Source organism: Xenopus tropicalis, chromosome 1 (genome assembly GCF_000004195.4).
Source record: "Xenopus tropicalis strain Nigerian chromosome 1, UCB_Xtro_10.0, whole genome shotgun sequence".
NCBI classification, from domain to species: Eukaryota; Metazoa; Chordata; class Amphibia; order Anura; family Pipidae; genus Xenopus; species Xenopus tropicalis.
In genome coordinates, this window is record NC_030677.2 from 116,968,020 (window position 1) to 117,112,198 (window position 144,179).

The 144,179-nt window shown below is 36.7% G+C and overlaps 1 protein-coding gene across 3 annotated transcripts; it reads right to left on the reverse strand.

The window, feature by feature from the left end:
* Nucleotides 1-10,123: 10,123 nt before the first annotated feature.
* Nucleotides 10,124-76,812, reverse strand: plppr1 (phospholipid phosphatase related 1). 3 transcript variants are annotated; one of them, NM_001102900.1, is given in 9 exon segments: nt 10,124-10,920; nt 13,626-13,757; nt 17,781-17,957; nt 19,647-19,897; nt 22,069-22,201; nt 22,852-23,040; nt 43,396-43,495; nt 76,518-76,539; nt 76,674-76,756. In NM_001102900.1, coding segments are annotated over 7 exon segments (978 nt in total). In that variant the 5' UTR covers nt 43,459-43,495; nt 76,518-76,539; nt 76,674-76,756; the 3' UTR covers nt 10,124-10,887.
* Nucleotides 76,813-144,179: the final 67,367 nt, after the last annotated feature.

The following is a 144,179-nucleotide window of genomic DNA, read 5'->3' on the forward strand; positions in this document are numbered from 1 at the left end:
TGCACAACTTTTTTTGACGCACACATAATTTTTACGCAATAGCGCCAATCTTGGTACGACCGTGCTCATTTTGCTGAGACCTCACCCATTTTGATGCTCACGCACCTATTGATGAATTTTTACGCAGCCAATTTTCGCAGAAGTTTCACCAATGCCGAAATGCAGAAATTCGCTGCGAATCCATGCCTGCCGAAAAAAAACCCCATTTGCCAGTTTGCTGCCCAGTTTTCCAATTTAGTGAAATCACTCAATGCAAAATGGTAGCATCCTGAATGGAACTTTTGAGCAATTTAGTATCATTAGCAAAAACTGAGACTGAAAATGCACATATTTATAAACATATTTGCCTTAAAGGAAAAAGAAAGTCAAAGTCACTTGGGGGTGCCAAAATGTTAGGCACCCCCAAGTGACTTTGACCACCTACCTTTTACCCCGGGCTGGTGCCCCTGTGAGGAGGGAACAGCACCAGCCCGGGGTAGCTGCTGGCTCTTCCTTCTTCCTGATTCGCTGCGCGCGCATGCGCAGTAGAGTGAAAAGCCGACCTTAAACATTAAAGTCGGCCTTTCACTCTACTGCGCATGCGCCCACCGCTGGCATTTCAGAAACGGAAGCAGGAAGAAGGAAGCGATCTGCTCCAGGTACCCCGGGCTGGTGCTGTTTTCTCCTAACAGGGGCACCAGCCCGGGGTACAAGGTAATCGGTTAAAGTCACTTGGGGGTGCCTAACATTTTGGCACCCCCAAGTGATTTTGCCTTTCGTTTCCCTTTAAGGAAGAACTTTTCCATATTTGCCAAGTCTGATCTGGTATACTAATGGCAGCAATATTTTAGTGAAAGTTCTTTATAAATAGTCAGTTATGAAAAATAGCATTGACATTCATTTGAAATATTTCTATAAATTAGTGAAGTTGGTCAAAATTAAACAGATTTTACTGTCTTGCTCTTTTATAACTAGTGCAGAATAATTTGGATGGTTCTCCATGACCTAAATGGAATGTGGAATTAACTCTACCGGTCAAAGATAGGTCTGTGCCCTATGCTTTCATGATTGAGATCAGCCAGACTTTATCATTGTATAGCCACCATTGTTACATAATCATACATTTTACACTATATTAATTCAAGATATGTCTATAACATTGCATGTTGTTTAATGCTCCTAATGATGAAAACAGTGGGCAGGTTTATTCATTTTTCAAAATTTCTGCAGAAGAAAAATATTATTTTTTATTTTTTACTTGTACAGTACTATATCCACTTCATTGAGAATAAAAGGGAAAACAATGATAATAACCAATGAATATGAAATACTAAGCAATATCTATAAAAAAATGATTCCACCTGCAGCAAAATATGAATTTAAAATATTCAGTTGCATTGTTATTATCATACCATTATCCAGTCTACATTCGCTCACATTATGCTTCAGAATGTCTAGCCTCATTAATCATACACAGCTGGTGATTTTATTATGCCGTAGTAAGTACAGTTAAAATGCTCTATGTGTGTTTTTGTTAAAGAAGCAGACTTGCCTAGATCATTATGCTAAATGGATAGAAATGATCCGGGAATCAGAGGAAACAATAAAACAAAAACAAAAAAAGAAAGAAGGGGTGATCATAACAAGATCAGTATACCTCACTTGTTTGTTCTCGGTGTGTTCATACTGCCATGTTTCTCATTTTTATCTTTGCCTGATTCACTTGCTTTCTTGTATTTTAGCCATTGTCACAAAGCCACCACCTGATGATCTTTGAAGTTTAAAAGAAATGACACACAAATCTCTAGCCCCGCTTTTGATTAACTAATGATGCATGTATGAATGCATAGAATGGAAAGTAGAGTTTTACCTTTATGATATGCCCCTTATTTTACAATCACAGCATGGTGTTTTTGAAAAGCCACTGTGTGCTCATTGAACTTAATCTGGAACTCAATCATGGCACATTATTCATTGCTCTGTCATACGGAAGGTAAATTAAGATCCTGGAAATCATCTTCAACATCATTCACATGTTAAATGAAGTAGGTGTAAGGATGTTTCAGTCCATCATTCCTTACAGGAATTACAGTATTTAAAAGGAAACAAAAGAAACAGCTCCTCTCAGTGGACGCCAAATATGAAGATAAGTGCAATATAGAAGCTCACTTTGAAGCAATAATAATGTTTAATAATAGACCAAGCATGGTTGTGCCTCTATGGGTAGTCTTTGGGGCTGATTTACTAAGACACGAATTCCGACCGAATTGGAAAAATTCCGATTGGAAAACGAACATTTTGCGACTTTTTCGTATTTTTTGTGATTTTTTCGGCACCTTTACGACTTTTCAGAAATTATCGCGGCTTTTTCGTTACCAATACGATTTGCGCGAAAAAACGCGAGTTTTTCGTAGCCATTCCGAAAGTTGCGATTTTTTCGTAGCGTTAAAGCTTGCGCAAAAAGTTGCGATTTTTTCGTAGTGTTAAAACTTGCGCAAAACGTTGCGCCTTTTAAGTTTTAACGCTACGAAAAAAGCGCAACTTTTCGCGCAAGTTTTAACGCTACGAAAAAATCGCAACTTTCGGAATGGCTACGAAAAACTCGCGTTTTTCCGCAAAAATCGTATTGGTAACGAAAAAGTCGCGATAATTTTCCGAAAAAATCGCAAAATACCGATCATTACGAAAAAAACGCAATCGGACGCATTCGGCCCGTTCGTGAGTAAGTAAATGGGCCCCTTTGTTTAGATCTAAATCTTACAAACCCTTACATGTCTTCAGATCAACAGGCAACACTGTTCTACAGGATGTGTAAACCCTACATTTTCCTACAATGTATATAACTTGGACACATCTCCAAGAAAATTGCACCATTTGTACTGCATATGTCTCCTCCATTCATCAGCACCATTGCATTGACCTAAAACAAATAGCAGCTTTGCCCTGACGCCATTTTCTTTCTGATGCATCATGAGTGAAATCCACATGTGCACTGTAAAGTTCATGCAATGTAGAATGCAGGCTTACAAAGGCAGAACATATTTTAATAAAAAGTCCTACTTGTACTGAGCATTGTAATAGTTAATCTGAGCTCAGGAAAGGAGGTTAGGAGAAAAAAAATGTTTCTCCCGCACAGTGCACAGCTAGAGCAGAGTTTCTTTGAAAACCAGCAGTGCCACCTCTTTATTGGCTGCAAGACTGGAGGGTGTGTTTGGTAACCTGAAGAACTGAGCATGCTCAGTAAGCCAAGAGCCAAAGTCAGTTCCTAAGGGAGGAAGGTGAGTAGGTTAGAGGAGGAGAAGGAATTCTAAGTGATTAAAGGAATGCTGCAGCCTTTGAACAACCGGACTGGTAGGTATTTAAAAAGTTCAAAGAGGATATTTACTGGTTAAAATTTTTTGTGGGTGGTTTACATGTCCTTTAAAGAGGTCCAGGTTCAAGTGAAAGGAGAAACTATCCTAACTGCAGCATTAACTAACTAACTAACAGAACAGATGTAGAGAACTGTTATTTACTGCTAAGTATTAGTTACAGATAGTAAAGGGTCCCAGTGGCTTATACTGTATTTAAACACAGATATACTGCCCTCTATAAATTAGACATAAAGGGAGATTAAGTACGGATGGAGATCAGGGAACAACTCCAGCTTTAAAACAACTCAGGACTAACATATTCGTCTTTAAAGTTAATTGGTATTAGAGGATCTAGAATTAATCTCATTTAATCCCATTTAAAGCAATATACAGTAAGAAACATCTTGTTAATCGCCAGAGGAGAGCTATAGGAAAGAAAGCAGTTTTGTTCCGACTGTGTCAGATGCTTAGAACACTGAACACTCCTTAAAAAACACCACAGAACTAATGCAGAAGAGAAACCACTTTATTATTCTGGGGAAATGTTCTAAGGAAATGTTCTTGTCTTGATCCTTGCACCATTTAACCCTCCAAATGACCCCCCCATAGCACATATACATATATATACATACAGATTTTTATTAATACACATACATATATAAACTATACAGTATATACTAATACCTATACCAACTAGCTGTAGATCTTACAACCTGACAGTCTTTCCTTATAGTTTAAATTCTTGATCCCCTTTAGCAGTTTAGTGCAATATCTCTGCACTCTTTCCAGCTTATTAACCCTTTTACTGCCAATGTCAGCACTTCAGTTTGGGGGTGGCACCACCACCACCAGGCCCAACCCCCGGAACAGGCATCTGTCCTCTGTTGATACTTTCTTAGCCATCAATCAGCAGCTGGAGAAGGGCTGTTTGAGTGTCCTGTGCACTTGGCCACATGGTGGGTATCTAGGCTAGGAGGCATCTGGAGGTTGCAAGCTCTGTGCGTACCCCCTAAACTCTGCCAAAGTGAGAATCCAGATAAAATTCTATACATGGGGACACGGTGGTGGGGAAAATGAGCCCTCAACAGCTCTGGGACTGGCTGAAAAGATGAGAAGGTAGCCTGAAATGATAGGGACATTGCTTTTGACTCCTGGTTAAAAGGTGTGGGGAGGAATTCTCCACTTGGGGGTGCTGTGGTGGGGAGAATGCACCCTCTCCATCCCTGGGACCAGCTGGGTAGTTGATAAGGCAGCCTGAAATGATACGGACAAAATTTCTCAAAGTGTCGAGCTCCTTCTGCTCTGGGAGTAGAGGATGCAGTGCCGTGCAAGTTGGGCTCTCATCCCAGATGAGCAGGGAGAGATCAACTGTAAGCAAACTGTAAGCAAAAGAGTTATGACACTTTGTGCAAGAAATGCAAACTGTGAGCACCAGTGCCACAACCTGGAAGACTAAGCAGTCACGTTTCATTCCCTACAATTGATTTGGCAACCTGTGCCCAAGTGGGGAGGGTCTACTGCCCAGGCAACCCCCAGGTGGGATGACTGCACATGGGTAGGGAGGCTTCTCCTGTCTTGCCTCTGGAGCACTGCTGGCCCCAGTGTCTGGGGCTGGTCCCAGACCACCCTCTCCCATTGCCTGGGGAGGGGTATTGACATCCTTTACTGTGTGTTTGCCATGCACCACCTGTCACCACTCTGAGCTAGAGATGTAGCGAACCTCACAAAAAAAGTTCGCGAACCTGTTCGCGAACTTCCGCCAAAAAGTGCGAACTTTTGCGAACTTTGCGAACCCCATAGACTTCAATGAGAAGGCGAACTTTAAAAACTAGAAAAGCCATTTCTGGCCAGAAAACTGATTTTAAAGTTGTTTAAAGGGTGCCACGACCTGGACAGTGGCATGCAGGAGGGGGATCAAGGGCAAAAATTTCTCTGAAAAATACGTTGTTGACACAGCGTTGCGTTTTGTGCTGTAAAGGGCAGAAATCACACTACATTTCTAAACTTGTGTACAGTGGCGTAGCGAGGGGGGTGCCGAGGGGGCCATGGCCCCGGGCGGCGTATCAGAAGGGGCGGCGGCGGCTCCTTCTCTCTTACAGGCAACAGGCGCTTTTATAAGGTTGCGCCCGTGCGTATGACGTCACACGTCAGCGACGAGGCGCAACCTTATAGAAGCGCCTGTTGCCTGTAAGAGAGAAGGAGCCGCCGCCGATGGTCTGTTGGGGGTATGTACTATGGGGGAAATTGGGGGCACTGTGTGGGGGCTACTGTCTATGGGGAAATTGGGGCACTTTCCATGGGGGGGCCAGGTCTTTGTGGGGTATTGTGTATGGGGGCACTTCCTATTGGGGGCACTGTGTATGGGGCAATTGGGGCTCTGTGTATGAGGGCACTTTCTATTGGGGGGCAAGGTCTTTGGGGGGTATTGTCTATGGGGCAATTGGGGCACTGTGTATGGGGGCACTTCCTATTGGGGGCACTTTGTATGGGGCAATTGGGGGCACTGTTTATGGGGGCACTGTTTATGGGGGCACTTTCTATTGGGGGAACTGTGTATGGGGCAATTGGGGCACTGTGTATGGGGGCACTTTCTGTGGGGGGGGGCAAGGTCTTTGGGGGGTACTGTCTATGGGGGAACTGTGTATGGGGAAATTGGGGCACTGTGTATGGGGGCACTTCCTATTGGGGGCACTGTCTAAGGGCAATTGGGGGCACTGTGTGGAGGGGGCTGTCTATGGGGACACTGTGTATGGGGCAATTGGAGGCACTGTCTATGGGGAAATTGGGGCACTTTCTATGGGCAATTGGAGGCAATGTGTGTGGGGGGCACTGTGTATGGGGCAATTGGGGGCACTGTGTATGGGGGTACTGTCTATGCGGCAGTTGTATGGGGGGACCGTGGCCAGAATAGCGTTAGGGGGGCCTGGCCAGCTTAGTGTTAGGGGGCACTGTGGTAGGGTGACCCTAATACTTTTTATGTCTGTGTGTCCTGTACTGATGGGAGGGGCCCCGTGATTTCTGATGGCGGCCCTGCCACCATGGGCAGCCACGGACACACAGCTGAATCCACTTTTGACAATTATGACATGCGCACCGCATTTCAAATTCAATCAAAAAAAAAAAAAAATTTAATGCTGCTTTTTTTATTTTGTCTATTTTTTTTAAGAATAACTAAATAGAGGGGCGGCAAATTTCCGGTCGGCCCCAGGCGACGAAAGCCCCACGCTACGCCACTGCTTGTGTAATAAACTGCTTTGAAACGTCCGGCGTCTACATGCCAATCAAGTCGTGTAAAGGTTACAGCCAGTTCACATGCAAAGACAAAACGCCGCAGTAGTGGATACGGAATATATTATTGCTGGTGGAAAAACATCGCTCAGGTGATTTTATTGCAATGCAATGTCACTACTATGTGTAACGTGTTTGGTGCACTACTATGAATAACAGCAAACAGCACTGGACACATTAAAGAACAGTAAGTTAAATAAAAAAAAAAATTAATAATAAAAAAAAGTGATCTCTGGTTGGTGCTGGTGGTGAACTACTAGGAGCAGCACTCCAGTCCCCAACACAGCTAGACGAATAGCACTCGGCTCTATAAATTACAGTAGCAAAGTAAAAAAACACAAATAAAAAAAAATGATGTGAATGTGTGGTTGGTGCTTAGTGCACTACTATGAGCAGCACACCTGTCTCCAACACACACAGACGGAGCTGCAGTACACAATGACAAGAAGAGTAACAGTAATCAGAAAATAAAAGCAGTCCTTACAAGGACTATTGGGTTACAGCAGATGAGATCAGCAGGACAGCTGCCTGCCCACAGCAGCTACATACAGAGCAGTAGAAAGTAGATTACTAGTCAGCAAAGCTACCTAAACTGTCCCTCAAATCCCTGCACAGCTCTCTCCCTATACTAACTCATCAAGCACACACAGGCAGAATGTAAAATGGCTGCTGGGCTTCAGTTTATATATGGAAGGGAGTGGTCCGGAGGTGGTCCAGGAGGGAGAGCTGCCTGATTGGCTGCCATGTATCTGCTGGCTCTGGGGTGAGAGGTCAAAATTTGGCTCCAGCTAAGGCGAACCCAAAATTGCGAACATCGCTAAAAGTTTGCGAACTTGCAAACACCCGATTTTCGTGCGAATTAGTTCTCCGGCAAACAGGTCGCTACATCTCTACTCTGAGCAGGTGCCTGAAGCTAGCTAGGACTGGCAGCTAGCCCCCCTGCCTTTAGCTGTTGCTCCTCTCCTCTGGTCTGGCCCAGCATTTTGTTTCACCTGCACTACTGAGTCTTGGCCTCTTCCCGCCAAGGCTGTGGGCCCACTTTTGCCTCCATCTCTAGAGGAGCTGGTGTAGGGGGCCTCATCCTGACTGAGAGTGTGTGCCCCTCTGGCCCACTGAACAATGCTGCCACTGCTGTCAGTGAAGAGTTACCTACAGTAGTCGATCCTGCCAGTAGCATATGCTTGTCTTAAAGATTAAGCCATGCACGTGTAAGTAGCCATGCATGTGTAAATTGCTCATGGTTCTTTTAATTGCTCCATCTGTTACTTGAATAACTGTGGTAATTCTAGAGCTAATACATGCCAATGAGCATGCATTTATCAGACCAAAACCAATCTGGGGCCCCTGTGCCTACAGTCTACAAATAAATCTTGATATCTAGAAAACTAGTTTCAGCAGCTCAGGTAAAAATGAAATTAATAAGGACCCCCACCCCCCCATATAGATGTGGTCATTGACATAATTATGGTGTCTTCTTGAGTTTCATACCCCTCCTACTCCAATGACATAAACATTTTTTTCCTTGGGTTTTACACAGTAGATCTAACTGACTTCTACTGCAAACACCTCATAACAGAAGCTAGTATTGAAAAAACTGTAGAATGCTGTCCCCTTTATTTTATGCACAGAAAAAATGATCAACTGACAGCTGCTATATTGTTTTTTTTTTGGTGAGATGACATTAATTACCTTCTATAGAGCCAAATGGGATAGTGCTCCAAGTGAGCAAGTTAAAATGGATATGGTAAATTCGTACATTTGTTTTACTTAGCAGGAGTAATTCAATCAATAATTGTATATATAATACCCTATTAAAAGTGGCATATATAAATGGAAGATGAGACAAGTGCCATGTTACCTTAAAAATCCCAAAGCCATGATGACCAGGCCGATGGTAACATATATACTCACATGCAACAAGAGGCCAGAGGCAGAACCTTTCATAGAGACAGCACTTTAAATATTACTTATACACAGTAATTGCGACAATGTGTTTTTTTTTTAATAAAAGTTGAAACATTTACAACAGGTCTAGTCACCTATAGTAACCAATCAGCCAGTACAATTTACTGGTCATCTGTTTTGGTACTATGGCTTACTACTGCACCATTTATGGATTGAAAAAGATCAGCATCTTATCTGTTATATTTTCATGATATCAAAACTGCCCTCAGCAAAACTGTTTATTTCTATAAATCTCTTTTGTCTCTTGGCTAAATCTTTCTTTTTAGTGGTAAACCTAATTTTCCTGAAAATTTCACACATTTTAATCGCAGAAAGCAACTTATTAAAACAAACACCCTATGGGGCTGATTTACTAACCCACGAATCCGACCCGAATTGGAAAAGTTCCGACTTGAAGACGAACATTTTGCGACTTTTTCGTATGTTTTGCGATTTTTTCGGCGTCTTTACGAATTTTTCGTTACCAATACGATTTTTGCGTAAAAACGCGAGTTTTTCGTAGCCTTTACGAAAGTTGCGTAAAATCTTGCGTAAAATCTTCGTAAAGACGCCGAAAAAATCGCAAAAAATACGAAAAAATCGCAAATACCGATCTTTACGAAAAAAACGCAATCGGACTCATTTCGACCCTTTCGTGGGTTAGTAAATCAGCCCCTATATATTGGTTAACAATATGTACAGGGTTTTTTAATCTTCATAGAATATTTACACTAAAATATGTCCCTTTATTAATTTACCACAGTGATAACTAGCAGGCTGCAAGAAATAGTGAAAAACACAAAATGGGTAAATGGAATGCATTGTTTTACTTCCTAACCATGGGCCACATTCAGTTTGCTATGATCATCCAAGATTGTGGCACCCATAGACGCCACAGGGTTTCCCGGTGATGGAAGGCTGGCGCCCTAATCTTTTGCCTGGAAACAGCCATAATCTTTCTTAACCGCTGCTAACTGAATTATTCCCTGCCTAGTCTATATATCAGCTTCCTCCTTGGTCCCTACTCCAACCTGTAAGTCGCTAGACGACCCCGATAGGAAATGACGTATATTCACGAAACATGTAAAAGCCTTGTTCTCTTTCTGCCCAGTTATGTGCTCATGTTTTTAGAAGAATTAATGTTTGTTTTACTTCTTGATAATGTTTGGCTGACCAATCAATTTCTGCTGGTTAAGGGATCCAATGTGCAGCTTTTAGGGTCATGTATTGTATTCCCAGTGAAATAGAACGGGAGTGGAGAAACTGACAGCGGCTGGTGAGCATGTCCCCCTCTTTCTGTTTCCAGCGTTTGCCTTAACTAAAACTTATCTCATTGTTTATTTTATTACAAGAAAATTGCCCTTGTTTTCTTTTTTTCATGAAAATGATAATGGACACTCCTATATTTCTCAGGAATATACACAGGACTGAATCTCTGTAGCCAAATGCTCTTCATATGAATTGCAATAAGGAAAGTGACAATGGGTCCAGGTCCAACCTCATTTGCGTTTGATAAAAGTTGAGACTATCTAGCTCATATATAAACTGAGAACAATGCATTTACAAACAACAGACTTTATTAAATTAAATGGTAACAGGAGAGATGGCTAAATGCAGCTTTGAGTATTTCAATCAGTGCTTTTGGAAAGTGCCAAGAAAATCTTCAGATTCATCAGTGGGTACTGAAGCATTGAACTGCACAATATTTATTTAAATTAACACCGAAGACAGCATATCTCATTCAGCAATACAGAAAGTTTACAGGTTTTTTTTTAAATTTGCTGCTACCAATCACTGTTTTATTTAAATGTTTTCAAGCCTACAGAACAAGCATTCACAACTTTCTTTAGTATCAAGTTGTACAACGGAAAACTTTTTTTTATTCACTCCTGTACACGTCAAGTATAAAATTCTCCTGTTCATTTATGTATTAAAGGTCAAAAGTATATGATTGCATTTAATTTACATTGCAGCTTAATAATGCATATAAAATAATACAAAAATTGTATACAAACATCACATAACATTAACAATCCAAAAGAGGCATTTTTCTTTTCCTTTTTTTTTCTTTTTTTAGTGCACCATACACAATAGAAGAGGGAGTCGGATAATGGTATAAACACATGATGTTGAAGTTGACAATGAAAAAAATATTCAGGGCAAGCTACATCACTTCCGTAAACAAAAATGTACAAAACATCAGCTTCTATAACTAGCTATAACATAATACTGGTATTCACAGTTTAAGATTATTTAACTGTGTTTTTTCCCCCAAAACTTGCACTTAAATGAAATATAAAAACAGTTCCTTTTATTAGTAACTTCAGGTAACTTCTGTCATAGATGATGAGTGATTCTGAAAGACAGAAATTTTGAAATATGTCAGTTTTTAGGACAAGGACACAATGTGACAAGCTGTGCCAGTGTTACCAATACAAATTATGCAGTAGATTAAATCATGAAATTAAAAAAAAAATCATACAATTTAAACAATTAAGTATTAAATTATAATTTTCAGTTTATGTTGGTGTTTTCCTTTACTGTAATTTATACTGTGTTTTTCTGACCACTGGGTTAGGCCCTAAAATGATGGGTCACAATTAGTGATTGTTGCAGAAAAATTCACCGTGTGTCCAAACATTGTTGCCTGCGTCAAAAGAATTGTCGTGAACATAAAAAAAGAATTGTCTCACTCGTCAAAAGAATTGTCGCGCGTCAAACGTATTGTCACACATCAAACATATTGTCACAAGTCAAAAGAATTGTCTCTTGCGTCAAAAAGAATTGTCTCTCTCATCAAAAGAATTGTCGCACGCAACAATTTTTTTTTTGACGTGCAACATTTTCCCTGTTTTGCTAATTTTTAGCCATTTTGTAAATCTTTTGAAAGATTCACAATTTTTTTCAGCGAAACGGGACATATTTGCTCATTGCTAGTCACAATTATCAATTTTGCCAAGCAGTCCTAGCGATATATTACTAGGTATTGTTTGGCACTATTATTGGTGGAAAATATTATCACACTGTCAGATAGAATGGGGTTTTGCACTTATATGCAATAGCCATGAAACTTTACCTGGGTTATAATAACAAATCGTCTACAGAACTTTTACTTGCAGAAGTCACTATGGGTTTAAATCCACGAAATATTCTTGTGCTCCCTCGGTCAGAAATAGTACATTTATTGTGTTCTGATACCATTTCTTGGAAAATAATATTTACATTCAACAAAGATTCTATTTAAGATCTTTATTTGAAATCAAATTATTTATAGACCTTGTCAAATTTTTAAAAGGCGTTATGTCCAAACCATTATCAAAGCCATAGCTTCCAGCTTAGGTCTAATGCTTTCCCATTTTCTTCTTTGTATTAAAATGGCTCTTTGCTACATACTAAGTAATAACTTACATTTATAAAAATATAATTTTCTAATTGTAGAACAGAATTAATAATTTTTTCTTATTAATGTGATTTTTTTTTTTTATAAGTGAAAGCTTTAAAAATTAGTTAATGTCCTTTTTTTTTTTTTTTTATAAAAGCCTTCCATAGTTGGTCACTAAACTACCAGAATGTAATAATAATTAACATATTAATTAATACATTTCATAGCAGTGCCAGAGAAATGGCATCATCTTAAACCAATTATAAGAGTGGCCCTGTTTCAACTTTAGTAAAGCTCTGGGAGTGTGCTCAGTAGGCACTGAAGCTGCAGGAAAAAACATATCAAACTGTAATACAGGTAGGGAACCTGGGGACCAGGGGCTTTCCAGATAAGGGGTCTTTATATCTTAGTTAGGATTTATATCTTAGTTATTATTACAGAGAAAAAGGAAATTATTTTTAAAAACTGAAATTATTTGATTAAAATGGAGTCTATGGGAAATGGTCTTCCTGTGATTCAGAACCTTTCTATATAATGGGTTTCAGGATAACAGATCCCATACTTGTATTTAGAAAGTCAACAATGTGGTTTACTAAGCTGTTTACTTATTGACTTTCAAAAGAAACTGATTTTTAAAACTTGAATTCTAGAAAAACAATACAAAAATAGAGAGCCACTAAGAAAAAAATAATTGTTTACAGTGAATCTGTAGTAATAAGTCAAATCAACTGGACTTGCTGTGTTTTTCTTGAAGACATTCCATCAGTCACCAGTCGGATGACTGGCAAAACATCTTGAAGAAAAACACAGCAAGTCCAGTTGATTTGACTTATTACTACAGATATACCATGACCTAGAAGAATGAGAATCTTCACAAAGATGTGAACTATTTTTTGTAAAGGTAAACTGCTCCTATGGTGTTAACAATTGCATACAGCATTCTATACATTACAGGTATGAGACCAGTTATCCTAAAATGCTAGGGACCTGGGGTTTTCCAGATAAGGAATAAAATAAAATAAAATAAAGATATACCTACAAAAGGGATCCTTCCGTAATTTGGATCTCCGTACTTTACGTCTACCAAAAAACTTTTTAAACATAAAATGAACCAGTATGATATCTTAGTTGGGATTAAGAACAAGGCACTGTTTTATTATTACAAAGAAAAGGAAATACATTTTAAACATCATACAAGTATTTGATTAAAATAAAGTCTATGGGAGATGGCCTTCCTGTAAGTCAGAGCTTTCTGGATAATGGGTTTCTGGATAACGGATCCTATATCTGTATTTGTCAGGCACATTTATATGCTGTGACTTCTCTTATATGAACCTCATCTTCATTTCTATCTTTTTCAAATGTTCCTTACTTACGTTTACTGGAAATGCCATCTTGCTTCTTGCAGTAGCCAAGAAACAAAATGTTGTACAATTGTGTGGGCTATAATTTGCTTACATGAATAACTCATATTTTTATTGCATGGTCCTCTGCATATTAACAGTTGCTTAAGTTGCTGTTTGATGTGTAGTTCTTACAATACAATGAATATCCAAATTAATTTGATTACATATACTGTATAGACTTAATTCTGCATTTTGGCACACCCTATTTCTGTTGTGGTATTGACCCATTATCAAAGCCTGCTCATCTGTATATATTGCATTATTTGATCTTACCTGTGCACTTAAAGTCTCTAGAGGACTTTCAACTCTTGGAAAAGCCATAAGGGGCACCCCTCTTGGATCTTCAGGCTTAGGTTTACACTGAGCTCCATACAGTCCTTTGAAGTTGTGTACAACACATAGCCCCTGGAGATAAAAAAAAAAAAAAACATTTAAGTAAATTAACTGTAGCTAAAAAATATGAATTTCTAAACAAAAGGAAATACATACACTGGGTATCCAGGACATAACAGATTGAAAAAGAAATGTAGAGCAATTTATGTTTTACACTGATTTTCTATCAGTATTGCTAAGCTACATACTCATTATAGAGGACAGATTTATCATCATGAGAAGAATCGTGAACAACCTATCAACAATTTTGATCATAGACAATGAAGGTTTTTACCACATCATACTTTGCAAACACTTTTACACAAATTCTTGAGGGTTGAAAAAATTGAAAAATTTGTTGAAAAATAAGTTGAAAAATTAGTAAATTGGCCAGCAATATATGTTACATTAAAATCAATATCCATGTATAAAATCATGAAAGCATACACTTGTTCAATATAGAATAATCTATTTATAATATATATTAGGGGAATGTATAAAATCATGAAGGAATACACTTGTTCAATATAGAATAATCTATTTATAATATATATTAGGGGAATGTATAAAATCATGAAAGAATACACTTGTTCAATATAGAATAATCTATTTATAATATATATTAGGGGAATGTATAAAATCATGAAAGAATACACTTGTGCAATATAGAATAATACATTTAAAGTATATACAGGTCCTTTTCAAAAAATTAGCATATTGTGATAAAGTTCATTATTTTCTGTAATGTACTGATAAACATTAGACTTTCATATATTTTAGATTCATTACACACAACTGAAGTAGTTCAAGCCTTTTCTTGTTTTAATATTGATGATTGTGGCATACAGCTCATGAAAACCCAAAATTCCTATCTCAAAAAATTAGCATATCATGAAAAGGTTCTCTAAACGAGCTATTAACCTAATCATCTGAATCAACAAATTAACTCTAAAAACCTGCAAAAGATTCCTGAGGCTTTTAAAAACTCCCAGCCTGGTTCATTACTCAAAACCGCAATCATGGGTAAGACTGCCGACCTGACTGCTGTCCAGAAGGCCATCATTGACACCCTCAAGCAAGAGGGTAAGACACAAAAAGAAATTTCTGAACAAATAGGCTGTTCCCAGAGTGCTGTATCAAGGCACCTCAGTGGGAAGTCTGTGGGAAGGAAAAAGTGTGGCAGAAAACGCTGCACAACGAGAAGAGGTGACTGGGCCCTGAGGAAGATTGTGGAGAAGGACCGATTCCTGACCTTGGGGGACCTGCGGAAGCAGTGGACTGAGTCTGGAGTAGAAACATCCAGAGCCACCGTGTACAGGCGCGTGCAGGAAATGGGCTACAGGTGCTGCTTTCCCCAGGTCAAGCCACTTTTGAACCAGAAACAGCGGCAGAAGCGCCTGACCTGGGCTACAGAGAAGCAGCACTGGACTGTTGCTCAGTGGTCCAAAGTATGTCATTCGGAAATCAAGGTGCCAGAGTCTGGAGGAAGACTGGGGAGAGGGAAATGCCAAAATGCCTGAAGTCCAGTGTCAAGTACCCACAGTCAGTGATGGTCTGGGGTGCCATGTCAGCTGCTGTTGTTGGTCCACTGTGTTTTATCAAGGGCAGGGTCAATGCAGCTAGCTATCAGGAGATTTTGGAGCACTTCATGCTTCCATCTGCTGAAAAGCTTTATGGAGATGAAGATTTCATTTTTCAGCATGACCTGGCACCTGCTCACAGTGCCAAAACCACTGGTAAATGGTTTACTGACCATGGTATTACTGTGCTCAATTGGCCTGCCAACTCTCCTGACCTGAACCCCATAGAGAATCTGTGGGATATTGTGAAGAGAAAGTTGAGAGACACAAGACCCAACACTCTGGATGAGCTTAAGGCCGCTATTGAAGCATCCTGGGCCTCCATAACACCTGAGCAGTGCCACAGGCTGATTGCCTCCATGCCACGCCACATTGAAGCAGTCATTTCTGCAAAAGGATTCCCGACCAAGTATTGAGTGCATAACTGAACATAATTATTTGAAGGTTGACTTTTTTTGTATTAAAAACACTTTTCTTTTATTGGGCGGATGAAATATGCTAATTTTTTTAGATAGGAATTTTGGGTTTTCATGAGCTGTATGCCACAATCATCAATATTAAAACAAGAAAAGGCTTGAACTACTTCAGTTGTGTGTAATGAATCTAAAATATATGAAAGTCTAATGTTTATCAGTACATTACAGAAAATAATGAACTTTATCACAATATGCTAATTTTTTGAAAAGGACCTGTATTAGGGCAACGGTTCTCAACCTGTGGGTCGGGACCCCTTTGGGGGTCGAACAAACCTTTCACAGGGGTCGCCTAAGACCATGGAAAATCTGTGTTTTCCGAAGGTCTTAAGAATAATTTTATGGTTGGGGGTCATCACAACATGGGGAACTGTATTAAAGGGTCGCGGCATTAGGAAGGTTGAGAACCACTGTATTAGGGGAATGTATAAAATCATGAAAGAATAAACTTGTTCAATATAGAATAATATATTTACATTATATATTAGGGGAATGTATAAAATCATGAAAGAATGCACTTACAGGTGGAGTTTAAATATTTTTTAATAACAGCATTGTACTATTTTGAGCAGTCATTGATGCTACTGGGATCTAGTTGTACAGACCTATAATGATTGTTAAGGAAGCTTTCTGTTGCATTAAGCATTGGTTGCTGAACTAATCTGGCATTTATGTAATAGCATGGACAAAGTTTGCCCCAGATCAGTAAGTCACATCAATATCAATGTTTGCTTTAAATATGTAGGGGCGCTGCTGCCATAAGGCAGGTTGAGAGTCTTGTCTCAGGCATCAGTGTTGTGGCAAAAAGTCGAAAATTCCAGTTTTAAAATTGAAATTTCGGCACATCTTGTGCAGACAACACAGTTGCAATGCAGCCCCTTGACCCGCTCCCTACTTCAGTGCAGCACAGGGACCAGTATTATCCCTGTCATTATGCTTACTTTAATTCTTTAAATTTAAGAATAATAAAAAATACTTATGACTGGATGGTTTTAGTTACTGGACCAAGTAAAATTAACCTAAGTTTCTGCAAAGCCCTTATCAATTAAAGGGGTTGTTCGCCTTTAAATTCAATTTTAAACATAATGTAGTCATTGATATTCTGAGGCAACTTGCAATAGATTTTACTTTTTTTTTGTGGGTTTTTTCAGTAATTTAGCTTCTTGTTTAGCATCTCTCCAGTTTGGAATTTCAGTAGCTATCTGGTTGCTATGGTCTTGTTTACCTTAGCAACCAAACAGTAGGTTAAATGAAAGACTGGAAAATGAATAGGAGAGGGTCTGACTAGTAGAATAAGTAATAAAAAATGACAATATTAATACATTTGTAAGTACAAAGAGAAATAGTTTTTGGCTGTTGGGGGGTCAATGTCCCCTATTTGAAAGCTGGAAAAATGTAGGAGTGGAAGGCTAATAGTATGAAAACTATAACAATTAAATATTGATGACCAATTGCAAAGTTGCTAGGAATAGGGCATTCTATAGCATATTAAAAGTTAATGTAAAGGTGAACAACCCCTTTAAAAGAAATGTTCCAAATAGAAAGCATGCATACAAATGCCAATTATGCAAAATGTTGTTATGCAAGCAACTGGCATTCGCATCTCTTTATTTGTGGAACTCTAAACCAAACTAACTGGGCAAGTTAATACAAACCCAAATGGAACACATCTTCCCATGTCCTAATTAGCCCTATATTTATCATTTCAATCATTATTGAAGAATATTTCTAGGAGCAATGCACATGCTTGTTTACTGATATGTCTGAATGCGCCAAGATAAACTGGCTTCCAACATTGAACCTCTGCAGTTTAAAAAAAATGGTTTTGTTTAGGGCCCTTGGGTTATATTGAAGCAGAACCAAAAAAAAGTGTGTTGGCAAAATCTTTTTATTAACTTAACATGTTTAATTACTCTTCTTTAACCAGAATATAGCATAAAACACACTTTAAAAAATACATATATACATATGACATTCCTGTTTTTCAACCTAGCTGTACTTACCAAAAATAAAGCTATAGCTGTTCCTAGAATAAAACCACCTATGACATCCACACAGTGGTTCCTATACTCTGAAACACGGTTAAGTCCAGTAAGGAATGCACAGCAAAGAGTGCCAAGACATAGTACAGGCTTCGCTAACCTGCTGCTCTTTGTTTTTATTGTGCTTGTGATGTACATCTGAAAAGGAACAATGCAGTTTCTGTTAACGTAGCACATCAAATGCCATATTGTTTACTAAAGTGCAAGAAAAAATTGTGTATCAGAAAATGACATACGTTGGCAAGTATCCATAAAACCTGATAGATACACCTACATACATCCACAGAGGAATATAAACACCTATATCAAGAATTATCTGTCTACTTATAAGGGAAGAAAAAATAAACATAATTCACTGGGCATCACTTTTACTAAAACCTTTTAAAATACCAGTTGTTATTGAATAAATTACATCAGCAATGAATTACGTATTAGTATGTTGTCATACATAGAGCAGCTTAAAGGAAAGTTTATATCCTTGTTCACAATTTGTAAGGTTCCTTCTGGAGAGAAAAATTGTTCCACTGTACTTGGCTGAGGAGTATGGCACATCCATATATCTTCAGCTACCAGGTATCCCTTGCCAGGGGCATGGGGTGAATATGAATGCAGTACACTGTATGCGGCATGCCAGCACAAGGAATACCTGGGAGCTGTAGAAAGATAAGGTAGCTTCTTTCCCCATCCAATTACTTGGGGTCAGCATCATTGCTTCTATTAGGGGTATAGGACTCCTTATCCAGAATGCTCGGGACCAAGGGTTTTCTGGATAAGAGGTCTTTCTGTAATTTGGATCTCCATACCTTAAGTCTACTAATAAATCAATAAAACATTAAATAAACCCAGTAGGATTGTTTTGCATCCAATAAGGATTATGTATATCTTAGTTGGGATCAATTACAAGGTACTGTTTTATTACTACATAGAAAAAGGAAATCGGTTTTAAAATTCTGAATTATGTGATTAAAATGGAGTCTATGGGATAACGGGTTTCCAGATAAGGGATCCCATACCTGTATTTGATATTCACCAGTGTTTTAAGTTTTCCTTGTCCTTTATTTGGTACTTTCTTATAACCACTAGCCACAGGAATAGCAGCTTAGTTAGCAAGGTTCTGTTTTACTTTTACAAAGAAAAAAAAATTAGAATTGTTTGCTTAAAATGGAGTCTAAGGGAGATAGCCTTCTGGATAACACATTTCTGGATAAGTGATCCTATAGGTATAATTTGTAGCAATTAAGCTGTTCTGTGCACCTGGTTCTTTATTATATTTAAACACACATAATAAATAAATAACATTTTTACCAAGCACAGTAACACAAAGGCACTGTAATAAATGGAGTAAGTGCTTACTTATATAACGTAAACGTGAATTGCCTTGCTAAACACAGAATAATGACATCAATAAACACCATTTAATTAATTAAACCAATTAATTTAATCTTTTACTGGTTATTCATAACTATTTTGCATATTGTAAAAAGTATATTATTTGAATAAAATACATATTTGTAAAAAAAAATGTACACTTATTTCTACCTACATGGATTCTAGCTAGTTTAACAAATGTCCACTAGAGGTCAGCTTTGCTTTGTGTCATTTGTATGGTATATCTTCAAAAACGCTGGAAAAGAGTTATCATTATTATTTATTTTATAACAGTCACAAAGATGTATACTGTGAGCTATCTTTAAATACTGCTTAATACTGTTTAATTATCAAAGCCACCTTTTATATATAGGAATCTGAGGTCTGTGCAGAAGGGCAGAAACAGGGCGCCCTGTGGATGTTTCAGAGAGAAAAGAATTGCTTTACAGCTGCACTTACCGTTGCATACAATGCAGAGTAAATACTTAGAGCAGCATGTTTGGATGGAAAAGACCTTCTTGCTTTCTCTATGACTTCAGGGTCCCCAGTGCAGATGTTTGCACTGTTGATAAACTGATGGTAAATGAGACAGTCTGATGCAGTGTAGTTTGGTTTGCACACGGTCAAAAAATAAGGAGTCAAGTTTCCTGTGACTACCTGACCTGCATTAACGAAAATGTCAGTTGCAAAAAGTCCAAATGCAAAAACACCTGTGAATAATAAAGAAGAAGGAATGAGTTAACCTTGCAGTGACTTAGGGTCAGATTTACTAAAATGCTAACATTTCTCTTTCTTCTTTTTTTTTTTAACTATGTTTTTATTTATTTTCAAGACATATCAAAAACACATAATTAAGACATAGCAAAATCTCATATTTTAAAAAATTTGATTAAACTCATTTCCACGAATGTCCGATATTTACTTAAAAATCCAAACTAAAAAATGTCCATCCGGGAAAAAGTTGCAGAAACTGCAACTTTTTTGAATTGTTGCACCAAAAACTCGAAATATATTCTAACATATAAAACCCTTTGTACTTTATATAATATTTCCTTTTTTTATCTAGACTGATTTCTGACACATACATACAATATATACAACAAACATGAAAACTGGCTCAAAATTATGTCATGGAATATTTATTACCCAAAGAAACTTAGACAGTCTAGGTAAAACACAGTTTGGTTAATTGAAGCTAAGCACTATATTTCGCCATTGTGATCATCCTTAATGTTTGGTCACTACTGACCTTAATCAGGGACAAACAAAATGTGTTCCAGCTGCAGATCTTTATTATATTTACTTTGGGCACTGATTGCCCTATCCATACACATTTCTATACGTAAACATTGGCAGAAATCTGTGATACTGTGGACAATGGCAATGAATGTGCAACATAGAATAGCTTATTAATTACATTTCAAGAGCAATCTAACACTGTTCCAGTAGGAAGCATATCTGATTGGGTTAATGCTTATTTTATGCCTAAAGGCATTTCAGTACACTCCATCCTACATTCTATCAATGGCAGCATGCCAGACATCAATTCATTAGAGAAGGCTAATGTTCAAGGACATTTCAAAGTTGCTTAAATGGACTCTAAAATGTGTTAATAAGTAAATGAAAGTTAGCATTCAAGTCAGAATCTTGTTTCTCATCTACGAAAATGCAGATATCCAAACTGACAGACTAGTCCTAAAACACTACTCTAAATCATTGTTTGCTAAAAATGTAATTCTGTCTATAACTACAACCTGGTCTTAATGGAACTATTTCAGCAAAAAAAGGCAAGTGGTTTAAAATTGTCTCTGACTACTATTTTGCACTATGTCCAGAAGTGTCCTTCTGGACATAGTGTATCGTATTGGTCAGAGATTGGTTCAGACCTATGGGTTCTGAGGACAGACATGAGATATTTATCCATTCCTCTACAAATGTTTCCTTTCCAATTCAGCAGATCAAATTCCCTTATTCATAGGAATCAAAGAATGTTTTAAATATCAAGAACTGAACACTCATTTCCAAACTCATTTCCACGAATGGCAGTCATTTATCAAAAGATCAGAACTAAAAAACCTCAATTGAAAAAAGTTGCAGAAAAGTCATGAAAACTCTATGGACTTGCTGCACAAAAACAGCAACTTTTTCGTATTGTTGCCTGTGTCAAAAACCCTTGAAAAACCACTAAAACCATGAAGCAAAGAGGGATCTTCAAGTGGTAAAAGAGACACATGCCATTGCCTTCTTTTTAGGGTTTGGAATTGTAAGTTTTGTTGCATAATAAATTGCAACAAATTCGTGGGGCCTATTTTGCAAAATAGGGTTTTCGGCAACAAAAGGCCTGACACGAAAAAATGCCTTAGTAAATGCCCCCTCTAAAATCTAAATGTTTTTAAATGGAAGACATCAAGGACCTTCCCATGACCCTGTTATCATAGATTTACTTAGCATACACTTTTACATTCAGTCCTTATATGCCCTGAACTATATGGTTCATATACAACTAAAGGAATCACCTGCTTGGTGTACCTAGCTTGTAGCTTGTACAACACAATTGCAGCAATCATCGCAAAGGCACTTTTTGGATGCCCTGTTGCTTAACTGAAAGGTACAAAATACTGCTGATCACTATTTTATGAGTTAAGTATGTTGTATCACTAACAAACCTGTGATGGCTACCATTTGCACAAGCAAAGCACAATAGACAAAATTACAAAATAACAGAATATGTTTTACAATGCCTATATTAGACACAGCTCTCCTGTTAATGGGTCAGTTTTAACTGTTATGGTAAATATTAAATAGTGTATTAAATAACGATTAATTTCTATACACCATTAAGCATCATTCGACGAAGTGTGTTTTAGAGACTGATTCTTACCTATAAAACGTATAATCCTCCTAAAAAGGGGATTCAGGTAACAGCACTCCCCTGTCAAAATCATTTTTTCTTGAACGATCAGATTTTCTCTAGTTGATTTGATGAAGTATGTAGTCACCTCACCAATAAAAATCTAAAAAAGAAACGTCAAATTGTTACTTACAAATGTGTAAAACACATACAGCAACTGTACATAAGATTACTGAATGTCAGTACCCTTTGTATTATATGTATTCAAATTAAATGCAACAAATTACATAAAATTGTTGCCCAATGTGCATGGATATTCAGAATATAGTTAATATAAGTTAACATGCCCTCATCTAACCTCATTTAAAGTAATTTCTTTTAGAAAATCAAAGTTAAATAAAGGTGCCAGATTGAATTTGATGAGCAAAGCTTATCTCCTACCTCAATTCCAGATTTTGCCATAGAGCCAACTGCAATTCGATGAGAAAAACTTCTCACTGTTTATCTCATCAAAACTATATTGCAGTATATAGGGAAAAACAGAACTGAATTAGGAGAAAAGTTTTTATCCTCAAACTGAATCTCACACCTTATGTTTTCATGTGATAAAACATATCATAGCATCTTCTCATGGAATAGAATCTGGCCCATTGCGTGTAGTTGTTACTTCTGTTTACTTGTCATTCATCAACATGTAGGCCGAATTGATGGAGGTCAGGCCGTGTATGGCCACCTATAGAACTTTCTGTGTTACATAGAAAGCCAAATATGTGCAATACATTTTTAAGACAATTTAGAAGATGAATAACTTACAATTGCTGTTGGCGTTGCTGCCAGCACACAGTACAATACCAGCGGGGAAATAAAACTTTCATCCTCAGTTCCTGGGTATGGTTTCATAAGATTCCCATCTTGGCAGAAAAATCCTTGTATGTGAACTTGAAAAGTATCCGTGCACTCGAAATAGTATGAAAGCAGAACAGTCCCGGCCATGATAACAAGCTGAAAATAAAGCATGGTACATTACATACAGATTAACAGAAGTAGCTTCTCCTGAGAGCAATTCCCATGGGCCAGTACTTTCCCCATCACTCAGTTACTTTCCATGACAGAGGCAGTTGTGTTAGTACGTTTGCAAATGCCATACAAGATCTGTTGCATAAGCCGTTTGGCAAACAGCTTTAGTGAAAGCCTCTAATCGAACATAGCCTTTACTCAGCTTCGCAGACAGATATGTGCATTAATCAACCACTTCATCAAAGGGCATTTGAGTGTCAGGCAGGATATCCAGATCAATGTAGCTACTGGCAATGTATCTGATTTTGACAACAGAAAATAATGCACACTCCAGTTCTGCATCTAACAGGCAGTATTATTCTGCAGTCACATTTTTACAGATATAAACAAAAAACCCAATGAAAAAAAAAGAAATATAAGATATGTTAGTAATTTACTAATCTAAACTAAATTTATATCATTACATAAAAACAGAAACGCAGAAATAATGGAAAACTCTTAAACCCAAAACTAAAATAATAGCAATAATCTTTTACTTCTAGAATATACTTGACACCTCATCATATTTAAAAAAAATATATTGGTTTAGCACTGTAATACAATACCAGGGCAGTCATGTTATATTTAATTAGATGAATTAGATGAATGCATGTATTTATCCTATTTGTTTCCTTCGTCCTACAGCATAAATGTGTTTCTATCTATTGTCTACATAAATAATCTTACAGTAGGATCTATAGGGCCTGTTTCAATTTAATGAGAAAGACCTGTCTCCTAATTCAGTTCCAGGTTTTGGCCCATTGTTTAGTATAAGCCTGAAACTAGACAGTTTGACATACCTACAATGGCTGACAGGATAGATTTGGAAACATTTATGCATGATGGGCCAGATAAGAAATCTCCATATGTTTTCATAGACTTTTATTACTTTTTAAGCTAACCCAGGAGAAAAGTGAATCGTCCATTTGCTGGTCCACAGCAGTGCTTTTGTATGAAGCAGCCTTTATTTTGCTTTTAGTATCATTAAATGCCATGATCACATCAACTACTTTTTTTTATATTTCTTTATTTTCAATCAATCATGTCAACCACTTTAAGATAAACCAAAGTATTCCTTTATTCATAATTTAAAAAAACTGATTAGCGAAAGCTGCATGTTTATCAAAGAGCAACAGAAAAAGGAACATTTCTATTTTTGCCCTTAAAATATGTTTACCTGACTATGAAGCACAATTTAGAATTCAAAACTTTTCGCTGTATATTTGCAATTTTGAGAAAAAGTCGATTTTTTTGCATGTTACATGCTTTTGATGGTACATGCTGTTTTATCTGTCGAGTACCATTGAGTCCTATGGAGGCTTAGAATAGTAGAGGAATAGGGTAATCAGTGAGAGCCTGCCCCTTTTCGTGTTTTCTATTTCACCCAGTTTCAAGGGGAAGTTAATAACATCATTGTTTTGTAGTTTACCCAGTTTCAAGTGAAACTGAAACACTGATATGCTCAAAGCTGCATAAGCTATCATACAACACATTAGACCCGTGTTGAACTTTTTCCAAAGTACGGAGTGATTATCCCATATACTGCATTTTCCCAAGAGAGATTATTTTAACATAAGGATTCAAAAACAAATTACTTGAGATTCTGGGCAGTCTCCAGCTTTATGATAGACTAATGCTTTGATTTTACATTGTCTCATCTATGAACATTACTTTTATGGCTACCGCTATATCAGTGGGCTGATTACTTATTAAACTATATGTAAATTATTTGTGCAATAAGGGTTATTAACACTTATAAACAGAATCTTTGCCTGCTTTCCTGGAGAACTGATTACTCTCTATCTCTTTTCCTAGAATTTACGCCGTTTTGGCCCTGCCCCCTGGGAAATGTAAAATCCAGGTACTACTGTAAATTAACTAAGGTTAACTTTGGCCCCCTCAGATTATAGCTGAGGGTGCCATTATCAGGAATATGCAATAAAAGCCTTTCCTGCACATACTTTTTGTTTGGTACAGCATATTTATTTATAAAATGTTATTTTTATCCCTATGATGTTATTATTGCTATATAGTAGAAACAAATATATCCCACATTCAGTCTCACACACACAGTCACACACACACCAGTTAGTCTTTGTTAGATGCGGATCATTCCTTTTCTGAGTACTTTGTCAGATTTCATCCTTCTTTTCTTGTGGGTCACTGAATTCATTTGGAAAAAGGTTAAAATGCATTGACCAATCTTTCTGCCTGGAAAATGCAATAAGCTTCCGCTTTGCTAGGTAGTTACTTTCAAAGTTTCACATCTTTGGCAAGCTTGTGGCAGATTGAAAGTGTGTAGTGGAATATAGACAGAGTACAGTGGTACAACTAATGGCTGATGGTTGGCATAGATTTCAGTCTCTGCCATGACCTGTAGCAAATGGAAAATAAGCACACATATGTTACATGAGCTTCTTGCACATAATTAATTCTATGTCCCCAAATGTCTTGTGTATAAAATCCTTACATATGATATTACAAAAAATGTGTGTGTGTGTGAATATATATATATACAGTATATATATATATATAGAGAGAGAGAGAGAGAAAACAAAGGACTCAGCACTTGCCGGACATAATGAAAAAATCAAAATAATTATTGTGCAAGATCAATATTTCAGTCAAATGTTAGGACCTTTCTTCATCTTGAGAAAGATGAGGCATTTTATTTATTTTTGGAGTGTGCCCATATACATACATATATATATCTGGTTAGTGAAGATAGGCACAAACATGGAGTTTACTTTTGAGGCCAAATTTAACAAGGAGTATTTTAGTGGTACTTCACATAAAGTTATATAACAAACATAAATCATTTGGCATCCGATTTTCCAAAGCCAACAAGTCACCAAACTATAACCTAATAGGTCTGTATAGGTTTAGTCATATTTATGAAGATGGATTTGCGCTGTTGCCTCACTTTGTCTTGTTTAATCGTGATACTCTCAAAACTATTTATTAAGCTCTTGTAAACTACAATATTGTAAGTGGTTGTTGAATTACTGATAAAACAATATTTTGGGCCTTTTTCTCAAAACCATATTTGATCACCAGGTGCACCGACATACTGAATCTTAACTACAGAATCTTTTCAAACTAGTGGCCCTACATGGCATCAGGGACAGCCCTGTCTTGCAGATAAGAGATACAGCTAAGGGCTCTGGCACAGTCGCGGGCGACTAATCTCCCCGTGTGCCAGAGCCCTTATGCTACATTAGCCAAATTATGGGTGGGCGGAATTTAACAATAGGTATAGTAGTCTAAAACAACCTATGAGCAGATAACATTTACAATATAAAAGCAAACATTCCATTGTCTGGTATGGTATGTATTACCAGACGAAGATCAAACTTTGTTTTGATTCTAATAAATAAGTCCCTGTAAGTTTGAACCAAACAGAAATACTTATATTTCTGTAGGTATCTTAATTTAACCATGACATAGTATGATTACTAGAATAAAATAATGCACATTTCCACTAGAGGTCAGGAAAGATCCATTGATGGACTGTGTGAGACTAATGGATGAAGCAAATTATACATACATTTTACACCATATTATAGACATTTTAAATTAAATACACCTTTTAAAATTCTGCCTCTAATAGATGCTAGTCTGTCACATACAATATGTAACAGCTGCAGAAAAGCTTCCAATGCTAAAAAGAAGAATAAAACTGTGTAAATATGAAATAGCATGATGAGCCTTACATAATCTAAACAGAAAATAAACTGAACATCATTTGCTGTGGCTAAGAGACTTTGATGAAGTGATGTGTGGACTAGTTTCCCTGGTCACAGTAGGGATATAAATAGCATTACAGTCATACAGTATCTGTGTTCCTAGGGGAAAAAATCAGTTTTTTTAAAAGACTTCAGTAGGAAATTCTGATGTTATTTAACATTCTGTCTTACAGATCTTCGGAATCCTGCAATTCCCTGCACATGTGATGTCAATAAAGAAAGGAACATCACAGGGCAATGCATTGTGGGTTAGGTAGTTTCTGTATGTTTTTGTAAACTGTGGAAAAGTTGTTACAATTTGTACCATCAGTGTTTCAGTCCCTTCTCCCCTGCCAAGGTTTCAAATAATGCAGAAAGAGAAGAACTGTTTTGCATCTGGATTTCAGCATATAAAAATGGCATTTACTAATTTGTATATTAGGGGTTTCTGTGTTTTGGGAGGCTCTTTAACAAATTTTGGTTTAGAAGCCAGTCCCCTTTTAATCAGAATACCACAAACTTGTTCTTCTTTCACAGGGTGCCCATGCTGCACTGTGGAATGCAGACATCTTTATTTTTTCCCCTCAAGTGGTAGGTAGCAAGTGGGACATTTAATTTGCTATCTGGAGCTGTGGGTTTTGTAGTGAGAGCTGAGACTATTCCCTGCAATTTGGGACAACTCGGAGGTATCATTTCTTGCTCTTTATGTGATCTACAAATCATGCCTTTCAGGGTGCCCTCTTACTGTTTTCTCCTCAAAAACCACAATGGATTTGTGAAGAGAATTTCTGGGAAATCTAGTCAGGGCTGTGTGCCTTATACACGGAAGTGCTGGAACTTTTCATCCCCACACTACAGGGCCTATTTATCAAACTGTGCAAAAAAATCTTATCAAAAAGGCGATCAAATACACCACACATCACCATCTGATTGATAAGTATTCTCATGTATAGAATAGGTTATTTATCAAGTAGTATGTATTCATTTTCAGTGTAGCAATTATCTTGAAAATTCTGAGTAGAAAATGGTGGCTATCCATGCCACTTTTTTTACTTTGTTCGTTACCATCAGAACGTAATCACCGTAAATGTAACAGAGTAAAATAACATAGTTATATATGGTGATTAGTTGGCATATATTATACAAGCTTTATAAATATACTATTTATTTTACACTGATTTTTACACCATTTTCTGGTGTAAATAACTTTACACAGCATGCTACATAGGTCTCAAGGGCTATTATTTTTAGAATTACTTTTAATTGCAATAGTTTTCATGAACTAAAAGTGGACCTAAAAAGAATTCTACATTGTTCTGCACACAGTTACTAATTAAAGGAGAATTCCCCAAAGTGACAAAATATGTTGCTTTTGTGTATTATGCTTGGAATATTAGAATATTAGCAAATTAATTTAGATAGCTTATTGCCATCACAGGGCTCATTTCCAATGCAAGGCACAACATTTCATATATTTAAATGCTGTTCAAGTGTGTCCAAAATGCTAGTTTACTGCACTTTTAAATTTGGTAGAAGGGAACACGAACATAAGGTAGATCAGGGACTAATACCTGCTTTAAGGTAGATTTAATTTTTAGGACTCCTTTTTTTGTGTTGGGCCTACACATGACTTTATAGCATGTGGGGATGTCTGCTTTTATGCTGGAATTCTTGGGTGAAAAAGCTGCATTGTGATACAGGCCCAGACCCGATCCCCGCAGGGAGCTCCATTGATCCGCTGGTCTCCCAGACGGGTGTTGGGGGCCCCCCCGCAGGGTATGTGTGTATAGGCAGTGGGGGCCATTGGGGGGTGCAGGGGCAGAAGCACAAGCCACGGTGGGCCCTGTACCCCCCAGCACAGTTACTGGCATGGGAGTTAGCTTGGGGCCGAAAATTGGACCACCCTCAAACAGAGACTAAGGGGCTGATTTACTAACCCACGAATCCGACCCGAATTGGAAAAGTTCAGACTTGAAAACGAACATTTTGCGACTTTTTCGTATTTTTTGCGATTTTTTCGGCGTCTTTACGAATTTTTCGTTACCAATACGATTTTTGCGTAAAAACGCGAGTTTTTCGTAGCCATTACGAAAGTTGCGTAAAATCGGCCGATTTTTCCGTAGCGTTAAAACTTACGCGAAAAGTTGCGCCTTTTTCGTAGCGTTAAAACTTAAAAGGTGCGAAGTTTCGCGTAAGTTTTAACGCTACGTAAAAAGCACAACTTTTTGCGCAAGTTTTAACGCTACGAAAAATCGCCAGATTTTACGCAACTTTCGTAATGGCTACGAAAAAATCGCGTTTTTACGTAAAAATCGTATTGGTAATGAAAAATTCGTAAAGACGCCAAAAAAATTGCAAAATACCGATCATTACGAAAAAAACGCAATCGGACTCATTTCGACCCGTTCGTGGGTTAGTAAATGTGCCCCTTAGTGCGGTCATACACATCTGGATGCACTCAATGGACCATGTTGCCTGGCTGCACTTAGTAGGCCAACAGTTAGCCAATGGCTACAAGCGCACTTACTTTTGCTGAAACCCACTTGCAGGAGAACCAAAGGGGCATTACAAACCACTGAGGGATAGGACAATTGATAACCATACATTTAAAAGTTGGCAGGGAATGGCCCATAGATAGAAAGTGTCTGGCAACAGGTTGCACTGCGTGCTTTCCTTCACAAACTTTGTAATCGCTGACCGGTGGTCTCTTAGCGTGTTAATTGTCCCACATAATAGAGACCACAGGGGCACACAATGATATACATTACATAGGAGGAAGTATTTAATAACAGAATTAATAACATCCCCACTATTGGGCACAACAACCCTGAGTTTTGCAGCAAGTGATGTGGGATATTGAATCATTGCTCATTTGACTTGATATTATTGGTAGTGGAACAAGTGGGAAAGGTCCTGGCAGCATTGAAAGTGGAGATATCTAAGACAGAAGAAAAATACCTAGATCCTTAGGGCTGACAAATCCACAAACTGGCTAGAAAAACCTCAATTAAATTGTTGATAATTATAAGCAGGACCTGACTAATTTCAAACAGAACAAGCTAAGAAAGGTCTCTGAGGACTATAAGCAAAGGCGAGTGTATGGTTGGCTCTTGGGGCTCAAGTCAGACAATAACAGACCAGTTAATATCAGGAAGAAAAGACTGCCAAGGTCATTGCAAACAGTGGACAGTTCAGACCAGTTGACAGACTCTGGGGTAGACCCTAAGATTGACAAAGCAGGGATCACAACCCGCTCCAGATTAGATTAGGTGAGCAATTTTTGTTGGCTAGGGGACTTCCCTTTATACCACATAGGGACCCTGATCCTCTCAATACACTTGTGGATATTCAGAAATTCCAACGTAAACTAAAGCTCAACGAGCACTTTAGAGATTCCAATATCAGTAGTGTACCCAGGTTAAACCCAAAAGCAATTTTGATCCCCCAAACACACCAGCCTCTGTATATTTAGTAAACTACTTTCCAAAGAAATGGGGGCTGCAGTTAAGCATACAAAGTCATACCCTACTCTTACAGTGGAAGAGAGGTCAGCCATCAAAACACTAGTTGATGATAGAGATTTGGTCATCAGACCTGCTGACAAGGGGGGTTCCATAGTCCTGTTAGACCACTCCTACTACAAGCAGGAACTACTCTCACAATTGGCAGGTGGCAATACATATCATAGTTTACCTAGAGATCCTACACAGACTTTTAAAAAGACTGGATGGCAAATTAGCCCTTGTCCTGGATTGATCAGAATACCTTATTTTATCTTACTAAAGACTTCCCTCACATCCCGATTATATATACAATCCCTAAGGTTCACAAGTCATTGTCTGCCCCCCCCTCCCCGGGTGACCAATTATCTATGCAGTTGGCTCCCTTTTTCAGAGCAATGTGCCCTCCTATACAAGGGACTCCACACATGTTATTAACATTCTAAGGAATTTCCCAGGAATGTCTTTTGGCCACCATGGATGTTAGCAGTCTATATACTGTGATCCCCCATGAATTGGGAATTCATGCATGTAGACTTGCACTGGGAAGTAGAACTGACAAGTCAGTACCCACTTTGTTTTTGATTGAATTATTGGAATTGGCACTTACTAGAAACTACTTTCACTTTGAGAACAGGTTCTTCTTCCAACTGTCCAGGGACGGCTATGGGAAGTACGTTTGCACCCTCATTTGCCAACCTGTTTACGGCCATGTATGAACAGGAATATTTGATACCAAAACAAGGTCTGACTTGCTATTATATTCATGTTATATCGATGATCTGCTGTTGATTTGGAAAGGCAATGTGGACCTTTCATAATTACCTCAATCATCTTGACAGCCCCATCAGACTGACACTTACAGTAGGTTTGACCCACACATTATTGACTTCCTGGATCTACAGATCTTTAAAACAGGAAACAGATTAGGGACTAGACTTTTTCGCAAACTGACTGATCGTAATACTCTTCTGCATCCTGCCAGTAACCACCCCCCTTCCACTATCCAAGGGATCCCTTACTCACAATTTCTTCGGACTATTAGAAACAATAGTGATCCTGTTAGTCCCGGTGCAGCAAGGTCGGAGGAGGGGCTGCATGACCCAGCCCAGCATCACTTGCGGGGATAGGTCAGTTTAATCTAAAGGGGGGGGGAAGGTGGGGAGGAGAGAATATATACAGTAGGACTGCTTATCCACCATTTTGTGAGATAACAGCAGAGGAAAGGTCCCCACCCACCCTCCCTTAGCTGGGGTTGGGGTCAGTGTTTTCTGCAGGCCCGGATTTGTGGAGAGGTCACAAAGGCCCGGGCCTAGGGCGGCAGAAGTTTAGGGGCGGCATGCCGCCCCGCCGCAAGAAAATTTTTAAATTTGGCTCCCATACGGAGCAGTCAGGACCTCTCCCCACTGCTCCTTATGGGAGTTTAAAGTAGCGCATGCGCACTCGCGGGGGGTTATCGCGCGTTCGCGCATGCGCACTGGGGGGGGGGCGCGTTTGCGCATGCGCACTGGGAGGGCGTGTTTGCGCACGGGTAGAGGGGGGGCGACGTACAGGGGCGGCCTCGGGGCGCCCACAACAGAAATCCGGCCCTGGTTTTCGGTTCGGTAATGTTTGCAGTTATTAAATTGATGTATTGGTATTTTACATGTTACAAGTTTGTATTCAATTTTTGCACTGTTTGTATTTCTAATTAAATCTGTGGCCATTACTATTCCAACAATGATATCGTCATACAGTTTTTATTGGTGAGTGAGGTGAGCAAGTGTAGGTGGATGCGGGAGTCATGTGACTGCACATATTCAACTGGAGAACACATTGAAGAGGTTTTTGGATAGGGGTACTTGGACAGAGAAATACTTAAAGGACAATTACAACGCGCAACACAATTTTCACAGGATGATTTGCTGAAAGTGGGAACCAATACTGATCAAGCCCACTAGTCTTTTCTTTTTTCTACCACATATTCTTCAGTAACTAAGAACCTATATAAGTATATTTCAAGGAATTGGGCCAATATTGATCAATATGGACAAAACTTTATCTTTACACCAGGCTCCCAAACCCATGATAGGTTATCCGCATGACAGAAATTTAAGAGACAAGACAATTAACACACTAAGAGACCATATTGGGAATCACCAGTCAGCAATTAGTAAGGCTCTGAAGGAAGGCAGGGCAGTGCAACCTGTTGCCAGACACTTTCTATCTATGGGCCATTCCCTGCCAACCTTTAAATATATGGTTATCGATTTTCAACCATCCCTGCCTAGAGGAGGCATTAGGGAATTGGCACTATTACAGAGAGAAACTTGCTGGATTTACAAATGTGATACTGTTTCACCTTGTGTACTTAATAAAACATTACCATTGAATTGTTTTGTTTGAACTGTTACTTACAGTTGTTTATATCAATGTTTTATTTTGGTATTGTTCTATTTATTCTATATTAGTACTTGTGTTCTTTATTTGCTATTCTCTTTGGGATTCCGGTTAATGTGTCCTAGTGGTTTGTAATGCCCCTAATTTTGGTCCTCCTGCAAGTGGGTTTCAGCAAAAGTAAGTGCCCTTGTACCCGTTGGCTAACTGTTGGCCTACTTAGTGCAGCCTGGCAACATGGTCCATTGAGTGCATCCAGATGTGTATGACCGCACAAAGTCTCTGTTTGAGGGTCCTGGGAGCACTGAGGGTGGTCCAATTTTGGGCCCCAAGATAACTCCCATGCCTGTAACTGTGCTGTATTTGTTGCCTATGCAGAGTGCACTGGGCATAACTAGGAATAGGCTTGCCTCTGTTCCAATGACTTGGCATTGGTTGGCAGTGTTTCCCGCCAGCAACACAAGTGATTGCTATGCACACAGTGACTAGCAACGGCACACAGCTTGGGCTCTTTACAGATGCTGGGTGCACATTTACCAATACAGGACTAACCACAAGGAATGTTTGTTGCCACGGGCGGTTATATTGTTCCACCTGAGGGGGCACAATCCATGCAAAGATGGTCAGTAAACGGTTCCATTTTGCCTTTTCCAGTCTGCTGTTTTTCCTTTTTCTAATAGAAGCCTAATAGAAGATTACGGGCGTCCCTGCAACGGAGGAGGCGGCGGGTGTCCCCGCCGTCCCACTAGACCACCAGGTATCGTTACATTGATTTTATGAAAAGAGGGTGGGCTGAGTTCTGGGCTGTACTCAGTGTTTGGCTGGTATTGATGTGGATTTTTGTTATGTGGTATAGGAAGACCTGCGCTAGTTTGCAGCCAGTCAGAAACCTTGTGCAAGTAGCATTACTTAGATGTAAGAGATAGGTGCTGAATTGGTGCAGTGAAATGCATGAGGATTCAGCAATGCAGCAGAATGTTATAACTTGGCTCATTGCCGGAGTATTTCTCAGAAATCATAAGATCTGAATTAATGTAATGCACCACACAGAAGTAAAACTGCCTGCCAATGAATATTGATATCATTTAAGCAAATTAACACAATTGTAAACTTGCTGTAATATAAGCAGGCATTTCCCCTCATATGTACTAGCTAGAGTACATTGCCAGCTCCTTAAAGGGGGGATTGAGATTTTAACTGATAATTCCAACACCCTCTGTTCTAATACTGTTCTAATTCATAGTGGGAATAAAGCTCATTAATTTCCTTAAATGCATCAATGAATACCGCACACCTTAATGTCTTGTTCCCCTTTTAAAGGAAATCATTTTTTACAGCCATTAAGTATAGAAAGTGTGATGTTGGCAAACAATGACTTTATAAATAGCCTATAAAACAAATTACTCATTTTATGTGTTTCTATTGGGCTCTTTAAATGTCACACTAACTTATTAGCAGGAGTAACCTCTAAAATTTCTCCATATTACAGAGAGAAGCTGTATCACTGGGCAAAATTTTTTGCGGCAAATTTCTGTGTTTCGATTTTCTTGTGAAACGGGTGCAAAAAATTGCTGCGTAGCAATTCGCCTCTTGACAATTTTTTTTTATCCACGTCGTTTTCAACGCTTTGCAAATATTTCTCTGTTTCGAGAATATTTCCAAAGATTTGTGAATTTTTTGGCAAAACGAAACGGGACATATTTGCTCATCACTAATATTGTGCTGTTTCCACACTTACTAATAACCAGTAGCAAACATGTAACAGAGGGTACATGGACCCTGTCAAATCAAGACCCTGACTGCATAAGAAAGAAGCATATATTCCTGTGAAAAGTGAGTTTGAGCAGATCTTGGGTGGGGTTTGTATGGATAGATTGTAAGCTCTTTTGGGCAGGGCCCTCTTCACCTCTTGTATCGGTTATTGATGGCTTTATATGTTACTCTGTATGTCCATGTATGTAACCCACTTATTGTACAGGGCTGCGGAATATGTTGGCGCTTTATAAATAAATGTTAATGTAAAATGTAATGTAATAGGGACCAGGGATGTGTGGATTAAGGGAGTTGCCATTGGGTGATTTGAGGACTAGTGTATTTATACAGTATACAAAGTGTATTATTCCTTGAAAATCAGTAGGCAATACAAAGCCTCCAAACTACAGCTCTGTACTACAGTCCTGTTTGCAAAGCATACATACTGTAGTAAAAATTTTCATTTTACTGCTTTACCACTCCACACCAATTCCATTACAATTTTCTATTACCCTCCCACTGAGAGCTCTATGAACCTAATTGTTTAGTCATTCATGACGGTCACAGTTGCTGCTTTCTGAAAATATCTCCACCATTTAACTGAGTATGAGATTCACTCTGTTAATGTTGTGCAATGGATTTTGCTTAGATGGTCCAAGTAGCAGCAGGTAGTACGTTCAGGTTATGCATTATATTAGTATTTAATTAATAACTCATTAATAAGGCAGATAGAATAGTATTATGTATCTGTACAGCAGGACTGAAACTAGGAGGGACAGCATAGGCACCTGTCAAAAGTGCTAACATTTAAGAAAAGTAAAAGCTGGTGAGTTTCTATAGAAGTCAATAGAAATTGTCTCTAAAACTGTGGTTCTCAACCTTTCTAATGCCAGGACCCTTTAATACAGTTCCTCATGTTGTGGTGACCTCCAACCATAGAGGAGCGGTGTTTCGGTTCCTAAGACCATCGGAAATATGTGTTTTCCGATGGTCTTAGTCGAACCCCAGTGAAAGGGTCGTTCGACCCCCAGATGGGTCCCGACCCACAGGTTGAGAACCGCTGCTCTAACACCTTTAGTTGTTTATTTATTTATCTACCAGTTTATTAAAACAGTTGAAATTTTCAGACTATGGAAGAATGTGAATCTTAGTGGCATGCAACTTTTTGCCACATAAAAACAGGGCCGTGACTATTCACATTGTTTTGGCAATAGAAAAAAAATGCAAGTAAAAAATGCAAAACGTTCTGTTTTTTTTTTACACATTTTTTTCCTGGAATGTTTATAAATATGTCCCGAGGGTTATACTGTATTTATCATGCTGTGTAAAAAGTGCAGTGAAATACTTCCGGTGATGTTGCTCATAGCAGCCAATCAGATTATTTGCTTTGGTTTTCTAACTGTTGAAATCTAATTGCGGATTGGTTGCCCTGGGCAACATCACCGGTAATGCTTCATTCCACTTTTTACACAGCATGATAAATATACCCCTGATTGTATTCTTTTGTAGGAATGAGCAATTGTGTCAGTGTGACTTTAGCCTTAAACAGTAGTGTTCATTTGCGTTCACAAGCACAGTGGGCAACTTGCCCTTTTCCCCACATTGAGTTGCAAGTAAAACCACTTTAAGGTACTTGCATCAAAACGGTTTCCTTGTCATCATTCATGTTAATCATGGCAAAATAAAGAAGAGTAATAAAAAGTTTTTTAGGGAAAAAAGTCTATAATCTATAGCTAAAAGTTACTTTCAAAGTGAACTTCTTTTTTAATAACTGATATATCTTACATGCAATTCTACAGCGTAATAAATGGCCCAGCAGTTAACAAGATATATGACAAGATATACTGTATATTTGTTAGATATGGCTAGAAATAAGGCTGATGCAGGAGTTCAATGTTCAGTTTTTATCTAGAACAATGACATTAGGTTCTTTATGCTCAGCGTTTGGGATAATTGTACTGCAAGTGAAGAAGCATGCGGCAAGCCTTTGTTTTGCACATTACACGCATTTAACTTGTCTAATGTAATTTTATGTCATGTCAAAAAGTTCAATAGAAGGAAGCCATTTAACTGTAGCTGATATTACAGAACTGTGTTTTTTCTGTTTAACAGCACACAGCAAAAGTGCCCTTAATAGCTAGATTAAATCATAACTACACACTTTTTCCAGCTTACTCAGTACATGATCTTATTAACAAAGTGAGAGTGTGAAACAAGTTCAATAAAAGTCACATCTACCAACTATATACAGCAGAGAAAATAAAATGCCTTTTAACTGAATTAAAACATGAGAGCTAGCCAAGCTTTTTGGCTGAAACCAGGCAGCCATATATCTGCATGTCAAAGCAGCTGCCATCACTTCCAGGCAACAGAGAGAAAATTCAATAAACCTTTAATCATAAAATCCATAACAAATTTCCAACATCAGAAACTGCTGTGCAACCAAAAGTAAAAATGATCGCAAAGGATGAATGTCACAGATTTATCATATACTTGGCTTTGGGGAAAACTGTGTTGACTATGAGGTTTTAAAATTAAGTTGGCATCTTTTCTGGAGATAAAAGTATGTACAGGGTACAAAGCTTTATATTGCAACAGTTTGGGTTTGGGTGTAACATTTTAATTTATAATTATTGCTGCTCTTTAAATAAAGCTTCATTTTATGGGTAAATGTTGATTATTAATTTAGAGATTCTTAATAAAAAATTATCACGATAGTCCAGTAGAGTACAGTACAACATTTAGTAGTAAAGTTTGGATTAAGACAGTAAATTGTTTTTTGCTGCAAAATGCCAACATGGCAGTCAAAGAGAACATAATTATGGTGCAGCAGCATTTATATTTCTCAAATTTTTTGAGCCTATTAACACCAAAATTGTACCTTTCTTGCATGACAATATTCCTTGTTCTTGCAGTAAAAATGATGTGTTCTTCAAGAACACAGATATGGCCAAAGACATATGGGCACATGACTAAGTGAATCGGACTGTTGGGTGAGATTGTTGGCAGCTATGAAATCTAACATTAATTTATGGGACACTAGAGAGATTCTCCCAAGCGTAACATAATCACTAAAGAGCGCAAAAGACTGGACAGTTTTCACCAGAGGAAAAGAAAAGCACTCATAAAGCCTTCAAGCACAGTTATAGGGTTTTACAAAAACATGGGCAAAGCCCTGTCAAATTGCAGCAAATTCCTTAGAGGTAGTTCACCATTATATTAATTGATGTAGACACTGTCTGATGAAGACAGTAACATTTTACAATTTGCAATCAATCCTTTTTAAATGTTTTGGTTTCTGAATTATTAAGCTTTTTGTTCAGGGGGGGTGAGCCTGAATAGAAAAATACTTAACAAAAAATAACTCTAATAAAATCTCTGCCTCACGGGGCAAAAGAAAATGAAGATCAAATGAAACGTTTTTAGGAACTGGGCATTGTAATTCATAATACTTCTCATTTAATTTAACTGCACTATACAAGTAAAAGCTAACTTTTGGTAGGTTGCCAACATTTAACTCTAAGTAAAGCTGCAGCATTTAGAATCACCTATTTGGGATGTCTTTTTTTATTGGCCTTTTTGTTAGCTTTGATATAGCAATTGGAAAGTGGCGGTTCCTCCTCTTTGGCCTCCATCTTCTGTCCCGGATGGATTTCTGCTTAGTGCCAGCAAGGTCCAGTAAAGAGTAAGGGGCACATTTACCAAGCAATTTTGAGAAAAAGTCAATTTTTTTTTTTACTTCTAGATATTTTTGAGATTTACAAATGGTTTTTTTTTGCCAGTACTTGATTTTTCTGATATTGTTTCTCAAAAAATGTGCGTTTTTAGAAAATTCCCCCCCCAAAAAAGTTTTTTGAAAATAACTCCCATACTTTGTGATTTATTAATGTTTAATTACCTTTTTTTTTGTCAAAAAAAATGTGAAAGTTAATCCTCTCATTGTTTTCTGTTTTACCCAGTTTTAAAGGAAAATTAATCCCTTCAGTGTTTTCTATTTCACACATTTTTAAGGGGAAGTTAATCCCCTCATTGTTCTCTATTTCACCCAGTTTCAAGTGAATTTAAACACATTATTGTTTTCCAAGAATGAGTGCCAATGCTGCTAAAGTGGCTGCTGGAGCAATTCCTGTTTAAGAAAAATAAAGAGGATTCGAGGAAATGAACATCGGTTTAAGCTTGAATTTTTTCCATACTTTCAACTTAAAATAATCGGGATTTTGGTATGTGATTTTCATATGAAGGATTCAAGCATTATTGTGACATTTTATAAATACAATAGTGGTGGAGTTTAATTCAAATTTATACCATGTCTAGTTTATACAACTTTCAAGGCCAGAAAAAAAAAAACAAATTTTAGTAAATCAGTGCCTTAGTGTGACCAAAACATTGGGAATTTAAATTTTTTTTTTTTTTTTGCACTGGCAGGTGAGAAGGACACTAGCACAGTGCCATTTAACTGCTGATTTACCATTAGACTAAAGTACAAAGGTTGTAAACTTGATTTAGTCGACAATTCGGGCCCCTCGGGAACCTTTATCAGGACCAAGCTCAAGCAAACAAGTGTTCCTTTTATTAAATTACACCAGGTTCACCTTGACCACAAGGAAACAGCAATATGCTGAGGATGTTTGTCACTATAGCAACTAACAAACTCCCTATCATTACTTCCCTTTCAAGGTTATAGTGGTCTGTTTCTCTGCCAAAGGAAGACAAAATATTGGGCAATTTAAGTTGCCTACCAATTTTAGCACACCCCTATAATTGATCCAGTGAGTGAACAAATTAACCAATGAATAAAACAATAATGAACGTTATTTGTGTTGGAGTACCTGCTCTCAATATACTTTGCCTCCCTTATTAACTATACCCGTATAATTGTAATATACTAATACCACATGTGATAAAGGTACATGTTTTTCTGGATTTTTGGTTTTTTTTTGGGATCAATTTTAAAAAATAAATCCATCTAATAAAATAAATTGTAGGATTTTGAAATATTTCAAGCATTTCTTTTGACAAATAATAAATTAAGGTTTTTTTTTTTAGCTATTTTGTAAATATGAATATATATGATCTCATAAAAAATCTATCATTAATAAATACATTTTGCAATCTGTGGTAGTCAGCTCAAAGATATTCAGTTTTTAAATAAATGTATACTCATAGTACATAGTATGAATACCAACATGTGCACCTGGGCCATATACCTAAAAGTAAATGTATACATATCTGAAAAGCATAATAATTTTTCCTGATTGCTTAAGTGCATCAGGATCCCAAAGCTAAAGAAAACTTCCAAATGGAAATGTATCTGTGCAGTATTTATGCATCCCCAGATGCAGTACAGTCACTAAGATCTAAACAAGTGGGATTGACTGACCAATCATTATGCACAGTCCTATAATTTAATACAGTCTGATGATATATATTTTATTAATTATTAATTAATTATTAATTATATTTGATATAATTCTCTATATTCTATCATGGTTAGACTACAAAGCTCATTGTGACCAAACCCTAATTTTCTCATCTTGTGCTGTTTTATTAACAAAGCATATCACAAATAAAAAAGAATAAATAAGCAAGATAAAATAGTGCTATGGAGCCAGATATATGTAAATTAACATGGTAATTATACCATATATGAAGTGATTTACTTATTCACCCATAAGAATTAACTGCAGGAACACAAGACTTTCAGAAGGTACAGTTGGTATTTGACTGCCCTCTCCTCAAACCATGATTCCCATAGTCACATTTATACTTAAAATACAGTGAATGCTTATATTCTATAACTTTTTTGGCACATCTTTCATGCTTAATTATTTTACTTCTGCTTTTAACTAGCAGCCATGATGTGACAGAAATGGAAATATTGTGAATATTTTCCTTTTCTTCCACGAATTCTATAATGATTTGTTAATTCACAGTGTCCTTTTTTCCCACAGCAAGGAAGTTTCTTTGTATTTGTACTTGACTTGCTATTTTAATTCCACTAGAATAAGAAAGTAGGGTAAGTCAATTAATTACAAAGAATACAAAAAAAACATTGAAGACGGCAGGTGCTGCCAAAATATATTGCATAATATGAGCAAGAAACAGTGGAATTAAATTAGCAATTATAACAGAAATTAACCTTTTTAAAAATGTAGTCATAATGATTATGCCTCTATCCGTCTCTACTCTCTCTTCCTCTTTTCTTTTTTTGCTGTAATAAATGTAATAAAATTAATTAATCATCAAATTTGCATAATGAAAATGATTTTTCCTTTTAACATATTTTATCCAGCCCATAGATGTATTTTGCGCCCTATGCACAATGGAAAAAGATTGAGGTGCTCATTTGAAAACACTAAGCACATTTGTACCTGTAGCCCATGGCAACCAATTATATGTTTGCTTTCATTGTTCTTCCTGCAGCAGACTGAAAAAACTAATAATGGATTGGTAGCTATGGGTTACTGTCTAGGGGCAAGTTTGTCCAATGTGAATAAATAAGCCCCTGAGTGGTTTTAAGTTTGCACCAGTTTGCATGGATGTAACATTCTTTTACCAAAACAACGCAAACTTTCCCTCTGCAGAAAACTTCTCTTTAGGAAAACGAAGCAACGCTTATGCCTTTCCATTGGCGATTCCCTTTGTTGCAGGAAGAAAGGCATTTCAGAGAGATAAGTTGCCCATGGGAGCAGGGATTTATTGCGGGCAACTAATCTCTCTGTGGGGCATTAGTCTTACTCACATATATAGAGCATTTAGGTCTTTAATACCAAAAAAGAAGAAAAGGAAGGGAACAAGATGATAAAATGATCCATTAAAACAGAACAAATTAAGAAGCACCATTGCCCTCCCACTCTCTTTCTCTCTCATTGGTTCATAATTAAAGATTTTTGGAGGCTGCTGGACAATAGCAGTATGCTCAGATGCTTGACTGATTTCCATGTATCGGGCAAGTTAGAAATTTTATACTGCCAATGCACCGTCAGTATGATACATTGACAGATGAGGAAATGAAGTGGCAGCTCTTTTTCACTTCCTGCTATTCTACTCTTTCAGGCACTCAAGTGAAGAATGATAAATATCCAAAAATGGAAAAAGAAATGCTACACAACATTTTTTATACTAATTCTAAACCTTAATAGACTCAATAAATTTATACAAAAAAAAAAAATATGTTAAAAAAAATTATGTTAAGGACTCCTGCACACTTCTGGCTTTCACAGGAGTCAGTCAACTGAACGCTGATTCTGGGTACTTGAATACCTATAATTAAAATTGAATAAAACTATTGATTTATGAACCACGTTGGTTGGTCCAAAGCACACATGAGCTTTGACTTGTCCTGTTGTGGCCTATAGAGGTTTGGACATGATTTTTTTTGTTTGTTTGTGTCAGTTGGGTCTAAATTTGGTTTAACAGTCTTAATCACAATCAAACAATTATTTGATAGTTTGTATGAGCTCTATCATTAATTTTCATTGCCATTATTCAATGTAGAAAATGTAAGCAAGCTCATGTATATTGCAATTACCGTGCTATTTCAGTAGAACCTTTAGAAAAGAATATAATTTTCACTGTAATTAGGGTAAAACCTGTTTCTGTTTACGATCAGTCAGTGTATCATAATGCAAGGAAGAAAATAACACAATAGAATTTGTCTCTGTTATTGTGTACACAGGCTGCATACAATGTCCAATTTTTGTTTTCTTTTTTTTTTTAAAGGCTTCTTTTATAAACCTGCTAAGCAGGGTTGCTGCCTATATGTCCCTGGTGGTTTTTGGCTTTCTTTAGTCTAATTTGTTGTCTGCTGCAGAAATAGCAACAAAAATATCATAGCATAAGGCACTCTAAGCTCATTTATCTAAGCCTTAAAGGTGGCAGTAGGTACAGTAGTTTAGGTTTGCATCAGCTGGGCCTGTGTTCCCAGAGGCTTACCTACTGTCATACTAATTGATCATAGGTCTGTCTGTTCAAGACAGATCTATCACTGAGATACCTTTGTGGATACTTTGCTCTCTGCCCCCTGTCTTACACTATTTCCCAAGCAGTGACAGCTTTGTAAGTGAAAGTGATGGGCCATGTAGAGTCTTGTAATTATGTCCTGCATTGATCTGCTACATTTTCTTTTCAGCTACTGTGTATCCATAACTCCTATGTGGATATTGCATTTTTGGCTAAGTATCTAACAACAAATAACACAGTATGAATTCCCTTTTATGGTCACTGATGTTTAATTTAAGGGCAACACAGTATTGTATATAACTTGTTGTATTTTATTTGATGTTTTCTGTAGGTAACGTGACATTTTTTAAATTGAAAACTAAGACAGCCTCAATACAGATTGGATGACAAACCAAATACAGGTATGGGACCTATTTTGCAGAATGCTTGTGACCTGGGATTTTCAGGATAAGTTAAATCTGTCATTTGGATCTTCATACCTTAAATCTACTAAAAAATCATTAAAACATTAATTAAACCCAGTAGGATAGTTTTGCCTCCAATAAGGATTAATTATATTTTAGCTGGGATCAAGTACTAGGTACTGTTTTAATACTACAGAGAAAAAGGAAATAATCTGAAAAATGTATAATTATTTGATTAAGATGGAGTCTATGGAAGATGGCCTTTCAGTAATACTGAACATTTTTGGATAACGGGTTTCTAGATAATGAATCCCATTCCTGTAGTTGATTTTCAGCATTAGCAAATATTCCATAGACAAGAGTATATTGGTTATTTGTTTTCAGTCCTTAATGTATTTTGAATATTTCTTATATAGGGATAAAGGGGTGTACTTTTGTGAAATAAATGTTTCACTGACATGCAATGCGAGAGCAGTTCCATTTAATATGCATATATAAACCCCAGAGTGACTTAGGATATAAGTAGTCATCATAGTAGTCATCATATCAAGGCAAACTATATAGAAAAGGACAAATACTCACCTCCACAAAAATGAAGCATGGTATAATTGAATAACTTCGATGAGTGTTGGTCTCTAAAGCCATTTCTATTCTGTCAGGTAATCAAAAATTTCTCAAATTCCTGAGGAAAAAAATAAAATATATTTATTGTCTCAACCTGTGAACTGGGGATTTCATAAAGATCTGGATGCTAAGATTAAAGTTAAAGATTAAATTATTGAATAAAGGTATTGTGTAAAATGAGGTAAAAAGACATTAGTCTATACTTTATATCAATATATTCATTTCCAAGAATGGGGATCAGGTAAAACAAGGTTTAAAAAAAAGTGAGTTCTATTCACCTAATTTTACCTAATAAAATGAATAATAATTGTAAATCAGCCCCCTATGTTTGCTTCTAATAGATCCAGTCAAATAAAGTAAGAGAGAGGTAAGAAATTAAATACAAATAGATAAGTAATGAATACACTAACTGACATTAGAGAACTTGCAAAATGTTGACTTGAAAATACAGTGACCAAGGTATACACAGAAGGAGAATCCACAAAACTGATCTAATTTTCCTGCAGTTGCAGTAAAATGAATGATAGCTAAATTCTGATTTCTTGATAAGGGGTACTAGTCCAGTAACACATAAATGGTCATGTAATTTAGCGCGCATGTGCATAGTAAGTGAGACTCCTCCCTCCCTCATTATACGCATGCACGTGACTTAGGAACAGTGGATGCGACTCACCACAATATAGCTCCCTCCTGGTGTGGCCAACTTAGCACTGCAAGGGGCTATCTTTTTTTTTTTTTTTTAAAAAGCTATTGTTTCTCCCACCATAGTGCGAGCTCTATTAGCCGCACCTCTGGTGGAATGTGAATACTCCCAGAATATATAAAAGAAACAAAAGGCATATAAAGAGTTGCGGTGCAGCTGTAAGATGTGTAGCAACACTTTTTTTCTGCCCTGTGTCATTTTCTCCCATGCTTTAAAAGTTTTCCAAGTGATCACCATTTTTTTGTGACTGTGGTATTCAGGGTAGACTCTATCAGATATCTTCATGGTGCAGATAGAGTGTAAACATTCATATAATATTAATTAGGCTAGGCAGAAGAGAAAAGCAGGTGTCTTGCACTTTTTTCCAGTTATAGTTTGGTGTTAGGTGTAATCTTACCCTGTACTTCCCAACATTTTATGTAGAAAATAAGTTTGTACTTATTTAAGACAATTATAAGTTTAGGGACTAAAGAAATCATAGGGTTTAAATGGAATTGTCGAGCAGGCAATAGAGTAAGCCATAGGGGCTGATTTACTAAGACACGAATTCGAATTGGAAAAATTCCGATTGGAAAACGAACATTTTGCGTCTTTTTCGTATTTTTTGCGATTTTTTCGGCGCCTTTACGACTTTTCGGAAATTGTCGCGACTTTTTCGCTACCAATACGATTTTCGCGAAAAAACTTGAGTTTTTCGTAGCCATTACGATTCGCTCGTATCTTGTCGCGACTTTTTCGTATTGAGCGCTCGTAAGCGGCGGGCGAAACTTTCAGACTTAGCATGATTTTGGAAGCCTCCCATAGGACTCAATGGCACCCTGGAGCTCCAACCTGGCCCAAGAAAAGTCACCATACTGAAGCTTGAATGAATCTGAACGCTACGAAAAAATCGCAACATTTTGCGCAACTTTCGTAATGGCTACGAAAAAGGCGCGACTTTTCGCGCAAGTTTTACCGCTACGAAAAAATCGCCAGATTTTACGCAACATTCGGATGGCAACGAAAAAGTCGCGATAATTTTCCGAAAAAATCACCAAATACCGATCATTACGAAAAAAACGCAATCGGACGCATTCGGCCAGTTCGTGAGTAAGTAAATGGGCCCCATAGAGTAAACCATTGTAATTGAATGTAAAATTCAACTGATTATCTCATTAGAGAACCTGTGGATAAAGTTATGAGATTTTTAAAAATACACTTTAATATATGTAAGTGGACAGTTAGGATAGTAAGTAGGAATGTAGAGGAATCTGAGTGTGAGTATAAACAGAAATAAATAACATAGAAGAGGAAATATATTGTGCCTGCTATAATTGTTATGATTATCCTCATAGTGTTATTTGTACGCACTGTATTGTGATTGTTGTTGAAAATTAAGAAGAAAAAATTATAGAGGGTTCATATGTTACCTTTAGATGAATTCCCATGGAAATGTGACTGATTCACCAAGTTATAAGCTATTAAATAAATTTGCCACACTAAGGTGTTTTCAAAAAAGCTGATTCTCTCATACCACAATGTGAATGCCTGCTTTGCTCATTACATTACCTGAAATGTACATTGCTTCATACTGTGAGGCATAAACAGGGCTTTTGTTCTGCTGATATGCAAGATTTGCCCTGTTTGCATTTCTTGAAAACTGATTTACCTAACTAAAACACATTATAGGCCAGATTCGAATGAATGAGAAAACATTATTTTATGGTTTAGCACATAAAAAGTTATGGGCAAGATTAAATTTGAGGAGAAAAAAAAACTTTCCCCCTAACTCAGTTTCTGTTTTTTCCCATAGACCTTAATGGAGTTTGTATGGTAAACAGCGAGATACTGTAAGTTGTTCTCATTGAATTGTATATTGCTTTATGGGAAAATCTGATATTAGAATGAGATGAGCTTTGTCTATCTTTCTTTGTATAAATCATTTTACAATGGAATGTATGATTTGCATTTGAGTGAAACAGTTCAGTTTTGATGGCTAAAAACAATTATCATGACCCTTTTATCTTTATGTAGAAGTTATAGTTGAAAGTATCATGGCTGATGGAATAAGTAGGTATTACATTTCACAGTGAATGATACAAATTATACAGTCAGTTCAGTAAAATTAGCAGTCCCTTCATGAACCAAGGAATGAATTAAAAGTTAATTTCCACTTGAAACTTATTCTCTGTCTAAAATTCCTTTTGATATGGGTACTGAAATTGAAATTGGGTGCAGTCGTGTCAAAATGGGCACCAAAATGGTGCAGTTGCATCAAAGATAGCCGCGGTCGCGACAAAAAAAAAGACGTGCAACAAAAAAAGTTGTGTAACAACGCATTTCACTGATTTTTCACCGTTTTGTGAATTTTCCTGTTGTTTTGCAAATTTTTCGTCAAAGCAAAATGGGACAGATTCACTTATCACTATTCAAATACCCAAGTTAGATAGAGCTGACAGGCACAGGGTAATACAGATCCTTGTTCGTACTGCTTGCTCTATGGTAGTGAGAGCAGGGCTGCCTTGCACAACCAGAGCTGGGCTCTGAACTTTCCACCAGATTTTTAATCTAGCTCAAGGTGCAGTGCATAGCCAGTACAGTATTTGGAGGCAAGTGCTTAGACCTGTGCTTTTGTAAACAAGGCCCAGTAAAGGTGACTGTACAAGGGCAGATTTCAGCTGGCGATTCTGGTCCTTCAGACTGATTCGGCAGCTTATCTGCCCATGTATGGGCACCCCGACGGGCCCACCTGACTGACATCTGGCCTGAAATTTCCAGATTTCGATCAGCAGGTTTGATTTTCCATTGGATCAGGAACCACATTGTCACGTTGATGCGGTTCTTGGTCCAATGACGCCTATGCCCGCCATTGCAGTTCATTTGTTTAACCCTAGGAACAAATTATCAAACTAGCCTGATATCGCTCACCTCCAGTGAGTCTTTAAATGGCTTCTGAATCATACATTTGTGGAAAGCTACAAAAGCATAGGATTAAGGGGCTGTTATTGGCATGAACCTACATAATACATAGTATTCAAAACATTGATAAAGTTGAGGGCTAGGTTTGCTTATCTCTTTCCATGGAAACATTGCTCAATAATGCACAACTATACACAGCTTTAAAGTTATTTGCAATTGATGATACATGTAGGCTATTTCAAAAATGATATAATATGTGGCTACAGTTAATGAACATGTTACCAAATAATTCACCTAGTAAAGAGTTACCCAACAATTTGTTGAACTACAGTATTAAAATAATACACAGTATCTTGTTATTAAAGTTTCATGGGGTGGCTGGATAGTTTAATTAGGTAGCAACTTGAAGTCAAAACTTCAGGTTAAAAGCAACCAGTCATGTTTTTTGTTAATTTCCTAATCTTTTTCTAATTGGTTGTTCTTGGCAGCTGCACTTATATAATTTAGTACTGAGAGACCTTGGATTACACAGCAAACAATGATTCAGCACTATACTGCAAAGTCATTGCCCGATATTCTAAATATCTAGTGAAAAAGGAACTGCATTTGTTTTTAAAGGTCTGTACCTTATAAAACCATTTCCTTATAATTCATGTTTTCTTGCAGCTTGCCAGGTATTAAAAAAAGCCATGGGGAAAAAATCCTACTTAAGGGAAAAAGCAATTGATGCAGAACACAAGCAATTAATAAAACTCCCTCATTTGTTTCTACATTTGAACACAATCTAACCTAAAGCTCAAAGTATAATAAATCAATTCCCATCTCTTGGGCTAATTTTATAGTCTGTCTAGTCTAGTATAGTCTGTTATAGTCTTTCTAGTCTAGTCTGGCTTACCAATTTTTGGGGCAGCCTCGGGGCTTTAGACTACAGTATCTCAAAAATGTAGGCCTCGGTCAGTCAGTCCCAAATATTTATAGAGCACTAGAATCTGGGCTGATGCTCTTTGTCTGCTATGAACTCAACTGCATATGCAGTCAGACTTGTATTTTCTGGCTGCTGTAGCTCCCAAAAAGCCCCTTCTACATAATGATATCACCTATAACATTCCATTTTAATAAATAATTTATGTTTGAAAAACTGCAAATTGCTAGTTTATGCATTTTGGGATCAGTCATGTAATCCTACAATGTAAATCCCTTTACCCCAATGGATTCTACTTTCTAAAGCAGATACATTTATAAATAGGTCTTATTACCTTGCATAATTCTGTGTTATCTGCAGAGACATAGACTCATAGGAGTACTTTCCAAGGCAAATTAGGAGCACACAATTATTTTCTCTTTGCACCAGTAATCATGGGTTTCCTGCCAATACAATGAATCACAGCAGCTTTAAACATAAGGACAATATGCTACTGTTAATGATGATACAACAGCATGCCACAAAGGGATTTGTGTTTTTTACATACAACAGAAAAAAATGTTTAATGAAATGCAATCATCTGCTTTCTAGCCTTAAGTTAGTTTTCAAGAAAAAAATGCATGGTCAAAAAACTGCTTGTATAGCTGATTGGACGAAACATGGTTCAGGCACAAGAAGTAGGTCATGGCCCTGGGGACCACACTGCTACTTAGAAATTCACATGTCTGCCAGGCATATCTAGAGAGCTGCCTTACATGTCTATAAATCTGCAATGCTCATTTGATTAAAATATTATACAGAAAGTAAAATTTGTTATGCGATTACATTAATGCTATTTGTAATAAACGAGTACCTTGCACCAAGCCAGCATAAAATCAAATTGGTGGGCTTATTAAATCTTCAAATTTTTTTAGTAAGATGTTTTTAATTTAACTTTTAGATGGTGGTTTAAGAACAGATAAACGATGAGGCTAACAACATCCCAATGGGTACTACAACCACTGATACATAACCCAGCCTTTACTCCTAGTATGGACAAAGGCACCTTTAAAAAATGGCAATCAAAAGACGGCCCACCTACCAAAATAATAGATTTTATTAAAAACAATAAAGTAATACCCTTAGCGGACATTCAAAAAAGGTGGGGACAAACCCCCCGGGACCCATGGAAATACAAGCAAATCCATCACTATATTACAACAATAAAAAAAGCAGATTGGAACAGACCACTCACAACCTAGGAAAGTTGAACTAGAAACTAGACCCAATAGATAAACCGATCTCAACATTATACAAACTGCTTCTTAAAAATATAATTATCCCAAAACAGCCATTCCAGCAAGAATGGGAAAATGATCTAAATATAGTAATCAATGAACAAGCTTGGGAAAGAATTTTCAATACAATACATAAATCCACAAGAGCAGTTCGGGTCCGGGAAATGAACTATAATCTAATCACTAGGTGGCACCACACCCCAGTCAAACTCAAAAGACAGTATAGTAACAGTCCAGATACGTGCTGGAGATGTGGACTAGAGAAAGGCACCCATGTACATTTGGTATACCTGCCCCTTTCTGAAGCAATTTTGGGCCAGAATCATTCTAGACATATCTGACATCACTCAGATTACAATTAAAGAAACAGAGGTCCCAACGATCCTTTTGAACATTACCCCAGAAAAAAATATAGTTCTTTCTGACCCACTTACACCTATTCCACGCAGCGAAAACGTTGATTCCCCACAATTGGAAGTCAACAACCCCCCCATCCTATAATGAATGGATCCACCTAGTAGAAGAAGTGCGAAAAATGGAAGAAATCTCTCATATTCTACACAAAACTAGTGTGCAATATTGGAGAATTTGGGATCCCTGGCTCACCTTTGTTAAACTAAAACCTCCCTCCCAGAACTGAATAAGAAAGGTAGCGAGCTTATTGGGACAAACCTAAACATAAGATAGGAATATTATATGTGCCAGATATATACTTGTTGTCAAGACTTGACCTAATTGTAAATGCCTACAGTAAATGTCAATTTTTGACCCCCCCCCTTCCCTCTTACCTTCTATATCCCCCATTTTATGTGTTTGAAAATAAAGAATATTTAAAAAAAAAAAGATGTTTTTAATTTGGTGATCCAGTGTAAAGAAAAATACCTTTATCAAAGTCCAAAACATTCTGGATAATAGATCCCATCCCTGATTTTAATTATATATACTGTGGTCTTGACAAATTAAACTATTTTTACACATTGGAGAAATAATTTCAATCAATTAGGTATAGAACTGTGATTATAAGGCTCATGTCTGCAAACAGTTGCACCTGTCCCTTTATGTAACTCTGCTTGCACCTGCCAGAACCACTTACAGAAGAGACAAAAGGGACATGGGCAACACCTCACTTGAATGTCCTGAATCAAAAGAATTTAGTCACTCTGTAGCTCAAGGCAGATGTTTAGTACAGAACAAATGAGCACACTCCAGTAAGAGATAATTTGAAAATCAGCCCTTATATACAACGCCAGTTCAAATTTTTCATTTTTCATACAGCAAAATGCCAAGACATGGATAGCTCTTCACTTTTGTAGAATCAAGAGTAATAGTGAATATTACAAAATAAAGAAACAATCCCTCCTATTTTGACCACAAGTCTTGTTTAAATGAAATGAGAAGCTGAAATCCCATTGAACATTGTTGTTTAGTGTGCCTACGAAAAGAATACACTCAAAAAAACTGTCACTCTCATGAAGGAATGGGGCAGCACAATTATATGATCTTCCCCTATTGTTGTTGAGCTTCTTGCTATCTTTTCTATGACTGATTCTATCTGATTACATTTAGATTTAGAATTAGTCAATCCTGGGCTTTTTATATGTACTAAGATTTAGCTGTGTTTTATTTACAGATCTTTAGAAAGTTTCAATAAAATGTTTTCAATAATATTTTAGGTTTATAAATTTATTGTTAGCTCTTACGACTTTCTCACACATAAAATCAAAGATTATTCTTGTACACCTTATAGTATTTACCTTTAATACATAAGCTTTGTATTAGCTTTGTATTTCCAGACAGAAAATAAATGTCAGGTAATCCCTCGCTCTTATGTTGTTACTCAACTCATTGTCCTTGACTTTACTATAATTCTTGAATTGTCTTTTAGAAATCCGACTGTCTAGCAATGCAATCTGTATTGCTGTCAATTTAAACAGGAGCCCAGCTGGAGAAGGTGGATTCACAAATGTCAAAGCAGAATACTAAAATACAAATCTGTTTAGCGCTTCATTATCTTTAGATAACCCTTAAATATCTCAACACCAAAAATAAATAAAGTAAATAAAACATACAGTTATATACTGTATACATTCAAAACAAATAACATTTCATTCAAGGCCAAATTCATTTAACTGGGTACTTAGAATTCTCAAGAGCTTGCATCTCCTAGAGTACAAAGCAGGTCTCCTTTAAGCAGAAAACACTATTTCACAGCACCCCATTTATTCAGAGTTGTAATAGTCAAAACACAGAACCTCAGATACATTATTTCCCAAATTAAAAAGCAAGTGCAAATATTTTTAGGAAAATGCATTACAATCGGTGATAGTGTAGATAAGAAGTAAATACATTGTAAATACGATATCTTGTACACTCTGTTCAAGGATAGAGATGATCATATATTGAAATATCTATGCACCGAGGTGTATGAATGTGTTGTTTTACTTTAACATTTTATCAGTGGTAGTCAAAAATGTATATATGCAAAATCCTTTTTAGAAATCATAGAGAGACCAGGGTGCCAAATATATTCCCATGTCAATATATTTATGCTCAAATGGCATTATTCATGAAATAATCATTATAATACTGACTTTAGTCGCAACTATGTTTTATTTGCCATCAGTATGGATTGTGCAGTTTTAGCATCTAACTACATTATATTCGGAAGAAGAGTCTATGGGGCTGGTTTCATGCTCTATTATTTTATATAGCTGTAACAATGGTCAGTGCATGGTAAAAAAAAAGTCATATATATTTAGGGGGGCTTTTACTAATGCTTGATTTTTTCGGTTCAGGTTTTTGATGTCAAAACTCACGTTTCTCTGACGAAGGTTCCAGTACAGAACCGAAACGTAGGACCAATAAACCTCACCTTATTGCATCCAATCATGACTTGCTATCCGTGAATATGGTCGTGAGAATCCTGTGAGTTTTTCATTTCTTTATTTTGACTGCTCTGGCACCCAGGTATTGTACTTAAAGCGTGGTGTGCTCCCCACTCTGTATTTCACATATATATATAAAGCAAATGTCTTCTATATCCTGCCGTAAAGCACTTTTAAAGCTGGAATTCACTCAGTTAAGTGTCTTACAAGACTCATAGCAAGATCAATAATCATTTATCTGGAACACATATACATTTACAGCACTGAAAAGGCCTGTGCTAAATTTACTTAAAAAAAGTGGGAGCTATAACAAAGGATTGCAAAAAAAACCGTGTTCATTATATAAATATATGATAGCCACAGCATTTAATCGCACTCAAATTTATCCAAAATGTAGTCAATTGTTTTCTGAATTAGCTGAAAAAATAAATATCAATTCAGTAAATTCTTCTAAATACAGGAAAATATATCTGTAGGGGTCACCTTCTTATTTAGTACACTATATATGCCTATATACATATATATATATAATAGTACAAACTGAAGTGGAGCTAACGTACCAGTCTGAAGACCTTGTCCGAACTCATATACATATACAAACAAACAAAAATATAAAGAATATGTTTTTACTTTTAAATGCAAGCACAACTAATATATAAAAAAAGATTTGCTCCTTGATAGCCTAAGCCATTTATCATTTCTGTGCTTTTCATTTATTCAGAACATAATAATGTGGTGTAGTACATCCTTTTTTAATGTATTTCCCAGTTAAAATCGTTGATGCTTTATTTACAAAAGCCCCTGCAGCCAATTACTTTTTCTAATAACAATAACTACAATTGATAAAGTAGTCACATAGAAATGCTTTATGTCTGAAATCCTATCCTGCACTGGTCATTGTTATTAATTAGAGCATGTGAATGCTCTCATGCCTCAGGATATGTTTGGTTGGTACCTACGAAAATATCAAATATGGTCAAATCTATTTCCTATCCAACCAAAACATAGTTTTTTAATTTGAGAAATTAAGATTTATTTTGCCGTATTCTATTTATTGTTACTAACTAATTTACTTTTTACTATAATGTTTGTAGTTAAGATATGGGACCTATCTTGTTAAGAAAGATTGACTAAATATTTAAGCTTATGATGCAGAAAAAGCTTACCTTAAACCCTAGGGTATATCCAATTTGCAATCATTGATTTATTCATGCTCAGTTCTAAAAGTTATAATAGAGCCAAAAAGCGAGCCCCTTGAAAATCAATGGGCCACAGTTGCCTTACTGAAAGATATTTTATAACTAATCAGATACCATGCATACTATGCATCATTTAATTCAACAATAAAAAACCTAATAAGATACAGAAAAAATCATTATTTTCCCTTAACAATATACTGTGTGCTTTTCTATACCAAGTTTACCTTATTTACTCAGCTTTAGCATAAATCTATCTACATTTTCTGGCATTTGTTCCGCTATTGCTAGCACTGTAGGGTTCATACATGATCTCATGCAGAGTAAATCTATTTCGCCTTTTTTGCAAACTCAGTAGTACACAATCTCTATTAAATGTTAAATCTTAGGTTCTTTTTTAATTGCCAACCTGGTGCTTAGTTATTGGTTTTCATTTCAAGGTTTTTGAGCAAACATTTATTTTTCAGAATTTTTAAATGTATCAAGAAGGCTGAGCCCAAGCTAATATAATTCAAATGCAAACCAGAGAAAAAAAATGAAGGAAAAAAACAGAAGGGTTTGTGTGATGCTACCTTTCTTAAGAACATGTGATTGAGAAAAATGAAAACAATAGAAACATAGGTGGCAATTGCCTACACATAGTATTAAATCTGAACAATGTGTTCATGTTGCTCAGTGCTCAATACATTTAATGACTTTCTTTTATAGGTCAGTCCTGGATGTTGGACCCATCTGTAGTCAGCATGAAATAATGAGACATTTGGCAGATATGAGGCCAGGATTAATTATTTGGTGACCTTCACTGGGAAATAAAGGATTGTTACTGAATTCAATTGACTCAGCAATTTTAAAGACTTCCAGTACTTCAGCAATGACGGTTGTGGGCAGAAATAGGAAGTAGTGTCTCTCATTTATTCAGACTACTTCAGCTCTATAAGATTTTTTTTTTTAATTTCTTTCTATTATCTTAGAAAAAAACTGTCTAATATAGACAGACTTTTATCGAGAGTTGGTTAAACATCACCATGAATATGAATTTTCAGCTTTGATATCCATTCTTACTAACATTAACACAAACCAGAGAATGAAAAGTGGAAGAAAGTAGCATGGGCTTACAACTGATCTAATGAAGAGCATAGTTACATTCAACAGAGTTAGTGCCACATTTAGCGGATGGCAGGATTCACTAATATCAGTGCAGATGTTCTGGGGAATGCTTAGGGCTAATGGGCGAACACTGAAGTATCACTGTGTCACCTATGCTTCTTTTAGCTGTATACACAAAGCTAGCCATTGGCCAGGAATACAAATAGGCATCTTAACATTTCCTGGTGGGTCTGCAGGTTAGAGGAAGCAGCAGACAGAATCTAGAAAATTTTGCATGGAAAAATAATTGCAATAGGAAGCTCAGCCATTTTGATCTGCCTCTTTCTGGCCTTCAATCTCAAATGTTATCTGGTTGTTAGGGTCACTGACCCAAGCAACTAAAATACAGATTTACTGTTATTCATTCTTATTTTCCCTGCATATTCCTTTTTGTATATTTATGTTTGAGTCCCTATACTATTTATCTTTTATTCTGATTTTCAAATTGCTGCCTAGTTGTTCATTAGGCTTTGCTTCCTATTAAGGTGAAAGCAATATAGCGAGAGGACACAGTTATACCCCTTGACTTCCAAATCATCACTATAGGATCACATTGCTTTTAGGGCAGTGACACACCGCAATGCCATCCCACTGGCTAGAATGTAAATCGCCTGTGGGATGGCATAAGCGGTGCCGCACTTTGCCAAAGTCGCCCAAAGTTTCCTCTCAAGGCAACTTCGGCAAATTGCAGCACTGCGTATGCCATATCACTGGTGATTTACATTCTAGCCGGCGGGATGGCATTGCAGGGAGATTAGTCGCCCGCGACAATGGAGATTAGTCGCCCGCGACAATGGAGATTTGTCGCGGCACGACTAATCTCTCCATGTACTCCTGCCCTTACACAACACACTCTCTGCTCTCTGTCTTGAAAGTAAACATCCTAAGAGATTGTTATTCAGATAGTAACATACCAGCAAAAGGAATCTAATATTTTTTTTCTAATCTGCAGCAGAAGCTCAAACAGATCCATAAAAATAATTACGCAGTTAGGCCTTTGATTTAATTTACCGTTCACCATGTGCTAATTGCCAACTAAACCAATTGAATTAGTATCCTATAAATACCAAAATATCCTTTAGCATTGTAAGTTTATAGGCTTGTAGGGAGTTATTCACTACTAATACTAAATAGGGTTTTACAATCTTGGGAAAACAAATAGCAAAAAGTCAAACTGGCGCCACTTAATATTTCACAAAACCTTTGGGAAACATGCAGAGATTAGATAAATGTAAATCTAAATGTGTTAATTTATAGAAATAAAGCCTTTATTGTTTCTTTTATTCAGTGTTACAATTATGCAAGCCTGGATTTTCTAGATTATAGTTTAATAGATATAAAGTGGTTTTATTAGATGAAATAAGTGAATTGCCTTTCTAGTAAGTCATTATACTTCAGTTATTGTAGGATAACAAGACAAAAAGGATACTGAAATGTATACATTTGAAGTGTCATTTACAAGGGCAGGCTGCAAAGTACATTGGATAGAGAATTCCAAAGGAGAGCAACACCCAACTGGCTTATTCTGAAACCACCAGCTTGAATTTGAATATGTGCCATCTTTCTCTACAAGCTGGAAGCCAGAAACAAAGAGAAAAAAAAAAGTGTGTGTATGGATAAATACATACACAAAAAGGCATATATACCCTCTTACCTTGTGCAAAACAACACACCACCTTTTGTTGAGGTGCACAAGAATATTTTATATAATAATTTCTTATGCCAAATGACAAATACAATCATATTTGAGTAATTTAGAACAAATGTGCAGGATTCTTTGATAATATATTTGGGAAGATTACATTTATTGCAATATATAGATAAAAAATCCTTGTTTTGTATAAAGGGGGTGGTCCTTTCCTTAGTAACTTTAATATAATAATATTGAGTGCTGATTTCATAGATGTGTGTACACGGGGAATAGTCCATCACCAGTGACATAATGCAGTTCAAAAGTTGGTAGTTCCCAGGTATATTAAAGTGCTAAACACCAAATATATAAAAGTAGTCATCTATAAATGCAAGAGCAGTTGTGCTCCTGCACCCTTCCCCACAGAGAGTTGCACATTAACTTCCTTCATTAAAGGTACTTCCTTAAAAAATGCACTCTTTACAGGTCGATATAGTTGCCCTAGGTGCTATTGGTGCAAGTAATTTTCATGAATAGCATCAATGCACACTCAATTGGCTTGCAAATTAGCAATGAGCCCTTAATTTAGAGTTTGTAATAAGCTTAGTGCAAATTATTATCCATACAATACAGGGGTCCCCAACCTTTTTTACTTGTGAGCCACAGTCTAATGTAAAAGACTTGGAGAGCAACACAAGCATCATAAAAGTTCATGGAGGTGCCAAATAAGAGCTAAGATTGGCTATTAGGTAGCCTCTATGCACACTATCAGCTTACAGGAGGCTTTATTTGGTAGTAAATCTTGTTTTTATTCAACTAAAACTTTGCCACCAAAGGAATTCAAAAATAACTACCTGGTTTGGGGGCACTGAGAGCAACATCCAGGGGGTTGGTGAGTAACACTGTACATAGAAAGAATGTGCTACATGTGGGTGAAAGGTATTCTATATTACTTTCCAGAGATGGATGTTTTTATCTTTCTTAGAAATTACATTAACCCCACTATAATAAAAGATCATAAATGCACTGACCCATCACACATTTAACAGATTTAAAATCCTAGGCATTGAAGCAGCAAGTATAGATTCACTGCCATTTATTATAGGCAGGTTATGCTTTTTTTCATCATTCTGAAGTGAAGGACCAGACAGTATCAAAATCCAGTCCATGTGCTGCTGTCAAAATGAAAAATTCAGGTATGGGTGCGCAAAGTGTGCAGGACCTGGGGTTTCTGGATAAGGGGTCTTTCTGTAATTATGATCTCCATACCTTGGGAGGCATTTACTAAAGTTATTTTTTTTTTTTTGCACAAACACAATTTTGTTGCAGAAAAAAACTCAACAAAACCATGACTAATCAGAAAGCAAAAAAACACCATCTAAAAGCTACCTAGATCATGTAGAAGTCAATGGCAGGTGTACATTTAACAACTGAAAGATCTTTCTTTGCTTTGTGGTTAAAGAGGTTTATGGGGTTTTATGACGCTTTGTGCTTTTTGCCATGTCTTTTTTCATTTGTGCTTTTTCAATTCGGATCTTTTAATAGATGACTATACATTCGGGGTTTTAGTGGAAATAAGTTTAGTCATGGTTTCGAAAACCTCTAAGAAGTGATGAGTGAATTTTTTAAAAATTTTTCCATAGTTTACCCAAATTTTCCTGCAAAGTGAAGAGGGACACATTCGCTCATTACTACCTCTAACAACATGCAAAATACAAAATGTTGAAAAATTGGACTCCCCGTCTATTAAAAAATGATTCCAGTCAGATTGTGTCCCATATCTGTATATTTATGCAGATGAAAGGTTCATTTACCATGCATATCTATATTTAATAGGTATATCCTATAATTTTAAAATTAGGGGTTCTCCCAGTCTTTGATTTGCTGCACATGTGTTTTTCCTGCATATGAGAAAGCAACCCCCCAGTCACAAGCTCTCTCCCATAGTTAATACAGTTCTCTCTTTTCTACTGTGGGCTCACTGCATGATAATGTATACATTATAACATGACTCAGTGAGTGATTCACTGGGAATCAAAGACCATTGTGAGTCACAGACGATATGAATCCCTTACAAATCATGTTTCACGTTGTGCTGTAAAGGCTCACTTTATGGTTTGTGCTGTGCCCCCACCCCTGACTTGTAGTGTTGTTCTCTGTCCTGCTAAATGGTACAAGTGAATGTATTCCTTGAAGTTAGCTGTATGACAACTGTTGTGTAAGGAAAATGAGTGGTAAGCAGACAGAGAGTTTCCTTTAAAACCCATTCTTATGATTTCTTCCCTCTGATAATCAGCCAGTAAAGTTCATTCTCTACAATGCTAGCTATATTAAAATCACCATCAATATAAAAATTCCTAGCAACCCAAATAAAGGCCTATCCGTGTACAACAACAGCAGTAGGAATATCTGCCAGCTTCATACATCAAATAAAAAATGTATTGAAAGGAAGCAATGCATCTCCTTGTCAGTGCTATTATTTCCAGATCCGCCTTTAAGATTAGACAAATGATCAAACAGCTGAAATGGTTCTCATTCTCAAGCTCCAATAAAGAAAAACATAATGATCAGAAGGGAGCGCAGCAAAGCAGCTACTCGAAACACTTGTAATGATTTATAAACAACGGCACATCTGTGTATTTAATAGAGATTTTAGATTAACCACTGTACTGAAAGTCTTTCTTAAAGGGATACTGTCATGATTTTTATGGCATACTTTTTATTTCCAAATAACACTGCTTACATAGCAAATAATTCACTCTACCATTTAAAGATTTATTCTTGAACCAACAATGTATTTTTTTTAGTTGTAAAATTGGTACGTAAGCAGCCATCTCAGTGCATTGTGCCTGAGTCTGAGCTTTCAGAAGGAGCCAGAACTACACATTAGAACTGCTTTCAGGTAACCTCTTGTTTCTCCAACTCCCATATAACTGGAGGAGTCCCAAACCAGACTTGGATTTCTTACTATTGGGTGATATTCTCGTATCTACTGGGAGCTGCTATCTTGATACCTTCCCATTGTTTTGCTGATTGGCTGCTGGGAGGGGTTGAGATTTCATTTAACTTTCAGCACAGCAGTAAAGTGTGACTGTTTATCAGAGCACAGATCATATGGCTGTGGCACCCTGGAAATGAAGAATATGGCTAGCCCCATGTGAAATTTCAAAATTAAATATAAAAAAAATTGTCTGTGTCTTTGAAAAACTATTAACTGATGCATTTTTACAAAAAACATGTTTTGCCATGACAGTATTCCTTTAAACTTTTTTTTTTTTTTTGCAACCAACAGAGCATTTCATTACACATATTCAATCATATTCAGTATATACATAAATGCACTTATTTGCCTTATGGGATTATATGATACAGTCTTACTGAAAACACCAAAATCCAATAGAACCATCAGGGAAAATTGACAGTATATATGATTAAGAGAAAGAAAGTTTGCCAGCGCTTAGTTTGCCTTTAAAAATAATTTTTACAAAAAATGAGGTGTTAGTGTGGTCAACACTACACCGTGGGTTAGACCGAGCGCTGGCGATTTCTTTCTGTGTTTTGTGTACAATTTGTAACCAAATTTTGCTTCTAGCTTCTATGTAGCCTTTAAACCAATGAATCACTTTCATGTGTGTGCTAATGAGCTGGGGCTTAAAAGCTCCCTGCTTTTCCACTAGAGCCTTTTTGAGCTAAAGGTAGGTGCAATAGGTCTTACTACTCAGTCACATTGTTTGCTGGGGGACTTTATTTTAATTGCATCACAGACTCAAAGTCATTAGACAGTGTAGGACTCACGTACAATGAGGGGCCTTGACGTGGCACGTGAGCTTACATATTTTGGCCAAAGTGTGGTACTAACACCTCATTTTTTGTAAAAATTATTTTTAAAGGCAAACTAAGCGCTGGCAAACTTTCTTTCTCTTTGTGTATAATTAATGGCTTTTTATCGTTTATAGCAGCTGGTCAACTCCAGATTGTGGGTTAGACCGAGCGCTGGCACAATAGTGTGTTTCTAGCAGCTGGTCAACACTACACCGTGGGTTAGACCGAGCGCTGGCGATTTCTTTCTGTGTTTAGTATATATGATTAAACACCACTACGCAGTTTAGCAAATGCTATATTCAAGGAAGTGTGTGTCACCACAATAACAGTGATTAAAATTTACTTTTTCAGTTTCCATCTCATTCCAAGCTGGAAAAAAGGAGAAAAGGCACAGGTTACATAGCAGATAAAAGAAAAAAACACTGTTGTATTCTACAGAGTTTATCTGTTATCTGCTATGAAACCTGTGCCTTTTCTCCTTTGAATGGCTGCCCCCATGGCTACACAGCAGGGTATTTATATAAACTATAGTAGTCTTTCTAAAGCAAACACACAACTTTTACCAGTACAGATCAACAGTATATTATAGTTTAATTACTTTGATATAGTGTTAATTTTTTATTGTTACTGCACCTTTAAGGGTTCCCAACAAGCAACATATGTAGATATAGGATCTGCTATTCAGAATGCTTGGAACCTGGGGTTTTCTGGATAAGGAATTTTTCCATAAGTTGGTTCACCAGATCTTACGTCTGCCAAAAATCAATTAAACATTAGTTAAACCAAAGAGGATTGTGTTGCCACCAATATGGATTCATGCAGCTTAGTTACCATCAAGTACAAGGTACTGTTTTACTATTATACTTTTAAAAATCAAATTTATTTGCTTAAAACTGAGTGAGAGGTATAGGGAGGTGTAGAAACTACAAACCCCTAAAGTTGTGGCATTCCTTATATTGTAGCATACTGAGGTACTTCATTGCCTCCTTTGAGACCATCCCACTTCCCTCTGCTGGTTTCCTCAGTTTTTCATTTCATATTGCTGCAGGGATCCTCTTACTTCCTCTCTTACATAAAGAATTTGTTTTCAGGTAACATTAACGTGTAATTATGCAGCCTTTAATCCAAGAAAAACAAAACCATGCCATCAGAGAAATGTATTTTGCACCCCCCTCCCCCATTCACTCTAGCCATTTAAAGAGCCATTTAAGGTCCTTTTCAAGTTAAACATGAAACCCAAATTCTTTTTTTTTTAATAACATCCATACCCATTATAAAGACATTTAAAAATTGCAGCTGTCAATCATATATTGCCTGCCCTGCCTCTATGCCTTAGGCATAGAGGGGGGGCAGACAATACCTTTAGCTTTCCATTCAGATGTCACTGCACTTCACACTTTTCCCCTCTCTCCCCATCACCTTATTATGTAGCCAGTGCATTGGTATGGGCATCTGGTCCTCCAACAAGATTTTGGGGTGATGCAAAGCTTGCCTTAATAATAGTGTCCACAAAATGGCAGCTGCCTGCTTGCTGTGATTGAATAGTTCCAAGACATAAGGAAACAAGATTTATGCTATCTACAGTATATAGTGTAAATGAAGTCTATTTTGCTCAACTAACATGATTTGGAGTTATTCCTTAGGGTGACAGGTCCCCTTTAATGAAAATATATATATGAATCTTACTATTACAATTACTATTAGAATTTTAACTATGACTGACAGTAACAATTAAGGGATGAAAAGATGCTGAAATCATTCTAGAGCTAACCAATATTTCAATGAATGTAACTGCTGGTTGATGAAATATTAGTACCATCCTTCTTAAACACTCTGGTTAAGTGTATGGCTCACTAACACTATTTTCCTGTATAAAGTTTTCATGTTTCCCTGCAGGGTAGCTGAGGCTACAACTGGCTACAGCTATGCTAGAATTGTACTGCTTGGAGTATGATTTGCTTTAACCACTACGGACAGATTAATCTAGTAGCAGCATGCTAGAGATCACTAAAACAACTACCTACATCTGTATTTTTCTGAGGCTAACCTAGCCATCATGTCATAACCACTGTTGTGTTATTATATTAATGCAGTAGTTTTCTATTTGACAAAAATGTAGACAATAAAATATATTTAAAGAAGGTTTGCATGTTGTAATTATCTCATTGAATGTATAAGTAGTTCTTTCTCAGGTTTCATAATTTAGCTCTCATTTTTCATACACTGAAAAAAACAGCTTAATTATCAGAAACCCTAGGAGCCCTTCAGCTAATGTAGTATTGTTTGCTTTATGCTATGCCACAGCCAGCAATTTTAAAATGATACTGATACGAGAACACAATAATTACTTTTATGCTGTCATTCAAAGAATGACAACTCAGAAGCTTCCAGAAAGTGTAAAACTGCATCAATTATAGGTCACCAAATCAGTACATTTTCAAAATAACCTTCACATTTCCTATGATTACTGTACATTTAAAAGGGCGCAATCCCATCTTTTTTATTTTCCAATATGATATTTCTAATGGAAATATAAAGAAATAAACAGCTTTAAATATTTTTTTTATTTCTTTATTTTTTATTTCTTTACTAAAGAAGTGGGCTAGAAATGTTGTATATTATGTTTTGGGCTTTTGTACCAGCCCAAGGCAACCACAGCCCTTTAGTAGGGAAGATCTGTGCGTCTGACGATGCCCAAGTAGCCCCCATCTTCTTTTCTGCTGATTCACTGCACATGCTCTGTGCTGCTGTCACTTACCTGAGCTTAGGGATCAACTCATATACTGTATATACAGAATCTAAATGTTACAATATAAGGCTAATGAATTAATACAAATAATTAATACATGGCAACTCAGAAACCAGTGCAATTAGCATCAGAATTTAATAATCAGCCCTGTAGCATCAGCTTATATTACAGGCAAACCTCATTTTCTGCTCATTTTGTCACAATTTCTCAGCAGCCGCTCAGAGGATACTGAGCATGTGAGTGTCGCAGACACTTTCCAAGATGGGGAGCTCCTGTGACAAATGTGAAGTCCTAGATCATTGCTGCTACTGAGATGCTAAAACTTTAGGCTGGTGCAGTGAGTACATTATATAAAATATGGCATTTTAGATATATATAATTTTTAGGGTTTAGTTCTCCTTTAAGAGGGTTGACTTGCTCACACCGCAGTTTTAACTTTGCCTATTCTCAGCTGTCTCAAGCTTCATTATCACTTTCTATAGATTACTGTGTTAAAATCCACTTTCAAGAAGTCAGAATGGTATATGTTCTTGGGTGGGGTTTGATAGCACTTCAATAGGTTGTGTCTAGGCACAACTGTTTGCTTACATTCTGTACAGAAGGCAAAGTCATATCACAGATATCAACAAAGGCATTTCAATTTACAAAATGAGATTGTAGAGGAAATTTTCATTAGTATATTTTGTAAAAAAATATACTCAAATCGCAAAATTGCTCCGCACCTAGTTTGTTTTTTATTTCAGAGCTCCATTAAAGAGGGCGAGCTGGGGGAGGAATGTAGCCACCCCCTTCTTGAAAAAAAATTGGACATTTAAACATTAAATTAACGCAACAGGAGTGTAACCAATATGGATTGATTATAGCTAGTAACAAAGTACTATTTTATTATTGTTGGAGTGACCTTCCCCTCATTTGGAGCTTTCATTACACTGGGTTTATTAAAAAGAGAACTCATACTAAAAAGAGGATAAAGATGTCTTTGCTAGGTATTAGGCAATAATAACTGACACACCAGCAATTTTCCAAGTAAAAGAAAAATTAAACTTAACATACAACAACCAACAAATAACAATAAAGCAATAACACATATATGTAATATGTTGAAACAGACTGCTAAACAGAAAAAAAGCAATTAAGCCTGTAATTGTGACTATAGGATCACATGTCATTCTTCTGAAGTAAAGGTCAACCATCAGAATAGATACACCAAGATAAAAGATTTTACTTCAGCTGTTTCTTATAATTATTTTCTTACATCTGGATATTATGAGGTTGCATCTTTGATCATGACACATTCATGGCAGTAGTAAGCTGTTTTAGAGTCAATGACATTAAAAAAAGGTGTTTTTATAATGGCACGCAGCAGGAATTATAAACTATGACTATGGTTGGCACTATTTAAATATCATGACACCACTAAAGTGTTGGAAAAGCTTGCAGTAACATACAGGTACAATAATGCTATAGGTCCCATAGTTACATAGGGTTGCAAAAAGACCAGAGTCCATCAAGTTCAACCCTTCCAAAAAACCCAGCACACACAAACCTATACTGACCTCTTTATACACTCACATGCAAAAACTATACATACAAACATTAATACTAACTGTAGATTTTAGTATCACAATAGCCTTGGATACTATGCTTGTTCAAGAAATCATCCATGCCCCTCTTATAGGCATTAACAGAATCTGCTATTACAACATCACTAGGAAGGGCATTCCCCAACCTCACTGCCCTCACCGCGAAAAACCAACTACGCTGCTTCAAATGGAAGTCCCATTCCCCTAATATAAAGGGGTGGCCTCTGGTGCGCTTATCGTTTTTATGGAAAAAAAGAACATCCCCTATCTGTCTATAATCCCCTCTAATGTACTTGTATTAAAGGGGCAAGGGCAGCCCTTGCCCTCCCTCCCCCCCCTCTTCTAGAGTTCCCCCAGAACAGAGTAAGAGCAAGTGCAAGAAATAGATTTCCATCAGGTGCCTGTTATGTGCAAGTTTTCCTTGCTAAAGAGAGTTATGTGTGTTACAGCTAAATAGCAGCAGGTGGGACCTTTCAGGAGTCTTCTATAAAGCACAGTATATTGGCTGATTGAAGGGCCCTGTCTATAATGTATAGCTAACTTTTTGTCTGTCTGTTTCCGCATAATACTGATATGATAATACTGGTATGATATACTGCAGCCTAAACTTGTTACCTTGTCTTCTCTAAGCCCCAGCCTGTTCATATGATGCTGTGTGTGTGACATTGAGGCTGTGTTAGAAAATGGCTCTGCCTTAGTTTGCTGGGAAGGCTTCATCTGTTTGAATCTGTATGTGTGATGGTGTCGGTGATGGTTACTGTATTGTACAGTAAATGGCCTATTTAAAATAAAATTCACTGATAAAAACTGTTTAAAAAGCTGTGAAACGATGACATAATACACCACTATTAGTAGCTGACATAGGATTGCAGTTTGACAATCAGAAAACTCAATAAGCAGACTCTATATAGAAAATCTGTATCCCAACGCAGTCTACTGAACTTCATCTCACAGGTAACGTGGAGGAGACACTGCCCAATTGGGACATATGGACACTATTCAAATCACTAATAACACAGCAGGTCCCCTAAGAGGAATATCTGTTAGCCTGAATAGATGTAAAATGTCATTCGTGTTTTCTTTTTCAACTCTTTTCTATTGTGCTGAACAAAATTGAAAAGATGTGTTTGTTTCATAAATAAAGAATATACAAAAAAAAAAGCTGGAAAAATAAATGGCAAAGTTATCAAGATGCATTTTATTTTACAACTTTCAGATTTGACGCCGTTATTTAACTCCACTTCAGACTTTGTGTAAGTAAGAATGAAAGTAAGAAATTGCTCTAAGAAAAATATGCGTTAAAAAATAGCAGAGTTTTCTATGTGGCAAAGCCTGGCAATGTGTGCTGTATTGTTTTGCTGTTTTTTTACACTGCACAATAAATCTGCCCCTATGTAGTGGGGCATGGCTCCTGTGGCTGCTGCACCAAGGGAACCCACCAAATCCCAGTCTGAAGTCCTCGCTATTTATTCTGTTAGGAGTTAAGTATTATTGTCTGAATATCACTTGCCATAATATGTTCTGATTCTGACTCGAACTCAATCTCACCTATAAGTTTTCACCATAAAAAAGTAACTATTTCTAATGGAATTGAATCTGACCTATTATAGTGTTATATATATAATGCAACACATTCTTATGATTTATTCATAAACAGTGCCCCATGTTACATAATTATAGAATAAATGATTTCCCTACAAACCTGGCATTTCCTTAGAACCTTTATACTGGCTTAGTCTTGAAAAACAGCTCAGTTTAGGATCTCACCCCCCTGCACTATATGAAATTCCTCTAGTTTTTACAATTACCCTTAGATTATGCTCATGTACAGTGAGCATTCAGTGACGTGAGATGAGCCCTCCCAATAGCCCATGCCCCCAAACCAAATAGGTTATGCTTATATTTTCCATGGCACGCTACTTGCATCACTGATACCCTAGCCTACCATGTTACAAAGTTGGCATTTCTAAAACAGTCTGCTTTAGGCTGATGGCCTTGCCCCCCATCTCCCCTGGAAAATTTCTGCGGACACCCTTGAATAAGATGAGTAAGATATACCAAGTATTGCATCAAGGATGAAGAGAAACAACGTAAAACTGACTAAGATTGGCAGAATAATTTTAACGTCATCAGTGTTAGCAAAGCCAACTTTTGCATGCACTAAATATATGCAAACTTTAATAGACAGCAGTTGTAGTCAGGTCAACATTTTAAATAGTAAAACAACCTTATCGGTAAGACACACAGGTAAACAGAGCATGGGTTATACATAGGCAGATATTGTCATTAACCATATAATTTATTTATTTGCAGAAAACACTTTAATCCTTCAGTGGTCTGACATACCAAAACCCCCTCAAACCAAAAACTGGAAACAGAAGTGACATATAACCATTTGTTTCTGCTTATTGGTGCAAGAGTGCATTAAATGAGTGGCCAATGAACATTCTTTTGTGCTAATTTAGTTCCAAACAATCTTTCAGATGAACTCATTTAAGGACACAAAACAGAAAGCTGAAAATTTATAACAAAGAAGAAATCAATGTGATGCAAAGTGCAGTTTGTAAACAGTTTTCCCATATAGGTCTATAGAATGAAAAAAAAAAAGATGATCTGTCTATGTCTGACAGTTTATAAAATAAGGATACAAAAAGGAAAGCTATAGCTAATGGCTAAAGGCTGCACTACTGCCCCCCTAAATCAGAACAAAATGGGCAAACCTAGAGTAGGGGACAACTTATTGGAGCAGAGTAATTAAAACCCCCCAAAATGGGAATCTATATCAACTGAGACAAAACAGAGATACTAGAAGAACATGGCACTAACAATACAGGAGAAAGGCAGAATTCTGACTGAAAGAAACACAAGATTCTGTTTTTTAGCAACAGGGTGGGTGTTCGAACAGATTTCAAGCGCTGAAACTAAATTACTTAAAGATAAGCAAAGCTCTTTTTTCACAATACAAAGAAACAAAAATCAACAAATATGTAATCCAAACTAAGGTGAACCAATACTTTATATAAGCATATGAGAGAACTACCCTACAAAAAGCCTTAACATCAGCCAAACTAAAAACCAGTGGAATGATTTGGAACTAAACTCCCAACATCTCTATCCACCTTTAGTAATGCTCTTGTGGCTGAATGGAAGCAAATCCAAAAAAATCCAATGTCCCTATACCCATGGTAAATAAGCCCTATAGTGTATATAGTGTATAATACAAACTAAAAAATATGCATTTACATATAAATGTCTGCATGACAAAAAAACCAAAACACACATGAATTTCTTAGTTAAATAAATCTAATCAATAATTTATGCTTTATTACACAGCTTCTCTCCCTCCACCAGTTAAAAAAGAAATTATATTATTTATAGTCTACTCTTTAGAATGTGACATAAAGGTTACTTTTTAAATAAGCCATTTCAGAAGCTTTTTTAGAGAAATAATAATAAACTCCCAAGGCAAAATTTTGTAACAAATTTGTAACAAAATGCAGTAGATATTAGAATGTTAAATAAAACATGAATAAGGGAAGTATTTTTTTAATTTTTAAATAATGCAAGCTCAGACAATGTAAGCCCTTTCTTCCACAAAGGGCAAAGAGAAAATTATAATCATCCAACATAGTCTAATATATATTAACATGAAAAGCATATGCCCAGAAGCACTGCAGTCATTCCTCAGTGCTTCTGAACTTTGAATTTTTTCAGGGAAGCTTCCATATTACTCCTGTGTGTGATAAATATTGTACCCCCATGATATATTAGGATGTACTACCTGAAAATATGTTCCACATAACAATATATACCTCTTTGCAGTTTTGATGTTTTTATGAATGTATGAATTTTAAATGCATATACAAATTGCTGCTTATACTGTAGGTGTTGTTTTTTAGTCTCCATCTATTATATTATATCTTTTATAGTTGATCTGGCCAGTCCAGTTTTTATTATTAGTATTTATTATTAATTATGCTTAAGATGGAAAACAGAGGTAAACAGAGTGTTCTGTACATGCACAATAGACTGCAGTAGCCAGCATAAGGGGCAGCCCTCAGTCATTGTCAAAGGGCTGCTGTAACTTGTAATATAAACCAAATATGCCATCCCTACACTTCTTCAGTTCTGTAAAATAGTATCCACTCAAGGTGGATGCATTAATTTTGAATCCCAGAACCTTTTTTATTGTAATGCCAGACATTACTTTTGCTCCTCCGCACTTCCACATGCTTTAAAATGCATAACCTGTAGCACTGGCATTTTCTATATCCCTACAGCTTAACAGCTAATGATTTTTTTTCTCAATGTGTAAATTCCAGTACAGCCACACAGGGGCTGGATAGGCTGGAGAGTAAACATTGAACATCCCTTCAGCCTATTCTATTCCTGCGGCAGTACCAGGACTTCCACTTTGAGAAAGAAAATTAAGAATAAGATATAACCCCCAAGAATGTTGAACAATCATCTGTGTAGAAGTTGGGTTTAGGTGCACAGGCCCAAACCTACAGCCAAGGGGAGCTGAGTAAACCAAATATATAGCAGAGAGCAGGAACTCCAAAAAATCCCAACATAGCAAGCCATTACACTGAAAGTAAAGTATCTTTATTTAGTTTACATGTCCATAAAATAGGAAATGAAAACACAGGTATTGGATCTGTTATCTGGATAATTCACACTTTTAAAAAGGATATGCTTTTTCTTTTGTAATAATAAAACAGTACCTTGTACTTGATACCAATTAAGAAATAATGTATCCTTACTGGAAGTAAAACAATACTATTGGATTTATTTAATGTTTACATGATTTTTAGTACACTAAAAAGTATGGAGAGAACCTGTATCCAGAAAACCCCTGGTCTCCAACATTTTGGATGACAGGCCCTATACCTGTATTTTATGAAACTGATAGCAGAAAAAAGAGAGGGTGGATAGCAGGATAAAATAAAATTAATTAGGAAGTGAAACAGTAAAACAGAGAGGTTAGTATAAGGAAACAGAAGGAAAATAAATGGGGAGAAAAGATGGCTGGGAGAGTAGTAAAGAAAAAATGGTGTTATACAGATGAGGCATCTGAATGGGATATAGAGAACAGGAGGGAAGAAGAAAATATGAGAAAGGGAGGAAATAAGAGAGAAAATAAATGTTTTATGAGATTACAAGAGAAAGGTGGATTGGGTAGCAGACTGAAAAATGCTGAGAGGCTTTGCGGTTTGGTAGTTTGTAGTAGAAATATTTACCCATGTTGGATTCAACAGAATGTGTACTTTGTGAAATATGTTTTTTTGGGTCTTTGTACAGTTAGGGGTCTTATAACATGATACACAGACAGTGTGCTGTGTCTGTAGAAGCTGAATTGCCAGTCAAGAAAATCCCTATGCTTATTATAAATCTATGGCAACAAACTGTTCAATAGATCAAAATAGCAAAATGGCTTTGCTTTAAAGTGGGAAAAACCATAAAGCATTGGTGAACAAAAAATATTATAACCTTTGGTGTGACTGAAAAACTTAAGGGGGTGGGGGTTATATTTCTGGCACATGTATCCCACCGCTTTTTCAGCCCATTTTAAGCTCTAGCCAAGAGCACCGACAACTGGTAAAAAATCAGTCATTATTCTTACTGTAGGTAGCAGATAGGAGAAGAACAGTAGCTTACTTGTATTCATTTTCAGATGATTCACTTTTAGCCCATGAATTATGGATTTTTATTTTGTGTGTTTTATGAAAGTCACTTTCCTAAAATGACCTACAGTAAAATAAGCAAAAATATGCTTTGCTTAGGAACTTCTGGTGTGCAGCAAGCAAGGAAGTATAAAAACATTCTCAATGCCTGATACCAAAGCACACACCATCTGGAACAAAAGAGTCAATATTTGTTCTCATATCAGAAAATATTCGAGGGAATCTAGGTTTTCCTTCAGGATCCAGGTCTCATGAGGAATTGCCTATGCATTTTTTATTCTAAGCAGCTAAGTTAAGGCAGAAATGTAATTGCATATAAACTATGGGTTATGTAGTTGTTACTTCTATAAAGGTAAAAAGAAAATTTGCTTGTTTGTTTTGAGTACGTCTATTCCTACTGGGTATAATTAGGACTGATTTTCTCTACACATTTTCCATGCATGATATATCTCCGTATGCATTTGAAAGCAACTGTGATACAACAAATAGCAATGGTATACTGTTTCTTATAGAAACTATTACAACTAACCCTGTGTGTTTAAATTTCAAACATGCATATAAAACATCATCCCAGTTTGGCTCAAAACTATAGCTAAATATGAATTTAAGTATGAATATTGCTTTCATCTCACAGGAATAATGGGACCTTACAAAGTAGTACCACCAGTTATCCTTTTATAGCTTTTAAAACATTCTTAAAGGAAAAGGAAATGCATTTTGGCATTTTACTGCAAATAGATTAGCCACATTAGTGCCACCTAGAACACTATATTTATTCTGCAGAAAGCTTTACCATACCTGAGTAAACAGCCCTAGAAGCTCCCTTCATTTGTGTAAGATAGCAGTTGCCATTTTAGCTTGGTCTCTGTAACTTCCTAGCTGTAGCTCTAGCCATTGGTTGCTCAGATCACACATTCTTATGGGAGGGGGAACAAAAAGAGGGAGGGGAAAAGGTAGAGAGGAGAGAACTGCACAGACTTGTGCCCCAGACCTGAAGGAGCCCTAAATGAGAGATAAGTTACTTGACCACATGAAGTCGCCCACACCAGTGATTTACCTTCTGTCCCCATTTGCAACCAAGTAACATCCCCTGGGATATTACTGGCATTGCTTAAATAGTATATATTTCCAATCACCTGCTGTATTCTATAATTTGTGCTGTGTCCACAAGGCCAGAAAAATTGTTAAGCATAGGTGATGTATATATCACCTATTTATTGCAATGAATGAATATTAGAGATATATGCTAGAGCAACTGGTAAAAGCCTACCTGCAGAACTCAAGAACATGTTTTGTGCTGAATACTTATTTGCCGGACTGGAATGAAGCCACAAGCAAACTGATTTCTAACTAGAGATTAAATGCTTTGTGAAAATCATCTTCCAGCCCACTTGCTCTAAAATACAAATATATAACCTCGCTGGGCATCATGTATCAAAACCTATTCTGAAATCTCTAACATGTACCCCCTTTTCTACTTGAATTAAAATTACTATGCAGCAGACCAGATGTGACAGGCAAGGAGCATGCTCTAGTCAGGAGGTTTGTCAGTACTTTTGGTATCCTATTAATAAATAAGCATTCTTGGCTTAGAAGTGCATCACTGAAGTACTTAAACAGGTAGTAAGTTCTGTTCCATTGTTTACTTTGCTAAGCTTTGCTTGGCTGAAAGAATATCTAAATCATAATGATTATACATCTGTATGTGATTGTGCCCTATGCATAAATATATGTACATCCTATATGTATTTGGTAATGTGCTAAACTCAGCAACAAGCACCTCGTCTGTTGTAGCATAGGACTACTGCTGCAAAATTACTTAAGTGTACTGTATACCCAGACAAATGCTGAAATCAAATAGAGACATATGTTTTATATGCTCAGTTTTGACTGTTTAACAGGACAGCCTAGTACGTACCCTAGTCTTATATAAAATGGCTCTATGGCCGATGTATTTGAAAGTACATCTATTGTTATCTTAGTTTAGAAAAAGAAGTAAGCGTAAAAAAAAGAAAAAGTGAACCTAATTTTTACTTTTTTGCTCAAATGTATTTTGACAAGAAAATAGGTGCCAATATCTTCAACTGCTGTGCACTCTTCACTTGCACATATACACAGCAAATGACAATCATTCCCTTTTTATTCAAAAATGTATTCCATAAACTAGAAGGAAATATACTTTAAGGCCATAGTACATGGCAATAAAAGTGTTATAAGCTTTACAACTGAAACTGCTAAGACTGAATAAAAATATGACTGAAAAGTAATATATTGAATTTAATTATCAGGGAAAAACAGTACCTTGTACTTGATCCCAACTAAAATATAATTAATCCTTATTAGGTTTAATTAAAGTTTAAATTTTTTTTAGTAAACTTGAGGTATGGAAAACCCCAGGTCCCTAGAATTCTGGATAACAGGTCATATACCTGTATTATTTAAAAATAATAAGTTCCAAAATCTGTAAAATAATATAACATACTCCATCAGAATCTGGTTATGTGCTAAAATAACATCAGTAAATGTAAATGTAAAGATTAAAACAAAAAAAAAACCCAAAAAACATCAGTTTAGATTTGCTTGTCAGTTCCACTTTACCATGGTGACCATTTTTACCAATTACATAGTAATATATGTACGCCTAAGGAGATATTTTATTGGAGGAATGGGATAATCCTTTAGTCCTCTCATCACCCTCCTACCAGCAAAAGGAGAGATTAAGGGTTAGAAAGGGCATCACGCAGAGCTGACTGACATTAAATTAGGGGCTTCCTTCCACCTGCTAGGGTTTAATCAATTTGTCAACTATTCAGTTCTTTTTTGTATGTCTAGTGACTGATATATGTGTGTTAAATATTCAGCCTGTTGGAGAGATGGAAAAGAAATATCATCAAACTGTAAAAACAAAATTAATGAAAGCACCATTATTCATATATAAAATGTATTACTTTATGTTAAGTTTCTTACTTATATATAATATTACTTGATGTGTACATTATCAATTATTTTGTAGTGAGCATTTGGGTGTTTTCTAGGCCTGGACTGGAATTTAAAATAAGCCCTGGAACAGGCCCAAACAGCACCACTACCAGTCCAATAAATAGTAACTGTCTATGGCATCTTAAAGCAGCCCCTCTGGCATTAACCAGAATGCACAGATTGCCAGTCCAGGCCTGGTGTTTGTGTATAGCACAGGTTCCGGTTTATTCAATTATCTGCTTGTAGTGGTGACCAAAACCAGTGTCGGACTTGCCCACAGGCATACCAGGGAACAAAACAACTAAATCTACAGAAGAATAGAATAGATTATAGTACTGTATATATAAAGATAAAAAACTAGGAAATATAGAGACTGAGTAAGAAGTGGATGAAAAATGGTTTGGAGAGTGGGCCCATGTTTTAGGTTTTCTGGTGGGCCCCTGGGGTCCCAGTCCGACACTGACCAAAACACTTTGTGAGCTATATCGCAAAGGGTTAATAGTGAAAGGGTATTCAGTCACAGCATTTTTGTTGTTGTCGGACAGTCTTATCCTTCTGAATATACCAGGGTTTGTAAATACTGATTACCTGTATGCCATTGCTATGCAATATATGCCTCCCGTCATTCCTGCTGTGGGCAACTAAACACACACATTGCTTTGAATATTACTAGCAACGGAGTTTCTGAGTGCACAGTGCTATAGGTGAAATGAACAAGTGACTTTATTGCAATATGCCTCATTTTAAAAAGATATTGGTGGCATTGTAATAATTAGGCAAGTTTGCTGACAGTGAGCGATATACTGCTGACTGGTAAGCTGTTTGAAATCTAGGAGGTGACCCAAGCCACTGAAAGTGCCATGTAGGAGGAACTGCCTGTAATCTCCAATGTGAGTATCTCTGTGAGAGGACCCATGGGGAGTCAGTCTCTCCTCTATGACATTTACATTATATTGACTTTTTGCTTTCCATCTAGATTTGCCTAAGAGTACTGTTACTTTATATTGATTATGGTATGTTAGTGAATCAAATTGCAGAACACTAAACAAAAATGCATTGATGCTCATTTTGTCTTCAGAGTACAGGTTGTAATGAATAGCGTAACTATTTTTTCTTACATAAGGTTTAATCTTATGCTTTACACTTCTGTGTCAGTGTTCCAGGCTCATATTTCCTTGAGCCCATAAAATGAGGGTACTGTACTATTGTGTATAAGACTTTGGTCAATGGTAGTAGGTACCATGAGTTATCACCAGCAAATAGATGTGAATTTGGGCGTCAATTACTAATGAAGCAAAGAGAAAACAAATACCAGTTTACCATATTTCAGCACTTTTTAGGTGTCAGGTATGAGCCATGCTAGAATTTAGCCACAAAATGCCCAAGTGTCTGAAGTTTCACAGGTGCAGGAAAACAGCATACACGGGTGCAAAAGAACTGACAGCAGCAAAACAGGCTGTTTGAATGTGCTTTCTGTAATACAAGTACTGTATTTTGGGATCCAGTGTTGCAAATGAGGTGTTGTGTCAATAACAGTGACATCTTTTTATTTCTTCATCTTTTCTGCAGCCACGCTAGCCCCAAAACAGTTCAATGTTCATATCCCATTCAAAACATCCTTAAAAAAGAATTTAGCTAACAATACATTTATAATAAAAAAGGTATGTGGTGCCCATGGATGTCTGTATAGGTGTAGCTGCCATTAGGGATCAGGGAAGCAAACAGGCTGCCATCACAGCTAATGTCAAGCACAATACCAACAACTATAATAGACTGTAAGGAAGCACACAAAAAAGAAATATACAGTACACAAACACAGTGAGAGTCAATGTGCAGCTTGGTTGATAAGTTATTCTGGAAGTTGTAGTTCAACAACATTAGCTGGTAGGCTGCTGTTTGAGTATTCCTGATCAAAATAATCCTCTCTGACTTTAAGCATTGCACTCCACTTGCAATAGGGTATTATTATTATTATTAACATGTATTTATCAGCGCCAACAGATTGCGCATTGTATACACTGAACATACATAATTACATACAAAGCAACCAATAACCGATACAAAGAGGTGAAGAGGGTCCTGCCCAAAAGAGTTTACAATCTATAAGCACATGCATCTTGAAAAGCACAGGGCAAGGCATATAATGTGCACCTTCTGTGTGCTTTTTCATTTCACAGAGCATATATGTACAGGTATATTTTCTATCCCTCCACCAGCTAATTCCATTACCTAACAATTTCTGATTCAAATAATTTATGAAATCATTAACCTGTTTTCTATACACTAGAATAAATATGACCTATTTAAAATGCAAAGCAAGAACTATAATAAAAAATGTAATAATTGGATTTTATTGGATTTGTACTGTACGCTACAATCTGTACAGCTACTACAAAAAAAGGCAAAACCTAATCCAAACTCGTTTGGGTTGTTGTAAAACATAGCTGGCCCTCCCCCTTTTCATTCAAAAGCTAAGCCAGGCTTCCCATTGTCCCATCCCCCAGCAGGGATTGTACAGCATTCCCCCTTTTTTAACTGAACACAGAGCAGATGCACAGGGGATTCTCATTTACTGACAGAATTAACATCTCACAATGTCATTTTCTCTTAAACGGACACATTTAACGTCCATTAGTATTAGTCTCCTTTAAAAATGTAGCACAGTGCTGAAAAAGAGTGGTGACCTACACCAGAGTTCCAAGGGTTAAAACTGTAGCTGGCAAAAAAAAATGACAAATGCCTTTGAATACAACAAACAGCATAGCCATGTGGATTTATATTTCATTAAACGTAACGTGGCTAGATTTGCAGGGTATGAAAAACCAAAGAATGTGTTTATACAGTGAGAGGCAGTGTATATAAAAAGCAAAATGAAATTCTCAGATTTTCTTTTCCGTGGTGCATTAGGAATTCTCTCTCTCTTCCACACTGTCATTACAGAAACATTATTTCACTCCATGAATTGCATTCCTCCTCGTGGGAATTGGGCCGCCGCATAATTAGTTGAAGTCAACACCAGCCCCCAGTTTATTTTGGCTTTTTTTGTGGTCGTCTAATACAATAACTCATCGTGTTCACGTGCGCCCTCATTGGCACCCTTCCTTTTTTTAATTTTCCACTTCAGTGCAAGGTGCGGAAATTAAAATAATAATAAGTCGCATGTCAATCAATCTAATGCTTTGTTTTCCCAATTTCACAGTGATTTTTATGTATTCTTCCTGGTTGGTTATTACAGCTCAGCCATCCCGTAGCTGCAAAACTGCCACCCGAAAAGCTTAATAAAAAAATCACATGCAAATTCAGACCTATTAATGCAGAGCTGAATAAGCTGGTGTTTGACAGACCATAAATCTTTGGTACGTTTCCAAGGATGCAATTCCCTGCACAATTCTTGATTCTACTATAAGCTTATCGTTGGTTTTCAGAAATACAAAAACATAAATATATTGAAATAACATTTATCATTGCAAAACCTTAAGTACTTAATGTTGTATCATATAATGTATAGGACTGAGCATCTCAGTTATACATTAGGGTACCAAATAGAAGAAATCACAGAGAGTGATTTTATCTCCCCCTATAAGAATAGGTAGCTGTGCCTCTTACCAGTCTCTCTTTTGCAGCCAATCTGTTCAGCTAAGAGTGCCGATATCCCGTGCAACTTGCAGGATTCAGAATCCCATATGAATGCATCCTGATGCTTATGATATCCTTTTTCCCTGCAGAAATGCACCTGCTTTAAGCCCAAATCATTGCATCAATCACCCATTTCCTTGCTCTTGTCTATTTCTTTATCTGTATGTTCCAAATACTGTAGATCCAGGTTTGTCAGGTTTCCACTGCTTGTATTAATGGAAGGAATTAGAAAGCCACTTGCTCCGGAGAGGAGAAGGAGGAGGGGGGAGTAACCAATACAATGAGCATGCGCAGGGCTGGTCATTAGTGTCTCTCTCAAGCACGAAAACACATCTACTGGGTAAAGGAGAAAAACACATCTGCAAAATCTTTCAGAGAGTATGTGTATGTGTCAAAGATCTCTAGTGATACGAGCACGATGCTTTCCTTTGTATCCTACCAATGGTACAGCATCCCTTGTATAGCTGCTTTATACTAGTGTTCTGTTTGTACCAGAGTTTTTGTATATGGTTTGTTTATATATATATATATATATTTGCTTATATATGGAGGGCTGCCCACTAGACAAGATGCACTGGAGAATGATGCTTGGAGCAGATCTGAAAGGAACATGCTATACAAAGCCACAGGCTTTTTTCACAGAAAACCAGATAAAACCACTTGTCGGGGGAATACTAAATGGGCAACAGACCTGCAACTCAAGAGGGGATTCCTCTATAGTTTAAATGAAAAACAGCTTACATTCCAGTGAAGGAAAATATGATGTACTAATAATATTTCATTTATATTACTGAATTTCCTTTTAAATTTCAATATACATAGGGATATATATTTCTGTTCAGGCTGGGGCTTTTAATCTTAGAATAAAATAGTATAGTATAGTATAAAAATAATAATAACAATAATTAGGGATGCACGGCATCCACTACTTTGGGATTCGGCTGAACCCCGGATCCTTCGCCAAATACCAAACCAAATCTGAGTTTACATATGCATATTAGGAAAAAGGATTAAAGAGAACTACGTGTGTAGCACGCTGCAAAAAAATTTCAACTTCAGTTTTTCGTGACAAAAAGTCACATGATTTTTACTGATTTTGGATTCGGTTCAGCCAGAGGCATAGATTTGGCCGAATCTGAATCCTGATGAAAAAGGCAGAATCTTGTCTGAATCCCAAATCGAATCCTGGATTTGGTGCATCCCTGACAATAATAATCGTCATCATCATCATTACCATCACCTTCATTTATATTATAGTAATACATTTATTATAAATTATCCTTAAAAAGCCTGAAATCCACATTACATAATGAGGGCATGACAGTGTTACTACAGTGGAAAAGGAAATTTTAAATGGTAATAGAAAACAGCAAGGTTTTGGATTAGCTATTCTCTTTAGAATAGTGTTTTTTGCAGGTGGAAATACTGTAACCAGCAGGGACTGGGACTCAAACAGGCCACAGAGGCCCAAACAGCCCCTTCCCCCACACCCAATTAATAGTGACTGTCTATGGCATCTTACAGCAGCCTCTCTGGTATTTGCCAGAATCCAGAGATCACCAGACCTTGCAGGAATTGGTTAATAAAATAAAAGCCCCTACCAGTGCTTGCTACAAGTTCCTTGCTTTCCTTGTTGAAGGATGTAAACTGGGTTCCACCATACAGAAACTTTTTAACCAACAACAAGGCTTGGATTGTGTGACCCGAGACACAGCACTCCCACATTACAGGGCACATTTTTGGACTAGGTGTCACTATAACAATCAATTTAGGACATCAAGGACATCTCCTCCCCTAAACAGCCTTTATCCCTCCAGCAATACTCTCTTAACCCTTTCCAAATAAACCCTTCTTAGTCAATGTATCTTTCTTTACAATCAAATCAAGTGCATACTCCACAAGACCCCAGTTAGCGATAAAAAGCAGAGCTTTATTTCACATAATTAAAAGCCTGATAGATTTCATGTGTGTATACAAATAATCATAGACACAAATATCACAAAAAAATATCCGCCAACATCCGCTCATTAAAAAGGCTTCAGAACTGACATCACTAATGCTGTCCCTCTTACTACATTAACACTTTGCTTACTTAAGTCTAAATGAACATGTGAAATAATTAACTCCAATATCCATCCAAGTAGCAATAAACCTATAAACAAAAATTGGATACCTCACATTGTAACATGATCTTTGTAACATTCAAACAATTATAACTGGTTCCATTATTACTTCAAACAATGTAGACATCCAATGTATTTAGTGCTATGTAAATGTATTTTTATTTTAAAAGTCCAAATTCACTCAATTAATAAAATATTTAATTTCACATAATTTTAGTTTCCAATAATTAATACATCTATTCCAGATTAAAATTCAATAAAACCTTCCATCTCCATTGGTAATTATATGAAACAGTCCACATCCCATTTCAGATTTAAACCATTAGGTTCCCAAGTATTCAAAAGGAAGATCCATTTCACTTCCAACTGTTGTAACCATTTTAGGTTTATCACCTCTTCGACTGTATGCCCCCACTCTTTACCTTGAATCTGTATATTGGATACATTACCTCCATTGCACTGAGCAAAGTTTTACATATTGGGTCCTACAGTATGTACACATTAGCACATATACCACATATGTTGCATTACAGTTAATAAAACTCACAATTTTATACTCCTTCCAGTTTAAGTGCTAATGAATGCCTGGGAATGCCTGGGAGCACATCATACACTGGATCGCTCGACAGCAATACATCCCTTTATAAGGTTATCCTTACCTTATCCCTTAGCAAATCTGATCTTTCTCTCTATATCGCTAGCCTGAACACCCTTTCCAGATTTTGCATCTGGTAACCCTTTTGCCAAAAATTGATCTTGAAGGTTACAGGCTTTCCCCCAAAAATCTTTCTCTGTACTATAATTATACCTTAGCTTGCAAATTTGCCCTACTGGTCCCCCTCTAAACACATGTTTGGTGTGACATGACCTTGCATGTAACAATGAATTACCTGAACTTCCTGAATTACCTGCACGTCCATGATTTGATAACTCTAAATTAAAAAATGAAATACTCTTTTTACGAAAATTTCCAGTTAATTTTAAATTCAAATTACTATAATTTAAGGTGTCAATAAACATAAAAAAATCCTTCTCCTTCACCTTTCCAAACAAATATCATCTATATAACGCTTATACATGATAATCTCCCCGTGTCAGTTAAACTACCTCCATAGATGTTGGCCTCCTCCCACCAACCCATATAGGATGGTGTAGGTGGGCACAAATTTTGCACCCATTGAGGTCCCACACTTTTGTAGTAAGTCGAATTGAATTGAAAATAATTACCTAAAAATGCAGAGCAGAGCAGCTGTGTACCTGGTCAAGCAGGGTCTGTGTCGGCGGTGAGACCCAAAGCTTCTACGATTCAACAGAAGATGGCACCCAGGTACGCAGCTGCGCTGCTCTGCATTTTTAGGTTGGGGTTTGCGACAGGGGCAGTTTTTTAACTTACGTATGAGTATGAGATAAGGGAGAGGTGAGGTGGGTCGAGGCAGGCCAGTTAAGGGAGCTTTTATATCTGGGAGGTGTAGTTCTTCTTTAGTAGTAGTTACTTCCTGTAACAAACCGTTTTTTTTATTTCCTTGGCGTCTTCACATAGACCTTTGCTTCTTCATAATCATAATTATCTCTGTGAAATTTTCTTGTCTTTCTAAGAACTGTTTAATCTTTTTCCTTCTTTACTTTTATTTTTACTGGCTGTTTTAATCTTGTATATTCTGCCTCCTTCTTCTATTCTTCTAATGTCAACTGATAATCACTACCCTCATTTCTCACTTCAATTAACTTACTTCTCTTGACATATCAATTAATATCAAATATTAGCATATCAATTAATTTAGTAGAACAGTCACTCAACATTTTATTTCACAGATTTTAAAAATGTTCACCTTCCACAGGAAACGTGGGTACTTTTTTATTCTTAATTCCCTTGGTTTCATTTTCAATTTCATATATTTCTCAAGTGTTGCTACATGTTGCTATCTTTCTTTGCCAAAAAGCAGCCTCTGCATCTGCACTAATACATATACATCTGCATGCCTACCAAAATTACCTCCCCTACCAAACACATACCCCTTTATAAGTCTCTGTCCACTAAGTACATCTGCCTCATTATAATTTTCCTTCCAAAAATAAAGCTTTCTCTTTAACATACAGGGGCACATTTACTAAAACTCTAAAATTTCTTATTTTTTTCTTTTTAAAAATTCAAATAAACTCACGTCAGCGAATGTCTGTCATTTACTTAAAAGTCAGTCAACTGAAGAAGTCAGCAAGGGAAAAAGTCACAGAAAAGTCGCAAAATTCTGCATAATGAATTGTCGAAGAAAAAAACAGCGTCAAAAACCCAAAACATGTAAAGTTTTGAAGCAAAAGAATGATCCTCCTGGGAAGGGAAGGGACATCTGCCATTGACATCTACATGATCTCAGCAAGTGCTGGCGAATTGTTGGATTCAGATTTTTAGCCATTTTGACACATAGTAAAACTCTTGCCCATCAACATATATTTTGTACCTCTCTTGCCACCAAACATGTTTGCCTCTTCATCTCTCCTCTAAACAAAAAAATCACCCACTGACCTAACCAACCACTTACAATGGCCTTTCAATAGAGTAGCCTCTACAGTATATCCCACAAATAAATGATCCCTTGCCACTTTATAAAATTATGCTCTGTCTCCACCTGTCGATCAGTCCTCCTACCTTGAATAATTTGCTTCTCCCTTTACAGCCTTTACCTCCTCCCCCATACAGCCTTTTACCCACACCCATACTGATTCTGCAATCTAACAGAGCTCCCTGTACATCTCTATTTACATAAATTTAATGTACACCTGTATGTTTATGTACCATTATGCACCCTTTTTATCTTTCGCTTCATCAACACATCAGGTTCTGAATACATCAAGCTATGCCACTCTGCCAGTAAAGCAGCTGTTTTCCTTTTATCGGGTCTCTGTCTTTTCTCCCTTATATTATTTCTGTCTCTAGCCCAATTGTTTAACATGTTCGTTTGCTACTACTTCCTCAATACAGCGGAGAGATAAAGAAATTACAGTGAACCTGCATGGCTTCTGACAATGATTACATATCAAATGGAAGCACCACTAACACATTGAAATGCATGCATTGTTAAAGGAGAACTGAACCTTAAAAATGAATATGAACATATTTTATATATTGAACTTATTGAACCAGCTTAAAGGTTTAGCATATCTATAGTAGTAATGACCCGGGCCTTTAAAATTGTCACAGAGGGTCACGATTCTGGAATCTGTTAGAAGTTACTGTAGCACTCACATGCTCATCGTAGAAAATTAGCAAGCAAAAAAAGAGCTTTGCCTGTCATAGAGGGTGATACTGCAGGACTGATTAATAAGTATTATTTACTAATCAGCCTTATATTGTGACATTTAGATTCTATATATACAGTATATCGTGCATAGGTCCCTAAGTTTCAGGTAATTGACAGCAGCACAGAGCATGTGCAGTAAAACAGAAGAAATGAGGTGGGGAGATACTGGGGGCATATTTGGAGCAGATCTTCCCTGCTAAAGGGCTATGGTTGCCTTGGGCTGGTACAGAACCCCATATACATAATGTACCGCATTTCTAGCCTAATTCTTTATTTAAGCTTTAGTTCTCCTTTAACAGTGCTAACAATAAGGTTGCTTAAGAGGTATTACCCAAAACTACACCTGCTAGCTCTCTGTGACTTCAATGGAAACCACTAATAAAGTCAGATTTTGATCTGGAAACATTTTAATGCTAATGCAAATTTTCAAGCCAATAGCCTTTCTTTACCAGGGGAGGTAGGAAATTCCCACTAAAGTCATATAGTGCAAGCATGCACAGTTTTTAGTCACCTGAAATACAGGTATGTTGGTCGAGAAAACTCCTTAAATGTCCTTATTCTAAAGACTAAAGACTTATCAAAATTTGTATTTGTGTAGTTATAGTTTTTTTCTAATAAACTAAACTCACAAATTAAAAAAGCACCCATGTTCCTTTATTTATTAAACAAGACAAAAAATAAGGATGCCAACATGTGTTAAAAAAAATTCAATGAGACAGGACAAGGGTATTAACATTTGTACAGATACATTTGGGTCAAAAGGTTCTGCTGTGATTTTTGGGACCAATTGGTGTTCTGGGGAGTGGCATAAGGTGTGGCACAAGGCAAGTTTAATAAGTAATCTGTAAGTTCTCTAATCGTTCCTGGTTGTGGTATCTATTGTTATTTGGGATGATTGCTTTAGGAATCAAGTTATTATTTTCTATTCAGACAACACAGGAGTGGTTTATTGAATGTAGTTTTACAGCTACATCCTCCCCAGTCATTTCATTAGTCAGACAACTAGTTCTTTTATGTTTGGAAAAGAATATTTCTTTCAGGGCACAACACATACCTGGCATACATAATGATGTAGCTGGGCATTGGCACCATATGCAGAGGCAGTGAGAAGGCCTTGTCTGGAATATTTGTGGCTGCTGGGAGGGACAAAATCTCAAGATAGGTTTCCAGGTCTGTGGCTCTAGCTATGTAGACCTTCAACATGAAAGTTTGGGAGGACTGTGCTACCTTTGAGTGCAATTGATCTAAGTCAGGAATACAGGAGGTATTTTGTTTTGATTATTGTGAGTAAGGACATTTTAAAAGAGATGCAAAAGAGATTACTGTAGGACATGATTGTTCTCATATGGGTTTGCTTCTTGACTTAAAAGGTAATGCTATTTCATTTGACATTCTTGATGTTTTTTATGGGGAAATGAGTATCTGAGAGTTGGTCAGTGGCAATCAGGTTAAGCATGGGGGTTTTCAATTTGGGGATTTTAAGTTGAGTTATTCTTTTTAGCATGATCAACAGGAAGAAGGCAAACATTTTTCCCTCAGTTCAATCACAGGGAGCTTTTGACTATTAGAATATCAGTTGTGCGTTTGTTGTTAGTGCATGAGAATGGTTCTGCGATATCATGCTTTCAGTTTTTGACAGTTTTCCATAAAAGTTTGTGCGCTAAGTTTAAATCCTAAGAGTATTAGGGAGCACTCTTTCCATATCAGGGTGGATATGGAAGCAGCAAGATGCAATTTCCCAGAGGAAATAATTCAATTTATTAGTTAGTAGGAGTCAAAAAGGTTGTACTGTACATCAGGCCAAGTTTATTGGATTGATAATTTGGTAGTTGTTTGGTAGGTTATATTGGCTTTATTGCTGGTAACTAAAAGTTGTTTGTTATATGGTAATTATATTATTTTCACTCTAGGGGGCAGGTTTATTAAAACACGAGTTTGAATCCCGAATGGGAACATTTCGGATTGGAAACGAAAATCTCTGAAGATCACAAATATCACAAAAATGCTTATGAAAAAATCGTATTAGTCACGATAATATTGTATTGGCGATCCGAAAGTCACAAAATTTTCGTACCCAACGATTGTAAACAGCGGCAAAACCGATCCGATTTTTTCGTGCTAAAAATACGGAAAAGTTCCGCAAGCGCCGAAAAAGTCGCGCAAGGTACGAAAAAGTCGCTGAAAATACGATTGGATCAAACGAACGCTCAGAGCGTTCGTGGTTAAGTAAAAGTGCCCCTATGGGGCTGATTTACTAATCCACGAATCCGAATCCCAAATGGGAAAAAATCGGATTGGAAACAAACATTTTGCAAATTTTTCGTATTTTTTGCGATTTTTTCGTCGCCGGCGTGACTTTTTCGTGAATTGTCGCGACTTTATCGTAGCCGTTACGACTTGTGCAAATTGTTGCGACTTTTTCGTAGCCGTTACGACTTGGGCAAATTGTCGCGACTTTTCCGTATTGAGCACTAGTAAACGGCGGGCAAACCTTTCCGATTTTTTCGCGACAGCTACGAAAAAGTCACAACAATTCGCGCAAGTCGTAACAGCTACGAAAAAGTCGCAACAATTTACGAAAAAGTCGCGACGGCGTTGAAAAAATCGCAAAATACCAATCATTACGAAAAAAACACATTCGGACGCTTTCGATCCGTTTGTGGATTAGTAAATCGGCCCCTAGGTGTGTGTTTTATTTGGATAATTAGACACTTCTATGTGTACTGGACTGCTAGAAGGTCTGGATGTTATCAGGACAGAAGACAGCTGTTTTGTTTTTTATTTATTTTTCAGAAAGTTTGATCAGGGTAAAATGGTTATGGATAAGAGACTTGGGATTCTGTTCTTTTAAGGGCATGTCCTACAAATTATAGTCTTACCTACTTAGATGATTATTCACTTTGTACATTCAAATACAGGGTGACTATCAAGTAACCCCACATACAAAAGTGGCTGGTTAATATGTCATATTTATCAAGTCTTGAAATATTTAAACACGTTTTTTTGGCTAACACATGCTGTTTTGCTTTGAGTTAAGGTGTGCATTTCATTCTTATAGCTGTGTGTCATTGCAATACAGCTAGCAGGATGGTTAAGAAGCTTACATAAATTTATGCTGATCAAGTACATATTTTATTATGAATTGGTTAATTGTACTGTTAGCTGCAGATATTCAGCATTTCATTAAAGATTATCGGGGGTTTAACATTCAGACATTTGTTCATTGAAAACTGCAGTATAGTTGAAAAATGTGTGGCCACGATAATTCTAAAGCCTTATTGAACTTGGATTGTTTGCTGTACTACTCTTGTCTTGTACTGTAATTGACTAAAAGTGTATTTGGCAATTGGGAATTATAATCTACTGACTTTCCTAATGATTTCCCTCAGTATTGGCTATGTACTCTATGTACTATTATTTGTTCAGTTAGGGAATTTCACAAGAGCAGATAACTTATACAGTTCTTTACAAACTGTATTTTTTTAGCATTAAGCCTTGATTTTATTGATGATTAAAAAGACTTGGTAATTTGTTGACCCCATTTTCTTTAATTATAAATAAATGGCTAAGCTGTTGGAATTGAACCAGCAATTTTGCTATAATATTTCTTTATATATTTACAGGGACATAAGAGTGTCCAGTGCAATGTACACTGTACATGAATAGCAAATATGTTCCTATTTCATTTGATGACTGCTAATAGTATCAAGTCTAAAAGTTATTTTACAGGAGTTGGTTATATGAAAACTCAATTGATGTCTATGGGAAAATAAGAAATTGAATTTGGAGAAAAGTTTTTCTCCTCAAATTAATCTGGCCCTAATTTTAATATAATATCAAATTTTGTTCATTAAAATGCAGGATTCCTCATTAGTCAGTTATTCAGTTTTAACCATAAATACTTCAACACACCGCATAGCTTGTGGCATTATTATATGCCTATTGTAAAGACTAGCCATCAGTCAAACAGGTGATAAATGGTACTATGAGTGAGAAAATGTTCAAAATAAAGTTTTCATTGCAATGACACTTGAAGGAAGCATTTCAGATATGGCAAACCTAATTGTATTCAGATCAGTAACATGAAACCTAGGCATATATTTCATAAATGTTTAAACCGTAATTGCTGCCAATTAAATATATCCCCAAAATGAATGCCAGGTGGCATATATTCTGAAGCAAATTATATTTTACAAAAAAAAATGATTTAAGATACATTTTATTAAATATTTCCTCTAGCTTATAAATGAGAAGTTAAATTAATATATCCATAATCTTCTGTAGCAGATACAACATCTTTAGCCATATATCCCCCGGCATAAGTGAATCCAGGTTGCCTACAGTATTGATGTATTCATGTACAGAAATCGGATATTCCCTACTTCCTGCTCTCTACCTAATCTTCATACAAAAGGTGGGAATTGGTCTACTGCATTAAACTCTCAGGTCTCTTCCAGTCAGGGAATGCTAAGCTTCAAGAGATAAAAGCTGCCATCTGAATTCCAAAAGGAGTAACAATTAGTACTATGGCTAGTAAGACTATAAATGCAAGTCTCATAAAAGACAAAAAAGTATTTTATTAATTACACATCAGAATTCAACTCCAATTGGTGTAGTGTGTAAACTCTCATAGAATGAATCCATTATTATGGTTTCCTTATTAAGAAGGATTCAATTGATCATTCAGGGAGTTATGAAATCTAGTCCTTGCTCTCCTTAAGTGGGCTTTAATAATTATTGCTACAAAGGCACTTTATACTAGACATGTATCTAACACAGTTTTTATTCTCAACTAATGTTGAAGGAGAGTAGCCGAAAATGTCTTAGAATTTAGAGTTTATCCAATTTTTGTATGGATTTTCAAGAATGGTGCAGATATTTGCCACAGTATACTTCCTCTAATTTTATCCATTAAACTAGGATATCATTATTTATATATTTTTTATCTATATGTTTTTATATACTTCTCATCACATAAACCTTAATAACTAAGGTATAAGTGATAAGTATAAAAAAGCACTAAATATTTTAGCATACCTCTTCCAGATATATTTTTGTTTATTATTGTTTTTTAAGCATACTATAACTATATCCATAGTTACAGTATGCTTAAAAACACAATTATAAACAAAAATACATCTGGCAGAGGTGTTCTAAGGTATTCATTATATTATTCTAATGTATATCCATAGCAACAGTGTGGGAGAGCCTGAACAGCATCTTAGCTAACTTTAGTGAGAACTGCTTTGACCTCAACACCCATTACCTAAATAAATAAATATATAAACACGCACGGTATAGGATCTAATATCCAGAATGCTTGGGACCTGGGGTTTTTACGGATAAGGGATCTTCTCATAAATTACATCTCCATACCTTAAGTCTGCTAAAAAATATTTAAACATTAAATAAACCTAATAGGATTGTTTTGCCACCAATAAGGATTTATGCAGCTTTGTCGGGATCAAGTACAAGAAACTGTTTTATTATTATATTTTTAAAAATAAGAATTATTTGCTTAAAATAGAATCTATGGTAGATGGCCTTACCATAATTTGGAGCTACAGTATGTGGTTAACATGATGCCCAGAGTTCCCTGTACAACTCATTTCCAAGCTTTGTACTCAGTGACTTCTAATATTGTTATAATTTACACAGGCCCGGATTTGTGGCAAGGCACAGAAGCCCGGGCCTGGGGGGGCAGGAATTTAAGGGCGGCATTCTGCCCAGCAGGACCGGAGTATTTTGCCCGAGAGGAGAGAGGACTCACAGAAAAAGCGCATCCTCTCCCCATGGCTCTGTATGACTTAAGTGGCACGCAGGCACGCACAGGGGGGTGGGTGGTGTGCGCATGCGTGGTCAAGGTGGGTGGGAGGCAAAAGGGGGCAGCCTCGGGGTGCCCTATTCAGGCCTGAATTTACAGTAGAGGATAAATTAACCCTTATAATTTAAGGGTGATATCTAGAGTTATCTGACCTGTAAAAATTTACAGCAGGGGGTAAGTGACTTCTCATATCCTTATAATTTTAATATGCACAAAGCCTGCACACATGTATACATTATTCTTTAAATATGTATGTAGAGGACAGGTAAAATAACCCCTTTTCTCAGGCAGTCCTCTAGATCTTAACACTAAGGGGTTCCTTAGTTTAGAAGTGATATAAGCTCCCCTTGTGGGTCAAAGTGTGACCTTTGCAGTTCTCTAGTTTTGACACAAAAAAGCAATATGTTCAGGTATATAAGCTAGAGTATCCATGTGCTCTGGGTCCATTTCAGAGAGCTCCCTCCTGAGCAGGCAGGTAAGAGAGAAGTGGCACCTAGGTTAAGTCAGACCTATTAAGTGTTCAGATATACATTGTCATAGGTCACACTAGGGGGGTATATTTATCATGCTGTTTAAAAAGTGGAGTAAAACATTACCGGTGGTGTTGCTCATAGCAGCCAATCAGATGTTTTGATTTGGTTTTCTAACTGCTGAAATCTAATTGCTGATTGTTTGACCTGGGCAACATCACTGGTAATGCTTCACTCCACTTTTTACACAGCATGATAAATATACCCCTAAGTATTACAGATAGGATCAGGATTAGCTTACAGTAGAGCAGCCTGAGGCTCCGCTGGGTAAGTTGGCCGATATTCAGTTAATGTATGGCAGATCAACGAGACGACTAATATCATAAAAGCTTCAGATATTGGTCGTCCCATCAATTGGGCAGGAAAAAAGATTTTGATCAGGCACCTTTAAAGGGGCCCAGCCAAAATTTGTGTTTAGGGCTGAATCGTCATGTAGAGTTAGAATCCCTATTGTTACTGTCATATCTGACGATTTTTCTTTTTTCAGTAAAAAAAAAAGTCCTACAAAAGGTTTTTACTCCACCGATTAAGTGAAACATTGATCTGCTTTGATTAATGTGTTAATTTGTTATACCCTTTCCAGGAAAGTGCAACACATTTAATTTAGTAACATACAAAAATTGTGACTGCTGGGAATCCTCCAGGATTTCCTATTTAGAATGTTTGTAAATCTGCCCCTATGTATTGCTGTAATTGCTTAATTCGTCCTAGAGATCTGGGAAAAGCACTTATGAGTATAATGTAGTGCCAAATTCAGAAACATCTTACATTTCACTTACAGTTATGTGTAACAAGTTATAGAACTGTAAAATTAAATGTTTTGGGTTTACTAATAAATTAATAAAATACTGAAAATATCTTATTAAATGTCTTTATACAATAACATCTTACTGCCGTACTGTTTATTCTGTGGAACTTCAAAACAAACCATCTGCTGTTTCTAGGATTTTTCTTCTTCTTCAAGAACAGATTGTTATTTTCTAAGGTTCAAGATTTTGACACAAACTGTTGCTGAGCATTTCACATTTCACATTTCTCAAACATAAACTTTAAACCAAGAAGGCTATAAATAATAACCCATACTAAAAGTTAATCTCAATCTGTTTTGTATATTTTATACATAGTTCATTATATTTATCTATACATAGTTCATTATATTTATCTATATACGTTTTAATGGAATTGTAATAGAATCAGTAAGTGCTGTCTTTATATTAACTTGTATTACAAATAATTTTTATGTTTGAGGACTTCATTTACAGAGCACAGGGCATAATGCAAAAACTGGGTGCAAACCATCATGTACTTTGCACTTTTGAACCCTACCCCACATTTTGCACCATGGGTGCTGGTCTTTGCACCCATGAAAATGGTGATACTGGCGAAGTGCTGCTGGGGGCTGTGCTGTATTCATGAAGAATTCATGACAGATTTTTCATTTGCAGAACAAAGAAAAACTACAGACACAAGTGCCTACTGAACTAGCAATTGTGCCACAATGCACCCCTTAGTGCTCTAGCATTTGAAGCCTTTGTAAGAAAGGCCCTATGAACATATTCCACTGTGACCTTTCCTGAACAAAGGCAATGTGTAAAATTACATTTAAGAATATAATCATACATATTGAGCACCTGGGATGTGGTTTAGAGAGAGAGTCAGCACTTCTTAATACAATAAGCTTCCCATAGACACTGCTTACAAAAGCTATATTGGCAAATCCCTGCTTCTGGCAGTAACTTATATGAATTTTCTCTTAGTGCCATAACCACTGATCACTCCAGGTTGTCACTAGTACCTAATAACTCTATTGCATCACTTTATGACTGCTCCTGTGAAACAAATGCAGCACACTGTACTGCTATGACGGCAATGTGATAGGCCACTTTAGTATGTGGATTATACAGGTTGCTGTAACAGTAATATATAAAATGCACAGCATCCAACAATTGCTGCTCAGCAGTTAATAATAAATCTACGTGTCTGTTTTCAGGCTTGTTGGTTATAGCCTGCATCACTGGTACCATTTGTCTGTATGCAGAAAATACTTCTCGATAATGTTACACAGTGGGGATAAAAAAAATGTTTTGATTAAACATCAATCACAGCTTTTAAAGTTACATCAAAGAGACATCAATGCAAATATGCATGCATGCCTAATCCTCTTTATAACATCCAGCAACCCAGGCAGAGATGAGTTTTGGAGAGCACATATATGAACTCATGAGCTGCCTTTTGTACAGTTTTTTTGTTGTTAAAATCAGCAAAACCTTCCATTTGACTTTTTAAATCCAGTTTCTCTTAACTTCCTGTGGCATTTTCAATTAATTGTTATATGGAATTGCATCATTAATACTACAGTACTTCTCAAGTAAGCTTCTATGACTTTGAATTGCTGTTTGCTTTCTACGCCATTTAAATGTATTGCATTGAAGTAGCATACAGTTAATTACTATTGCCATTCTGATTAATTGCTTGGAAGTAGGGCCTTTTGCTTACAGAATTTTGATTGTAGCCTCTGGGGGTTTACAAATTATTTCCATGATAATCAGTTTCTATATAATTAGTCGCACCAGACTAAAACAAAGCAAATATCTATCAATATCCATAAAATCATTGTCCATGGAAATATTAGGTCTAAAAATGCATCTAGCTGTGGTAGTCTGTTTACAGAATAGTTATATTTTTGCTTAATGTATATCATTGTAATATGTTTCAGAATATATCTTGACACATAGCCATACTAGAAAAGTAGTTACATTCAAGACCATTTAACAAAATTACAATTTTATTTTATAATAGGTGCATTCATGAGCTTCTTATAATAGGAGGCTTATACTGCATATACAATCGTCATGAATTACTAGCTCCTGTGCTGCAAAAATTTATTTTTATTATGCTTACTGCCAGCGTTCATCCTTTTTAAAGTGCATCCATATGTATCTCCTGTGGAAGGAACAGATAAGATGTAAACATCGAAATGTGTTCCACCCCAGCACAATATCCCTGGGCTACTTCCATAGCCTGGAAGAAGGCTACATTTTTGCATTTTATAAAGCACTAATGTGATTAGATCTACTAACATGCCATAGAAGTCAATGGAAAGTGGATCTTCTGAATTCTGGCATTATGGATAATCTTGTTTCCTACCACAAGAATTCTGGTGTGTAGATTATCATATTTTCTTCCAAAAAATACTCAAAAATTGTATTTCCCAAATGGCTTGATAATGCATGGAAAACAAACATTTCTAATAAAAAAAAAAAACAAACAAAATTATGTTTTTACTGCATTTGTTGCAATGGATATTAGTTGTGATTAAGCAATTTTTTTTTGTTTTTTTGCCACAACTGCTCACACCTCACAAGGTGCCCAACTTACAAAGATCCTTTACATGAGTCTATAATTAACAGATGGACTGCATACACCACACAGTCCTGCTGTGCAAATAGATGGCACACTCTCTAAGATATTATAGTATCCCCTCCATGTTCCTAAATATAAAAAAAGAGTGTTTTGCATGTTGTTCATTACTCCTGTAGGGTACTGTGAATAGTTTGTGTTGTCGTATAACTTTAGCAGGCATTGCATATGATGAGGGGTTTGACTTTATACTTCTATTTGCAATCTACTCAGTCATCTTAATAATATGGAAGTGGCATATTTTATTAGCCTGTGAAGTGCTGTATCTGATAGACATAGGCATTAATAGAATAAAGTGCAATACTTTAGGCAAGGGTACATCTTACCAATGTGGATCTAGATGTGTTCAATGTCCAGTATAGAGGGGCATGCAAGTTCTGCATACTGAGGCGTGTCCCTGGCAACTGAAATAACGTTTGCAATGCCTAACTCATAAGTTGAGGCAATAATTTGGTATTGCGTGGCTCGGAGATCCCTCTATAAAAGCAATGGGTCTCTAGGCAGTATGTTATTTAGAACTGGAGAAGAAAGAGGTTGGTAGTCTAGTATTGTAGTCATTTACCATGTAAAAAAGCTGCCTATTACCAGGGACTTAGGAATTACAAAGTCAGTTGTATTATTATGGTTTTTATGAATGTTAAATACTGTTATTTAATTATTTATTGTTATATATTTTTGTTATACATTTTTATCATTGTGTTTATGAAGCTGTGACTATAAACTATATAAATTATAATTTTCAGCAGATTTTTGTGTAAGTGGCCTGTTACTTCTAGACATTAGTTTAACAGGGAAAAGGGGATGGCAGGTATTTGTCCCTGCCTTAGTCAAGAAAAAAATGTAAGAAATACAGCACAGAACCTTAATATTAAAATAAAATTAAAATTTTTCAGAAATGACCAAAGCTTTGTGAATCAGAGGGCAGTTGAACAAAATATTATGCTAGAAAGCAGCAGCAAAACCTTCAGCTCAAAAAGAACCAGTAGTACTTTAAATTTAGCAACAAAGACTGGTATTTATAGACATTAGTTTAACAGGGATTTAAAAGGGATGGCAGATATTTGTCACTGCCTGAGTGAAGAACAAATTGTAAGAAATACAGCACAGCGCCTTATAAAAAAATGTAATTTTTGAGGAATGACCAATGCTTCATGAATTAGAGATCAGTTGAGACACATTATGCCAGGAAGCAGTAGCAAAACCATCAGCTCAACAAGAAGCAGAAATTCAGCAAAAAGCACTGTTAGCACTTCCTCTTTGAGATCAATGAAGGCAATTCATCTTACAACAAAGCAAATACATCCTCAAATAAGAGAAGAATTTCAACAAATATTCACATTATTCAGAACTCGGATTCAATAAACTTTATGTGAGCAACCATGAAGGTCACAGATACTAAGGATAAAAGTTGGGGAAGGTGTGAGTCCATCAGGCAAGGACCAATTATAGTGCCAACATGAGCCAAAAGGGGTAAACAAAGAACAGGAACTGGTAAGACAGATGCAGGGTGTAGAGGATGACCCACAAGAGCCTGACAGGAGTAAGGACATAGCGGACAAAGTATCGAGAGCCTGACACCCATGAAGGTGCTGATATAAATGATACTGGATTATTATTATATATCAAATTCACATCACATCACAACTTGAGCAGGAAACATGAGCTTTTTAATAAAGGGTTTTGTATCCTGAGACCTGATTTCAGGCAGAATGCCAAAGTTCCACATTGTTTATGGCATATATGTATAATCAGTATAACGTGCCCTATTATTCTTCACTCCTTAAAGGAGTATTATGCAAATCATGAGTAATTTTTCCCCAGCCTCTTCATCATGAGCTTCAGAGTCATCAACACTGTTCATTTTACAAACTATAAAGATTATCACATCAGTATTATGAATAGAGATGTAGCGAACTGTTCGCCGGCGAACTAATTCGCGCGAACATCGGGTGTTCACAAACGCGCAAGTTCGCAAACTTTCCACGTATGTTCGCAATTTGGGTTCGCCGGGTTTTTTTTCGCTGCGTTTTTTCTCTGCGTTTTTTCTCAGCCTAAAAAACGCAGCACAACCACACATGGCGTTTTTCAGCCTAGTACTGGTGTAAGCAAATCCCGTTTCCATGGTGCCAATAGCACGAAATAGCAAAAAACGTCGCGTATTTCCGCTAGGTCTGCCCGTTTTTACGCAACGCTTTTTCAACAAAGTATTTTTTAGAGAAATTTTTGCCCTTGATCCCCCTCCTGCATGCCACTGTCCAGGTCGTGGCAGCCTTTAAACAAATTTAAAATCAGTTTTCTGGCCAGAAATGGCTTTTCTAAAGTTTGCCTTCCCATTGAAGTCTATGGGGTTCGCAAAGTTCGAGAATATTCGCGCTTTTTGTCGTAAGTTCGCGAACGTGTTCGCGAACTTTTTTTTTTAGGTTCGCTACATCCCTAATTATGAACCACACTTCAACTAACTGACACAGACATTGCACATTTTGATGCAACTAACTTCCGGAATGTGACAAGCTGCCCATAACCGAGAACTATGTATCAGGTTAAGTAAACATCAGGTTGAAGAAGAGAGAAACAAGTTGTATTCATTGCTGTCAACTATGGTTTTGTGTGAAACACATGACATTGGATCTAGAGCCTAAAAAATAATTTGCAAAATGCATCTTTTAATCCATGATACACCTTGGTTTGTAGAGAATATGAATTGATTGCTGCAAACAGCTCTGGTGGCTTTTCAATTATTCCGGCTAAAAGTGATGATGTAGGGCATAAGCAGTTGTCTCTGTGGCTTAGATTTGGGAATGTATCTATTAATTTAAAATGAAGAAATATTTTTTTGGGGTTTGCTACACTAAAGGCATTTGATGCCACATCCATTGGTAATTCCATTACAAAACAAGGTATAGAATTTGCTCAAAGTATGGACTAACTATAAGTTCAAAGCTCTTATGGTCAGTTTACAATGAATGGCAAAGAAAGTTGAGTACAAGCAAAACTTAAAGAAAAATACAAAACATATCCCCCAATATAAAAAAAATATTTTTGCTTGCTAAGGTGCAATAACTGGTGGCCAGTAAATGCTATCTGCTGATTGGTTGGTATCAGTTACTGCAGATTGACAAACTTAGGGGCCTATTTATCATTCTGTTTAAAGCAATTAACGCCAGAAAAATGGTGTTCTATTTTGTAAAGGAGATCTGGAGGGTATTCAATAAAATAAAGAAAATGTATGTTAGATGTTATGGAAGATCTATACATAGTTCTATACATTAAAAAACTGAATGAAAATTACATTTCTGAATTCTGAAAATGTTATGAAATAAACACGCTTAGCAATTTCCTCAACAATGACCTAATTATGTTTTTGTGAGATCCTGGTTGGATGCAAGTCTGCTTTTCAACTGCACTTCAAGTGGATACCTAAGCAGGCATACTAGGAAAATATAAACTCTTTTCAAATGGTTCACAAGTAGCAACGGAACTTATTACTCCAAGCACTGTAAGGTAGAGGTCAACCATAGCCAATAAGCCACTGTCCAATAATGTACCCCTTATTTATTCATGTACATAGTAACTGTCACTCAGTGTGCCCTGAAATACCTTACACTTACATACTTCTATGTAAAATCTTTATTTATAATTTATAATCACAAAATTAAATACCTTTACCTGAATGCCTTAATACTTTTAACAGAGCCTTCTTTGTTCCCTCTGACTGCATTTAAAAAAAGCAACATCAGATAGATGAACACCATCAGGTATGTAGTCCATCACAAGCCAATCTTCAACCAAGATCTCCCTCCCCTGTCGTGCCTAAGGTAAGACTAAAGCAGGTGCACTCTGGGGAGGGAGCTAGGCAGCGACGGGGCCTGGGGCCCTTGGGGAGAGTCCCTGTGGGGGACCCCCCCGTATGACCCTGAAGACAAAGCCCTTGTTTCCAGAGTGAATTCATATAATATTTAGCCTATAAGTATATAGAGATCCATACAGTACAAAATCAATTTCTGCTAAAAGATCTTCTATTATGTGCTGTTAAATGTGGGCAGAACTGCAGGATCAGGTGTCTAGTTCTGTTAATATAGTGTCAGGCAGACAACATGTGCTGGGGAAATCCATTGTAAAAGGAAACTGGCAGGGAGACATTTACCTTTACTGATGTAATAAAATCATTAAAAATAAAAACTTGCTTTTTGAAAAATCTTTATAAAGGCTTTATAAAGGCAAGACACGTGTGGACGTCTGAAAAAGTCGCGCAAGCGCGGAAAAAAACGGCGAGAAAACGCTCCAAGCGTTCATGTCTTAATAAATCTCCCCCTTAAGGTATGGAGATCCAAATTATGGAAAGATCCCTTATCTGGAAAGTCCTGACCATTCTGGATAACAGGTCCCATACCTATACTTATATATATATATATGAAGACATACATGTATTTGACAGTTTCCTATTAAGTGTTTCCAAAACTGGACTATAATGGGGATTTATGTAGTATATTTTCAAATAAAATGGGGCATACATTAATGCATGCATTAATAGCAAAGGCATTTAAAATGAAACAGACTTTTTCTTATTTGGAACAGAGGTCAGATATCTGTGATCCTTGTGCCCATGCACCTTATTAAATATAGGTTACAATTCTTGTAAAATAAATCTGTTTTGTCAGCTTCATCTCAGCTAGTTTTCATTCCCCTGCTGTGATAAAAAAAAATCTCAAATATACTGCTGTGTTAAACGAAATCACAAATGCCAAGTCCTGTCATGTCACAAAGAATTAATCACATAATTTTACAATACAACCAGTCTGATATATATGACTTAAAAATCAAAGAATAAAGTCTTTATGTTGCCATGGTTACATCCAGATGAATAGACTATTTATAGCAGTGTGTACCCTGCTTCAAGTAAAGAGAAATTTAGCTAAGAACAAATCTTAACACTTTTGACAAATTAAACGCATAAACTTTTTCAAAGGTTATTTTCCTTCATTGATAAAAATTTTCTATTGACATATAAATAAAATGAAGACAAAACAGTTTTGTTGGTTTTTACTCATCTTTAAATTATTTTTAGTAGACTTAGGGTAGAGATCCAAATAACAGAAAGATCGCTTAACTGGGAAAAACCCAGGTCCCAAGCATTATGGATAACAGGTCCCATACCTGTATTTCTAATTTCAGAAATAGCATTAGTTAAACCAGTTACCAGTTGTACATTATGAAATCAACAGCACTGACTAATAATATGATATGTTTTATTCTCAGCTCATTTATATATTAAGGTTTATTATGGTAGTAACATTGTTGAAATCAAATGATATGGAAACACCATTTGTTTTTCTTGTCTAGTAATTAACCAAATTACTATTGCCTCTGTACAGCATGTCTGATGAAACATTCTGCTAAATTTAGTCATGCGTGTTTCAACTGTAGAATCATGAGTACAAAACACTTGTTCAGAATAATTATTATGTAAGCATCCTTCTTTATTTAGGGGTGCCTTTCCTTTCTCTCAAACAGGCATGTTTACAAATACAAACACTATTCACAAAGGTAAGTATACAGTACAGGGTCTATGGGAATTCAGGGAGCCTTGGAATTAATATGAAATTGCAAAGCCTTAGCACTTACAGGCTCTGCAATTTTTCCTTGCGTAATTGTTGGTCAGGAGGAACAACCAGGAGTTTGCCAGACACACAAAGCTTGCACCAGGAGTGTTACAGCATTTATGTGAGCCCTACACCTGTGTTGAGGATGGTTCCCTTAGCGCAGTGATCCCCAACAGTAGCTCGTTAGCAACATGTTGCTCCCAGGTGCTTATTTTTTAACTCCTGTCTTGGAGGCAAGTTTTGGTTGCATAAAAACCTGGCATAATGCCAAAAAGAGCCTCCTGTAGGTTGCAAGTCCACATAGGGGCTACCAAATAGCCAACCATAGCTCTTATTTGTAGTGATTAGTGAATTTTTTCACCAGCCATGGATTCACAGTGAATTTCTGCATTTTGCCATTGCCGAATTGTTTGCCGGAAATCCGCAGTGGAAAAATTTGCCGTGTGTCAAAAAAAGTCGTGGTCGCATCAAATTGGAGTCGCGTCAAAATGGGCGCAGTCATGTAAAAAAAAAAACGTGGGCGAAATCATGAGTCATGAGCGACAAAAAAATTTTGAGACAAATGCGTTGCGCAAACAGATTCACTCATCACTACTTATTTGGCACCCCCAGAACTTTTTTTCATGCTTGTGTTGCTCCCCAACACTTTTTCCATTTGAATGTGGCTCACACATATAAAATGTTGGTGACCTCTGCCTTAGTGTGTTGTAACACATGCATAGCTAGTGAATCACATTTTAACAGTTAATTTTATGCTTTGGCATTCATTTTTTACCTATCACTTTGTACTGGCATTAGCAAATTATCCCTAAAGTGTTATACATTTCAGTGCCCTACCTTTACAGAACTCAAACATAAAAAAATTGTTTTCACAAATTCTACACCTTTGGCAATAACAACCGAAAAATTAAACATTATAATACATAATAATGACAAAATGATTACTCAGTTTAACTATAAATAATAATTGTGGCTTTCCCTGAAAAGAACAAGTTTAAGCGCCAGCTGCCAATAGAATAGTTACGATTCTGCATATAATCACTGAACAGATGGTTAATTTGTTACTTTACTGGCATTTAGCGCCATATTTCTAAATTTGAGATTTCACACTGTGATAGCTAAGACAATGCCAAATGCCCAAGCGGAAAATACACGCTGTAGTACAAAAATATTATGCATATTTGCAGTTTTCTGTATTTGATTAAATAGTGCTAATAGTTATTTTTATTTAAATGTATTAATGATATTAAAGGTTGTATTAAATTAACTTGGGGAGATATTTCCTTTGTACATTATGAAAATGAATAAAAACTTAGAACACAATTTAATGTATACCTTTCCTAAAATGCACCCTTTAGCTCCATCTGGTTATTATGTATAGTAGGTATCTTAAATGCAAAGGCATACTCTGCTGAAAATGGTGTGCTTTTTCTCACCTTACATATTGCATTAGGTAATGAATGGTCTGACAAAAACTATGCAGTCTCTACTCATAATGTATTTTCCTGTGCTTGCAATCAAAACACCACTCATATGCATTAACACAATAGCTGTGCAAATCTTTAATTTTACCTGGAGTTTTCCTTGTTGTATGCAACAAACCTTCTCCAAAAACATACAGGCAGGCTAACTGGCTTCTGACTAAACTGCCCATAGTGTGTGTGAATGTGATAGGGACTTTAGATTGTAAGCTCCTCTGGGGCAGGGTCTGATGTGAATGGTGTATAATCTCTGTAGTGTAGCAGAAATGCATTGTCGCTATATTAAATAACAGGAAATACATTTTATTCCCTATACATTGTGGTATGCATGAGTAAATTCAGCCAGATCAGTAGCCTTGTTTAATAATTTAGCTACACCCATACCCTGCAGGTGTAAGTCATTGGCCACATGTAATGCAGTTATAGTGTAGCAAAATTATCTGCCAGAATCATTTGATTAAATTGGAGTTTTTGGGAGTTGGGCTTCCCAATGATACAGGTATGGCATTCCAAGTAACAAATCCCATACCTATATCATTTGTTGAATTTTAGAAGTAGTCTTTCAAAAAAATATATTCTTAAACTCCAGGTGCCATGTATTCAAATTAAAATATCCTTAATTTCCAAATCACAACACAGTTCCGTTTCAGAACACAGAGATCTGTCGCCTTTCCCAACAAATGCAATGCTGTGTTTGGCAACACTGTATTTGTAAGGTGCCTGTAGGGGATTAATGTTAGTGATGGAGAAGGGGAAAAAATGGAAGAGGAATTTGGGGTGGAGAGTTTAAAAGGAAAATTCCTCCTGATACTGTTGTCTGCAGCATGAAATGCAGGGCACAGCCAGACTGGGGGAAAATGCGCTGCTTGAATGGGCACTAAGGGGAATGTTTACCAGGTGTTACTTTACCACACAAATCAGAAAAAAGATATGTTAATTTGAAAAAGGAATTCATGTTCAAGTTGAAAAGAGAGACAATATTTCATACATATTACATTTCTCCGAACAGGGGCACCAGCCCGGGGTACAACGTAAGCGGTTAAAGTCACTTGGGGGTGCCTAACATTTTGGCACCCCAATGTGACTTTGCCTTTCCTTCTCCTTTAACGAGGATGAGTTCTTAAATACAGAGAACAACATTTTCAGTCCAGTAAAGGGAAATGAGATTTGTTAAACAAATGTACTACATTTAGCAAATCTCTATTAAGATTAAGTGTAATATTGTCTATGAGCGAATCTGTCCCGTTTTGCTTCGCCATAAAATTTGCGAAACGGTGAAAAATTTGCGAAACGTATTTGTTGCACGATTTTTTTGTCACCCGCATCTTTTATTGTCAGCCACGCCCAATTTTGACATGACCACGCCCAACTTGACGTGACCGCACCCGATTTGACGCGCTGCAAAAAAAAATTCTGTGCAGCAAATTTTTGCTGCAAATCCATGCCTGCCAAAAAAATTTGCTAATATCTATATCTATGATATAATATTTTCATCTAATAAATCTAGGAGAGCGAACATAGGACAGCCTCTTTTAAAAGTAAGCTGGTAAGTCTAATCACAGATTATTTATGATCAAGCTGCCCACATGTCATACAGTATTTGCAAGCTTACTGGCCTGGGTCTGCCAGAATGTCATACAGTGTTTGCATTATCACTGGCCTGTGTTCATGTGCATCAATCATAGCCCTCTGATGAGTGAGCCAAACTCTGAGGCAATCACCACAGCATAGTCACTAGAATGGGAAACCGGTTTGGCCTTGCATCTTCTTATGGTTCTCTCATTAGGTCTTATTTAGCAGACCAAGGACAAGCGTATCAAAAAAATGTGTGCAAACACAAGACTAGTTCCACAGCCCAACTAATCGGGATATAAATGTCTTAAAGCATTGACCTGTGAAATTTCGGAAGATGACCCCCACACATGAGCCAAATCGGCTCATTGGTTTCAGAGCTCTTTAGTGCAATTAAACCAGGTTGATCTGTATTTCAAATTGTTGGTATCTAATTGACACTTTCGTTCCTTTTTGCTGACATGGTTTAATGCTCAGCATTGTTGTACAAAAAAAAATCTCATTTAGCTGCAGCTGTTTCCATGGAAACAGATAACACTAGATAAGGCACAGCATTCTTGCAGATGTATATGTATACATGCAAATATAGCTAGTTCTTATTTATTCAGCTGAAACAGCATAATGCACAAATGGCACTTGAGATGATGATCAAATGTATACATTAGTCATTTCACTAACACATTAACACGGGTGATGTAAAGAGAACATAAAACCTTACAGGAGTTAAGACAGCTATAGGGAAAACCTAGAAATGTGGCATGCCTTAGAGGAAATGTCAGCATTATTAAATGAAAGTATAGAAATTAACTGATGGGTGCCACAGGAATTTTCTGCTCCTTCAATCACACCATAAAGACTTGTACTAAATGTACTGAAAATAGAGCAAAAAACATTATGGAGGTTAGAGGGGTTTCAAGACATCATTCACAACTATTTCTGAGACCTGTCTGTGTGGTATTTTATGAGTCTATCACTGCAATACAAGGACAAATTTTGAGAAGACAGATCAATAGAACAGAGAGGGAGCCTAGAGCAAATTTAAATGTAGACTTAGGGGCACATTTACTAACCCACGAATCCGAATTGGAAAAATTCAGTTTGGAAAACGAACATTTTGCGACTTTTTCGTATTTTTTTCGATTTTTTCGCCCCCTTTACGACTTTTCGGAAATTGTCGCGACTTTTTCGTTACCAATACGATTTGCGCGAAAAAACGCAAGTTTATCGTAGCCATTACGATGCGCTCGTATCTTGTCGCGACTTTTTCGTATTGAGCGCTCGTAAGCGGCGGGCAAACCTTTCAGACTTTGCATGATTTTGGAAGCCTCCCATAGGACTCAATGGCACCCTGCAGCTCCAACCTGGCCCAAGAAAAGTCACACTTAAATGTAGACTTAGGGGCACATTTACTAACCCATGAATCCGAATTGGAAAAATTCTGTTTGGAAAACGAACATTTTGCGACTTTTTCGTATTTTTTTGGCCCCTTTACGACTTTTCGGAAATTGTCGCGACTTTTTCGTTACCAATACGATTTGCGCGAAAAACGCAAGTTTATCGTAGCCATTACCATGCGCTCGTATCTTGTCGCGACTTTTTCGTATTGAGCGCTCGTAAGCGGTGGGCAAACCTTTCAGACTTTGCATGATTTTGGAAGCCTCCCATAGGACTCAATGGCACCCTGCAGCTCCAACCTGGCCCAAGAAAAGTCACGATACTGAAGCTTGAATGAATCCGAATCTTTCGTACTCGGCGCGAAGGCTACGAAAAAGTCGCGACTTTTCGCGCAAGTAGTAATGCTACAAAAAAATCGCCAGATTTTGCGCAACATTCGGAATGGCAACGAAAAAGTCGCAACAATTTTCCGAAAAATCGCCAAATACCGATCATTACGAAAAAAACGCAATCGGACGCATTCGCCCAGTTCGTGAGTAAGTAAATGTGCCCCTTAGTTCAGACCAACACATATTCTACATTGTGCCTTCTCTAGATATACAGACATCATGTAGGTATAATTGCATTCATAGGGTGCCACAAGCGAGAACCCTGTAAATTCTGGGTCAGAAGTGTAAAGTGCACAATTAGGGTCCGATTGAGAGTCAAATTCATCAGGTCAGTCTTCATAAGTTTGAGAAGGGGGCCCCAAAATATTTAGTGGGGTTCAGAATCTTCTTGTTAGATTAAATAACATGGTAATATAAGTGCCAAGTGGAAGTACAAAGCAATATGATCCCTGCACTTAAGAGCTTACTATGAACTTGGGTGAAGAAAGACACAGAGAGAAAATGTGTAGGAAGGAAGTGTAATTGTATATAGGGCTTGCAACAGTGTTAAGGGTACTTTCAGCTATTAGCTTGAATGTGAAATAATATATATGCTCCATTTTTGGCTGAGGGTGCATCTATAGCTGCTTCGACAAATCTTGGACTGCAAAAACAAAAATGATCAAAAACCTCTTTCATGCTGTCATTAGAACAATAAACAACACTATCATTCTGAAAATAAAATACAATAGGCAGTAGTAGTTGTAGTAATACAACTAGTAGTAGTGTGCACTACAGAGGGAAGCGGCTAAACCTAGTAAACACACAGATAATAGACTGACAAAGCAAACCGAAACTAGTTTAGATCTTGTTTTTATTTATTTCTTGGTTTAATCTAGTGTTCCCCCCAAAAAAGTATCTAGGGCAATACTTATAAAGCACCAAACTAGAAATCTCCTACTTGTAAAGCCTCCGAGCCTTTCAGTTGAAGCTGTCAGTTCAGTGATGGAAGTGGAATTGAAGCAAAATGTTACTTAAATCCCATTAGCTCAATTGCTTTTCAGTGACATTACCAGAATTATCTACAGGTAGAAAAACATCAATGCCCTTTCACCTAAATAAAAAGAAATAGAAAAAGTCTGTAAAGTATGTATGTGTTTATATGAAATGTAGAAATTTGTGGAAATTGAAATATGTCCATCAGTGTCAGATTTTTTCAATAATAAAAGAAAAACTTTTAGAGGAGAATGCAAGTCAAAATTTAAAAAGCATACTGCCCAATAGCCCTCCTATTGTTTAGTAAAAACGCCACACTTTTGGCTCACCTAATCAAATATTTACTCAGTCACACTTACTTCACATTTTCTAGAGCAGGCAGCCATCTCTAAAAAGGTATTCTCCCTTCCTTTCCCTCCTTGCTTCATACTGCACATGTGTTTCATTCCCTCCCCCCCCTCCTCTGGCAGATCCGCTTCTGATTGGCTGGTGGGCATGTGTAGCTCAGAACAGGAGACAGGATCAAGTTACACACATGCTCAGAGAATAGGAAGGCTGCCGCTGGCAGCCTACAGGGAGGGAAGAGAGATTTCAGTGATGTCACTATAGTCTTCACACTGCTGTAGGCTGCCAGCACCATATCTCAGAGAAGCAAGCAGGGATCTGGGAATTTAGATATGCAGTAAGTACTTAAAAAGAATGCCTTTAGACTTACTTTTAATCTATATTAACCTTTCCTTGTCCTTTAAAGGCTTATTTATCAATTGTCAAATTTCTGAATTTTAGAATTTTTCAAATAAACTTGAAATTTTACCAAACTTGAATATTTGCTTGTTTGGTGAAAAATTTAAATATAAAAAAACTCAACTGAATTAAACCATGGGAAACAAATTAATTAATTTATAATCTACACATTATTTCAAATGGGTCTACAGAAAAAATTAAAAACTTGAATTGAAAAATTACAAAAATTTAGCATATCTCATTAGCAGTTAAATTGGGGAGCTCAACCCTTTGTCAGCATTCCCATAAGGGTTCAAATTACTGGAAGAACCCCACCTTGGGGGTCAATACTCATGGAGGTCAATACTCAACAGCAAAAAAATCCAGTAGCATATCGAGATTGCAAGTGTTACAATCTCAGTGTGCTACTGGATTTTTTTTGCTGTAGAACATATCTCATTGACATCTACACAAACCAAGTTGGATTAGTTCTTCTCACACCATGGTAAAACAACATATTAACTCTATATTAAATGTATATAAATGTGTGTATATATATATATATATATACATTTTTTTTTTTTAAAGATGTGCTAATAATTTATTTAAATGGTTATATACACTTTCCATCATGCTGTTGGTCCACCCAAGTGTCGCTAAACTACAACTACCAGCATTTTCCAGCATAGGTAGAACAAAATGGGAGCTGTAGTACAGCAACCATACAGATATATAATTAAATTTCTGAGTTCTCCAGGGAGAGCAGAACAACTGATGCAAAGAGATCATTCAATGAATATCTTGCCTAATCTGTTCACACTTCACTGCTAAAGGCATAAAAACAATTTAAACATCTAAAGAGCACTACCTCTGGGTTTCTGAAGAAAATTTCAGCAAAAACTCCACTTGTATAATAATATCCATCACGGCAATATATAATGTACAGTCATGTTGTCTTCGTTTATATAGTGAATGAATAGGGAGTTTGTCAAAATTTATTGGGGTTGAAAAGCACAATGTTTTGGTTAAAACCATCAAAATATTGCTCACTCAGGTTAGATACCTATTGCATTTAACAGATAGAATATAAGTTCATAGAGCTGTGTTAATAAATATACAGGTATGGGACATAATATCCAGAATGCTCGGGACCTGGGGTTTTCCGGATAAGGGATCCTTCCGTATGTTGGATCACCATACTTTAAGTCTACTAAAAAATAATTTAAATAATGAATAAATGGGATTTAAGGATTAAGGATAAATTATATCTTAGTTGGGATCAAATACAAGGATCTGTTTTATTATTACAGAGAAAAAGGAAATCATTTTCAAAAATTAGAATTATTTGCTTATAATGGATTCTATGGAAGACGGCCTTTCCGTAATTTGGAACACTGTGGATAATGGGTTTCCGGATAAGGGATCCCATACCTGTACTTGAAATATATATTTTTATAATCGTGTCTAACTACCATGGATAGAAAATGTAAATACTGTTACACTCACTCAAAATTACATTTCCTCCTTTCTTACCATTTAATTACTGTGGAATTTACAGTTGCTCTTTTTGGTCAGTTGTGTAAAAAAAGAAATCAACATCATTTTTTTTTGTTCGGTGATGAATGGTATGAATGTGCACTAATTAGAAGATTGAGCATCATTTTGAAGTTCTTACAGATTTGTCATATTATTATCTACTTTGCCATCAGAGCCATTTAGTTTTAGTATTATTCAGAGAGAGATGAAACATGTTTTTAAGTCTCATTTATCAAAATAAGCAATTTATTTCAAAAGTAAACTAGAGAATATTGCATCCTATTGCACTTTTTACTTCTGGTGAAGTTACAGATATAACATTCAAACAGTTAAGTTATGAATGTCTTTAAATAACTTAGAATTATTGACTCACATGAGAAAAGGGATAAACCATCTGTAGAACTGAGACTTGAGCATTAGAATGATCTTTTGAAACAACTGGAAGATTTTTCATATTTGCTTTGGCAGAAAAAGAACCACATTTCATGTCTTTTCAAAATATGTGCATCTGAAAATACCCATCTATAATATGAATTCCTCTTCTAAACTTCTGAATATAAGAATATTGCCAGGAAACAATTTTTGCACTGTGGGTGCACCTAAAATCGGTTAGAATTTTGCTTCTGTAAATGTCCCATGCAGAGAAGTAACAGGACCCAGTGATTCCCATGAGATACCCGTGCTCCTACTGTTAGACAGTGAATAATAGGATAGACAATTTCTTTTGTCTTGCTCTCTCCTCAAATACTAGTAATTATGCAGAAAAAAAGTTCAGTCAATATACGTACGTTTTAAAATGAATTAACAAATATATTTATGCCCCCAAGCACAGAGGGCAACTTGCACTTTTCCTTGCAGTGAGCTGCACATGAAACCATTTCATTAAAGGTTACTGGTTGAAGCACAATGGATTTACTGGACTTAAAATTTAGTAACTCTGTCCCCCAGAGGACTGAATGAGGAGCTAATGTTTAAGTCATTTCGTGGATGTTGAATGTTAAGGGTGGTGATTGCCACCTTTATATATAAGTGAGCATTATGTCTATTTGGACTCTTGAATGTATTTTACTTAAAGTAGAAGGAAAGGCAATTTTGCATTTTACTGCCAATAGAATAACCACATTAGTGCCACCTAGAATGCTGTATTTGTTCTGCAGAAAGCTTTACCATACCTGAGTAAACAGCCCTAGAAGCTTTCTCTGTTTGTTTAAAATAGCAGCTGCCATGTTAGCTCAGTCTCAGTAGCTTCCGTACTACAGTTCTAGCCCATGGTGGCTCAGATCACACATTCTGATGGGAGATGGAGCGAATTCTTACGGGAGGGAGGAGCAGGAGAAAGGATAGAGCTGCACAGACTTGGCCCCGGGAATGAAGGATTTTTCTGAGAGTAGAACTCTGATACCAAAGAACATGTTTACACAAAAGAAGACAAGAAATCCTGTGTTTCATTTGATAGAGTGCAGTTTTTCTGTGAGTGTGTATGGCTGTATTTACATAGACCTTTCTGATAAAGCTTACTTAGTTTTTACCTTTCCTTCTCCTTTAATGCTCATTAACAAATAGTTATTTGCTGTGATATGTCCTGAGGCACTGACATCTGGATATAATTACTGGATTCAAACATATAAATACTGGATTCAAATATGTGGTTCTAGCTGCTACGGAAAATTAGGGTTGGTGAACATCAATAAGAAAAAAACAGCACATTTTTCTTTAAGTTTACTGTATTTTTTACTAAAAGGGATTCTTACCAGCTGAATACTAGAATACTAGAAATACTAGCATTTTATTCCCTTTTGCCCTGGTCTAGTAAAGCACAGCAGCCAGCAGATGTTAATTATTCCGGCTTGGGTTACAAAAAAAAGTTGCCACTTTCCATAGTTTTTTTATAACCCCACAAATCTCTAAGTTTAACACTCAAGTCAATTACAAGCATGTCCAGTGACTGCTGATTGGTTCAGTGGGTCCATCATAGGGCCTTATACATGGGTCAATAAGCTGCTGAGCAGGTCTGAATGGACTATGTTAGCAGCTTTTACTGGGCTATAAATGGCCAGCTTAAAGGGGTGGTTCTCCTCCAGGTAAACTAGTATGTAATAGAATAGCCTATTCTTATCAAACTTTCAGTTGGTCTTCAAGTTTTTATTCTTAACTAGCCCCAGCAGACAAAAAAAAAGCTATTGCTCTGTGAGGCTACATTGTTATTGTATATTTCTCTATTGTGCAATATGCTGCTTTAACCTGCTTACCAAAATAGGGTTCAAGGTTCAGCAGCCTTTGGCTCAAGGATGCCCTGTGCTTAAAATGGATTCTGTCATGATTTTTATGGTTATTTTATTTCTAAACAACACTGTTTACATAGCAAATAATTAACTCTACCATTTAAAACCTTATTCTTGAACCAACAAATGCATTTTTTAGCTGTAATATTGGTGTGTAGGCAGCCATCTCAGTGCATTGTGCCTGAGTCTGAGATTTCAGAAGGAGCCAAGGCTACACATTAGAACTGCTATTCTGATATTTACCACTTTTAGCAATGCAGGTGACAGAGAGCTGCCATCAAGTCACATGGCTGTGGCACCCTGGCAAAAAAGAATATGGCTAGGCCCATATGGAATTTTATAACCAAATATAAAAACCTCTGCGTTTTTTTTAAAAAAAAGTTGCAATGCAGGATTCTGCTGGAGAAGCTCTATTAACTGATGTGATATTAAAAAAGTATGTTTCCTTCCTTTAACAACAGCCTTCCATAGTGCAAACAGGCACTCCAATTTGTTCCCAATATATTATGTGCAAATGCCATTATTGATGCCTAGTGTTTGGGCATGTCTACATTGGCAACTGTATATCAAGCACCAGATTTCCCTATACAGGTGCAAGTTTTGTGTTGGTACTGACAAATCTGGCTCAAGTTTTGTTGCACACAAATTTTGAGAATTATTTTGAAATGCTGCATCTGGGTAAAAAGCATGGTTTGTATTTACTGCTTTGTTTTTAAGAGCTGAACACAAAACATATACCATTTATATGCCATATAGCTTTTTTTTAACTGGATTCCTAATGGTTAATTTGATTAAATGGCTCAATGAATGCTTATGACTCTTTAGGGATACCCCAAGTAATTATTCAGGATAGACAGTGCTAGATCAGAATTGAAGCCTTTGTGCTGCCCTCTCTAGTTCTACTACATCCACTTTAAGGCGTGAAAACCTTAGAGTTAATGCCGTAGAGTCTGCTTGAAATGATTTCAATTAAATTGTTGCTTGTTGTGAAGTACTACAAAATGATAAAAGACAGTGAAGCAGAATTTACAGTTGAGTTAGCTTTTTCTGACATAAAATGTTGTTTATGCAAGATATATGAAGGCAACTTGCCAGGAAAAAAGTTATTTAAAGATAGGGGTTAGCAGCATCTTGCTTTAAATTGTATCTTTACAAAGAGAAAAGAGCAGCCATTAATTGAACATGCCATACACATAAGGTCGCATTTCTGAAGCCGAACCTAGTGTGCAAAGTGTGAATAAACAGTATGGAATCCCTTATCCAGAAACCTATAATGCAGAAAGATCTGAATTACAGGAAGGCCATCTTAAGGAAATAATAATATTTTTGTTTTTAAATAATTTGCCTTTACTCTGTTATAATAAAACAGTACCTTGTACTTGATGGTAACTAAGCTGCATAAATCCTTATTGGTGGCAAAAGGCGCACACTGACGAGAATCAAATTTTTCCATTCATTTTCAATGAGGCTAAAAATATTGCATCCATTGGCCAAGTCTGTAAGGAGTCATTTGATTTATAATAGGAATTATTTTCCATTTCTGTTCCTTTTTTCCCAGTAAACTGGTAAAGTAAAGTTGTTCAAAATATAGAACCTCATCAGTTTTTCCTTTTTTTTTTTTTTAGAATTTTTAGAATTTTTGCAGTTTTTTCTTTAATGAATCCTAACTATTCCAGGTTTTAGAAAATACCTTTTCCCATCCTTTTTTTTTTATAAATCTATTTGGTGATTCAAATTAAAGAAAATTTCATATCTGAAAACACCCCAGGTCCCAAGCACTACGGATAATAGATCCTATACTTGTAGTACATCTCAAACTTTAAATACTCCTAGATAAATATTAAGACAATTTAAAGGAGAAGTGAAAGTAATAGACCACAAAGCGCCCAAACATGAATGGCCCCATTCCACCATCCCCCATTTTTTTCAACCACCAATCCCTATGGGCCTCTATGCAAGTCTTCAGCATAGCACAAGCACAGTAGGGACCTGCAGACAGGGCAGAAATCTATCAGATAAGGGCAGGGAGAAAGGGCAGCAAGGTATGTCTTCAACAGCTATGAAGTGCAGTTTTATTTCAACATAGTAACTGGTAAAATGGGGCATGTGGCTGAGACTAAGCTGTTTAAGAAGCTTTCAATTTGGCTTTTATTTAGTAGAATACATACAGTACTTTACATGCAGGTGCTCTAATTCACCAAAAGCAGTGTGGAATCCACAGGGGCAAAAAGGAAAGCAGAGAAAGTACTTTTGCTTGCATGGACTGTTGGACCGCAGCCCTGTGCACTAACAGGAACACAGCCATTGTTTGTATTTAATTGAAAAACTAGAAATCTGTCATCCTATTGAGCTCAGTTGCACATATAAGGCCAGATTCAAATCAAATCATATTTTATGGTTTATCACTTGAAAATGTATGGGCAAGATTCAATTTAAGAAGAAACGACTTTCCTCTAATTCAGTTCCATTTTTCCCCATAGACCTCAAAAGAGTTTTCATGAGATAAACAGTAAGATAAGTTGTTCTTATTGAATTGCATCTGGTTCTATGGGGAAAACCTGGAATTGAATTAGGAGATAAGACTTTCTCTTCTAATTGAATTTTGGATCAGTGATTCCCAAACTATAAGTTACTCCTGGAAGGTAAATGTACAAATACAACAGACATTAATGCATTCACCTCTGTAGAAAGCTAACTGAAGTAAAGAGGATTGCCCAGGTGCTCCAGCCCCAGGCCCTCAGCTCAGGGAAGGGGACAACCCGTATACAAAAGGAGACAAAAAGGAGATGTTGGGCACTCCGAGTTTCCACAGTTACTCCTGGAAGCCAATACATTATAATCATTTATTTGCTGCCCTGGATGCTCTTGGAAAATGGGCTGTATCTTTGATACAGACATTTTTCATAAACTTGTGACATGCTGAGTTGTACTAACCATGTACTGGACCTCACAAATGAATTTGAACAAAAAAACTCCATAAGCCACAGCCCGGTTTTTTCATTTTTATTCATGTTTTAATTGATTTCTTGCAGACACAACAATGGCTATTTATATACTATCCACAGTACAGACTAGAGCTATTTCCAGCACTCCCACCTTCCTGTGTATCAGCTAGTTTTCCCCACTGGTTTATTTTTGACAGCTTTTTTAATGGCAAGACTGTTCTAACCTCATCAATCACAGAGGGCAATACGATTCATGTATTGTAGTTTTCTTTCATTAGCAAATCCCCCTGTGTGCAGCCCTAGAGTTTTGTGCCAGATGCACACTTTTTTTTAAAGAATACAAGATAATAGTGTTTATCTGTTGGCCTCTGTGCTTCTTTGTAACTGTGCAACAGAACATCCCCAAACTCACACAATTACCCAGTACTAGTATTATCTAATTCAATAAAATGGTAGTCCTACGAAACAGAAAGCCTCCATTCTGTACCTAAATATGGATATATTAAAAAAGTAATTCACATTTTCCAGTGTCACACTGACATCTAGAAACACTAACATGTCACACAGCTAGCTATATAACTGCAAAATCAACACCAGAAAAGGATGGATATTGGTACGGATTGTTGATGTTTCTACAGTCATTTACAAAAGAATATTTAAAGGGAAACAATTTTTTTGCCCAAGCTTATTTAGTTGTGTTTATGTAAAAAATGTTTTATTTTTACAGAAAAGAAGCAAAATAGGGTTAAAAAATGAAAATTATTTGCTTAAAATGGTCGATGGGAAATAAGGATGCTGTGTTCCTGTTAAGGCAATTTTTTATCTTAAGCTCAAGTTCGTGTAAAAATTTTTTTAAAACTGTCTAAAAAAATTGTTGAAAAAAAGATACAGGTATGAGACTTGTTATACAGAATGCTTAGGACCTTGGGTTTTCCAGATAAGGGATCTTTCTGTAATTTTGATCTCTATACCTACTAAAAAAAGCATTTAAACATGAATTGAACCCAATAGGATTATTTTGCCTCTAATAAGGATTAATTATATCCTAGTTAGTTTATTATTACAGAGAAAAAGGAACAACCCCTTCTTCTGCCCCTAGGGAGAGAGCTTTCAAAAGGTTTATGTTTCTCTGTACACATTAAACTGTAGAATATAATGAATAATATACCCCCTGTTAAAAATAATAAAGATATTAGAAGTCATGTCGGAGTTACGTGACCTGTATAAAAGCTTTTATATGGTATGTAACTCCTCGCTGTTTCTAATATCTTTATAATTTACAGTATGGGGTACATTATCCACTATATAATTCTGCACTTCTCTACTCGTGGAAACATGTTATACAAGTTAATCATTACATAAACCTTTATTTGGTTAGATCCAGTCTGATAAGAAAAAAGTCATTATCCTATACAATTGAGTATATGTCCCAAAAGAATTTTAAAATGGCATGCTATAAATTAAACTAATTCCCATTCATACAAAATAAATCAATAATGCATCATTTAGCAGGAACACTGCTAAACAGAACTGCACCCAATAACCTCCTACTCTAATATCCAGAAACCCATTATTCATGTTTCTAAATACCAAAAAGCTATTACCCGCAATGTTTTTTAATTAATAAATTATTTATTTTTTGCTTGTTCCTTTGTAATAAGGAATATATAAGGATAATGTCTAGTAATTGATATTATCTAACGGTATTGCATGTTTGTATTCTTAAAGGTGTACTAAATTCTTTTATTCCTTTCCCTCACACTATGTTGGCTATAGAAAGTAACCCTTTTTTGCACACATCTTACCTTGTAAATTGTTTTTCACTTGCCCCATCTTATGGGAATGATTTATCACGTTTGAATTTGAGTTTTTTCCGCAATTAAAAAAAAAAAAAAAAGTTTTTGCGCTAAAACTCCCAAAATTCAAATTATGGTTTAAAAACTTGTATGTCCAATATTTATTAAGTGCAAAAAACCCCAAAAGTCGAATGTAAAATTTTGTCTTCTAAAAGCTTGCGAGTTTATGTAGAAGTCAACGGGAGTTGTCCTAGGCAAAGTCTAGCCATATTTTCAATCAGAAAAATTTGAGGTATTTGAGTTTTTCTATTCAAACTAATTTTCCATATTAATAAATAAGCAAGCATTTGAGTTTTTTTTAAAAATGCAAGTTTATTTGAATTAGAAAAAAAACTCTCCAATTCACAAACTCAAAAATAAGCCTATATGTATTTCTATCTCTGTTTTTTTAGAAAGAGGAAATATCTCATCTTTTGCTCCCCTACCCTTTACTGGCTTATGGTTGGAACACAGGCAGAACCACCTCAAATTTGTCCTGCACATTCACATTGATTTTGCGGTGTCAGTGATGGGCTCAGTCATTTAACAATCTCTTGAGTTTTAAAACCAACTCTGAAAAGTTCTCTTGCACTGGTCCTCCATTGATGGAAGTAACATCATTAAAGATGGCAGTTGGGAAGATCAGGTAGCGATAGATTCTCACTTGTTGGGGACAGTGTCATTTCTAGAAATGGTATCGCTTGATAAGTGGTCCACTCAGTTTAGTTCTTCCTTAATCTTCTTTCTGTCATGATTTTTATGGTGTACTTTTTATTAATAATTGTTTACATAGCAAATAATTCACTCTACCATTTAAAATTGTATTCTTGAACCAACAAATGTAATTTTTTTTAGCTGTAATATCTCAGTGCATTGTGCCTGAGTCTGAGGTTTCAGAAAGAGCCAGCGTTACACATTAGAACTGCTTTCAGATAGCCAACTGTTTCTCCTACTCCCATTTAACTGGAGGAGTCCCAATCCGGTCTGGATTTTACTGTTGAGTGCTATTCTGATATCTACCACTTTTAGCAATACAGGTGTAAGGGAGCTACTATCTTGCTACCTTCCTATTGTTCTGCTGATCGGTTGCTGGGGGGGAAAGGGGGGGGGTTAGATATCACTCCAACAAGTCACATTTCTGTGGCACTCAGGAAAAATGAAGAACATGGATAGACCCATGTGAAATTTCAAAATTAAATATTTAAAAAAATTCTGTTTGCACTTTTTAAAAAACAGATTTCAATGCAGAATTCTGATGGAGAAGCTCTATTAACTGATGCTTTCAGGAAAAAAAACATGTTTTCCTATGACAGTATTCCGTTAAGCATGGTGTGCCAAAAGAAAGAAAATTTACTTGTGTAGAAAGCCTTAAGTATGACACATTTTGAAAAATAGACCCATAAAATTCCCTTTCAAGGCAGATGAGCTATATAGGTCACAACAGTTTGTGGCCTATATAGCTTATCAGTCTTAATTATGTAAAAACAGACCTAGCAAGACCTCTGCAATAACAGTTTGGCTCCAGCTGATCTTCATGAAGGAGATATCATGGATTTCTAAGATTTGCTAAAGGGTAGGCAGATAATGCAGGTTTATTTTACTCATGAGGCACTCTCACCACTATCAAAAACAAAGTAATGAACCGGTCATCTCATTCTATTGAGATTCCCCTGTCATTTACTTCAATAGGCAGTGCCCAGCACCCAAAACCTTTTACCCCTCTTTATTGTGTTAGCTGATGCATGTTATTGGTCACTGGGGCTGACAGGGTGTTACTGGGATCAAATATGATGTTGAAACCAAACCATTGCATCTGTCAATTTAGGGAATGATGACAACATTCTGTCATTGTTCTCATCAATCAAAATGCACATTGAGTATCTTCTAAAGAGTCCTTTTCCAGGGCACTGTCCCCACCACTATCTACAGCGGCGTCTGGAGGTGGCACATTGCCTCCACAGCAATGGGAACTTCAGACTCAGGATTCAAGGAAGAAGTTTGACTGACAGGCACAGCCCTTGGGGTACATTTTAAGGCAGAGGTGAAGAAAAAATAGGGAAGGGGAGTTTATAGAACTTTACTCCCTACTCCTACACAAAGACTTTGTAGATGTAGTGGATGACAAAAATAAAGAAAAAGGAGGATGAAGAGAACGGGAGATTTAGGAGGATCCCTAAGACATTTTGTACCTGGTTACAGATGTTCTGTATCTATGCTAGTGTGCTGAGTAAATACAGCTGGAGTGTTGCTTCACTTTTTTGCTATGTTAATGAGATCGGGTCACATGCCAAGATTATGGGGGTCTTACGTGGCAGAAGTACTACGAACATTTGTAAGCACAAAGCAGTGCACCTGACCATGCACTGTGACCAGAAGGATATAAGCCTTTGGTTGTGTCTCATGGAGCCCCAAAAGTCCTCGCCCTTTCAAGCGGGAGCCCGTAGACTTGGATCCACCAGCCCACAGGTGGGAGCAAAGTGTAAATTTTGTTTCCAGTATAGTGAAGGGCATTGTAAATTTGAAAGATGGAAATATGTATAAGAGAAAGGCAAATAATTCAAAAACTATAAAAAAATAATTAAGACCAATTGCAAAGTTTCTAGAAATCGGAAATTCTATGACATATTTAAAGTTAACTTAAAGTAAATCAACCCTTTAAGTTTCTGGGGATTCTAAAAAATTCCATCTGCATGGAGTGTTGGTTACCCAATATTCATGGCTGGGCAAGCACAACTTCGCAGGTAGGATCTTTCCTATGCCCTGGCACTGGCCGATGTGGCCCAGCCACATCACAGAATATGGGTAACGAGAGGTATGAGATGGGACCTGGCAATATGGAAGGACTTTCTGCAAGGATACAATGGAAAATCATTCATTCTGTTGAGCTGGAGTTGGAAGTGGCTGCAGACACCCTGCAACTCTTTGTGGATGCAATGGGCAGAATCAGTATTGGGGTGTATTGGGCAGGACAGTGGTGTGCCACTCGGTGGCATCAACAATGGGTGCCTGATGGGGTCTGAGTGGTGGCCAAAGGCTCTAGGCTGGGGCTGAATGATTATGTTGTGAATCAGCTGGAAAGATGCAAATCCTGTTGTTTTCGCTCTTACAAAAAAAATAGGGGCCCCAACACCAAGGTTCTAGGAACTAGTAGTTTTCAGCATTTGGATATACACAGGTAGCAGTGTTTATTACCATCTTTATATTTAGTGTGTTATTTTCCTTTTTTTAGGTCACCCCACGCTAATCGTGTGTGTGGTTGGACATTTGTTTGTTCACTGGGCTCATCGAAAAGAGCTGGTTTGAAGCACCCAATGGTGGCAATTCAGTAGCTTTTCTTTAAAGAAGCACCCAATGGTGGCAATTCAGTAGCTTTTCTTTAAAGAAGCACCCAATGGTGGCAATTCAGTAGCTTTTTTTTAAAGAAGCACCCAATGGTGGCAATTCAGTAGCTTTTCTTTAAAGAAGCACCCAATGGTGGCAATTCAGTAGCTTTTCTTTAAAGAAGCACCCAGTGGTGGCAATTCAGTAGCTTTTCTTTAAAGAAGCACCCAATGGTGGCAATTCAGTAGCTTTTCTTTAAAGAAGCACCCAATGGTGGCAATTCAGTAGCTTTTTTTTAAAGAAGCACCCAATGGTGGCAATTCAGTAGCTTTTCTTTAAAGAAGCACCCAATGGTGGCAATTCAGTAGCTTTTCTTTAAAGAAGCACCCAGTGGTGGCAATTCAGTAGCTTTTCTTTAAAGAAGCACCCAATGGTGGCAATTCAGTAGCTTTTCTTTAAAGAAGCACCCAATGGTGGCAATTCAGTAGCTTTTCTTTAAAGAAGCACCCAATGGTGGCAATTCAGTAGCTTTTCTTTAAAGAAATTATCATAATTTTTGTTATTCATGTATATACTGTGAATTATTTAAATCTGTGCCCTTCATCAATCCCAAAACCTTTCTCTCTCACATTTTGTTATATAGTGGTTTAAAGGAAAGTAATGGGAAGCTCTAGTAAGTACATTGGGTGATTTGGTTATGCCTACGTAACGCTTCCCTAGTCATTCTCTATTCCTTAGCATTTGAAATAATTTTCTAAACACTGTTTGAGACTATAACAGTACTGTGTTGTATCCAAGGGAGATGATTTTGAAGCTTAGTATTTATAAGTGCAGGATGAAAGAGAGCATAATAAGAGATCTATTAACTTCTCAGAAAATGTTTCCTTCAAGTGCACTTTATAAACTAACACAAGAGACAGTAGTCTCTTGTGTTAGTTTATAGAGTGAGCTATTATTACAGGTCACTAGCTTTTCTCCCATTCTGTCTGTGCAGTAAATAGTCCATTAAATATTGTTCCTCATATGTTTATACATATGTATGGGGCTGCAGGGCTGGATTTAAGAACACGGCGCCTCAAGGCCGCCCCCTTTCTTCTGTACTGGCACGCAGAAACTTAAGTTGACAATAAAGGTAACAATACACAAAACTGTTCTGTACAAGTAGTAATAAAAAAAATGGTGGCAATATGGAAATGTAAGTTCTGTCACAATGTAATAACGGCCTAACGTATTTTGCCCTGGCCTCTGACAAAGTCCTAGCACATTAAGGTATGTTAGTGATCTAAGCTGTTGATTCGGATGACCATTATACACATCTGTACACCTTTTAAAGGCATATACATGAATACCTTGACCCCAGAAATTCATAGGGGGAAAAGAAAATGGAATAATAAAAAGCCCTCAGATCATTACAATTTGAAATTCTAATGATTGTGCCGTGGAGTGGAGTGGCATCTATACTGGCATTAGAACTACCTTTATTAAAATGTTAGAATTCATCCTAGCATGAAAGAAAGCATTTTCTGTCTGGCCTTGTTTAGCTTCACAGATGCAAGGCCTTGGGCTATGTGAAAATGAATCATATAGCATAGCCTTGTCCATACACTGTCTTAAAGAATGCAAAATAGAGACTAACCTAGAAAAAACAACCCAAAGAGCTTATTAACAGTTAACTTGTTTTACCATGTTGGCTAGAGGCAAAGAAATACTAAACCAGATTAACCAGATCACTGCTGCATTGTCAGCTGTCCCATATACTAGGAGAGAGACTTTCCTACCAAAAGCAAACGTAACATACTTCATAATAGGGTACATTATGGCTAGAGTAATGTCGGCTGTCAGTTCACATGGCGTGCAAATTTTTGGCACAAAAATACATACTTTAAAGTTTTTGCAATGAAATCTGTACCACGCCTGCTCTGCCAGAGCATATTGAAGACAGGATGGAAGGATGTGATGAGCATTTTCTATTCTGCCATGTTTAAGCCATAAGAGAAAACAGTGAGTGTGACACTAGCCTAAATGTGGCCATACAAGGACAGATTTCAGCTGCCGATTTGGTTTCTTAAGACTGACTCAGCAGCTTATGTGCATGTATGGGGCTCTCCAACAGGCCTCCCTGACCAATATCTGGGCAAAAATTAGGCAGATGTCTATTGGATAGTGTCCGAACATAACCACCGACTTTACTTTGTTTCCTCTATGCTCCTACACCTCTTACACCACCTTTATCTTGAAAGCTTCCTTAATCCTTTTTTTTTGTATCTAACAAGCAAGTAAAACATTTTTAAACACATGCAGGAAATCGATATGACACAATCCTCATAATCTTTATTAGAGAAAATGGCTTATTTTCCTGTATATTAGTGTAACAGATCCATTCTAATCATTCTTTACAATGAAATTAGGCTTATTATCCAGTGCTAAGCCTACTCGTAGTGGGTTTTAGGTCATTGTAAGTGTCTAGCTTTCTAAGTGGGATTTGTAAACTAGGATAAATGAAGAGAGCGCTCTTTTATTAGCATTTAATCAGCTTAGATGTTTGATTTAATGTAGGGCAATAAACTCACTGCATTAATTCTCCGCTATGAAACATGAGATGGGCAGATGGTCCACAAAAGATTCTGACGCATATAAATTTTTAAAAAAGAATTATAGATATAAAAAGAATAGAAACAGTAAAGCAAGTTGTCCTGAAATTTCTGAGGTTTATTTTGTTAGGGGATATAAGCACTGTTGCTCAACATACTTTACCACCATCCCAGAACACTCCAACATATTATCAAAGGTTAAAGCATACTGGGGGGCTGAAGTCTAGCAACACCAGGGTTGTAATCTTAAAGCAATAACACTAAACAAAATATCTCTCCAGTTCTCCCAGGAAAATGACCCAATGGATGAAAGAAAATCCTTCTATGAGAACTGCTTCTATGATCCGCATAAATCTGGCTATATGTATTGTGTCCCTGCAATTAGAGTTGGAAGCATTCAACACAGTTTTTCTATCATGAAACAACTTAGCAGAATCTCTCCTTTTTCTCTCTTTAATCATAGTATAATATCAGAAAGTCAGAACTGCATAATAATCTCCATATATAACAAGATGATACCCAGTGGAGAATCTTATTGCTACTGTAGGTACATTTCAGACATCTACTTTCTAAGTTTTAGTTTGAGTTTAGAATCACACTGGAGATTTTTATACTGCTTTCTTATATTATAATATGAGGCTCCCTGTTCTGTTACATAGAATTTGTATGAACAGGTACCCTAGGGGGTCACATTCAAATGGATGGCCCCCCTTTGCTACACCTTTGGCTGTACTGCACACAAACAAGAACTTTGGAACATATATGATTTTCCTGCAACCCTGTCCTGCCAGTACTTTTTCACTGCACAATTGAATTACACTGCTTGCCAGCTCCAGTGCAAATCTTAAAAAAGGCTTCAGCCATTTGTGAGGCCATCTGTACCAGCACTGTAAATGTCTGCTTTTTTTAAGCTTCATGGTACCAATCATTTTTAAGATGTGCCTTTTTGAAACAACATAGCACTATGTTAATAATAACATTTCCTGGCTTTTTCCAATGAGTTGTCTCTCATTTTCACAGAACCGAGCAGAGAAGCATCAGGAGCTACTTCCTGCATTAGTAATTTACCCTTCTGATGCCAGGCAGACAGAGCAGCGGGTGTGGGGTGATCCTGTTACAAATTTATGATATTAGCAGTTTCAAATAGCTAATACAGGCTTAGGATCTATTATCTGGAATGCCTGGGACCTTGGGCCATTAAATAAACCCAGTAGGATTGTTCTGCCACCAATACGGATTCATGAAGCTTACCACCACATACCACCACAAGTAACCACCACACACAAGTTTTATTACTACAGCAAACTGGAAATATTTGCTTAGAAAAGTACTCTATGGGCGATGACCTTCCTGCAACATGAAGCTTTCTGGATAAAGGGTTTGCAGGTAAGGGATCCCATATCTGTATCATAAAAATGTTAAATAAAAAAAAATGTACTTAGTAGAACACTCTCAGAAATTTTAGGTGTGTGTGAAGATGTAATTGCCTCTTCAAAGTGAATGAGACAGCATTACAATTATTGGCGTTGTTGAAGCATATTGCCAAGACATATTTTGCTATATGTAGATTTCATTGTAAATGATTAATCATTTCTTGCACTATAGCTTTAAGGCAATATAAGTGCAAGCAGAAGTAATATAAACCACAACACATTTTAACAGTCCTGACATTTTTTCCATTAAACATTAAAAATGCAATACTTACATGTTTAACACAATAACAGTGAGTAGGATATACATTGATTTTAAATAGTGTTTGCTGTGAATCAGTTATGTAATGAGGTCATGATATACTGCTTCTATTAAATAGAAGTGACGTTAGCTACTTTATTAATCATATGGGAAGCATTTTTGGCCAAATGCAAAATTTGGCAGGGATATGTGATCAATACCTGCTATATCTTGTCAAATAGAATTTTGAAGGCCATTGCTACAAACATATCATCAGTAACTTCAAAGTGACCTTCTATTGAATTCAATTTTGATATTTGTAATTTTGGCTCTGGTGTGTTGCAGAAAGAATTTAGGTAATTAGCAAGTGCTGAGGAAAGCATGTTTCTTCAAAAATCAACCTAAACTTGTTTTCCTACTATTATAGAAACAAATATTTGCATTCCCCTGTAAATCAAGAACAATATGGCAAGTCATGCTGCTCCAAGCACAGAAACAGGGGTACAGTATATGAAATAGAACAAACAATATGGCAAATCATACTGCTCCAAGCACAGAAACAGGGGTACAGGATAAGAAATAGAATGAACAATATGGCAAATCATGCTGCTCCAAGCACAGAAACAGGGGTACAGGATAAGAAATAGAATGAACAATATGGCTAATCATGCTGCTCCAAGCACATAAACAGGGGTACAGGATAAGAAATAGAATGAACAATATGGCAAATCATGCTGCTCCAAGCACATACAGGGGTACAGGATATGAAATAGAACGGGGATTCCCACCCAGGGTTTCGTAGCATCCATGTATGCAATTAAGCGCAGTCCATTACAGCATGAAGAATGGGCGTATTGAAGCTTGCAGCAAGTTTCTAATTGTATGTATGGCTGCAAACGTTTGCAAATTACTTAGATTTGCATCCACCCTTATAAAACCCAAAAATGATCTTATAATTGTTAGTATTTCCTTGCATTGATTTGATTTTTTTAAAAACTCAATCACAGATAAAAAAAACCTACAAAGGAAAACAAAGCAATGAAAAAAAAGCCCACAAAATTATGATTACTCTCTAGTTTCTATATTCCTGTACATGAACTACTAATAATATATCTGCCCTGTGTTTTTTGATTGACAAGGTAGAAAAAAAAAACCTTTGTTTTCTAAACCCAGCATGTTCCTTAGCTGGAAGGTTAGTTCCAATCAGAAAAGCACTAGACAATATTGCTGAAAGAATTCTACTTACGTGTGTCTGTATCATGCGGAAAGAGTAAAAGCCGAGAAAGCTTATAACGAAAGCACATCAAGAAGTTGCATGTTGACTTACTTTACTAAAGATGTATGGTTATCATTGTGGTTTTAACATAATTGTATTGCCTTTGTAAAAACTGCAAATATGAAATGGTAAGTATTAGCTCTTTATTGCCTTTTTAATAATATTTTTTTAAAAAACCAATATATGTTTTATCAATTTTTTAATCACATATGATTTACATTTTTTAATTGCAATTTGCAGTCAATTATTATTGCATTTTCTTTTAGAAGGTACGTTCTTTGGAGCAAGGCCCTTATGTAGCCCATGTTTGTAAAACAACTGCAGGATGCCTGTTTGTTTTCCCTACCACTATGCTTTGCAAAAATGTCCTCCTAATGTCTACATACCTTTTATCTGTAAGACAAACACTTTTGGATGGTCTTGGACATTAGCATGTGGGCAGCACCAAACTTAAATGCAAGTGTCTCAGAATATCACTCTCTACATCAGGGGTCCCCAACCTTTCTTACTCGGGAGCCACAGTCAAATGTAAAAAGACTTGGTTTCCTTTTTCTCTGTAATAATAAAACAGTACCTTGTACTTGATCCCATCTAAGATATAATTAATCCTTATTGGAGCCAAAACCATCCTATTGGATTTATTTAATGTTTAAATAACTTTATTAGCAGACTTAAGGTAGGAGATCCAAATTATGGAAAGACCCCTTATCCGGAAAACCCCAGGTCTCGAGCATTCTGTATAAACGGTCCCATACCTGTACACGTCCCAGGGACTGGTCCAATTGCCAGAAAAAAATTCTATACCATCAGCAGCAAATTAGAAGTTAGGCAGCTTATCTATAAATATAAAGGTTGAATCTAATGGGCATGTGTCTTTTTTCAATCTAATTTACTATGTTACTATATTACTATGTACGTATGTCTAATAAGAAATGTATTTATCAAATGAAACAGAGATGGCATAGTGAACCTTTGAAGTGATATCTTTACCTCTGTACTACTGGAGCTTAAACAAGCTTGATACCTGCTGGCTCCATTGCTACTGTTTCTTAGTGGGAAGTCATGACATTTTGTGCGTTCCATCCTGTTTACATCATATCAGCCAACAGTGACCTACATTCGGTTAAAACAAATAAAATATTTTATTTATATTTGCTCTCTCTTGCGAATAAACACAATCTGTATTAATACAATAGTCAATATTCCAGCTCAGATTCATTAAAACTAAAAATGCAACCATGTTTAGTCTCTTCTGTTGAAGTGTACATTTTTACTTAATAAAAAACTGGGTTGCATTGAGAGCAAAGCATTACGCCATCATGGCAGCCACTTGTTTCTTTAGAAAAGAAATGTTTAACAGCCTCTTAACAATAACAAAGAGAAGTCAATATTATAGCAATTATATTATATGTTCCACAAGCTTCAAGAATTTTAACTTCAGTTGCTTTGCTACAATCTAAATTATCTAAATTCTTATAATCTTAAACTGTTACTCAGTTGACTTTTTGAATTTATATACGGCAAACTTACTTTCACAAGTTGTTGCACTGGCATGATGCTTTCTGTTCTGTATTCTGCAAAGGTAGCAGTTAGTACCAACATCATGGGTCAACACTGTCAGCATTAAAGCATGTTGCATAGCCTAAGCAACATGTATTAATTACATACTTACAACTTAAATGGCAGCTATCATAGAAAAATGTGTGGGAGAAACAATACTATTTTGGACAAAAAAAATGCTTGTAGTGAGTCCTAAGAGCAAGTTGTAAAACTTGCTTATTATGTGCATGCTTGTGACCAAAATGGCTGGCCATGCTGGGAGCACTCTCCCATTGGGGCATCATAGCATTTAGCTCAGCCTGCACACCTTACTAGTATCTCTCATTGCGCACTATGCACAAAAATCAGGCAGACCTCTATCTGCAAGGACCGTACTTTAATTACCATATATACCCCTAACTCCACTTTTGCCAGTCCTGCCGACGCGCTCGCACCCAAACCCCTCCTCGTGGATTGCACGGACGCGCCGCTCACTGTGTCCCAGCTGAGCATAATGTTGCCCACACGCCGCGTCTACATGCTTCGTAAGGCCGGGCGCGAGCGCAACTCCCATATGTCATGTAGTTTTAGCGCAATTACCGTATATACCCGAGTATAAGCCGATTGTTACTTTTTAAGCACATTTTTAGGGCTGAAAAACTCGGCTTATACTCGAGTATATAGGGTATGTCCAAATAAGGAAAGGTACTTTAATGCATATAAATAAATAACTAAAATCGTAGTAAAGGGGTGCTTCTTACAACTGCAGTATTACCTGTAATAGAAAAAAACTTCCTTATTGCTTATATAGGACATATATGTAAATGAAAGCACCTCCCATCCTACAGTGTATTGTTAAAGGAACAGTAACACTAAAAAATAAAAATGTTTTAAAATAATTAAAATATTATGTACTGTTGCCCTGCACTGGTAAAAGTTGCGTGTTTGCTTTAGAAAGACTACTGTAGTTAATAGAAATAGCTGTTGTGTAGCCATGGGGGCAGCCATTTAAATTGAAAAAAGGAGAAAAGGCACAGGTTACATAAGAAGATAACAGATAAACTGTGTAGAATACAATGGGAATCTATGCTACTTATCTGTTATCTGCTTAGTAACCTGTGCCTTTTCTCCTTTTTTCAATTTAAATGGCTGCCCCCATGGCTAAACAGCAGGGTATTTATATAAACTGTAGTAGTGTTTATGAAGCAAACACACAACTTTTACCAGTGCAGAGCAATAGTATATAATATATTAATTATTTTTATACACTTTCATTTTTTGGTGTTACTGTTCCTTTAATATATGCAAAATCTTGTGTGGCATTAGCCTAAGGTTACTAGATCACCTGAAAAATGTGGTTTATATTGCATGGAAATTGAATGCAATATAAACCACATTTTTCAGGTGATCTAGTAACCTTAGGCTAATGCCACACGTAGCGTATGGCGCATATTTTCGGCAAGCCAAAAAACGCTTGCCGAAAATATGCTCCATATGCTCCTACCTGTGCCTGCACCCGAATTAATTAAATACGCTCGGGTGCAGGCACATGTAGCTGATATCTGCATAAAAACGCGAGAAAATACAAAGTCTTATGTTTTTATGCGGATATCTGCTACATGTGCCTGCATCCGAGCGTATTCAATTCATTGGGGTGCAGGCACAGGCAGGGGTAGTTTCAAGCGTATGGAGTGTATTCTTGTCATTAGCCCAAGGCTAATGCCACACGAAGCCTATGGCACATACAGTACATGTAGCCTAAAAACGTGAGAAAATGCAAAGTCTCCCGTTTTTAAGCGGATATTGGCCTGCACCCGAGCAGATTCAATTCATTCAGGTGCAGGCACAGGTAGGAGCGAATGGAGTGTATTTTCGGCAAGCATTTTTTGGCTTGCCGAAAATATGCACCATACACTTCGTGTGGCATTGGCCTTACAGTTGCTGGGGAAAAAAAACCCTTTTCTTGAAAGTTGCTCCACCATTATCAAAAAAAGGTACAACAAGATTTAATTTTTCAGCTTATTAAGTCAAAACTTCAATACCTCAGACTAAAGAATCGAGATTTGAAAATTAAAAAGAAAATCTCAAAACCAACTACTTACTGATCTTAACCATGATTGCTGCTTCAGCATAACTGACACAAAATAGTTAAAAATAGCATTGCAGTGGAGAGCTTGCTTAGAGAGAAATTAAAGTCTAAAATAGCTTCTACAGCTGTAGACCTTCATTAACTGACACCACACTTAAGCATGTGCAATTACTGCCAATGGCCCTTTTAAAGTTTTTTTTTTTTCTGGTGTATTAAATTTTCACATCCAATTAACTTGAAAAATATCCTCTATTTCGCATATAAATTATGGTCAGTTTTTTAAGTGCCAGGAACATTTTTTAATGCAGTACACTAAAATAATACATTAGCAGAGTACAATCCATTATAGTAAATGTAGAGAGTAAAATCAAAAATATTGTGAGATTTGGAAGAAGTGGTTGAAAAGAAATGTGAAATGTAGAAGAGTTTTATTTACAAAGCGTGGGTGAGGGTGAAAAGTGAGAAAAACATACACACACCAACATGTTTTTCGCACTTTGCAAGCTACCAGAATGGAAAGCAAAGATATGTACCTCTCTGATGAAAACAGGGCTGCCTGTATTTGGTAGCACTGTATATACATTCCAGTTATGGAGTGCAAACTGGCAGGCAGTAAGTACAGGGCTGCGTAGCACCCACATCCCTGCCTGATCCCATGCAGGGTGCAAGAAGCAGACTGCACTAAAATTTTCAGATTTCCCTATTGTCACTTTATCCCTTTATCCTCATATGACATTCTCTTTTCCTTTCCTCCTCTACCCATGTGCCTTTTACTTCCATTTCTCCTTTCCATTCTTCCACCCATGTGATTCTCTCCCCTTTTCCCAAGATATGCCATTTTTCCAAATTATCTTCTTTAACTATTCCCCCCTATTTGCCATGCTAACCTCAGTTCATCCTTCACGTGTCATTCTTTGCTTCTTTTTTGTTCTTTCATGTGCCAGTCTGAATCCAACAAATTAAACTAAAAATACTGGAAACTGGAAACAGGAACATATTCTACGTGTTTTGTGCTCTGGGTGTGTAACAGGATATTGGCTTCACAAATGCTACTTACTATTTTTAGTGATATTTGTGCATTCCTTGATGCCCACTAGTTTTTTGTCCATTCCCAATCCTTTACACCTTCCCCTGTGCTAATCCCTACTCCGTTTCCCACTTCATGCATCATTCTCTCCTCCATCTGCCCGAGGCATTTTCTCTTTTTCCCCACATCTACTCAAATCTTCTCCACCTAACCGCTCGAAATGTAATTTTCTCCTCCATCCCCACTTCTCCATAAAACATTCTAACCTGCATCTCCTCTTCTGCTTATGCCTTTCATAAAGGTCTTCTTCCACACCCCGGTGTTTTACCTAAGCACTGTGAACCATTTTTCCCTCCCTTCCAGAAAACATACTGTACTGTGCATTCACACATTTGGAATAAACTAAGGGGTAATTCATCCATGGGAGGAAAGTGTAAGATGACCAACGTGGAGCACTGGCCCCGGGAACAGATTTAGCAATTTAATTCACTGTGTGATTCCTAAAAAAGTAGCATCCTCACAGTGCAATTGGCTTTCCATGTCCTTTCAACTTTATGTTATTATAATAAGTAATTAAATCATTCTCCCGTACTTCTCCACTTTCCTATTTGCCAGCTGGCATGAAATAATAAACTTGGGCATCTATTCCATCTAAGTGCCAGGCTGTTACTCTCAGTCTATGTTCCTTTCTTGTTGTTCAATAAGACATCTCCTAAAAAGGATTCGGGTTACAGAACTGTAAAAATAGCTGGACACTAATATAAGCAAGAACTCACGTACTCATGAAACCATGCATGAAGTCCCACCAAAGTCGTTCCTGCACAATAGGCTTTGCACAGACTGACCCCTGTATGCATTTTAAGTTTGGTCCCTTTCAAAAAATTGGCTAGCTATATATGCTATATAATGGCTGCCATAGTAGGTAAGTTCCCCCTACTCACTTAAGCTGCTGTGGTACAGCAAATATACATAGTTTGCCTGTATGATATTGGACATTTTAAAACTTAGCACCACATTAAACATCAAAATAGCTTATAGCATCTGTACTTTATCTTAGCTATAATTTTTCCCCATAAGCATTATATTAAGCAAATATGTCTTTCTTTGTAAGGAAGGAAATACATCACAAAGCAAAACACTTTTGGTTTGATAGACGCATTAGCATTTAAGTTGGTATGAAAAAAAACATGCATTTAAAGCATTCAAGTGAGCTGGGATAGCTGACAATTTTGCTAGGTACAAAGAGGCAAATAAAGCATGCAAACTTGCTATCAGACAAGCTAAAATAGAGAATGAAAAAATTGCAGCAAGGAGTAAACTTGATTCAAAATAATTTTTTTAAACATGTAAATAGCAAAACAATGAAGCAAGAAAAAGTGGGATCCTTAGTTTCAGAGAGAAGTCAATTGGTTAATTAGAGCTGGGAAAAAGCAGACATTCTGTACTGTTATTTTGTCTGTCCATACAACTGAGAGACCAGCTAATAAAGGTTTCCTTCTAATAATGTAACTACACGGGTAATAATGTAACTATTAATGAACGGGTAATATTGTAACCAATAATGCATGGGGAGGAGATTCAAGAGAGACTAGAAGTGAAAGTAAACAAAGATCCTAGACCAGATGGTATTCATCAAAGGGTACTAAAGGAGTTTAGCTCTTTAACTTAATCTTCTAGAATTCTGAGTTCTTGCATGGTGCAGAGAAATTGGCAAATTCTCAATGTGGTGCCACTTTTGAAAATAAGCCGAGTTTTTCAGCACCCCCTCCAGCTAGCACACTCTGCTACCCAATTTCCACTGCCGCTGGGCCCGCCAACCCCAGACCGCTCAGGTACCTGCGGTTGTGCTCTCTTCAGCATGCCAATCCTTCCTCACGCCTTACTCCGCCCCCCCCCCCCCTGCCTGCTGAAATGACGTCACACGCCCCCTGCATGTCAATCCCGGCCTAGCAGAGCTACGGTATTATTAATACTAACATTTGAACATTGAGATCTATGAAATACATATGGATCAATGAAATACCTATAAGAAAAAAGAGGTGCTGATAGTGAAGGTTCATTTAGGTCTGCTATTTTGCATGGCCTACTTAGAGGGCATAATCATATTCACTGTGCATTATAAATATACGGTCTCTTTGGAATCCTTCAGCATTTCTATTGATGGTCTCCAGAGGATGGGCCTGGCTATATTTTAAGTGAAGTGCTGCTTAACCAATGCACAAAGTGATCTGGTCACTACAAATTGTCTCATGGGGCTGAATTTAGTGACTTCTGCTGTATTTTTTCAGTAAGATTGATAGATTCTAATTTTCTTGGTATTTATTTTGATTATGGAAACTTAGCAGTAGCTGCTGCATTTCCCACCCTAGGCTTATACTTGAGTCAATAAGTTTTTCTGGTTTGTTTTTTTTAACTGTCTCTCATTAAAGGAGACGGAAAGGTAAAAACTAAATAAGCTAAATGAAAAGGGTCTATGTGAATACAGCCATAAGCACTCAGAAACGCTGCACTGAGTTTTCTATGAAAAGAAACACATGATTTCTATTCTTCTTTTTTGTGCACATGTTCTTCTGTCTCAGACTTCCTCTCCTTTAGGGCTTCTTCAGGTTTGGGGCACAAATCTGCTCAGTCTGCTTCTCTCTCCCTCTCTTCTCTCCTCCCATAAGAATTCATAAGAACTCACTCCCATCAGAATGTGTAATCTTAGCTACTAATGGCTAGAGCTTCAAGCAGGAAGCTACGGGAGACCAAGCTTAAATGGCAGCTGCTATCTTAAACAAACGGAGGAAGCTTCTAGGGCTGATTACTCAGGTATGCTAAAGCTTTCTACAGAATAAATATAGCATTCTAGGTGGCACTAATGTGACTAATTTATTGGCAGTAAAATGGCAAAATGCCTTTCCTTCAACCCAAAGATAATAGTTTTTTTTTCTGCACTCAATTATCATTTAAAGTCAAGACTAAGAGGCAGATTTATTATACTTCAATCCTTAGTTTAGTAGAAGCTATAAGCAATGCAATTACTTTTCCTAATGCAGAATTTTTAAGCATGAGTTTTAAAAAAATTAAAATCCCAAACGTTTTTATGCTGTAGGTGGCAAGTTTGTAATTTTTTGAAAAAATATCTCACATGAGGTAAAAAAAAAAAAAAAAAGCTATTGAATCAAGAAAATGCATTGAGATCAAGATCTCTCTTGTGTTTTCTTACAACTACATACCCAGCGATGATCCTAATAATAAATCCTATTATCCTTAAATTATCTGCTAATTTAAGGCTGAAAGGGCGCCCAACAATTCCAGACATCTCCGGGAGTAGCAGTAAATGATATCACTTTGCAACTGCAATAACACAATTACAATGTTCAAGACCCTGTCAGCAACTGCCAGTGCATTAATGCATTTCATAGGTGCCCATTGCCAGTATCTATATAGTGCAACACATAGATAGGGATATTAAATATAACATGCTTTACTGCCATGTATCCATTTGTACAGTTAGGGGAGTTAATAATTTATTCGTATTTGTCACATGGTCCTTTTTACAATGTAAGAATGACAATAAAGTACATGTTTCTGGGCTCTCCTACAACTAAATATGTAATTAACCTTTAAACCAAACACATTGTCTTAGGGATATCTACCAGAGTCAGTAACAGGCAATGACAGTTTGGCAGCTTTTAATTTTGTTACTTTTGAAACAATTAATATTTGATCATGCACTACTACATAACAAAGTCATACAAAAAAGGGACTAAGGGTATTTGTAGACCAATTACAGCTCTGCAGTGGGGGTTTATGTTGAGTGACCCCCTCCTACTCAATAAAACTTAAAGGGCAAATCAATTTTATATAGTATTCTACTTCTAACTAGATGGACTACAACATCCAGCATTCCCCTAGCATATTTTTATATAAAGAACAATGCAGTCAGATCTCAACAAAGTTGGAGAGGTTAGTGAAATCATGTTTAAGATGAAGGTGGGACCAAGCAGCACATCGCATTTCTGGTAATAATTTTTTTTTTTCAAAGTTACAACATCCAAATATATAATTAGTAGTCTGTGCTGCTCATATATCTTTCAATGTGTTTGCAGTCTTTAAGGTATTCAGATATCCATTTCATCTGGGATCTGTTATTGCTGCTAGCTGTTAATGCCATTAAAAGATCACATCGCCGTTAGTAATATCAATGTAAATGTATGGAATTGTAGTACTGTAACTGATCACCGTTGTGTGATTGCACGAGCTATGGTACTAAGAGCTAAGTACTTAGGGCATTTTATCCACATAAGACTGGCAATGCATCATACATTATTCTACTTGGAACATAAATAGGAATAAGACACCAAGATAATACATCTAAATCGAGCTTCACTGCCACTGCTTTCTTGTTAATAAATGGAGAGGGCAATACGAAGAACATTATTAGCTTTAGGCTTTGGCATGTCTACTATACCTGCTATTAATCATATCCTGTAGAGAAAGAATACATATCAAATGGTAAAACTCTAGATTTTTGTTGAATGACAACTTCATGCTCCTGGATGAAAAGTGAATAATAGCAGACTTATGTTTAACTGTCTCAGTGGAAATGAAAGAGATGCCATTCATGTTACACTTTGGTGATGTCAAATGAAAGTTATGAATGCAATACATTTCTCTGGTCTTGCCATTACCTTCTAGGAGATTTTGCTGTATACCCAGAACACTAGCAAACACTAAAATGACTTATTACATAAAATGGGGCAAGGTGCTCACAGAGCTTTTAGACTAATTTATTTGGACAATCAGTATATAAGGTATTTTGTTTAACTGGACATGAACATCTCTTTTTTTGGACTTTTAGGGGGTGAGGGTAAAATGATTACCAACTACAGTAACATTCTAAGCCAGGCAGGCATCAATGCAACCATGGACAAGGATTCCTCAGTATTATTAATGTTTAAAGTAAATTCCCTTAATTATAATAAGACCCAGAGCCTAGGGTGTTATTTGTGAGAGATTTGTACCCGAGCAATAATCAACCTGTGGCCTCTTTGGACAGGCCAGTTACCCTGTAAATGTATACAGTACATGTTTCTTCTGTTCTACTTTTATTTCCTTTTGACACGTATGATAAGGATTAAATTGCTGAATACTGAGCCTGCACAATTTTGTTTTGTTTCATGAAGGTCTGTGTATGTGTTACTTCAGTTGTTATGATTACCTTGACTATCCTGTCTCTGTCCAAGTTGTGTTCTGGCCTTGATAATCTCAGCAAATATTCAAGGCTAAGAAATCATAATAAGCTTCAGCAGCTACTTTAATGAATTTCTGTTTTCTGCTAATAACTGCAAGGCATATGTGCCCACCCCATGTTACGTAAGAATAATGGGATGTGTTTATCTATCTACTATATAAGTAATAACAAAACAAAATAAAGTTGAACTTGTTTGCAATACACATACTGGTTGTATCGTTTGTACAAGTTCCCTGATCAGCGCGCCTGCAGAGACGATATCAGATGTTTCGCCGACACACAGGTTAAATCGGAACGGTCCATGACTGCAGGGACAGTGCAAAGAAGCACAGACAGAGTTACAGTAATAACCCTTACAACGTATCCCTCCCCATATATTTCTGAAACTTGTTTTACATGCATGATTTGTAATGTCAAGGGTTGCAGTAAAGGACAATATTTGGTGGTTTTAAACCTGAGGCATAAGAGTGAACTATAATTCAAGTGGGTTTACAATAAATGCAAATGCCAAGACATTAGATTATCCAGCAAACCAATAAACCAAGTGCCAATGAAAAGCAACATCTCCAGCATCCTTTGACATTTAGTACCATTCACTTCATGAAACCAGTGGTCAATTTATAAACAGAAATACCAGGCTAATGAATATGACAAAAAGGATTATAAAAATGACATAGGAGCACTTAACTCTGTGTATTGCCCATCCAAATGCACTTTCCTTTTTTATTATTCACTTAAGATTCAACTTTTCATCACAATGTAAGAGCCACAGAATATAGAATTTTGTTTACTTAGATTTGCAGTCACTGTTGGAACCATGCAGAGAACTTTAATAAAGCATTGTAAGGTTAAGCATTATTTAATATAGTGAATAATTAGATTTGCCTCTGTTTAGGATGCTAGTAGGTGAGACAGTATTTCACATACTTTCAGCCCTTAGATGAGGAATGGCTGACAGAAGACATAATATATGGTTGGGTGGGCTAAGCAGTAGAACACATATGAAATTAATGTTGAGATGAAAGACGCAGATGTTTTGATTTCCTAATCCTATTAAAGAGCAACTGTTTCTATTAAAAATGCCTCCTGTTAGCCTCTATGCACAGTATCAGCTATCTAATAGTCAATCTTATCCCTTATTTCGCACCTCCATGAACTTTTATGATGCTTGTGTTGCTCTCCAAGTGTCTTTACATTTGACTGTGACTCACGAGTAAGAAAGGTTGGGGACCTCTGCCCAAGGGGATATACTGTCACTTTAATGTACATACGGTTTACTGGAAGATAAATCTGATTAATAAAAAACAAAAATGTCTAAAACTTTAAACTCTTTACATCTGCTACTTCTTTACTGTAGCACACAAAGTGCTCCTATTCTCTCAATACTGTGCTCCAAAAAGTGCAACTTTTTTTTATTTCTGTACTGCAAACTGTTCTATTTATGTCAAAGTAGATAATGAATACATTCAGACAGCTAAATAGACTATGTATAATGAATCAGCCTTTCAGTGTGGAGTTTTCAGATTTAATCAACTTGTCTGACAACTGGGAATGGAAAATAATCACATTCGTTTTGATCCTGAAATGCTAGCTTCCAGAATTTTTATGGACTTTTGCTTTTGAAACAGAAGTGTATGTGACCTAGTTTTTGCCACTGTATTAATTTGAGCCTTGTTAGCACTCTGCAGGGTGTTAGAAGCACAGTGGTTAAATACATCTGGAAGTTCTGAAGAGCATTGCAAATATTTTGAATGTTAAAGCTTTGATACCCTATGGAAGCCAATGAACATCGCCTAACTCCCAAACCGCATGACTACAAATTTACTATAATCACAAATGACAAGATAGAGCTAAACTCCTTAGGAGACTTTTGTTTTAGCAAAACGTGGCATGCAAACATAGAACTAAAAGCAATGGTAAGAAAAAAATACTGAAAAGCCAAACAACAAAATGGATTTTGAATCTGATACGATTATTAGAAAGTAGAGAAGAATGCTGTGTTTTCCACCAAAAAGTTACATCCACTGAAGTCATGTTATTTAATTTCTGCTGATACATATAGTAAAAGAGGAAAAAATGTGTAAGGTGCTCTAGTTACAGGTATAAAACCCATTATCCAGAATGCTCGGGACCTCAGTAGGATTGTTTCCTGTAATCCAGAGCTTTCTGGATAAAGAGTTTCCGGATAGGGGATCCCATACTGCGTGACATTCACTCAAGGTTAAAAATTGCACAAAATACCGGCACAACAGGATTTGTTTTAGCGGGATAAACCCTGCTGATTTTAATAGTAGCAAACCATGTAACGTTTCGGGGGCACGCCCCTTCGTCAGACATGACGTCTCTAAAAGTTCTGTGCACCAGGTGGAACAGAGTGGAAAGGCCAGGGTGTGCTGGTGAGTGTGGATTGGCATTCACTCAAGGTTAGTCACCCAGTGGCACAGTTATCCTCCCCACCCCCCTTATGAAGTAGTGATACTCGAGAACATAATAACAATGATTACATTACAATATGTTATAAGCTCAGGCACAGCATTATGTATGACTGTGCATCGTCAATTGAGTCGGCTTTTTCAACCTGAAAGGGATTCCCAAACTACCTTTGCCAAACACCCCCCCCCGCCCCCAGGAGGCAATAAGGACAACCAGGTTGGGATAAAACAGGCCACAGCTTTATTAACAAATTACTGTTACAATAACAATCAACATTGTATCAACATTATATCCCCACACGGAATGCTTGCCCACTGGAAGACCACCAACTGGGCTACCTGCCATGCTGGCCGCCTGTCACAGGAGCAACAGGTGGGCAAGTGGTAGCAGGTAACCATAAAACCACCGTCCTGGGACCCTTGTCCGAGGAAATCATATCCACCTTGGCACACTTGTGCCTACAATTGGGACATAAGCCCCCCACCCCTGGCAAGCATTCCTCTGCAGCTGTGACAATAAGGCATCTGTAGTCAAATTACAATGACCCCTCACCTGTAAAACTTACCACAAAAACAGGGCGGGAGGGTGGGATGTTGCTTGTCCTCTGCTCCACCGGAAAAGGTAGGAACTTCCTTTCCCGCGTTCCCTATGCCATGTTGTCTCCTCTTATTGCAAAGTTAACCCTTTGCAGGTGTGCGTTTCCTGTTCCGGAGCCGACGCGTCTCCATGGTGACGTGTCCCTTGGCGAGCGGCCGCCTATCCACTGTGCGTGCCGTACTCGTCGCCATGGCCACGCGCCTCTGCTCCTGGTGCGTCATACACGCATATCTGGTTCTTCACCGGTGTTTTCTTCACTTAAGTCCTAGTTATTACCACTATAAATATGGATGTTTGGGCCATTGCTGGTACACTTTATTTTGCTCCTGAGGAAGCGTGCAGAGAGCACGTGAAACGCGTTGAGCTACCATTGACTCCTCTTACGTTCGTTGTTTTTATACTACTACTACATTGTAAGTAGCCTGTATTGCGCAGGATTTTATTTTACATTAAACTATTTTACACTATATCTGCCTCATCTTCTATCCTATATACACTGTGACATTGGGTCCCTCTTCAATCAATGCCCGGCTGGGATTGATCTACATGCTCCTTTTTAAGATGTTCTGGTGAGCAGTTACAATATTATTATAATTTATACAGAGTTGGGGTCACTTTACCTAGCATTGGTGTTTTGACTAAGCACTCACGTTCCTAATTTGTTTTGATCCCTTTATCCCACTGATCTGCACCATATTTTTTATTTTTTGTTTTCATTTTTATGCGCTTCCATCAATACTACTGCATATATACTTTGAGGCTCATCTAAAGGGGAGCTGACATCAGGAGGAAGCAGCACGTTATTCACATTGGTCTCCACTATTTTGAAGATTTATACACACGGAACTCTCATCAAGAAGCGCTGGGTGTAGGAGTGTTTATTCACTCCTCAAACACTAGACTTATTGAACTCCCCCATTTTTAGCCTGACCTTCCTCACCCAGTCAAGGCCCTTCCTTTTAATAAGTCTGAGCCCCATGATCAGACTTGATGATGGTATATAGTTTTACATTTTTTCTATAAACTAATACAATAACTGGATACTTTAAGCCCTTGCAGCATCTGTATGTTCACTTATATATTATATATAATATGAGGTATTATATGAAAAGTGAATTACTTTTGAGAATACAGACAGATCCATTAGGTCCACAGTGCAAATCTGCATCAAGAAAGCACAGTATTAATATAATTATCCCATCAGCAATTAATATTTCTATAGACTGCTCTAACAGCAGGAGATATGTATCTGTTACATGGCATTATTATCATGTCTGAATGAAATCTGCTCACCAACAGTTATACAGAATCGGCAATTTATAGCGACTTTCGCACAACTATATATAGTGCCCTGCAAACTGACTGGTGAAACCTGGCGAAAAATTTAGCTGATCACTACTACTCCCTACCATTCTCATCATGCCCCATATACAGTATAACCATGTGAGAAAGAGAGATCACACTTTTCTATATACAGAACCACTTCAGCTTTAACTTACATGAAATTTTCATGTTCTTTGTTTCTCCTGCATTTCTTTTTCTTTTCTCTGTTTCTTAATCTCTTTCCTGTTGATGACAAATATGGTAAGACCAATGGGAACCTATGTTGTCTGAAAGTACCTATTGCGCCAATAAGATACCAATAAGTTATTTGCTTTCACCATTTAACAGCATCCAACCAGGTCTTATTCAATGAGTGCTTTCCCTCAGTTACTATATAAACACATTAAAGTAGTAAATTGCTGTATACAATCTTTATAGAAATTAAACATGTCAGCTAGACCAAGTTCCCCTTACTAATAACAAACTGAGTTAATCAAATATCCTATTTCTGTTGTCTGGTCCTCTGTAAGAAAGATCTTCTTGAAGACTGCAGTATAAAGTGCATAATTGTTTGCATGTTAGCACTATGTACTTGGGATATAATTATATGCAGAGATAGATGGAGCAACTCTTTTGTTTCATTTAAATATATTATGTGTAATATTTATACTACTATAAAGAACTCCCCAGGAACCATAACATAGGGATGAGATTTCTGCTACACCCAGGAGTCCAGTGATGAAAAATACTATTATATTCCATGGGATTGCTGCACTGTCAGATACCACTATAGAAAGGGAGAGTGCATTAGTCTTTAAAACTCCAGTCATTATACATGTCAATTTTGTGCAATCAGAAATGTTTAATGTAAAATTAAATGAACCTCTCCTCCCCACATGACAAGCAAAAGAAGAAAAGAAAATCATTGCAATGGGATTAGTGGAACAAACTTAAATTGGGTGCCTAATACTATAATCCTAAATACAAATTCCAAAAGCAAGTACTATATAAATAGCAGACTTACCAGCTGTAGTGGTCTGATTATCCAAAGTGTTGGATTCAGTAACCAGATTAGGAAGTATAGATGCAGGGACAGTTTAGTACTATATTATATGTAATGCTGATGCCCCACAGTGCTGATTCTAGTCCCATAAAAAAAGAGGCTGATAATTAGCCCCTATGCTGGCATCAGGCTTTTTCTTTGCCCGCACCCGGAACCACTAAATTGGCCCTGGTGCAGGAACATGTGACGGATATTGGCTCTGAAATGCAAACTCTTGTGTTTTCAACATCTGCTGTGTGTGCCTGCATCTGGTTTTTTTTATTTACAACACCCAAATTCTCCACACTTCTTCATTTTATAGCGGAGCAGACTGTTTGTGCTTTTCTAAGGGATCCCACCCCCCCACCCCCATCTTTTTGTGGCACCGCTCTGAACACCCCAATTTTTTCCATTGACAGGAAAGATTTTCAAACTGCTGCCACTCTTACAGCTTTGAAGCTACACTCCCCAAACTTGAATAACATAATCACGGGGTCACACTGAATGAAACAGCGACATTTGCTGGATGACCCAAAGTGGAAGGAGCCAACAACAGCCAGACAACATCAGATTTCCCCACTGAGTTTAATGGGGAAATTGAAACTGCTGCCAATCTTACAGCTTTGAGGCTACACTCCCCAAACTTGAATCACATAGTCATGGGGCCAACACAAATGAAAAGGCAATATTTGTTGGATGCCCAAAAGTGGACAAAGCCACCAACAGCCAATCAAATTTAATCTATTGAATGTTATTGTTTTACATTTAAAACACTCCCATTCACATTATTTATGCCAGGGTTCCCAAACTTTGAACAGCCAGTCATTGGGCGACTATGTATTTAAGATGAGAAAAAAAGGTTGGAGCCACTAACAGCCAATCAGATTTCTTTCATTGATTTCAGTGGGAACATATTAACTGCTTTTATTCTCACACTTTAACGTCAGGGTCCCCAAACTCAACAATCAGACAATTCCACTCATTGATTTTAATGGGGAATTATAAACTGCTGCCATTTTCAAACATTTAATGCCAAGGTTCTCAAACTTTGCAGTTTGTCATTGGGGACTATGGATTCAGGTTAGAAAAAGTAGAGCCACTGACCGCCAATCAGATGTCACCTAGTTGACTTTCAGTGGGGAAATTTAAATTGCAGCCATTCTGACACTATTAAATCAGGGTCCCCAAACTTTGCACCAAGTTTTTTACTATATTACTGTGGCCCAAGGTTAGAAAAACCAGGTGGAGCCAACAACTGCCAATCAGATTTTATTCAGTGACATGTTTTTGAAACCAACATGAACTTTGTTCTCAAACGTCCCTTTCTAGTTATTCAATAACACTTTTGCTGTTGTTGTTGTACCTTGTCAGAAATATACTTGGGGGCTGATTTATCACATCTGAACTTTAATTTTTTTTTTCCGTGATTCAATTTTCAATATTTGTTCGATATTTATAAGCGCAAAAATGTATTCAAATTAAAAACAAAATACCTCTAAAATTCACAAATTCGAAAATTGATAAATAAGCCTCCTCTAATATAAAGTATGAAGGTAGTATGAAAGTATTTTGTATTAAACTAATTAAAAATAAATTGGGTGCCATTTAGATTAGAATATCAGATATTTTTAAATAATGTCATATGGGAGGGTTTTGTGTAAGTTGTGTCCTTATTAAACGTATTGTTAAAAAGGCTAAAACGAAACAATTTTATTAAACAAAGCTTATATATACACTTTATGTGTATTTATAAAGCCTGAAGTATGAGTTCTGTAAACTGAAATGATATATGTATATAACATATTGAATTTAACTGAATTTGGGAACAAAGTCCCAGCTAATAAATTTGATCTGATTCAATTTCTGTTTCTCAAAGGTTGTGGAGTTTGCCTCAGATTTTGTAATGTGGTGCTCTTTTCAGTTCATCAAGCCTGATAAACAGGGAGTGTAGGCTTAGCACTGACTTCTGCCACAGACTGTGGTAAGAGCCATTCATCAGCTTGGCAAAAGTAATTGGTTTATCAGTCTTGAAAAAACAGTGATTTATGCATGGTTGTCAGCTTCATATGGTGGGCATTATTTTATCGCCTTGATAGCAGATGGCAGAAGGCAAGAATATAATTAACAAATACCTTTAGTATGCCTATTATATATGGTATATCTATAATGGCAGAGATTCAAACAGAGATGTTACGCTACAAGACATATACATGCATTAAAGTGATAAAAAAAAAACAGCTTGTAAGATATCTGCTTATTTACGTATGTGAGAAATGGTATCTGAAACATTTAACTGATTTATTCAAATTCATGTTGAAGATATTAAAAAGACATTCAAATTGCTAGAGAAGGTTGCCCTTGTCTGTGTGAGAGAAAGAGAGAGAATAAAATGCACTGATCTTTAATAAATCAGTGGTAAATTTTCTACTTTACTTTTTTGGCAATATAAAAACAATTAGCTAGTTAACATTTTTTTTCAGCATTGGAATGACTAGTTTCATTCAGGACAACAATAATTGAATCAATGCCAGCTAAACATATTCTCTGTTATACAGGTATGGGACCTGTTATCCAGAATGCTCGGGACCTGGGGTTTTCCTGATAAGGGATCTTTCCATAATTTTGGTCACCATGCCTTAAGTCTACTAAAAAATAATTTTATATCTCAAGGTCAAGATCAAGTACAAGGTCTAGTCTTTTACTACAGAGGAATAGGAAATCCTTTTACAAAATTTTTTAATTATTTGATTTAAATGGAGTCTATGGGTGATGGCCTTTCTGTAATTCTGAGCTTTCTGGGTAACTGGATTCCAGATAACAAATTCCATACCTGTATAATGCAATCATGATACCTCATAAACAAGTCACTTTTTTTCAGGGCCACGTTTATTCTATCTATCAGAGAAAGACTGTGAAACATCCACGATTCTAGCTACAGCCAATTTTCTATACAGACAATTGCATGAAGATAAAGATATTTATGTCTTCTTTAATTACCAAAGCAGGGTTTTTTCTTTAATATTCTCTTTCAGCATCCCTATTTCTTAAATTATGTAGCACTGCTTTTTCTTTCAATGAGTATTATGACAGATGAATATTATGAACCTTAAAAATATTATAAGAAATGTACTGACAGTTTCCCCCTCTTTGTATAGTTAGTATTTACAACACGGCTCATCTGTTTGGCTGGTTAAGGCATTTAATTGACTTTAAAAAGATGGTATCTTGGTGTGCTTTTCAGCTATAATTAAACCTTTATCGAATTAGTGAAATGGCTAACATCTCGGTGGTTCTTCCATAACATACAATTCCTCTCAAGAGTACTATTTACATAAACGAGGGTGAAATAAATTATCAGAAACATCACAATGTATGCTGCTGAACCAATTAACTTGTTCACTACTGCAGTCATGCTTTCTTAGTACAGGTATGGAACCTGTTATCCAGAATGCTTGGGACCTAGGACTTTCTGGATAAGGGATCTTTCCGTAATTTGGATCTCCATACCTTAAATCTACTAAAAAATCATTTAAACATTAATTAAACCCAATAGGATTGTTTAGCCTCTGATTAATTATATCTTGTTTGGATCAAATACAAGGTTTTGTTTTATTATTGCAGAGAAAAAGGAAATCATTTTTAAAAATGTGAATTATTTGATTAAAATGGAATCTATTGGAAATAGCATTCCCGTAATTCAGAACTTTCTGGATAACGGGCTTCCAGATAACAGATCCAATACCTAAAACCTATATAGTTTGCACCTGGTGCTATAGTTTTTGTAAAGTTCGACCGAAAATATGAGCAGTAATTACAATGTATTATTATGCCTGTGATCTGTATGGTAGCTTTCAATAAAAATGTACTGAATTACCTGTCATATATTTCTTAATTCAACGTTTATTCATGTCATCAGTAATAAATAATACGTGAGGATGTCACTAGCTGTGGTACTTACTGTCGCTTGGGAAGTTTGCTGTTATAGTTACAAAAAAAGCACAAATTACAGTATTTCCAGTTTCAGCTCTTGACCATGTCACCTAAAACTGACCATGGGAAAAGCAAGGGGTCTCTAGGTTTATAGGTTTATGCTGGCCTCCTTTAAGAAACTGCCCTTGTGCTTTGCAGGAGAACATAACAAGCACAATGTACACTGAAAAGGCATTTCCTGAGAAATCATGGGTATCCATGGTATGAATACATCTATTTCTTTGGTGAAGGCTGTTGCTTAAGTAACATCAAGGATAGGATGTACTTTTGAATTCTATATGCTTTTCAAACTGTTCTGTACTATTCTATGCACACTAAAGCTGCTGTACATGTTTTGGGTTAGTTCAATAGGCACTGCCCAATGGTTCTCCAATAAAGTTATGGATCTGTTATCCAGAAACCAATTATCCAAAATTTCTGAAAGAAGGCCATCTCCCATAGACTCCATTACAAGCAAATATTACATCCAAATTACAGAAATACCCTTTATCTAGAAAATCCCAGGTCCTAGTTTTCAGTGTTACTACAATGCACTGCTGAGTGGAAAGTGGAATGGCGCAATCTCATCAGTTATATAGGTAAGCTTGTGATTTGGGGATAAACCTATAGCAGACTGAAGCTCGGCACCCCAGTACATGTTTTGTCCTTTGCCACAATGCCATGTTGGGTGGTTAATATTTAAATAGATTTGATCAGTTCTATAACGATGCAATCTGAAATCAACAGAGTGTACCAAAAAGATATGCAAATAGTCATGGGTTACTAAAATGCAAGAGTTAGGAACAAAGAAGAATAAGTGGTTGTAAAATAAAGGCTCAGCAACATTAATAAAGCTACAGTATATGTAATAGAATTCTACAAAAAAAAAAAAACTATTCATTTCAAACCCCTTCTTGAAGTGACACAAAGATGATTATACACACAGATTCCACCCAATGGACTGTACAAGAATTAAATCAACAACATTGATGGAAGGGTGGAAACGTTCAACAACAAAGAAAAAACCCAGAGCTGACTGTGGTACAGATCTCCTGCACATGCAAATCTAAAAAAAAAAATCAAAACCAGTGATAAATGTGCCAAAGCAAGGAAATGTATCATTAGACTTTCAAGACTCATGGCATAATCCGTTTGCCACATTTGTTACTCATGACTGTGTACCAGCCATTTCATACTGTACTGTACAATCAGGAACTGTTACATATCAATTAAGGGAAGCAGAACTAAAAGCTTTCTCAAAGAACAAAGCATAGGCACTCACAGTATGGCATGCTCACTGCAGTATTACAGCAATTGGATGTAGCTGTTATAATACCATTTTTGTAGTGCTGTTTTGAATAACCAAACTGGATGCCATTTTGGCCATACTGTAAGATACTTATGTGGTAATACACTCTTGGTTTCTTCATTCAAAGATCTTTTTTTGATGAGATTTGGCTACTAGGTATGGCAAAGATGTACGTGCTGTACAGTTGGTGAATGGTGTCACAGAACCACTCTCAACCTGCACAGGGGACCTTTGCCACTGGTATATAAAAGTAGTAATTACTGGGTATCCTCTTGTTGAATAGCATCGCTAAGCAACATAACATTTTCAGATGTTAAGAGACTTGCAACTCCCTGACACCAGTGGGTGTGATGATATCAGTTCTGGCAATAGAAGGTAAGATTCTAAAGCAGGGGTGGCCAAAACGTCAAACGCGGTCCACCAGTCGTTCCCCTGTGGATTTCTGGTGGACCACGTAGAAGCCAGGAAATGCAGAAGTGCGGCAGTTCCGCACATTTATTGGGCATGTGTACGTACACTGCATCACGTAAGTATGCAGGGAGGAGTCAATAATCGATCACCACGGGAAAAAATCTGGCCACCCCTGTTCTAAAGCTATAGTAGGATAAAGTAATGCAAGTAATGGGGGGGGGGGGGGGTGACAAAAAGAGAAAAAACAGTTAGTTCCATTTCTACAATCAAAGCATAAGAGATTTTATATAAATGACTGTGCAGGTTACTATGGGGCCTATTTAACAAAATTCGCTATTTTTCACGATTTGAGGAAAAAAACACCATGAAAAACACAAACTAAAAAAAAGGAAACTGAAACACAATCATTCCTAACACTAACATGTTGATTTCTTGTCTTTGAGCTGTTGCATCAAAGGATGTACAAACCATTATCTCATCAAGATATCTGTTGAAGAATAATTAGAAAATTTGGGGGGTTTAGTATTCTTTTATATTTTACATACTGAACTAACTGCACCAGCCTAAAGGCCCAGCATTTCTATAAAATAATAATCCATGCCTTTAAAATTGTCACAGGAGCTCCCCAACTGCTAAGAGTATTTAAATAATTACTTTAAAACCACAAATTTTGTAATTAAGTGTAAAAACTGTAAAAACTCAAAACTACAAATACAAAACTATGACACTCTAAAAGCTGGCAAGGTTGTGTAGAAGGCAATGGGAGCTGCCCTTTGCAAATTGCTACGAGGTTTTAGGGTTTTTCATTTTATTTTTATTTTTGGCTTGTAATGCCACAAAAATTCTTAAATAAACAAAGATTTTGAGTGATTTTCTATTTTTTTTATTCATTCGACAATTTTTTCATTTGTGCCTATTATAATCATATTTTTTAATAAAAGAGGAGACAGTTGTGCTTTTTTTTTAAAAAAAAGAATATGAATCTGAAATTGCACAAATACGAATTTTAATAAATCTGCCCCTTATGGTAAGGCCCCATGAGGTGGCCACCCGTAAGCACACACAGCCAAAATCCGCCAACAAATTCAAAGTCTTGCATGATACTTGTGCATGAACCTAGGAGGATACAATGCTTCAAGGTGCAGGCACAATTAGAATACTTTTCAAGCATACGCAGGCTGACAATCCTCACCATGGAGGCCTCACCCTTAGGGGCCTATTTATTATGTTGTGTAAAATGAAATTTGCAGAAAGAATGGTGTAAACAGGTGTGTAAAATAAATGGAGAAGTTCATCGTCCGAACGTCATATTTTATGCCGTTATGTTCCGAAAGTTCTGGTGGAAGAAAAAACTTTAAAAAATTCTGCTGATTTTATGCTGGCGATGTGTGGCTAATTTTGTCACCATTTTTTACACAGCATAATAAATCTGCCCCTTAGTGTGCTTTGGGCAGCTGTTGAGAAGCTAAGTTTAGGGATTGTTGCAAATTATCCAGCAGAAAATGAGGTTTGTAATATAAAGTGATGCTACAGGATTTATTGAATTGTAATGCTAATTACTCTAGCATTTATTAATAATCTGTATTATTTAATAATCAGCCTTATATTGTGACATTTATATTCTATATATAAAGTATATTGTGCATCAATCCCTAAACTTAGTAACTGGCAGCAGCACAGAACTGGGGTATCTTTTCCCTGCTAAATCTAATAAGATAGATAGATCTATAACAATGGAATCTTACAGTGTATACAAGAACATTTCAAACAGAAAGAGAAATATTACTCCAAAAAAGAATAATATGATACTAATTCTTTACCTAAATACTGATTTGTGAAATAAGGTAAAGAAAGCCCTGGAATATAATG

Bases quoted from the DNA above. Each gene is read 5' to 3' on its own strand.
- plppr1 (XM_012964809.3), bottom strand. From the start codon at position 43,458: ATGGCTTTAGAGACCAACACTCATCGAAGTTATTCAATTATACCATGC. The intron at 22,202-22,851 runs GTAAGTTATTCA...TTTCTTTTTTAG, and splicing joins CAGCAACGCCAACAGCAATT to ATTTTTATTGGTGAGGTGAC. The intron at 13,758-17,780 runs GTAAGTACAGCT...TTTTATCTCCAG, and splicing joins CAGCTATAGCTTTATTTTTG to GGGCTATGTGTTGTACACAA.